Genomic DNA, 133525 nt, shown 5'->3' with positions numbered 1-133525 from the left:
CTAAATTGCAAATTTCTTACACAGCAACTTCAAGCACTGTAGTCCATATCTGTATGACAGGGGCACCTCAATAAAGTTTTTCATCATAATCCTTCCCTCCCCAATTCCCCCACTCCCTCTTTTTTTGGGGGGAGGGGGGAAACCAGAGATTGAACTCAGGGGCACTCAACTACTGAGTCATATCCCCAGCCCTATTTTGTATTTTATTTAGAGACAAAGTCTCACTGAGTTGCCTAGTGCCAAGTCGTTGCTGAGGTTGGCTTTTCTTGATCTTCCTGTCTTAGCCTCCTGAGCCACTGGGATTAGAGGTGTGATCCACTTGGCCTGGCTCTCTCTCTTTAGAGAGAGACATGCAGGAGCTCATGGCTGTTAGATATTAAGTAGTATGAAATAGGAGTTAGGCTAACTTTCATGTTCAAAAACAAGTGTGGGGGGGTGGGGAGATAGCTCAGCTGGTACAGTGCTTGCCTTGCAAGTACAGGCCCTGGGTTCAATCCCCAGCACCATAAAAAACAAACAAACAAAAAAAAACAAACAAGTGTGGGTAGCCTGTAAACACAGCCAGGCTTTAATATGTAACACTTTCTATGAGGATATGCTTTTGCCTTCTGCTTATAAATTAAGTTGGTGTAAGTTTTTTAAATTGCCTATTATTTGTTCAAACAACTCCAATATTAGGAATTTACCCATTGGAAATAATAAGAGATATAAGCAAAGAGTTATATAAAAGGATTCTCAGAGTGTTATTTTATGATAATGCAAAATCAGAAGTAGACTAAATGCTCAAAGTAGTATGATATATAAAATAATATAGAAGCAAATTTCATATGCCTCAATATCTGCCATTAAGTTACACCCTCAGTCCCAAACTTTTTAATTTTAAATAAAAAAAAATTTAAAAGGGGTCCCACTATGCTCATAGTGGCCTCAAACTCCTGGGCTGAAGTGATCATCCCCCTGCCTCTGCCACCCAAGTAGTTAGGACAACAGATGAGTGCCACTGCACCTGGCACCAATAATTTTTATTTTAATAGCACATACGGCTAGTGAATATCACATTGGAAAACACAGTCCTAGAACAATTCATAGTGTGTATATGTATATATCTCATATATATATCATGACTGATACAAAGTAGACATCAATGAGGATCCAAGAAGAACATATTTTCAGTTAAGACCTGGCACTCCAGTGCATATTTCCAAGACTTACAAAACCATAATTTTGTGGGTTACAGACTGCATCCTTGAAAAATTAAATGGCATTTTAGCAATCTTCATCTTCTTACCTAAGAAACAAGTATTTATTTCATAAAGTCTCAATCCTTATGACTTCGATAACACTGCATTACTTTGGCATACCCACTACACCTTAATTTGTTTTCTTTAGTGTGTATGTAATCTTACTTAGCCCTCCCTCACCAACCCCATCCTACGCTCAACCCTACACTTATGCCCTATGTTGAGTGCTTGGTTTCTTGTTTTCTATCTTCAACTCGAAAGAGATTTCTTACAGCTTCAACTATGACTCCTACTTGCCTTCTGTGAAATAGCATCACCTCACTATATAACATTAAGCACATCATTTGAGAATGCCTCTCATGTATAAAATAACTTATATAGTTTTCAGGCTTTATGATTCTATGACTCAAGAACACACCTGGTTATGGAATCTTGTTTCTATTTAGACTTTTTAAATGCTGGCAACCAGCTTTTCTACTCTTTTCACTCTTCCTCTAAGAATCTTAAAAACTCTACAATTCTTGAATTTATTGATGTAGCCCTTACTGTATTCCAAAACTTCAGATTTATATTTCTATTTGCTGCACATGATTAACTAGAGGTGCTATCAAGCCTTTAAAGGTATCACACAAACCAAAGAAATTCTGATTCAAACTTCTTGACAATGTGATTTAGTGTTCAAAAACACATATATCTGAATTAGAATCCTCATTCTGTCACTTATTAGCTGTGAGACCTTGATTAATCTCCTGAGTCTCAATTTTCTCAGGTGTAGAGTTAAAAAGAGTATTTGCAACTCATGCAGTTGCTATATGTTCATGAGAAATACCTACATCTTAAAAAAGTATCTGAAATATGTTAAGAGCTTGTTATAGTTTGGATCAGAAATGTCCCCTTCATGGAAGGCTTGGTCCCCAAGACCAGGTGTTACTGGGAGATGGTAGAACCTTTAGGAGGTGGGAATTGGTTGAAAGAAGTTAAGTTATTGAAGGTGTGCCCTTGAAGAGGAATTGGGACCTCAGTTCCTTCCTATTTCTCTGCTTTTCAGTCACCATGAGATAAACAGTCCTCCTCTGCCACGTGCTCCTGTCACTGTGCACTATGCCACAGGCCCAAAACAACAGATCCAAGTGACCATGGACAGAAACCTCTGAAACTAAGCCAAAGTAAACTTTTCCTCTTTGTGTGTTTGTTTGCTTGTTTGTTTATGTGTGGTGCTAGGGACTGAACCTAAGCCTCATACATGCAAGGCAAATACTCTACCACTGAGCTACATGTCCAGCCCAACCTTTTCACCTTTTAAGAAGTTTATCTCAGGTATTTTGTCACAGTAACAGTAGCTGACTAACACAAAGCTCAGCATTAGCTTCAATTAGCAACAGTATTACCAGGTTTAACAGTTCAGATAAGTAAACTCAATCAGTATTTGTACATTTTTATTGTCCACAATGAACTATTTTTATTCCCTCGTATATTTCGATTATTTCTGTAGTCAATGGATTTACTACATTATTAAATACCCATGAAGCCTCTTCTTATTTTTGTCTGCCCATATTACCTAGCATATCTAATACATAAGTTTTTCTATTAGATAATTCAAATAATCTTTACACCTATCTATTTCTCTATAAAATTCCTTAAGTTCTTGGTCCTCTTTGTATACCTAAAGCTGTCGAAGTCCTTTAGTCACCAAACATACACAAACAAATGAATGAATGGTGACCTGTCTCTAAATCTATCATCAGTCTAGCTTCCTCATATGTGAGAGGGTGCTCTTTTATTTTCTGATTCAATAATTTCTTCTGAATAAAATGGCCTCACCACAACATCAGGTGGTCTTACTATGTTAGTTTATTTTGTATCAAAACATTCTACTGAAACTAAGCAGAAAAGTTAATTTATTAGCTCACATAATTTGAAAATCCAAGAATAGTACTACCTTTAGGCATGGCTATTGATTCCATGATTCAAACAATGTCTCTTGGAACTTGGTGTTTCTTTCCATCTTTTGGCTTTGCTTTCCATTTACTGGCAAGCTCCAAGCTCATATTCTATTCTCTCAGCAACTCCAGGGCTCAAAGCATGCCTCTTTCACAATAGTTCAGGAAAAAATTTCAGATTTAACTCTCATGTGTGCTGATAGGAAAATGTGCTCATCTCTGAACAATCACTGTAGCTAGAGCAATGAACTATACTGATTGGCCAACAGTTAGGACTGAGTCATATGAATACTGTGTGCCAGGGTGACATTCATGTACTGAGAGGGTGGTTCCTTAGGAAAACTGAGTTATTACTGTCAGATGAAAGGGGAATCAATAGTGGACCAGCAAAACTAACTGGCGACTCCTATACCCTAAAACTTTTTGCATTCTGTCCACCTTGCTCTGGATGGCTTTCCTTCTCATTTCAGCCTACCCAAATCCAAGTTATATCTCTTCTGCTCCAAGAAGTCTTAGGCAATTTCTTCTAAGATTTTCCTTGTCCACTGGATCAAGTCACCTATTCCCAAACACAGTTCCCTTTTCCTAAAGATCAATTTTTTAAAAACAAATAGGAGGGAAACTTTAAGAAAATGTTCCTAATAAATTATATTCAGGTCCAATTATAAACAGTATAGTTTATATGTTTCCTAGGATATAAACTCTTCTGAAGATAGAAGCTCTACCATGAATATTCTATATACTATGAAAGAATAGTCCATGAAGCAATTTTGATATAATTTTACTTAGCTTTAAATTTTCTGCAGTGTCTAATTGAAATATTTTAAATAAATCTGAATTCATCAAGTACCTGCAAAAGAGCAATACTATGGGTTTTGGAGTTACCTCAATCTAATACTAATATCCTCTCCCATGCCCTTTAGCTACAGGTCTTTGAACAAACTATTTAACATCTCTAAACTTTGTTTTCATTATCTGTAAAAACAGGAAAAGTAATACCTATTTGCATATGGGAAGGTTCCTTGACATAATGAAGAAAACATATGACTTTGAGTTAACTTCTCACATGTAAAGTGGAGATAATAATACTTAATTCATCAGCTGTTGTTAGCATTTAATGAGGCAATGTATTTTAAAACAACTAACAGTGAAGAGTAAATAGTGAACAACCAAAAAATGATGTTATCAGCTTTAAATTATGTTTAAAATAATTTAGAGACTTTTTTGTTCTAATTACCAAAGTCTGCCAAAGATTTCTTATACTTAGTGACATTTCTACATGTTAGAAGTCTGTAATGTACCTTGTAATCTTCTTTTCAACACTTTTGACCAGAAAAAGTATTAATCAAAAATACTGGTTGAGGGCTGGGGAGATAGTTCAGTTGGTAAAGTGCTTGCCTTGTAAGCACAAGGCCACGGGTTCAATTCCCAGCACCACAAAAAAAAAAAAAAAAAAAAAAATACTGGTTGATATAGAAACTATGGTATAAAAGTGTGGATAATAACATGCATAAAAATTCAGAGCACAAGGCAGCATTACAGTATACACCTGTAATCCCAGCTACTTAGAGACTAATGCAGGAGGATTGCCAACTTCCAGGTCAGCAAGACCTCTGTCTCAAAATAAACTAAAAAAGGGCCTTGGATATGTAACGGTAGAGTGCTTGCGTAGCCTGTGCAAGGCCCTGGGTTCAATCCCCAGGACGCTTAAAAAAAAAAAAAAAAAAAAGAAAGAAAGAAAAGAAAAGAAAAAAAAAAAACAGAAGGTAAAACTTCCTTGGGATTACATATTAATCTTCATAAACACCCTTCAGTTTCTTTGTTAATAAAATATTTTTTAAAAGCTCAACATGTTGCTCCTAGAACTATTTAAAAGCAGGTAAGATAATGAACTAGATGTACTCCTGTAATCAACTTGATCTTTAGATTCAGCTTTAATGTAATACTAAAATGACTCACAACAACATGAAATCACTATGCCACATAGGTCCAGAATCAGAAAATTTGTGGTCTGGATGACAATTTTAGATGCTGTCTGGCAGAACACATACAAAAGGCAAGTGACTGCTCACATGTACCCTGGCAAGAAAGTTTCATTTTAATATCATTCACTAAAAAAATACAAATTCAGTGCAACTGTTCCAAAAAGTGAGCAAATACGCAGGCATTTAATTTCTTCCATTTTACACTACAGGGAAAAGTTTCTTTGAAGGAATTAATTTCATGAAGTAGTTTAACAGTTGTTTGTTTTTCCAACATGAGTGAATTATATGTAACACTTAACAGTCTTTAATGAGTGCACAAACATAGGAAAGGTGTTAACTGTAAGATTACAAAATAAATAAAACGGAATGAATAAGAGATGAAATGCTGCACATTCTCTGGTTGCAAAAACAATATATAAAAATAAGATATTTTACTACATCATGTGTAAGAGATTTTTTTCCCTTTGTGTAAAACATGAATAGACTCAACTTTTAATCTACTCCTTGAGGAAGCTATATTTTAAACACAAGAGAAACATATTACAGTGTGTTGAATACTTCAGTCACCAGATATTGTTCCCTACAACTAAGAAAACCAAATAATAACTAATTCCCTGTTCTCTTTTTTGTGTTCAAAAATACGCATAAGGCAAAGTAATACTTTAAAAGGTAAAAGCAAATATAGGAAATCTATCTTTTCTAAGTAGTTTTCTTCTCTTCAATCCCCCCCCCCTTTTTTTTTCTGGAAGACATGAACAGTGGGGTAGGAAAGTAATAGGAATCTGAAGGTGGGCTCTAAGTTATTTTTACAAATACTTCTGGCGAGTCAACCAGATGGAGGCAGAAAAAGAAGATAGGGCGTTTGTGTTCACATTAAACACGCGCACATACACACATCCCAAACAACACGTTCAAAAAAACGCCAGACTGACATCGTTCCGTCACTGACAATACAGCTACCAGAGACGACACCCCTGCTACTATAATCTAAGAGGGTGCTGCACTCCCAATTCTCAGCGAAGTCAATTTGGCACCCCAAATACGAAAGGGTCTGCAGACAACGGGGCGGGCAAAGTTCTATGTCAGCAGTGGCAGCTAGGAGACACTAAAGTCATCCATCAATACCCTCTGGTCCCCTTGCCAGAGAGATGCTGCCGCGCGCCGCCTCGCGCCCAGGCTCGGGTCCGGCCCGCAGGCCCGGAGGGCTGGGTGGACTGGGGCAGTCGTCTTTTCCCCGTTACCCGGGTACCCACCGCAAGCCTGTGGGACCAGCTGCTTTAACTACCCCGACCCCCGCCTGGGAGGGAGGACTGCCCCGGCGTCCGGGTCTCAAGCAGGCAGAGATGCCGCAGCCCCGCTCACCCGCCCGGGTGGTGTCCGTCAGGTCGTGGTTGGCCGCTCCCCGGGGAAACTCCCTCAGTTTCCGGCCGCTCAGGCTCAGCACCCCGGTTACCGCCGCTTCCTCCAGGGCTCGATCGAGGGAGCGGCTCCACGAGCCTGGGCCAGGACCGGGACCTGCCCCAAGGCTCGGGCCGCAGTTAACACCGGAAAGGTTACCTCCCGATGCTACTGAGCCAGAGTACTCGGCAGCCGCTGCCACAGCGACTAATCCCGCGGCCGCCATTTCCCAGCCGACAACTTTCCGGCCCGCCGACTCTGCGCATGCGCGGGCAGAACTGCTGGGTGGGCGGGGACAGGGGCTCCCAGACCCGGGACAATTCCCTTGATAGGCAGCGCTTTGATGCCCCTTCGCTGGGCTGGGCGCTTGCCTCCGCCCATATGGAGGTTTTCAAGGGAAATCAAAACGGAACTCACAAACCTGCAGGATCCCCCTACATGGCTCACAGTAGCATTTCTAATATGTTTCTCAAAAATATTTCAAAGTTCCTCACCAAAACTTCTTTGCCTTCCTCCCTCATTAGTAGAAGATTAGGATTAAAGATTCTTTCTTAGCACTGTTGCTACCAGAAACTGGAGCAGTGTGAGTGAACTCTGGGATACGAACTAAAACGTTTCTCAACTTCTCATGGTACTACCAATGATCGAATTAGAGATTTGTGAATTTACTGTTAGTGTTTGAGGGGGGAAAATTCTGTACTCTAAATTCCATCATCACTCTTGTTGAAAGGATTATATAAATACTCTAAATCCTCCCTTTTATAAAATAACTCTCTCTTCTTAAGACATACATCTTTAGTAACTGTTCTTTAGGCAAGATTTTATGGTTAAATAGAGCAAGATGAAAAGTATTAAAGTCTAAAATTTAGTTCTGTCTGAAACCATAATTGAGAAAAGAGAAATGCTCTGACTATAATCTAAACGTGGGAATTAAAGGTAGAACCAAATGCTTAATGAAAAAGTGGAACATATCACTTCGTTTTAGACCAATTAAACCTCACTAATATTGCAAGCAGGCTCTAGCATTCTTTTCAGTGTATTCACTTAAGCCATTCCTGCTATATGATGTAAATTTCATGTACAATCAATATTTACTGTGGGAAATACAAGAGCCTGTCAGATACAGACTTTTTCCTGAAGGATTATAATCTAATTTTTAAAACTCATTCTAATTAGTTGTACATGACAGTAGAATGCATTTTAACACATCGTACATAAATGGAGTATAACTTCTCATTTTTCTGGTTGTACAAGATATAGGATTACATCTGTTGTGTAGTGATATATGCACATAGGGCAGTGATGTCCAATTCATTCTACTGTCCTTCCTACCCTGCCCTCCCTTCACTCCCCTCTACCATATCCAAAGAACATCTATTCTTCCCTAGTGCCCACTCACCTCATTGTAAGTTAGCATCCACATATCAGAGAAAACATTCACACTTTGGTTTGAGGGGATTGGCTTATTTCACTTCACACGATATCCTAGGCTCCATCCATTTGCCTGCAAATGCCATAATTTCATTCTTCTTTAAGGCTGACTAATATTCCATTGTGTATATATACCACATTTTCTTTGTCCATTGATCTGTTGAAGGGCATCTAGGTTGGTTCTATAGTTTAGCTATTGTGAATTGAACTGCTGGCTGTGTCACTGTAGTTTGCTGATTTTAAGTCTTTTGGGTATAGGCTGAGGAGTGGGATAGCTGGGTCCAAATTTTCTGAGGAATCTCCATGCTGCTTTCCATGATGGTTGCACCAATTTGCAGTTCCATCAGCAATGTATGAGTGTACCTTTTTCTCCACATCCTTGCCAACATTTATTGTTGCTTGTATTCTTGATGATTGCCATTCTGACTGGAGTGAGATGAAATCTTAGTTTTGATTTGCATTTCTCTAATTCCTGAAAATGTTGAATATTTTTTCATATATTTGTTGATTGTATTTCTTCTGTGAAGTGCCTGTTCAGTTCTTTAGTCCATTTATTGACTGGGCTATTTGTCTTTTTGGGTGTTAAGTTTTTTTGAGTTCTTTATATATCCTAGAGATTAATACTATATCTGAGGTGCATGTGATAAAGATTTTCTCCCATCCTGTAGGCTCTCTCTTCACATTATTGTTTCCTTTGCTGAGAAGAAGCTTTTTAGTTTGAATCCATCCCATTTATTGATTCTTGATTTCACTTCTTGAGCTTTAGGAGTCTTGTTAAGGAAGATAGGCCCTAAGCCGACATGGTAAAAATTTGGGCCTACTTTTTCTTCTATTAGGTACAGGGTTTCTGTTCTAGTGCCTAAGTCTTTGAACCACTTTGAGTTTTGTGCAGGTTTAATTTCATTTTGTTTACATGTGGCTTTCCATTTTTCCCAGCACCATTTGTTGAATAGGCTATCTTTTATCCGGTGAACGTTTTTGGCTCCTTTGTTAGTATGAGACAACTGTATGTATGTGGGTTTGTTTCTGTGTCTTCTATTCTGTACCATTGGTCCATACGTCTGTTTTGGTGCCAATACCATGCTGATTTTGTTACTAAAGCTCTGTAGTATGGTTTAAGTTCTGGTATTGTGGTGCCTCCTGCTTCATTCTTCCTGCTAAGGAGTGTTTTGGCTATTCTGGGTCTCTTATTTTTCCAAATGAATATCATGGTTGCTTTTTCTAGTTCTATGAAGCATGTAATTGGGATTTTAATAGGAATTGCATTAAACTTATATAATGCTTTTGGTAGTACGGCCATTTTGACAATATTAATTCTGCCTATCCAGGAGCATGGGAGGTCTTTCCATCTTTTAAGGTCTTCCTCAATTTCTTTCTTCAATGTTTTGTAGTTTTCATTGTAGAGATCTTTCACCTCTTTTGTTAGGTTGATTCCCAAGTTTTTTATTTTTTTGAGGCTATTGTGAATGGGTTAGTTTTCCTTATTTCTTTCAGTTGATTCATCACTGATGTATAGGAACACATTTGATTTATAGGTGCTTATTTTAGATCCAGTTACTTTGCTGATTCATTTATTAGTCCCGAAGTTTTCTGGTGGAATTTTTTTGGATCTTCTACATATAGAATCATGTCATTGGCAAAAATAGTGATAGTTTGAGTCCTTTTTTTTTTTTTTTCCCTATTTGAATCCCTTTAATTTCTTTCTTCTAATTGCTCTGGCTAGAGTTTCAAGGATGATATTGAATAAAAGTGGTGAAAGAGGGCATCCTTGTCTTGTTCCAATTTTTGGAGGGAATGCTTTCAATTTTTCTCTTAGAATTATGTTGGCCTTTGGTTTAGTGTATATAGCTTTTACAATGTTGAGGTTATGTCCATTCTATCCCTAGTTTTTCTAGTGTTTTGAACATGAAGGGATGCTGTATTTTGTCAAATGCTTTTTCTGCATCTATTGAGATAGTCATGTGATTCTCGTTTTTAAGTCTATTTATATGAACTACATTTATTCATTCCTGCATCCCTGGAATGAACCCCACTTGATCATGGTGCATTATCTTTTTAATATGCTATTATATGGGATTTACCAGAATTTTATTGATAATTTTTGCATCTATGCTCATCAGAGATATTGGTCTGAAGTTTTCTATAATCTAATTTTATTGTGGAATCCAAATAGGTCAATTAGTGAATAAGAACAATAAAAAGGAGGGATGAGTAGGGGTAGGAAGAGATCATCTATCAGAGTTCAGAGAAAAGGAATCCACATTATGAATGAAGTTTTCAATCAGTCCTGAGAATTATTAAGTGGGATAGGCTAGAAGGTGAGAGCAACATTCCATATTAAAAGATTAGCATAAACACATCTGGTTATGATTTATAATGATACATATGAAGAACACTGAGGTCAGAGATGGGAAAGTTCATGTCAGACAGCAATAGAAAACAAGGTTGGAGAGATCTCACTCACTATTCAAGGCCCAACTCTTCAATGAAACCTTGATTAGCACTTCCCTGAACTCCTAAATTCCAACTGCATTTAGGAATTTTGGCAACTTAGTACCAAAGTTTATTAGTAACAACTTTGCTCAGAGAATTGTTCTATGAACTCTTAATACTACATTCTAGTTTCAAAAATTAAAAAAAAAATACATTCTAGCTTCTTCAGCAAATTTCATAATAAATTACTGATGTCTGTTATGAGCATGGGTCAATTCAATGGCAGGTAATGTGCCTGTCATCCCTAATAAGCAAAATTAATGCATGTTTTTGTTTCCATTATACTGATTTTCCTAAAATTTTGTAATTCTTAGAGCTGGACCTCATTTTGTATTTCTGAGATTTCAACTATAATGACTGAATCTACTCAGATTCCATATTAACACTATGGTGCTATAGATCAGTTGCCAGATGTTTCTTTCCAAAATGTACCATCATTACCTTGCACAATTACACATTCTGACAAATTCTTAGTAATATGGCCTCATTTTTTCCTATCTACACACACATCCCATTATATTTACAACATACTATGCTAATCCTTAACTGATCAAGTTTATAGATTGATCTTATTAGACTACATTTCAAGATCCTTAATATATTAAACTATACTGTAACTCTCATATCTCAGGGCTGATTATATTAATAGGAATTACAAAGAATTCCTAAGGATGAATGGAAAACAGCAGTCAGAAGATAGGTTATATACACACAGGAGAGAAAAACTTTGTCTTTTTCTTGGTACTGAGACGTGAACCCAGAGGCATCTTACCACTAAGCCACATCCACAATCTTTTTAAGATAGGTCCTCGCCAAATTGTTAGGCCCTCACTAAGTTATCGAGGCTAATCTCAAGCTTGAGATTCTCCTGCTTCGGCTTCCCAAGTCTAGAATTACAGGCATGCATCACTGGAATCAGCGAGAAAAGGATTATTTTTAAGGAGAGCCTAAGTCTGTAGATATTTATTCGAAGGCCAAAAGAAATGTCTGTGGGCCTAGCCCAGTGGTGCACTCCTGTGATCTCAGCGACTCTGGAAGCAAGGCAGGAAGATCCCAAATTGGAGGCTAGCTTCACAATTTAGTGAAACCTTGTCTCAACGTAAGAAAATAAAAAGGATGGCTACTGTAGCAAGATGGCAGATCACCCCTGGGTTCAATCTCCAGGACCACAAGGGAAAAAAGCACTGTGGATATGGGGAAAATGAAGATGCTATTATGTGAGAACAGTAATACGTAAAGAAAGGATGTCAGGAAAGATAGATCAGGGAGTAATTTTGAGATGCCTAAGGACCTGAGGTTTCAACTATCAAGATAATTTAGAATATAAGGGAATTCTATCTCCTTAATCTTCTCCAAAAAATGATAGCACTTCATGAGAATATCAGTAAAGGAGTCTTTGGAGGGAAAAGGCAGAGAGAGGGATCATGAACTTAAATTATTTCCATGCATGTATGAGTTTGTCAGAATGACTCCAATTACTATGTATAATAACCATTAAGCTCTTAAAAAAAAAGAAAAAAGAAAGAAAAGTAATGGAGTCTTTGTAGGGAGTTCACCAGAGTTAGTGATGAAAAGTGACAAGATGGTTACAAATAGGCTGTGGACAAAAGCGCTATAAAGATCTATAGCTTATTCAATTATTGCTGTAGAGGCAGAAGCTGAAAAAATACACAGTGGGTGTTATTCAGTCTTAAGAATTGATAGAGTAAACTTCTCTGCTTCATTTCAGCCTGTTTTACAGGCTGGAAGTTAACTCATTCAGTATCACAGGCAAAGGTTTCACTCAAATCTCATTAGCTCTTTCCAGCTCTGCATCTCACTACATCATGCAGAAATAAAGTCCTTCTAGTCATTAGAAATATATTATGTCTTTTAAGACATAGAAACACTTAGATTAAAATCTTGGTAAATCCCATTCTTTTTCAATGTAACAAATAAAAAGCACTAATAATTGATTTTTAAAAACTTTATACAAGAAAATTCAGATAACATAGTTGGGTGAAGTGGCACAGACCTGTAATCCAGTGACCTGGGACACTGAGGCAGGAGGATTGCAAGTTCAAAGCCAGCCTCAGCAATTTAGAGGCGCCCTAATTAGCTTAGCAAGACCCTGTATCAAAATTAAAAATTAAAAAGGACTGGAGATGTGGCTCAGTGGTTAAGACCCCAGAGTTCAATCCCTGGTACCAAACACAAAAACAAAAAATACTAGCATACCTCATCGAAATACCCACACTCAGAACCAATTTTTATCCCAGATAGGCATTGCACTAGCTTTTTTTTGTCAGTTTTTTGTTAAATTTCAGGTAGTAAAGTGTCAGAGGTGAGAGGAGATACTGGGAATGTGCAATTTCCAAGCAAATATTCTTTAAATCCCTACTAATGGTTCACAATAGTCCAAAATTCTTGTCAAATGCTTGGAGTTTATTGAAGTGTCCTTTGCAAAAGACTAGCCAGGCATGGTGGTGCACCACTGTAATACCCATCACTTGGGAGGCTAAAGCAAGTTTGAGGCCAGCCTCAGCAATTTAGTCAGTCCCTCAGCAACTAGCAAGACCCTGTCTCAAATGTAGCTCAGTGGTAAAGCACTCCTAGGTTCAATCCCTAGTACCTGCCACCCCCGCCCCCCAAAATGAAAACAAACAAAAAGGACAAAGACTAACTCCTAATTCATGTGTCCAAAAAGAACTCTTTTTAAGGGAAAGTTCAAATCACATGCTTGGTATTTTTTTCAAATAGTGACAAAAAAAAAGGTCATATAATTCTGGTGAAAGTTGAAAGGTCTATTGATCAGGAAAGAAATTATTTTCTGCTTTAATATTGCCTGCATTTGTAATGTATGAATTCATTCTCTGTAGTGCAAGAGAGCTATTTTCCCTATTATGTCTTTTTTTAAAAGAATTTTTAATTGTCATTGGATCTTTTATTTTATATATTTATATGTGGTGCTGAGTATTGAACCCTGGGCCTCACACATGCCAGGAAAGCATTCTACCAAGCCACAACTCCAGCCCCCTATTATCTCTTTATAGGAAAAAATAAACAAACAAACAAAAAAAAAGAATTACCCTGTAAAAACAAAAATTATCCTGAAATTGCATATATTGAGTGAATTACAAAACTACTGGCTGCAACTTAAAATAAATTTAGCTAACAAAAACATAGTATTTTATGTTTTGCTTCTAATTAAAATTGTGGTGGAAAGTTCATGCTTATTTAAAAAAATACATAATGTCTGATTAGAACACTAACCTTTTCTAATAAGTTTCCCTAACTCAAAATACCAAAATAATGAAGTATTGGTCAACATTGGTAGAGGAGATTTACTTACTATGCTACAGATGCTAAAATATGGCTATTACTAACTCTTAGGTATCTGACAAGCCACATACCACTCAACTACTTTCTGTGGCTATTCAATTCAAGAAGCAGTTTATTATCAACTGAGAATTATAAGATCTGAGGCTCAACACAATTGCCACATTCAATGGAATATGTTGGGTCTCACTTTATTAAGATGTAAAAAGAGGAATAAAACTGGATGATCTCTAAAGACTCATCTAGTCTAATACTGTTCATTTTATGTAATTTGATTTTGTTCTATGAATTACTCCTGGATACCTCCTATACGAGCTATGAATGAAATGGTCAAAAGGCAGTTAAAGGGAGGTCAACAGAAGAGACTAGATTGATTTGCCAATTTAGCTGGTAGGTAACTTTTCAGTTCCTAAAAATTGTAAATAAAAGTTCTTCACAAATGAACTGGTAAGTAACTTTTCAAATCCTAAAAACTATAAATGTAAATAATTATTACAAAGTTTTTTATAATACAACACAATCTAAAAACCACAACTCAATCTTCATAGCTAAGAATAAACCATGTGAAACCTGTTACATTTTATTTGTTAAAAATGAACAGCTTCAGAATAGATCTAAATGTAACTTTTCCAAAAAACACCAAAAAGTACAGTGTAAAGCACCTCCTCATTAAATACAAACTTCGTTTTGTGATGCACTGCATCAATGTTTTGCATACACCTTGATGCAAAGGAAATTTTAAATTGCATCCTGTTAAAATGAAAACAAAAAAAAAAATCCCAAAACGTTAAGAACTGAACAAGGATGACTACAATGACATTCCAAGAAAGGAAATTTTCTTTCAACATTGTATGTTTTGTTTATATCCAACATGTTAGCACTCAAAGAGTTTTAATTTAGGGATACCAAAGACAAAATTTAAATTAAATTACAGATGCATGAATAACAAGTTTAATATACCAAAACACTTTGTTATTTGATGCACTTACTTTCAACATTTGGGGCAATTCTTAAGGTTTTTCCAAAAAATGGCATTAATAATACCTCTACATAATAATATTTAACATAACAGAAAATGAGAATACTTTTATACCGTTTTCTGACAAACTGTTCTAAAGACAGAAAGCTCGTGCTCAGTTGTTTTTCCTTTGCTTTAAAATAAGCTACCAGCAAATCTAAACCAGTTTAAAATGTATTGTTCCTGGATCCAATATAAGTATGCCAACTTGCAAAAATGTTTTGCAGTGAGTCCTTGGCCTCTGTGAAAAGTATCGAATAGCTACGGAGAATCAAGTTTATTTTCAAATTCTGTGACTGGTTTCCAATAATCCCTTATCAAGTAGAAGTACTGGCAGAATACCAGATAGTAAGGATCAGATTTAATTCTTTGGTATAAGCATGAAACTGTTACTGATAGCTTCCCATGACTAGCATAAACCAGTAAGTAACCCAAGGAGCATGAGACAATGATGTGGTGTACAGTGCAAGTGAGGCAGAAGTGATTACCTAAACGTTTTGTTTTACAGGAAAAGTCAACACTAATAATATATGCCAGAGACACTTAATACCTCCTTAGAGGTTTGAACATCAAAGGAAACCAAAGGTCAAGTTTCAAAATGACCAAACTTCTAAACTTATAGCTGGAATATTTTGCTGGATTTTGGCATTTTACTGTAATTTATAGTATACAACTAACTGAGGACTCAGCACTATCTTGGCACCACAGACTAACTCCCTCCACCCCTTCAGAGTAGGGAAAAAACTCTCCCCATATATGTTTGAACTTTATATCATACAGGAAATCAGATTGAAAGGTATACAAGGTTATAATGTAATTCTATTGCAATTATGCAGTTTTTCTTTTGTTACATATACAGTATATTTTTGTTTTTGGAGTTACAAACTTTAATTTAGCAAGCTTTCAAGTTTATAAATTTTAACTTTTTGAATAAGAAAGTGTAGGACTTTATGGCTATTAACTTTTCTATCCAAATATCTAAAGTACTCAATTTTTAAAATTATAGTTCCTTTAATATCATTTGTCAAAGAATTTGTGGACATTAGTGAGACTTCACTAAATCCAAAGAGTATACCTATGACCTGGGTTTTGAAGTTTTTCACTTAAGTTTCTGGTCTTCAACTTGCTACTTTCTTTCATTAAATGCTTTCTTCATTTAATAAAACAGAAAACTGCCAGGTTTTTACATCAGATCTTCTTCAATGCCCTATGAGATAACTTTGTAAATATGCATTTATAGCCTTGAAACACCAATATTTTAAACTGAGAATAATGCCAAGAGCCACATTTCTTGTTAAAAGTTCATCACTAAAGATTTACAACTCTGGGGGTTTAATCTAACACTATCTGAAAAATGAACCAAGTTCCAAATATTTCCATACATCTTAAAAGCCAAAACTGAAATTCTCATAAGATTTTTAAAAAATATATCTATTGAAGAAAAGGCAACTGCACTTATTACATTAACACTATTAAAGGATAAGTGACAGTAACAAAGGGACCTACTCATATTTCTGAAGACCAAGATTCACCATGGTGAAGTCTAAAAAAATGGGCAAAAGTGATGAGATCCTAAATACCACTATCATAAAAATAATCAATTTCTATTTTTCTGTCTTCCTTCTGCTGCATGAGGAACCAAAGAAGTAAACAGAATTGTTCTGTATGGGCCAACCATGACATCTTTAAGAAGAGATAGGTATATTCCCTGTTACTTTTTTTCAGGGCATTATTTTATACATGTTTAAAAAAAACTTCAAAAATAAGAGTTATTTAGCCTTGTGAATATTTTGAAGTAAAGTTTCTTGAATTTCTGTGACAAACTCTTCAAGCAATCCAACTTTTCAACCAGAGTCATCACTCCAAAGTTCCTTTGACGTGTGATCTATCCTACAGTTACAAAGCGGCTTCCTCCTTTGTTGAATGTCAGAGTGGCTCTTTGTTCCTTTAGGATCCCAAACCGTTCATTCAAAGTCATCCCTGTCTGTAGAAAAGAAAAAAGGAAATTTACTTGATGGAAAGGCATATTTTCTTTGTAACAATAATGTGATCTTATGACTGATTAATAGTAACAGTAACAACTGTTAGTTAACATATTCTGAATGTTCATGTGTATGATTTCATTGGATCCTAACAAAAAACATGAAACAGGTGAAGGTAGCGAGGGTTAGGTAAAAAGGTAGTTTAGCTGCCTACTAACAGCTTAAGAGTTTAAACTGGCAATCTGACTCAGAAACCCCTATCTCCAAACAATCAAAATGTTCACATTACACACCACCAAAAACACACATACATCTATATTATAAAACCTACAAGTCATATACTCAAGATATTTCTATATGAATTATTTTCAGGCTCTAGAAACAGTGCCACCAACTTTAATGATGTCCCTGATAAAAGTAAGAGTTGGGGATGTCTCTCAGTGGTAGAGTGCTTGCCCAACAAACTCAAGGTCCCAAGTTCGATCCCTGGCAAAACACACACACACACACACACACACACACACACACTAAATAAATAAATAAATAAATAAAAAATAAATAAAAAATAAATAAATAAGTAAATGTATTTAAAAGGAAATAAAATTTTTAATTTGTAAATATTAACAAATTATCTTGAATTTCTAAGTTTACTATAGAAATTCAAATAAAATCTGGTTTCTATTTAACAACTTACAAAGTGTTCCCAAACTGAAAGTCACAAAATAAAATAAAAATAAGTAAGTTTGACCCAGTTTTATTTTTTTACTGGGGATTATACCCAAGGCCTTGTACATGCTAAGTATATACTTTATCACTGAACTACACCCCCAGACCAAATTTTTGTATATATTTATCTTTAATTCCAAATAATTCTCTCTCTCTCTTTTTTTTTTTTTTTTTTGTTTTTGGTACCAGGGATTGAACCTAGGGGCACTTAACCACTGAGCCATCTCCCCAGTCCTTTTAAAAAATTTTTTTTCTTTTGAGACAGATTCTTGCTAAATTACTAAAGTTGGCTTTGAATTTGAAATCCTTTTGAAGATGCTGGGCTTCCAGGCATGCATCACCATGCCTAGTCCAGATTCTTATTTCAATGGATACCAAAATAACACATGAAGTCCAATATTCATTCATAATAATAGTTCTCAATAACTTAGGAACAGATAGAAGTTCCCTCAATTTGATAAAGGGAATCTCTGAAAAACTTGATTAACATCATACTTAATGTTGAAACATTTAATGCTTTTTCTTCAGGCTCTGAACCAGGCAAACACACAATGTCCTACTACTTCAACACTGTGATTCTAGTCATTATAACAAAGCAAAAAAAAAAAAAAAAATTAGTTGAAAGATTATAAAAGAATATGGAGACTGACAGACCATTTATGTGGAAAATCCTACGGATTCTACAAATTCATTACAAAAGTAAGAGCACAAGAAGCAAGTTTAATACAAAAATTGTCAAAACAGTGAGATATAAATTCACACTCCCTAGGATGGCTAGAACCAAAAGAAAACATGCCAAGGATGTAGAGAAATTTAGAAACCACATATATGCCAGTGGGAATGCAAAATAGCACACACAGCTACCTCTTTGGAAACAGCAGTTTCTCAAAAGGCTAAATAAGGAGTTACCACACAATCTACCAAATTTCTCCTACGTATAGGAGAAAATGAAAACATGCTCATACAAAAACTTTTACACAAATGTTCAAAGAAGCATTATTTCATAATAGCCAAAGAACAGAAACAACCCAAACATCCATCATTAATGAATGAAAAAATAAGATGTGGTATACACATATGATGAACTTCAAACAATAAAAAAAGGAAAGAAATACCAATATGGATGCACCTAAAAGCATTAATGTAAATGAAAGTGCCAGTCACAAAGATGAATAGAATTACAATAGATACTTTATACTTCAATTCATGAAATGCCAAAAATGGGCAATCCACAGAGACAGAAAGTAGATTAGTGGTTTCCTAGATTTGGGGTGTGTGTGTGGGGGGGGGGGTTAGAACATCCTTTTTAATTTGCTATTCAACTTTTTTTTTGTTATTAAAATACTGTCAGGAGGTGGGGTTGTGGCTCAGTGGTAAAGCACTTGCTTAGCATGTGTGAAGCACTGGGTTCGAGTCTCAGCACCACATATAAATAAATGAACAAAATAAAGGTCTATCAGCATCTAAAAAATATATTTAAAAAAAGATACTGTGAGTGAAAGGTCTGAAGAAATACAGAAAATCTTTTTACCTGTTTTCCAACACTATTTATGTCAAATTGTAGAGGAACACCTTTAGGAACTTTCTTGACATCAGATTGTTCCCGTTTTGTCAAGAAAGAAGGTACAGCAGTCCGAGTTAATCGTGGTTTCTGAGATCTATTAGAAAAAAATTTAAATTAACTTAATTAATTAAATTAAAAGCAGATAAATCATTTGGTACTTAAAATATCTTGACTTATGAACTTGTTCAAATGTACTAAGGTTATCCTACTGTGTTCTTAAAAAAAAGTATCTGGTTCATGACTACAGAGATTAAAATTTATTATTTTTCATAGAATACCCTTTTAGGTAGAATGAGAAGGTTTTTAACGATTTCAAATGATTGGTGATATTCAAGTCTTGGTCTCCTACTAAAATTCAGTCACCTATAAGCTCTTAGAGAACCATCCAACATTCTTTTAATTTTAATCATTAAGATGGCAAAAGGTCAGAAACTCCATAAATCTAGAAAGTTTACAGTTGAATAAATAAAAGGGAAAGATAAACTAAATTAAGTTTATCTAGAAAAGAGAATATGCCACGAAGGGTTTAAAGAGAAGATAAGTCCATATGGTCTGAAAAGTAGACCTCCAAAATAGAGGGGAAGAAGTGAGTAATAAGTATGTGCAGTATCATCTCACTTGTTATCAAAAATACATTAAAAATATACATTTGTTTTTAAAATAAAAATATAAAAGAAGCTGAGGGTAGCTACACATGTCTGTATATAATCCCAGCTACTTGGGAGGCTGAGGTAGGAAGATAGCAAGTTTGAAGCCAGCCTTGGCAACTCAGTAAGACACTGTCTCAAAATAAAAAACTAAAAAGGGTTGGAGGTGCAGCTCAGTGGTAGAGGTCCTCTGGTTTCAATTCTTAGTACTGCAATAACTAATAATAATAATAGAAACTGTTAACAAGGGGGTTTTTGGGGGTTACAGAACCAATAATGAAGAGAGTTATTTTACTTTTAACTGTACACTATATTATTTCCAACTTGTATCATGAGTATTACTTTATCCTTATATCTCACTTTCTCCCAAACTGGGCATCATACTCTAAGCACAAGTCCAATACTTTTCTATTATCTCATATGCTAAGAGTGTTACAACTCTTGTAAAAAGAAAGAAAAGACTTACACTGGACATTGCACTGCTCCAGGATTGTCAATGGATACAGTTAAAATTCCTCCATTTGTGGTGGAAGTACGCCATCTAGTTTCAAAAACATAAAAATTTCATTAAAATGGAAGTTTATAAATCCTATATTTCTCATATAAAAATACATTATCTATTTATTTTTTTGGTGCTGGAGAATAAACCCCATTGACATCTACATTATATTCTGTTTCCAAATTAACCTCATATATGCTAAGCAACCATTCTACCACTGAGCTATAACCCAGCCCCCAATATACATTTTAGAAGTAGCCATTATTTTATGCCTTTTTCCTTCAGGTTTTAAGAAATACAGATACTTCTATATAACAAGCATCTTGGGTGTAGAAACAGGGCACTTGAATTTATTAGCTAGTATCAGTATAATAAATATATCTATATTTTTAAAAAATCAAAAACAGAAGGGCCTCTAATGAAACCCAAGTCTCTCAACCCAGTAGCCTCCCCTTCCCATTCCCACTCAACAGAAGCAGCATGTATGATCTTTTCTATTTTCACTGCTTACTGATAACTTTCAGTTGACTAAAAGAGACGTTCACGTAGAAAAATCTTGCTATGATCATCATCACATTATCCTTCAGTTTCCTTACCAGTAGGATATATCATTATTTTAAATCTCCACTTCTTTTAGTAGTGCCTTTTGGAACCCCCTCCACTTTATGAGGTAACACTCCCTCTAATCTTTCTTTTGACCTTTTCTCTCACTATCTTCCATTTTTTATCAGCTCTACTTTTATATTAACATTTGTGAAAATTGACATCTACATTATATTGTTTCCAAATTAACCATTCTATGCTTTGTCTACAAACTGAACCTCAAATGTCAAAACAAACATAACATGTCATTATTATGTAAATATGGTTCACTGCAGTAGCAATTAAGACTATTAACTCTTTCTTATGTTTCCAGTGTCCTACCATTTGTACTATAGAATGCTAGAGGGGTGGGAGGGATGGAGGGAGAGAAGAAAAAAAAATAACAGAATGAATCAAAAACTATTACCCTAGGTAAATGTATGATTACACAAATGGTATGCCTCTATTTCATGTACAAACAGAGAAACAAGATGTATCCCATTTGTTTACGATAAAAATAAATTAAAAAAAAAAGAAACTGTGGTATATATACACAATGGAATATGAAAAACAAAAAACAAAACAAAACAAAACAAAAAAAAAAGAATGCTGCCAGTATTAGGCTCAAAAAATCATGCCTTACTATACTTGGTGTCATATTTGCACCATGACCACATTTTATGTTTTAATTTCCAAAAAGTAGCCATAATTTTTAACAGTTTAATCTCAAAACCTGATAATTAAACGCAGAGTGTTACAACACACATTTGGGGAGTGTAACAGACAGAAACAGATTTTTGGATACAGGGAAAAAAGATTATGGTGAAAGAAAAATGTTCTATTGTTTTCAAAGTTTTACAAATTTTATAAAATTTCTACTAGATTTTCTTCTATTCATATAAAAGCAGTTATGGGGGGGTAGAAGCAAAAGTTATTTTATTAAAGTGAAATAACAGGCAATGAAGAATAAATACCCTTATTTATCTGGTGCTAAAACTATCACAACAATGATGTGAAAACTCAAAAGTGTTTGAGGGGAGGGGGCTGTGATAAGGGTGAACTCCTACTGCTGTTAAGAGAACACATTGGGGTCTGGGGTTGTGGCTCAGTGCTAGAGCACTTGCCTAGCATGTGTGAGGCACTGAGTTTGATTCTCAGCACCACATAAAAATAAATAAAATAAAGGTCTATCGATATCTGAAAAATATTTTTTTAAAAAGTAAGGGAAAAAATAAATATAAAAATAGGATTTTTGGGGGTTTAATTTCATTTTGGGTCTCAATTAATTTCTTTCAGACTGGGGCACATGGTAAATGGAGTAGCTAGTGTTCTGTGAATTTTAAAATGACATCTTCAAAAACAAATTGAAACTTACTGACGAGTTCTCTTTGCTACTACATCGTCTAGCAGTTGTTCTGTATTCAACTGGGCCTGAACCTAAAAGAGAAAAAAAAAAAGCAGTAGATTCCTAAGAATTTGAATCCAAGCAGCTACCATGCACTACAAAACTTTATAACCCAATGTGGCATATGTGTGAGTGCAGGAGAGGGGTCTGTGCTATACTGGCAACACCTCTCTGTTGGGGGTTACTGTATTAGAACAAATGGCATATATAAAGTAATTACTAAATAATAAATTAATTCTTATAAGAAGTTGCTATTGAGGGTAAGAAAAGAAGAAATGTAACAAAGAACTAACCTAAAGTTGTTTCCCAAATCCCAAATGTAATCTCTGCCTTAACCAAGAGCCATGTCAATGAAAGGCTTCTCTTTGGGTAAAAAGAAAACACCATCAGGGCTTTTTAATACCTTCAGGCCTCTTCTAAAAAGGAAAGTTGCCTGACGAGTGTCCTTCTGATGGCTTAATTTATTTCCACTCCTGGTAAAATTAGCTGGGATGTTATTTCTGCAACAAAAACAAATATATCATGAGTAATCTCAGACACTTTACTTTTGAATATCTTGAGAAAAAATAAGCAGGAATAGTTAAATTCATAGGCTAAAAACTTGATGAATGTAACAAAGACTTCAAATTGTTTACTTATTTACATGAAGCTATTGAGATCTGATTTACAAATATCTCCTACAGCATATCACATAACAAACTGGCTAATTTTGAACTAACTAGTCTTCCAAACATTCAATTCTCCAATATTCCACCAATATTCCACCTGTTGTCTTAAGACATTTACAAGATTATATTTTAATGCTATTTCCTGTTCATAAATTTGGTGAAAATGTAACTTTACAGATTTGTTTATAGGATTAGTAAATCACATCTAAGCATATTCATGTCAAACTGAAAACCAAACATAAGACTTACACTTTCCTCCTCCAGCTTTCTCTTCCTAACTCAGAAACCTTTATATATTAATCTGAAACACAGAGATATATTTTTCCACTTTTCATTGTTTCAGCCCAGAAAAATGTACTTCATAAATTACATTTGACTTGATTTTCACCACTTCCCTTCTATTTTCTATAGAAAGTTGGTGAAGTATAATAAAACAAAAATTCTTATTTATCTACTACATAAACAGGTGCTTAATAGGCTACCTAATCCTACTTTCAGTGTTACAGAGGTTCGAACGCAAAATTTCTTTAGTTAGCCTAATTAACATGTAAGTCTCATAAAAAACAGGTTCTTTTTTGATTTGAGAAGGTTCCCTTTCACAAAAGGTACTACCAAATGATCCTCAAAATGAAAGTTAAGTGAAATTGCAATTCTAGCCATTCCATTTATTCAAAGATCTCATTCTAGATTTTGTTTTGTTATGAATTATCTTCTACGAGGTAAATAAATGGTATTGGACACTGAAAAAATAAGGTAACTTCATAGTTTATCAGCTTCATTTCTGCGTTCTTTATCCTTACAGAGAACAGAATGCCATAATAGGTCATAACTTTTAGGTTTGTGTTATTTCTTTTAATTTAGTATGAAAATAATTTCAGCTTTTTCCACAAGTAATCCATATTACGTGTTTTAAGACACACAAGACTGAATAATCAATTCAACTTTCAGAATTCCCAATTTTGAATAATTCTAATTGTGGTGTTAGAAATTTTACCAAAATGATCAGTTTTACAATTTTATTCTATGTGTCAAGAAAGATAAAAAAGAAGAGTGATGCTTTTAAAAAAATTTATATTAGTTCATGTCACCAATAATACTGTGTCTAAGAAATAAGGAAGCTAGTACTAAATGCTTCCACATAGGATTTCAGATAAGATATCTCAAATATCTGTCTTGAAAATGACAAGAATCGAGCCGGGGCTATAGCTCAGTGGCAGAGCACGTGTGAGACACTGGGTTTGATCCATAGCACCACACAAAAATAAACAAGTAAAATAAAGGCATTCTGTCCATCTACAACTACAAAAAAAATTTTTTTAAATGACAAGAATTGCTGTAAATGTATTTTTCTAAACTAAAAGAAGTATTTATTAATGTAGGACACAATGCATTATTTACTTGTATCCCAGTACTTACTTTCTGTTTAACTGGTTAGGTCTCTTGAGAACCGCAACGGGTTTCCTTTGCACTTCATTCTGTCTGAGAAGATTTGCCTTCCTTTTTAACACTGGAAAATATCGTTCTATATTCTTTCAGAAGGAAAGAAACTATATTAATCAGATTGCTTTTTGTTAATAAACTCTACTACAATAAATGTATCTTATGCAAAATGGACAGAGACTGACAACTGCTTGGATCTATAAATAAGGGTGACGGAGACACTAAAATGACTTAAAAATTTCCAAAGTGATTGAAAAGATAATAGCCACATTATACTTAAAATCCTTGTGGTACTCTGGGGCATGTGGTGGGGAGATGTGATTCTGGAGTTCAAGAAAAGAACCAAAAAGAGATGAAAACTATGGAATAATTTATATAAATGTGCTATGGTTTGGATAAGTGTCCTTCTCAAGGTCCATGTGTTACAGGTGTCCCCAGGGTATTGCTACTGAGAGATCATGAAAATTTCAGGAGGTAGGGCTTACTGAGAAGTCCTAGATCATTGGAGGTGTGCCCTTGAGGAGGACTATGGGTCCTAGGCCCTTCCTCTTTGCTTTTTTGGTCATGAGGTAGGCAATTTGCCCTGCTACATGCTTCTGTTGTGCTTACCTGCCAAAGGCCCAAAGCTATGAGTCCTGCCCTCCCAGTCTGGGACTGGAATCTCCAAACTATAAGCCAAAACATACCTTCTTTATTTATAAGTTAATTATCTCAAGATATTTTGTTATAATAACAAAAAGCTAACATACTAAGTGAAGGGATAAGAGGGCCAAGTTCCAAAATAAATATGTGAAAAAGAAAAAACAGAAGTTATAACATCAAAGAAGTTGAAGTTGAAATGGTTAGAGGGGAAAAGAGGAAAAGTCAATATCATAAAAAACACGAGTGAATGAAATGTCCACTTTTCTTTCCTTCACATACTAAATTAAATCCACCATTAAAGCCTAATTCAGGTTTCCACATCTTGCATGAAGACTTCTTTAAAGTCCTGACCATGTGGACTGTATCTTACACCTTACTGGATTCCCCTGTTATTTTAAGCATATGAGAAATGCTTCATAACATCCAGACTACACAAGGTAAACAACAAAGTCTTCCTTTTCATAAACATTTAAAAGTAAATGTAAAATCAAGGATAAAGACTATCAAGAACATAGGAGAAAAGTCACATCAGTAGACTGATGGTCTACTTCAAGCTTTGTATTTTGTCTTTAATAATAACACCAAGGGCTGAGTGTGGTGGTGCATGCCTGCAATCCATTGACTCGGGAGCCTGAGGCAGAAGGATCAAGAGTTCAAAGTCAGCCTCGGCAAGAGCAAGGCACTAAGCAACTCTAAATAAAATACAATAGGACTGTGAATGTGGCTCAGTGGACAAGTACCACTTAGTTCAATCCCCAATACCAAAAAAATAAAAAATAACACCACCAAGGACCATCTTCTATGATGCTGTCATTGCATATAATTTTCCTTCAAAGTATCTGCCACATTATAATTATTATAATAATGGTGATAACTTTATATCTTGAGTTTACTAAACACAGACTTATTTTTCTTGTCCTTTTTCCTTAAATAATACAGTAAAATAATTATTTACATACCATTTATACTGTATTAGGTACTATAAGCAATTTAGAGATTATTTAAAGTATATAGGAGGATGTACAAAAGTTACATGTAAGCACTATACCATTTGATACAAGGGACTTAAGCATCTACAGATTTTGGTATTTGAGAACCAATTCTCCACACATCCGGAGGGATGACTATTTGAGAATGTGGAAATTTAGATAGTCTTCATGACTAGAAATTATTTTTATTTATTAAAATTTTTACATAAGCCCCCAAAAACTGCATAAAAAATAAAAATCAGTTGAGCATGGTGGTACATGCCTGTAATCCAGTGATTTGAGAGGCTGAGGCAGGAGGACAGAAGGCTCGAGGTCAGCCTCAGGAATTCAGCAAGGCCCTAAGCAACTTACTAGTGAGACCCTGTCTCAAAATTAAAAAACGAAGCTATGGATTAGTGTTTAAGTGCCCCTGGGTTCAATCTCGGGTACCAAAAATTTTTTTTCTTAAACTTGTTCATAAAAGTATACGTATAAATAAAGGAAAAAGGTTTCTAACTCAGAATTAAGTCATCATTCTACCTTGTCACTTAGAGGTGGACGATTCATAGGACTAATCCCTTTTCGAATTCCTGTTGCCTTCCTAGCCGCAAGACCAGTGATAACTCCATAAGGACGTCTCTTTCCAGGTGTTACTCTTCCTCTACGGCTCAAACTAGCTTTACCAAAACCTGTTAAAGGAAAAGAAGACACGTGGTGGCATCCCTGTAATCTCAAGTTACTTGGGAGGCTAAGGCAGAAGGATCACAAGTTTGGAGCCTGGGAAATTTAGTAAAACCCTCTATCAAAAAAAAAAAAAGGGGATGGTGATGTAGCGCAGTAGAGAATGCCCCTAGATCCAATCTCCAATACCCTAAAAAAGAAGAAGAAACAATATCAATTTAGGAATGCAATGGTGAGGGTCACAGGACACTCAACTGCTCAAAAGAGTAAATATGAGTATTTTCTTACTTATTATTTCCATATTCTTTTGACTTACACAAAATATTTCATTTTTTTAAGAGGGAACAAAAGTTCATTGGTTCTGTGGTTATATTGAACTTCAAAGGAACAGATGATTCTCACATATTCCCTTTAGCCTTCTCTTCTGTCACTACTTTCTCAACAGGACAATCTAGATTGTATCTGTGCATTGTGGTAGACACTAAACACAAAACCACTAAGCTCTGTGTATGTGTGGCAGGAATGCTGGGGATCTAACCCAGGACCTAGTGCACTCTAGACAAGTGCTATATCACTAAGCCAGATCCCCAGTCCCTATATGTGGCTACCGAATTCTTGAATTACTACTAGACTGATGTTACAAATGATGTAAAACATTTCATTTGATTTTATATTAATTATATGTTTAAATGATAATATTTTGAATATACTGTGCTAAATAAAATCTATTAGTATGTGATTCACATTTGTTTCTATTAGACAGTGCTCATCTAGAGTAGAATCACTCACTCATGTCCCATTTATTACTGCATTGCCATCTGACTTCTTTACTGTCAGCCCTACTGTACTCAAATTCTTTTTATCAAGTCTCCAATGAGCGTCAATGGACATTATTTTAATTTCTGTGGCAGGTAACATTACTGTGTTTTTCCATCATGTATCTTACTGATTTAAACACTTTTTTCCTAATTACTAAAGACATGCTCACTGCAGAAATTCTACAAATATATAACATTAGTTTCAACTATACTTAAACAACTCAAAATTGACTAGTGCATGGCCAATACTACCAATACTACCATTTTGTAATGATAAATACCTAGAAGGTGAACTGAGTCAATGTTGTAGCAATTATAATTTTATATTCTATGTACTATCTTATAGCCTACATTAATACTATGCTATGAATATTATCCTATTTTTATATTCTTTTATTGCATTACTTTTTAATGGTACATTTGATCTAAGACATTTTTTACTAATAGATTCATTTGCTTCAGACATTTTTACACGCATCCATGACTATTTCCTCAAGACATAAGTTTCAAGAAGGTGAAATACCAGGTGAAAAAGTAAACTCTTTTTTTTTTTTTTTTTTTGCGGTGCTGGGAATTAAACCCAGGGCCTTATGCTTGCAAGGCAAGCACTCTACCCACTGAGCTATCTCCCTAACCGGAAAAAGTAAACTCTTAAGAATTTTTACTTATATTGAAAAAAATCTCTTCCAGAATGAGTGCATTCATTTATATTCTGAAGAACTTAAGGAAGGTGCTACTTTTTCTCTATCACTGACAAGTATGAACATTACCATTCTTTTTTCTTTTAAATGTTTTTTTAGATGTTGATAGGCCTTTATTTTATTCATTTATTTAAATATGGTGCTGAGAATCAAACCCAGTGCCTCACATGTCTAGGTAAGCACTCTATCACTGAGCTATACCCCAGTTCCGAACATTGTCATTCTTAATCTTTACTGCTTAGTCTTTGAAAAAAAATCTGCCTTATTTGGTAGTTTGATCACTAGTAAGAATAAACATTTTCCATGTGTTTTTATGGTCATCTGTATTCTTCCATTCATGATCTGTTATGTTCATGAGTCAATTTTCTGTTAATTTCCTTCCATTTTTTGATGGGGAATTATATTAAATTTTCAATAATTGACATTTTTATAGCTCTGTATCATTCAGGAAGATGGCATATCCTCCAACTTATAGAAGTCTTTATTTTGTCACTAATTGATTCAGCATAGCTCCCTTTTCTTTTCATAAGTTTTGCATGTTTCTTGTTAAACTTATACTATTTTATACTTCTTGTCAGTTATAAAAAATATTATTTTCTAATAATTTTCATGTTGTCATTCATGGCATTACGGAAAGCTACTGAGGTTTTAATCACCATTTTATAATTAGCTGTTCTACTGAAGTCAATTATTAATTTTTTAAAGATTTTTTAGTTGTGGTTTGTCAATGGACCTTTATTTATTTGTTTTTATATGATTCTGAGGATATGGTCTTTCCTCTTCTAAAACTTACACCTCAGTTTTTAAAAATTTTCTTAATGCAATATCTAGAAGTTTTAGAGGATCATGCCAAGTAACAACTGTGATAGAGGGCACTGTCATCTTATTTTGGGGGGAATGTCTTTAGAATGTTATCTGATACTCTACATCTGCAACATGATAATAAGTCTTGCAACAAGAAAGTTTCATAGCTAAAAATGAAGTTAAAATATTTTCTTTACTGTAGGATTTCTCAGGGCTAATGCAAGCTATGATTCTCTAAGAGGGGGATGATTGCATATGTCAACTCTTGAAACTTTTTGTGTGCTGAGATCAGAGTTCAATAAGACAGTTATAAATGCCTATGTTAAGATGACTGAACCACTTACCAATTTATTGCCTTTTAGCTTCCAATTCACCCATTACTGCCCTGCCTCTGACACTGGAAATTATTTTCTTATCATCTAGCATAATGTTAAGTTTTACCAGTAGAGGGCGCTGAAGAGAGTTGAGGATAAAGGGACTTTTCTTCCTCCAGCGTGCTTCTCAAGGTATATTCCTGTGGCATAGGACAAGTAATACCAACCCTCCCAGAATACATCAGGCTAATACTATGGTGAGGCCAGAAAGACAATATTGCACAAAATTTGAGGGATGTCTTAAATTTTGTGCCTTAGGCATCTGCCTAGTTCTTGGCCCTGTTTATTCCTCCAGTGAATTTAAGTTGGCCATCACCATAGACAGCCTTCCAGTGAGTTCCATCAACACGGTAACTTGATGAACTTCTTTCTATCCAGAGGGCCATGGCCTCATCCTCTCCAAGGTCAGGAACTCAGAAGGAGGAAAGGGGAATCTTCATGATTTATTCCTTTCTCAGGGGCTGGGGTTGTAGCTCAGTGGTATAGCACTTGCCTAGTATGTGTGAGGTCCTGGGTTCAATTCTCAGCACCACATATAAATAAATAAAATAAAGATCTATTGACAACTAAAACAAAAACAAAAACATATAGATATAGATATAGATATTCAGATACAGATATAAAAGATTTATTCCTTTTTCAGGTGTTCTGACTCAGTCCTAAAGATATTGTTATTAACTTTATAATTAGAAAAAAAGCAATAAAGACAAATTTTTAAAAATTTTAAATCAAATAACTGCTGTTTTGTGTATGATTAAACCATGTTAGGGGAACCTGTACATTAACTCAAATCTATAACTTGCTATTTTTATTTGTATTAAACAATGAAACAGTTATCCCTTACAGTGCTAGGCACCATGTTAAATACTTTATATTACTTAAGAACCTGAGGTTGATTCTAAAATCTCAATCTTGCAGTTGAGCAAAGTGAGGCAAAGAACAATGATTATCAAGAGGTCACAGGCTGAAAGAGCAGAGCTGTGATCTAGGTGCAGGTGGATATGGCTCCAAAAACTGAATGTATATCCAAACTGGGATATAAAAATTAAAGGGGAATAAAAGGCAGAATATAATCAATAATACAATTCCAAGGAGAAAAAACAACTATCATAGAAAAAGTAGGCTCTAGATTTGGTATTACAAAATGGGTAAGATATGAGTAGGGAGATAAGACATGAAGATTTCAGGTTGGCATGATTAAGTACAAAGATACAGGCAACCACAGCATATTGAGGCAGTCTAGAGAAAAGGATAAAAAGTGAAGGGACATGTTGAGTTCAAATCACACAGGGCCTGGAAAAGGGATAAAGAATACCGTGACGAGGAATGAGGGGATCATTGTATTCACACTCAGAATACAACAACCTATAAGGAATACTTTGAAATGATTGAAAGAGGGAAACAGAAGGTGGTAAGACCATTTCAGATGCTACTGTACCACTCAAACATGACATGATAAAGAACTGTGAGAGGAATGGAGAAATTTGAAAATATTCCAAATGAATGAATTAGTAGGCCAAAGAGAAAGATTAAAGGGAGAAGGAATTTGTTACAATGTTATGGCTTCAAAATCAGATGAGACTGATGAGAAAGTCTCTGACAGGAATAAAACTGATTAAAGCAATAAAAGAAAGTGGTAGAATACTATTCCTTGGTGCCTTCTATTTCTATTTGTTTATGGCACTTCATTCCCATACGTATCATCCTTTTTCACTATCTTCAGTTTCTCTCTTTGAAAACAACTAAAACTAGAGAGAGAAAATCTCTTTTAAATCCCTAGACTAATCCCTCCATGAATTTCTTTCACACATATGTCATTTGCCTCAATAGTTTCAGAAGCCTACGGAAGGTAATTAAAGCCACAAGGGTGGAAACCTAATGAATGGGATCAGTAGCCCTGTAAAAGGGACCCAAAAGAGTTCTCTATACTTCATTTTGCCATGTGAGGTTATCACAAGACATCCGTAATCTGCAACCCAAAAGAAAGTCCTCACCAGAACCCAATGTCCGACCTACAGAACTGAGAAGTAAAACTTTTGAGGTTTATAAGCCACCTAGCTTTAGCAGCCTGAACTAAGTCACTGCTTCTGCTTCAATCTGTTTAATTTATCACATCATACAGATTCAGGAAGTCTACTGTATGTTCCTGAGAATAAAAACACAATTAAGATTCTAGGGGCTGGGGAGATAGCTCAGTTGGTAGAGTGCTTGTCTCACAAGCACAAGGCCCTGAGTTCAATCCCCAGTACCGCAAAAAAAAAAAAAAAAAAATTCTAGTATAACAATAGTTTTGACCTTGAGGACCCTTGAGTTTTGGAGATTCCCTTGACATGCCCGGACAACATTTTGAGAACCACTGCTGTATAGCACTCTACTACTGAAGGACAGTTGGGTTGTTTTCAGTATCTATCAAATGTCCAAATTATATTTCAGGTATGGAGTTAGAAAGACTTCATTTGCTTACTTGTGCGACAATCAAAAATCTATAATGAGGGCTGGGGCTGTAAGTCAGTGGTAGAGCACTTGCCTAGCACATGTGAGGCACTGGGGTTAGATTTTCAGCACCGCAAATAAATAAAAAAATAAAAATAAAGGTCCATGGACAACGAAAAAAAAATTTTAAAAATCATAATGAGTATCTGCCAATGCCTCTCTGCTGTCTTTCCTCAAACCAATATTCTCACTGACATTACAATGTGGAAATCTAAACTCTTCCCAGCCAATTAGAATTTAAGACAATCCCATGTCTCTCTGCACATTCAGTAACAGTGGCAACTGTTCTATTTTAACCTGTCACATGTAAGCAGAGAATGAAACCAAGCACAAGCTCAATTTTATGATATCTAAGCTGTTGCTAGATATCATTTATATTGAGGCTCAGATCCTAACTCCCATAAAAGGGAAGTTTTTCTGATCCTTCATGGACCAGAGCATACTTTACCTTATCTGTCAAATTGTGCCTGATCTTTATAGTACAAAATCCCTATCTGAAGTCCTATAAAACTAACCAAAATTCTCTTATGACATTTCTCACACTTACCTTTTCTATCTTACTTACTTCTGCTACTAGAACATAATTTCTTAAGTGCAAAAGACCACAACTTTACATATACCCATCCATCAGCTCAAAGTAATTGGGCATTTAAAATATTAATGTTATTTTTGGTTTCAATAAACTCTAGTTACTTTAAAATACACAGCATACATATTATATATATATATATATATATATATATATAATACCACATATAAAAAATGGTACATTTAACATTTATAAAAAGTCTTTAAATATAAATCAATGAAATTACATATTCATTTGCTACAGTTAAATACCCTGCCATAAAAGTGACTCAGGAGACTGAGGCAGGAGGATCTCAAGTTCAAAGCCAGCCTCAGCAACTTACTCAGGCCCTAAGCGACTCAGTGAGGTACTGTCTCTAAATAAAAAATAAAAATTGGCTGGGGATGTGGTTCAGTGGTTAAGCACCCTGGATTCAATCCCCAGTACCAAAAAAACGAACAAAAAAACAAAAAACAAAAACCCTAGGTGCTAAAGACAGTAATGCTATAGGGCAGATCAGTGGGATCCAGAGGGAAGAAGGAAGGACAGAAAAGAGCAGGAAATAAACCATGAATTTTAAAAAATCATAGTATGAGTATATATAAATATAACATAGGAAATTCCATCTTTATGTATATATAAAAAGCACTAATCAAACTAAGTGAATGAATGAGCAAAAGAAAGATCAGTAGAGTAGAGAAAGGAGAATAGGGGGAGGGATGAGGAAGGGGAACTGTGACTGCAATGTAGTAATCAAATTCCACGCATGTATGACTTTGTCAAAATGAATCCACTTCCATGTATAATTATAATGCTCTAATAAAAAATATAGTATACTAAGAATCCACAAATAATAGCATTTTATTAAAGCTTATTTTCAGAACTTACCAGAATTCTGCTGGATCCCCCACCGTACTCTCATCTTGAATTGCCGGGTACTAGTTTGCTGGAGTCGTCTATTTAGCCTTGGAAAATTCTGCTTCTTTCCTTCCTTTCGATTCAACTTGATAATATCATCTATAACAGAGGAAATGCCATAATTATTTTCATTTTAACTTACTGACTAGATTACTCAGTCTCGTTTTTTTAGTTAGATTTCCTATGTCCCTAACTTCTACTTTGAAAGCACTGCCATTAAGAGGTTAATAATGGTAAGATAAAACCCAAATCAGTCATTTTGCTTGGTGTTCTGAAGAAAGTTTTTGTAGGAAAAGTTCAAATCAATAGCCCAAACAGATATACTAACAAATGAAAAATTCTACTGTCCATAGCACTTCTTTCCCTAACGAATATAAATAAGCAAAAAGTCATTTACAAAAATTATTCATACCGTGCTTATTGTCCATAACCACAGAAGTGTCCATTTTAACAAGATAACCACCTTTTCTTTAAAACCATAAGCAGTCAAAAAACAAGTAAATCATTCAATCACAGACCAAAATTTCTAAATTCATCTCAATCCAAAAAATATTTATTGAGTATGTACTTTGCACAATGATTGTATATGTAAGGCTGTGCTGTAATAGAAACAACAAAAGTATAATATAGTCCCTGTTCTCAGTAAGTTTAAAAGTATTGATGAAATAGATATGCAAATAACAAATACAAAATTAAACACGAGTGCCATGATAAAGGTACAATATTTTTTTAAATGCTACTGGTTCACCTCCTCTAGCAAAGTCAAACAGGTTACTTTATTTTTCTTTCTATATTGACTTCTGTAATTTTTCTGCAAGCCTCGCTATTTTCAGAAAACACTTTCAAACAACTCCAGGATAATTCATAAACATCACCTTGCGCTAATACCACAACAAAACAATGTGAAGATCAGAACACTAAATGTACTCCAGATTCCTATTTATATCTGTTAAAGATTACTAAAAGCCAACAATACTTTTTTTTTTTTTTTTCCAGGATGGAGGGGTACTGGTGATTGAACTCAGGAGCACTTGACCACTGAGCCACATCCCCAACCCTACTTTGCATTTTATTTAGGGACAGGGTCTCACTGAGTTGCTTAGCACCTCTCTTTTTCTGAGCTGCTGGAATTACAGGAGGTGTGCCACTGCACCTGGCAAGAATACTTATTTAAGAAACATTCAAACACTTTCTCCACAGTCCTAACTTCAATATTAACTTTAATGATTGATAAAGCAAATAAATCAAAGATTATGTTGTATATAATCAACTGCATAATAAAACTTAACAAAAGTTAACTTCAATTTTTTTTACAAATTGCTTTAAATACAAAAAATCGGGCTGGGGAGATAGCTCAGTCGGTAGAGTGCTTGCCTTGCAAGCACAAGGCCCTGGGTTCGATCCCCAGCACCGCAAAAAAAAAAAAAAAAAAAAAGAAAATACAAAAAATCTACATGACTAGAATCATTTTCTAAGTCAGAAGGAAATAAAATAGATTATAAGGATCACTGCTAATATATTATGGCTCTACCTCACCCATCTGTAATCTTTAAGACTCTTAATCACATTCAAATAAATTTTCATATGTAATACTTTAAATCTCCCCAAAGTATTTTGTTGTCTTCTTGAGATCAATCTCCAAGCCCTGTTGTCAGTCAGCAGTGGTGGTGCCTACCTGTATTCCCAGTGGCTCAGGAGGCTGAAGCAGGAGAACTGCAAGTTTAAAGCCAGCCTCAGCAACTTACCAAGGCACTAACTAAGCGAGACCCTGCCTCTAAATATAATACCAAAAAAAGGGCTGAGGATGTGGCTCAGTTGTTAAGTGACCCTGGGTCCAATCCCTGGTATGTATGTATGTGTGAATGAATAAATGGATAAACAAACAAATAAACAAGTAAAAGGTTTGTCAAAGTTAAAGACACCAGAGCTGAGTGTACTGCTCAAGGGTAATGCATGCAAAAGGGCTTCAAGGTCCCAGGTTTGATCTCCAGCACCACTAAAAAAAAAAAAAAAAAAAAAGTTAAAGACACTAAGTTTGGTATTGTGGTTCAGGAGTAAAGTGCTTGTCTAGCATTCCTGAGGCCCTGGGTTCAATACCCAGCAAGTAAAAAAGAGGAGAAAGAGGAAAAACAGATAGCAAAAACCATTTTTTAAAAAGAAAAGGTTCATATCAAATATATGAACATGTTAAATTCTCAACAATCAAAAAGAAAATACTGTGAAGACATTATTTATGAAACACTACTTTCCTTTAACAAGTTGCTACTTATTCTTGACCAGGAGTCTATAGTCTCAGACTTGAGAATATACTCAAAATATGATTTGGTTAGGCACCACAGCATACACCTGTAATCCCAGCAACTGGGTAGAATGAGGCAAAGTTGGGCAACACAGCCAGACCCTATCTCAAAAAAAAAAAAAAAAAAAAAAGAGAGACTGAGCTCTACTTTAACTCTCCACAGTGAAGACAATTACCCCTCAATTCAGTTGAATATCATAATTACCAAGCAAAATAGAAAAATTGCAAGCTTAAGAAATGTTAGTAATGAGAATACATAATTAACATTTCCCTAAACCACCTGTAGGTTGAAGGTCTAGAGACAAACTGAAATCCTGGTCCCACCATTTTTTGGGCTTGCTCTATGACTGAGCAACTTAATTTTTCTATGCCTCAGGTTTCTGTAAAGTGAATAACAACAATGGCTTACATATAGTGTGTATAAAAATAAAACACAGTGCTTACTTGTTTACCAGGAACTGTTCTAAGCAGTTTGTACATGCATATTGACTCTTAATACTTAAAACAAACCTATGAGGTAGATAAACTGTTACTATCACCTTTTAACAAAAGAGACACTGCCAAGTAATTTGCCCACAGTCACATGGCTGGTAAATGGCACAAGAAGTGGGGGTCCCTACTTGAGACAGTGTGTCTCTGGATTCCATGCTGTTTATCACTAGGAGTATAATCCTCATAGGGTTATTATGAAGACAAACCAAAGCAGCTCATAAAACTGTCTAGCCCAGGGCCTAGCAGATAGTAAACAATAAATATTGCTATACACTTTCTTAGCTTTAGGTCAAGATTCTTCTTATCTTTCGAGCTTTCTACTGACTAACAGTAAGACAGGACTTGAAGGCAAGCATACTATTTCTGATAATTTAGTTAATTCCCACACTGGGTTATGACCTGTGGCAATCCTAGAAAACAAGAGTTCTTGACGTTTGACCAAGAACTTCCCAGATAAACCACAACAAAAGAGAAAAAACAAATGGAAAGAAATGTCGACTTAAAAAGAATGTTTCCAGGCCCAACACTATCCTAAATACCGTGCTTAGAAAGTTTACACCTCTAAATCCACTTAGGCATTTACTTTTCAAATCTCTGAAAAACTTCAGGAAAGAGAAAGAGCAGGCAGACCCGACTACATACACCCAAAACCATAACTTGAATCCCGACAAAAGCGTAATTACTTTGGGACCAGCTAAGCCAAACACACAAAGAATTGCCTCGACAGTGTGAGACCTACTATTTTAACGGAACCACCGATCCTGCTTTTCTGTAATCAGCACCAAGCCATGCCACCCTTCTCACTCGAGCGGGACCCCCCACGCTTTACCTTGCTTCTCAGCGATCCACCGAAATCCCTCGGTTTTGCTTCCTTTTCCTAATTAGCTAATAACTTCGGGGCCAGGATAGGGAGAGTGCGCTTTCCCAGACACACGAACAACAAGCATCTGACGCGGTCCTCGCCTCACCGTATTCTGACAGCCGCTCCAGGCGCCGGCAGAGCCAGCCGAGGCCTGGACGGTTATGCCCAACAAGCCTCGTCGGGAACCACTCGCGCCGAGCGGTCACGGACCCGGCTGCGCTCTCCGAGCTCTCCCGAGAAAGCACAGCTCCCCGAGTCCCCACTCCCGATAACGCCCCCAGCGAACACGCTCCAGGGAAGCCCTCGGAGTTTCCCCGACAAAGAGCGGGGTAACCGGCGAGGGGTGGCGCCGCTCTGGGGAACACGAGGGCACACGCGCCCCCGGACCCTCCAAACCTGCGGCCCGTAGCGCCCCCGCCCCACGGTCCCTCGTCAGACACCGCCTCCGCCGAGGGGGCGCCCGGATCCCTACGGCTGGATCCCGGCACCTGGCGTCTAGCCTGCGCTCCAGGTTCCTCTGGGGACCCCAGCTCGGTTCCGCCCACCCCCACGAAAACTCGATCCGCAAACGCGGCCAACGGCCCCCTTCCCCCACAGACCGCGCCACTTGGTTCCACCCACACCTCCCCCCACTCCAACTCGGTCCAACTCGGCCCCTCACCCAAAGACATATCGATTTTGTCGAGGTTTTCGTTACTGCGGGCTTTCGGCGGCGGCGACGAGGTCGCGGTGGCTCCCACCAACCGGGTACCAAACCGGTTCATGGCTGGAGACGTCGCGCTGGAACAGTCAGCCGGGAAGGCCAGAGTCAGAGGCCTGCCACCTCCCACTCACGCACGCAGACTAGCTGCACCGAAGGAGCGCGCACGCGCGCTGGCGGCGTCCTCGCTCTCCCACCCGCGGCCGCGGGCGGGGGAAGGGGCTACCGAGACTAGCTGTCGGCCAGAGCGGCCCACGCCGGCCTCGCTCCTAGCGGCCCTTGCAGTCCCGGCGAGGCATTCGAGCCGCTGCCCTGGGCGCTGCGGGGACGGCGGCTTTAACAGTTCGTTATTCGGCCCCGGTTGGGGCATGCCAGACCCTGAGCACCTCAAAATGTCATGTTCTAAATGGTACCATGATGCTCCGTGTCCATCGGTCCCTCCTGCTGCGGAAAGACCCCTTGTGCTTCGGCACACACGAACCTTGCACACCCTACTGCACTGCAGCCTGGGGAGGCAAAGCAGACCCTTGCGAGCATAGGTTGCAGTACTGCGTCCCGGCTCTTCTCTCCCTGGTACGCGGCTCCACCTGCAGCATGCGGAGTTGCCACGTCCGGTCCGAACGCAAAAACTGCAGTGACTGCTCTTGCGTCACCTTAACAATAAAAGTAAATGCTAACGTTTCCCTGTCTGCACCACTTCTCAATCAGCACTCTCAAAGTATTTGGCACAGTACCACCTTAATAACACCTCATCTTCCCTTGGGAGGGTAAGTACCTCTGCTTATTTAGCTGCGTTTTTCTCAAATTCATTTGCGATAGGAATTGGTAGGATTCGGGTTTTGTTTTTTTTTTTTTTTCCCCTAATAATTCCTATAGGAAAGCTTCTTAATATTTGATGAATTTCTGTTTAATAAATTTTATTCTGTTTACAAAATGTGATATCCCCTTTCTTCTTACCTCATTCTTCCCCCTCAGAACGCTCATATGGAAGCATTATTTTATCCTTATAATAGACATTTGCATCTAAGGAAAAAACAACAATAACAAGAACAAAAAACAGGGGCAGTTATTCTGTCCACTAAGAAATATCCGCAATCTTTCCAATTCCTAAAATTTATTTAGCATAGAAACAAGCCAGAACTTTATGATGACCTAAAGTATCTCAAAACCACAGTAGCCTATGCTTAATTTAGTAATGTCACAATGTCATGTGGTTTCCAACTTCAACAGCAATGACACAATTGGCTATTTTTTGCTTGGGGATCCCATGTCTTTAAATATTTCTTATTTTGCACATTGTGTTTGTTAGTAACTTATTTCCCAATGTTTATTAACAACAACAATGATGACAAAAAAAAAATTTGTGGCCCATCATCCCTTTCTGTATCTGAATTCAAAGCAGAAGATTGCAGTGATAATTTTGGGGTTACCTTAACAATAAACTGCTTGTGAATGTTCTTTGTATCTGTAGCACGAATAAAACCAAACCATTCCAGGGAGTTACGTCTCTTAATTATAAGCAAAGAACCATGACATTTGTGGTGTGTGTGTGTATGTGTAAACCTGGATAGTCTTGAAGAAATGTATGCTTTTTATTAAGCTTTTGGAGAATTTATAAGTTAACTGCTTATTCTCAAAGGTCAAGTTGGCTTTCTTCCCGGTGCCAAAAATATAACTCTTAAGAAAGAGTGAATCAGCCTGGGACACACCTGTCAAGATTACAAGGAATTTTAATGGTGAAGGAAGGTTTTAACTAAAAAAGACCCAGGAAGGGCTGGAGATGTATCTCAGTAGTAGAGCACCTACTTAACATGTGTGAGGCCCTAGGTTCGATCCCTAGTCCTGCAATAAAATAAAATAATAATAAAATTCAGCTTGTCAAGGGGAATAGCATGGATTCTCTTGCCACAAGTTTTTTTGATTGTTTTGTTTTGGTTTTTTGGCATAAGAGTCTTGATTTTACTACTCCACCCTATAACCTCCACCCTTCTCTGGACTACTAACAACTAGGGAGAGTGGGTTGTAGGGGTAAAAGTCAGTGGAACACCTAGGTTTTATTGAATGATAACTTTTTCACTCATTTCAGTCACATGTGATCTTGGGAGTACTTCTTCCTTACACTCCTCTTCAAAACAAGAAAGTAGTGATATTAATTATATTTATATAAGTTATACTAAGTTATTTCTAGGATTCCTTACAGTTCTAAAATCCTCTTCTCACAAGACTCTTCCCCACATTAGCCTTCTCTCAATAGAAATAACTTCTGCAAACTCTGTTCATTTGTAGGAGTAAACTACAGAGAGGAACCTTAGGTTATATTTCAATTTTGTGTAAGAAAATTATTGTACTTAGCATTTGGAAGCATTTTATATTTAGGTATTTATAGAACAGATAACAAAAATCCCAAATACATAAAATTCTCCCTAATATAATATAGATTTCTTTTTATTTTAGTCTTCTGTTCAAAACTTAAACCTTAACCCAAATTTTAACTCTAAAAAGATATGCCCCAATATTTTCATTAAATAATAATTATTATTTTTTTCTAGTTGTAAGTGGACACAGTGCCTTTATTTGCTTATTTTTATGTTGTACTGAGGATGGAACCCAGTGCTTCACACTTGATAGGCAAGCACTCAACTATTGAGCTACAACCCCAGCCCCATTAAGTAATTTTTTTTTTTTTTTTTTTTTTTTTTCTTTGGCGGTGCTGGGGATCGAACCCAGGGCCATGTGCTTGCAAGGCAAGCACTCTACCGACTGAGCTATCTCCCCAGCCCCTCCATTAAGTAATTCTTGATGTTGTGTTTTGGACTTTCAACTTTCCCCCTGGGCTGAGGGTCTCAGAGTCTCAGAGCAATCTCCCCAGATTCCAGAGGGAAAAGCAAGAAAACAAGAGTGAAAGGCATTGTGGGTAATAGTAGGTCTGGTTACACACAAAACAAAACAAAATAGCAACCTGAAAAACACACAGCAAAGTGGAGAAGGAGACAAGCCAAGAAATCAGAACTGGGCCTTGTCCAAGAAGTCTATCAGCCAGCTACAAGGGCTGGGGTTAAAGGGTCAACCCTATAATTTTCGGGGCATGAGAGTCAGCTATTCATTTAATCATGTATTCAATGAGCACCAGGTATTGTAATAGGCCCCAGGGATAAAATGGTAAGCAAGATGGATGCAGTGCCTATCTTCTCACAGCTTGTAGAGCAAAAGGTATTTTCTGAGCAGCTACTATGAAAAATGCAATATGCTGGACACAGGAATACAGCAGTTCAGTAACTTCATCTAAATCAAAACAACTCAAATAGTCACCCTTTTTAGAGGCTTGATTTCATAAAGTAGGTAAGACAACATCTAGGATAGTGGGGAAAATAAAGGACCCATTAAACTGAGAGATCAGATATAAACAGTGAACAACTCTTTAGTGTGTCCCAGGTTTTAAATAAACCAGATTTTTTAACTAGACTTTTATGAATATTTAGGATATATTTATACTAAAGAATTATTCATTTATCTGAAATTCAAGTTTAACTGGGAGACATTTTTATTTGCTATATCTGGCAACCTTAACAACATACCATACTTTCCTAGTAACACTTTCTGACTCTCTTTTTACAATTATAAAGAAATCTACATTCTCAAAGGTCAGCACAACTTATATACATCCCCCCTTAACTTTTTTTTTTACTTTTTCTTTTTCTTTTTCCGGGGCTTCATACTTGCTAGGCAAGCACTCTACCACTGAGCCACATTCTTAGTCCCTTAACTTTTTAAAATTAGTTTTAAATTTCCTTTCTCTCAGTTTTATTGAGATGTTGATAGACAATAAAAGATATTTAAAGTGTTCAATATTTACAGTATGCTGTGCATATACCTATGAAAAACACCATAATAATCAGAATAATAAGTCCATCATTCCCAAAAGTTTTCCTGTGCTCCTTCGTAATCTTTCCCCTCACCTACTGCCTAAGCAACCATGATGTGTTTTCTTTCACTCCAGGTTAATTTGCACTTTCTAGACTTTTAGAAGAATGGAATTATATACTATGTACTTTCTAAAAACTGGATTATTTCACTTAGTATAATTGTTTCTAATTTGTATGTTTTTAAATTTCTTTTTCTTACCTTATTGCACTGAATAGAGACTCTAATACCATGTTTAATCATGGTCAAGTGAAAGTGAATGTTTTTGCCTTGTTTCCAACCTCAGAGGGGAAGCCTTCGTTCACCCTTAAATATGATTGAATTTTTTTTTAGATGTCCTTTGTTAGGTTAAAGAAGTTCCCTTCTGTTGCTGGTTTGCTGAGGGTTTTAATAAATGAATATTGAATTTAATATTTTTGTTGAACCTTTTACAAAAATCAAATGGTTTTTCTTTTTAAATTTACTAACATGGTGAATTACATGGATTTTCAAATGTTACATTTCTGAGATAAATCTTCTTGATCATGGTGTATTATCATTTTTATATTGTACTCAATTTGTTAGTATTTCACTCAGGAATTTTGTCTATTTAAGAATAATACTAGTATGTAACTTCTTTTTCTTATAATGTCTTTTGCATTAATTCTTTTGCTTTTCACAAGAGATTTTCTAGAATTCATTTGCTGATGTAACGTGTATCATACTGGTATAAGAGTGGTAAAATTTGTATTGTATATGTGAAAGAACAAAATACTAGTTAGTATACTAACCAGTAAGCTACTTATATATAAAGTACAGTTTTTCTTCTCTTATCTGCTCAATTCTTCCCATTCTCTTGCCTTTGCCAATGCTTTCTGCTATGTTAGTTTTGTTTTTGTTTTTGTTTTTCTACCTTGTTAAAGCTTTATTGTTCCTCTCCTGCTTTGCTCATTCTTTGGTTCTGACTTTTTGCCATTCTAGTCTTTTGCCTTTTAATCTCAGGATTCATTTGTTTATTCATTCATTCAGCAAACAAGTTGAGTTCATACTGTGTACAAGATTGTGCTGGATGTTGGGGACACAGTAGACCATAACAGCCAGGGATTCAGGCAAAGCTGCTGCCTTTTAAAAAACTCAAGAGTTAATGGAGAGCCTGCCCATCCCAGCTAGCCCATTTAAAGGACTAGTACTGATCCCCATGTCCCTGACTATCAGTTGTTCTGTAACTCTGGGAAGCCGCTTTGGGTTTGGGTAGACAGGAGAACTTGAAGGGGAATTCTTTCTGGACTCAGGGGTTGGATCTCTCAGCTCTCTCCTATTTAGGTCTTGCCTTCTCTGGACAGGATGGGGGTCTTGACTACCAGGGGTTCTAGATCCATTCACTAAATGACCAGCTGTAGAAATTTTAAAAATTAAACAAATTTTCATAAATCACACAGTTTCCCCCTATTTAGATAAATTTTATTTCTTTAAAAAGATATCTTCAATTCATACTGGACTGATTAGTAGTCTTGGAAGGTTCAGTGGAGCCAGAATTCTAGGGTCATGGGGCCTTTAGGCATTCCTGTTTGTCCTTATGCTTCTTCTCTTTGCACCTCAATTCCCTGCTCTGGAATGAGGAACCGAATCTGATCTAAGGACTAATGCTGTTCTCTCTCATAAAGGGTCTTCTCTGGGTCCAGCATCCAGCTAAAGCTGTAAGATGTCAGAATATGGACAAATTGAACATTCCTCAGCTGTTAAGGTTTTGTTCAGTACATAAATAAATTTTTATTCATTTTCACTTTATTAAAAATTCCAAATTTATATGCATGGTCCAAGGCTGGCAATAAACTTTCCTGTGTAAGTGAATAAATGCTTAGAGGGGATGGAAAAACTTTTGTAAAGACAAAATAAAACCCAGGTAATTAAAACTTGGCAAAATTCTTTTTTCTCTTTCTTTTTTTTTTTTTTATTTTTAGTAGCACTGGGGATGAAACCCAGGGCCTTGCTCAAACTAGGAACTGCTCTGCCACTGAGCCACACCCCTATCCCTCAAAAGTTTCTGAAATCATAAAGTATATATGACTAAAATAAGAAGAATTTTGGTAAATCAGTACATTTGGTAAATTAAGTGAATTGATCTTTTGGCAAAATTGACTAAGAACACTTATAAAAGTGACAAGCTACTTGGAAAACAAATTAATTTTAAAATATATTCAAAATTTAATCATAAGCTAAGCTAAGAAATTTCCATGTGAAACACTAAAATTTTGATTATAGTTATCAGGATACCATCTTAAGAAAATAAAACCATACTAAGATCCTTGCTTACTTTTTAAACATTTGAATCTAGATAAAAGTTGCAAAACATAGTACAATGAATACTCATTTACTCTTCACTTAGATTTACAAGATTTAAAGTTTTGCCACATTTGTTTGTCTACATATAGGTAGGTAGATAGACATAATTATAGTTAATTTATTTGGGAGGAGGTTACAAAAATCATGATTCTTTAAAATATATGTTTAATGATGTTCTTTAATATAAACATGGTAAAATTATCAAGTTCAGGAAATTTAACATTAATGTTACAACAAATTGTAGTCCATAACCATACAATATATAGTCTGTAACCAAGTTTTGCTAATACAGAAAAAGCCTTTATAGAATTCTTTTTCCAGTCCAGGATCTAATCCAGGTTCACATGGTGCATTTTTTTGATCTGCCTCTTCTTTAATCTGAAAAAGTTTATCAGCCTTTATTAGTCCTTTATGATATTTATTTATTTATTTTTACCATGCTGGGGATTGAATGGGGTCTTACCCATGCTAAGCAAGTGCTCTACCAGTGAGGTATATCCCCAGCCCTCTTTTTAAAACAAAAATTATTTAGAGACAAGGTCTCCCTAAGAGTTGTCCAGGCTGGCCTGGAACTTACCATCCTCCTGCCTCAGCCTCCAAAGTAGCTGGGATTAAAGGCCTGCATCATTGCACCCAGCTGATATTTACATTTCTGAGACTTGAAGGCAGTTGTTGCATAGATTATCACTCCATTTGTTTGTTATTACTTTGTGTTTAGTTTGAGGGTGTTCAATTTTGTGCAAGTCACAGCATGCCTTTTTCAGTGTCTTTTTTTTTTTTTTTTTTTTTTTTTTTTGCGGTGCTGGGGATTGAACCCAGGGCCTTGTGCTTACAAGGCAAGCACTCTACCAACTGAGCTATCTCCCCAGCCCTTTTTCAGTGTCTTAACATAATCGGACACATGATGTCATTTTGTCTTATTATTGGTGATCTTAATTTTGATCATTTGGTTAAACTGATGCTGCCAGATTTCTGCACTGTAAAGGTATTATCCCTTATTTGTAATGAAGTCATTTGTGAAGAGATATTTTGAGGCTGTGTAAATATAGTGTTCAGAACAAATTGTGTGTGTGTGTGTGTTACCAGGGATTAAACCCATGTTAGGCAAGCACTTTTCTACTGAGCTATATCCCATCATAGTTGATTCTTGACTGAATCAATTATTACTATGATGGTTGCAAAATAGTGATTTTTCTATCAATTCCTCTATATTTGTTAGTTGACATTCTACTGTGAAGAGGTTTCCCTTCCCCCTTTCTTCTTTCATATATATATAATATATATACATATATATTATATATTATATATATCATAGAAACTCATGGACTCATTTTGTGTTAAAAAAAATTCTACTCTGAAAATCTGAGAAGGTGTTAATGTAGGGCTGTGTTTACCTTTGAAGATAAGGTAGATATGTATATACATTATGAGTTTAAGAATAACTTTCAAACTCAATTTGATTCTCAAGTTCTTTCTGACTTGGCCAGTAGAAGACGTTGCTAAGCTTTTAAAATTTGAATACTACGGGGGGCTGGAGTTGTGGCTCAGTGGTAAAGCGCTTGCCTAGCATGTGCGAAGCACTGGGTTTGATCCTCAGCACCACATAAAAATATATACATAAATAAAGGTATTGTGTTCATCTACAACTAAAAAAACTTAAAAAGAAATTTTGAATACTACAAAAACATTGCTAAAAATAATTTTAGTGAATATATTTAAAGAGAACATATTCATGACTGTATTGCTAGTTGTTTAATATATTCAAGAATACTAATCCTTAAAAGTAAATTTTGGCAAATAGGTAAATGTAATAAGGTTTTAAAAATCCATTTTTTGATTAACTAATCCTTGAGTGAAATTGGCTTTCTGCCAGTGGTTCTGTAAGGCCTACTGTTTGTATAAAAATAGCATTCTAGTAAACTTGAAAACAAACAGATTGATCAGGATCACATAAACTTCTTCAGGTTTTGTGACTTCTAAAATACAAATTCAGGGATGGAGGTGTAATTTAGTACTAGAGTGCTTGTTTAGCATGTGAGAGGCTGTAGGCTCTATCTCTAGCCCTGCAAGAAACTAAAAATTTTTTATTAGAAAATTAGTAATTGCTAAATAAGGCCACTGCATTTCTGTGACACTATTGAACCATGATGCTAGATATTTTTGGATATCTGGCAATTTTTTGCATTTGGATTTCAGATGCACAAAATTGGGTTAATCATAATCTTTGGTTCATGATATACTCTCATCAGTTTCCAAGCATGGTATTTTTATTTATTTAGTTAGTTATTTTAAATAACTGACTATAATTATTCATAATTTAATAACTAGTTATTTTAAAAATCATGCACCTACCCATGATGCAAACAAGAACTAGAACAAGCAATTCCACTCTTCATATGCACTTAAGAGAAACTCTTGCTTATATACAGGAGGAGACCTGTATGACTGTTCACAGAAGGAGTTTACAAGTATAAAACTCTGGAAATTCAAATGCCTATCAATGGGAGAGAGAATAAATAAACTGTGATACAGTGGACTAATGTATGAACTAACTGTTCATACAGTGGACTAATATGCAGCAGTCAAAATCAACGAACTGTGACATAACAACGTGAATGAATTTTATCAATATTAAGCAAAAAAAGTGAGACCCCATAGAATACTGCTTAATACCCTTTTTATAATGTTACAACATAAAAAAATCTAAATAACACTCTTTAGGAATATAGATAAATGCAAAGAAAGTAGATAATAAGGGAAGCAATGGAATAAACACAAGGGATTTAGGTTTATGACAGTCTGAGATGACGGAAAAGCACAGGTGTAAATACATAGCTAGTGTAGATTACTGCCATGCTTACTAATTGCTTTAAAGAAAATTTATGTAAACCCAGACTTGGATATAAAAATAAAATCCTGTTTTCCAGAACTTTTACTATAATTGTAGTTTTAGGATTTCCTGATAAAGCTGACTGTAAGTATATGTTGAGATCATATTGCATTACTTAGGGATTGTACTGTATGTCAAAAAGTGAATTTCATATATTTGTAGAAGTAGAAAGTAGTGAAACCCCAGTGACTAAAGCTGCCCCTTTCTTAAAAAGCATAAATTCTTTAGTAGAAAAATATGAGAAAGTTTGAACAAAGAATTTTTTATAGATGAAATCATAATTTTCATTAAAAGCTTTTCTCATTTAATTCTCTCTGTCGCTCGCGCACGCGCGCGCGCACACACACACACACACACACACACACACACACACACACATTTTCCCAAGTCTGAAAACTCCTAAAAGTTGTGTTAATAGTCATTAGTTTTTCATGGAATTATCCTTGATCCCTTTCCATCCCTCCCTTGCCATATCCACTCCTTCATAGATCAGCACTGATTCTATTGTCCTAATATTGTAATCTGCACCTCCTTGTTTTTACAGCCACTGCTTTAGGCCAGCACTTGCAAACTAACAACCCAAGGGCCAAGGACCACCTGCAGCCTACAAATTTTATTTGATCTGTTCAGTGTTGAAATTCTTAAAAATTTGTTGCCTCCCCCCCATTGTTGGCAATATTTAAAAACTTGGAAATTGAACCTAGGCAACATTTCAGCTGCCTTTTTTTTTTTTTTTTTTTGCAGAGCCTTACACATGCTGTGTAAGCACTCTGCCACTGAGCTACACCCCAACTTAGGTTCCAGCTTCTTTTGAAGAATCAGATGTGGCAACCCTAGGCTCATATGCTGATTTGATAATACTCAGTTACAGCAAAGGTGAAACTTCTCTTTTTGGTTGAGGTCTGAGCTTTCCAGTTCAGAATTCCTGCCATTTCCTGTTGTTTCTTGGAACTAGTTCACTTCACTCGTTGGCATTACCTGTTTGGTTCCTGTAAGGATTCCAAGTCTTCTCCGCCTTTTCTTCCACCCTTACCTCTAACATAGTGCATACTCTGTCCTGTCTCCACATTTTTAAAAAAATATATATTATTTTAGTTATAGGTGGACACAATACCTTCATTTCATATTTATTTACTTACTTTGCAATGCTGGGGATTTAACTGAGGGTCTTTGAGGCAAGCACCCTACCAACTGAGCTATATACCCCAGCCCTATTTTGTTTTTTTATGTGGTGCTGAGGATCGAACCCAGGGCCTCATGCATGCTAGGCGAGTGTCCTACCACTGATCCACAGCCCCAGCCCTCCACATTTTTAAAGTTAGTTTTCTAAGGTTTGATCAAATCACGTGATTTGCATGTCCTTGATATACTGTTTCAATATAAAATCCAAGTTCCTTAAAATGGCATCTCACGATCTGCCTACCTGCTCCGGAATGCCACATCATTGTCACCCTTACCCAACTTGGATTACTGCTCAGAATCAGCAGTTCCCAAACTTCCTTATGTCTGCCTGTGCTGTTCGCTTCACCTCGCTTCCCCTTTTCTCCTGGTTAACTCGTGCTCATCCTTAAAAACTTTGCGCTGACATCAGTCTTCCAGGAAACCTTCCCCCGAAACCTTTTCCTTCTGCTTTAATTTTGTGATCCCAAAGTGTCTTGTGCCCTTCAGAACATGTGCACCCTTTATTTCAATGCTTGAGGTCTCCCAACACTATCAACAGGTGTTAAACCAGGGTGGGCTGAAGTGGAGTTAATCGAACTTGGATTCGACCGGTGTTATTTCCTAGTTTACACCTGAGTCCAAATCCCAGGGTAAAGGGGACAGAAGTGCCTAAGCATCCACAACCTCATGACTTCCTGAAACCAGGCGTCTACCAGATATAGATCCCACTTCCCAGCCAAGCGCAAACCCCGCACACCCGCGGGTGATGTCTACAGTCCGTCGCGAGCGTGGCCTCGGATTGGGTAGAGCGGTGCATGCTGGAAGCGGCTGGATCGTCGAAGAGCTTACTGGGAGTTGTAGTTCCTGGAGCCGGAAGTGGGGGTGGCAGGGATAGAAACCGCAGCTGAGACAGCAGTCACTGACGCGGCTGCCGCTCCAGGATAGTGCATCACTCTGAGCCCACCAGCCCTGGGTGTCTCCTCTGTCTCTTCGGGGCTCCGGGCCCCCTGAGGAGCAAAGCAGCTGGGACGCCTGTCCTCAGCGAGGAGGCGTCTTCGCAGCCCCGGATGCGGCCGGAGGGCACGGGAATGGATCTCGGCGACTGCGAGAAGCGCCTGCCTGAGGAGAGCAGGTTGGCTAGGAGGGAGCTGGGGAGTCTGGGACTGTGAATGGGCTTGAGCACCGGGAGGGTTTGGGAGGTCTCAGACAGCACAGCGAGAGGTGGCAGGCGCCCAGACCTGCGGGTGCCTGCCGCGGGGCACTTGTTGGGGAGAATTTTTGAGAGTAGGGACTGGTAGGGCGTGGATAGGACGGGGGAACCGAGGAGGGGTGGATCGGATTCGTTGAGGGCGGGGGAGTGGAAAAGAGTGACGCTCGGATTCAAGACTGCTGGAGAGGAGGTGGATATTGGGAGTCTGGGAGAAAAGGTATGAGGTACTGTAGTGAAATTTTATAGGCCTGAGTCTATAGATAGGAGTAGGGGACAAGACTCGTGCTTTGGCAGAAACTTGCAGTGACAGCAGCCTGGACCAATATTAAGAGGGTGAGGGAAAAATTTCTTGGGGCAAAGGTTAGAGGTTATGACTGGCCTAGGAAGAAGGTGAGGCAGGAATGAGTGTGGAGAAGAAGGCGAGGAGGGCCCGTGGATGAAAAGCGAGTATATGTAATGTCAATGGCGTGGGAATAGTGACTTGCTGATGAGACCAGAAATTGTGTGTGTGCCCTTTGTCAGAGTGACAGGGCCTTTCTCTCATTTCCTTTTCATCTTCAAACCTTTCACTTCTTCCCCACAATGCAAACTAAGCAAGTGCACATTTATATGGAACTATTGTCAGAATGTCCATGTCTTCTGGAAATTAGGAAACTTCAGTATTTTGGGTTGTTTTTCCTGTGGAGCTGGGGACTGAATCCAGGACCTCATACATGTTACCACTAAACTATACCTCAAGTCCTAGGATTTTTTTTAAAGAAATGTTTTTTAGATGTTGTTAGACCTTATTCATTTATTTATATGTGGTGTTGAGAATTGAACCCACACATGCTAGGCAAGCGCGCTACCACTGAACTATAACCCTAGCCGAAGCCCCGGGATTTAATATTTTTAAAACTACTATGCCCAAACAGTCAACTGGACTCTGTAAAGGTGTTTCTTCTGTTTGGGTTTCCTTCATTTTAACTGATCTCACAGTGGGGTGTTGTTCAGTGGTACTTACATAGCATGAGGGAAGCCCTGATTCCATCACCATCACTCAGTAACAACAACAAAACTGGTCTTAACTTCTTAAAAAGGCTGGCATGGTGACAGGGCTACAGCAGGAATGTGGCTTTAGAGAATCTTGCTTGACATTTAGAAGCAATTTCAGACAAGTCATGGTCTAGGAGTAGCTGAGGTCCAAAGTCTAGAGGCAGAAGATTTACCTCTGAGAAAATATTCTCAGGGGAGAATTGAAATGTGCCTGGGTGAAGATTTTGCTGTTTTAAGGTGATCCCACTTTTATGTACACAGATACCCTGAGGCCGACTGAACAGTCTGGACTGATAGAATGTTGAGATTCTTGCCAGAGACCTATGAATGATGTGTACTAAGTGAAACTGAACATTTTACTTCCCTTTTCCATTTTTCAGTTTCTACTTATTTATATATGGCTATTTATTCTTCCTCCAGATGTCTGTGAAATCTAAACAAGTTTTAGAGTTATTTTGATTTTGCTTTCATGTCGGGCAGACTGAGTCACAAATTTAAGCTCAGTTTCCTTCCTCTTTTAGCTGGAGCTGTGTTAGTTGTTTATTTAACAAATACTTATTTACCATATGCTAGGCACTGTTTTAAGAGCCTTACGTATATTAATTTATTTTATCCTCTTAACAATTGTATGAGGTAGGTACTGTAGGTACTATTATTTTATAAATGAGGAAGCTTAGACATGGACAGGATAAGTAGTCATACAGTGAATCTCTCTTGGTATTGGGGTTTAAACCCAGGCCGTCTGGCTCTAGAATCTGCACTTTTATTATCTTTACTGTACTGCCTCTCAGTATGCGAATAGTGACAATGAAATATATAGATAGATACCATTCTGTGCCTGTCATTCAGACCAGTAGCACATCTCCTTTTCAGATATCTTTGCCTATTTATCTTTTTTATACTTATCTCTTAGCCAGCTAACTTTGTTTGTTTTTTTTTTTTTTTTTTTTTTTTTTTTTTTTTTGCTTCTGGGATTAATCCTCAGCAGCACTCAACCACTGAGAATATTTTATATTTTATGTAGAGACAGGGTCTCACTGAATTGCTTAGTGCCTCATCATTGCTGAGACTGACTTTGAACTTGAGATCCTCCTGCCTTAGCCTCCTGAGCTGCTGGGATTACAGGCATGTGCCACCCACACCCAACTAGCCAGCTAACTTTTGTCAAAACAATTTCATCAGTGGGGTTTTCCCCACAGTCATTCATATTGTTGTTGTAGACTTTCTCTCTGTTAGTAGTTGGTGAACTCAGAATGTTCATGATGTTGTTTCATGATGCTTCCTGGTACTGATGGCCTCTTTAACTCCAGATAGACAACTGTTAAATACATGCCTTATGCCTGAGAATTGGGATATTGTGACTGGGTACTGGGAACATAACCTGTCTATGGCCACTAGAGTATCCAATTCAGAAATGGTCTTCCTGATGAGATGGAATCATTTTTAAACATGAAAGATAGAACTTCAGTACATTTCTAAATGCAGTTGATATAGTGAAATGCACATAAATTTTAAAGCCAGATAGACCTACATTTGAATCCTAGCTCCTCTGTGTGGTCAAGTTACTTATCCTGAATTAGTGGGAAGAATGATGCCTTCTAACTAGGGAGATTGTGATAATTCTACATAATGTGCACAAAGCTCTTCAGAGTGTCTGGTATGTACTAAGTGCAGAGAGTTGTAATAATGTCTTTTTGCTGTGAGAATTCTATATAATATGCACAAAGCTCCTCAAAGAGTGCCTGGTAAATACTAAGTGCAAAGAATTATCTACTTCTGTCCAATCTTCAGGTTTCTTGAAAAATGATGGGTTTGTGCTCTGCAGGTTACTACTTGCAGGAGTAGAGCTGTTCTTTCTCCTTCCATGGCTCCTTTATCTGAGTTGAAAACATTGGGGACTGAGGTGTTGGGCTTTTTTTTTTTTTCCTGGCATTATGGGGTTTGAACCCAGGGATGCTCTGGGCTACAGCCCCAGCATTTTATTTTATTTTTTATTTTGAGACAGTGTCTCACTTACTGCAATCCTCTTACCTCAGCCTTCTGAATAGCTGGAATTACAAGTTTGTGCCAATATGCCTGACTTCCAATTTTTAACTGGGAGTGTAGTTATGACATAGGTTCCCCTATTGTTTTCCATCTAACTAGCTATCCACTAGCAAAATGCCATAATACATCTTATTAACTGTCCCTAGATTTCTTAAATGCCAGTTGTATAGAGGTTGTCCGCTAAAACTACTAAATAGTTAAAGGAATGGGCCTTCTTAGCATTGTTCTGTCACCCTAGACTGCCTTAGGTTATAAAGTCTTTATCTTTTTTTGGAGGGGGGAGGGTACTGGGGTTTGAACTCAAGGGCATTCAATCACTGAACCACATCCCAGCCCTATATTTTATATTTTATTTAGAGATAGGGTCTCACTGAGTTTCATAGTGCCTCACTTTTGCTGAGGCTGGCTTTGAACACATGACCCTCTTGCCTTAGCCTCTGGAGCTGCTGGGATTACAGTTGTTTGCCACCTCACCTGACTATAAAGTCTACTTCTGAACTTGGAATTCAGCTACATATACTCCTCAGTATACCTGGTGCAATGATCCAGATAGAAGCAGAATTTAAGTGGTAAGATACTTTTTAGTGTCTCCAAACTACAATCGTTCAACTGAACAAAAACTTCTCTCCCTGTTCTCTGTTCTCTCTTAATTAATAGCATTTTCCACTCAATCTGAGACCAGAGCCTCAAAGTGAAATTTGATGTTTCCCTCCTCTCCGTTTCTCATATCTAAACAGTCACTATGAATACTGTTCCTGATTTTTCCTTTGAAGTCTTTTTTTTCTCCATTTTTATTTCTAAAAAAATTCAGGGGATAGTCTTGGTTTAGGCATGATCAGTCTTAAGTTCCCAAAGTCAAGTATTCATCTCTGTTTCTCAGCTCTGCTTCCTGATGTGTTGGTTTCATTATCAGACAAACTTTTTTACAGGATAACCCTTACCAACTCTCAAGTTTGGCAATCCTGACCAACAAAACAAAAAATAGTATGCGGTCTGAATAACTTCTGCAAAAGCAAAAATCCTGGGACTGACTCTTTTTGTTCTGATTTGAGCTATGTTCCCGTTCTCGTGATCAAGGTATGGAATATGCTACTCAGCTGGGCCTAAATCATATACCCAATGCAGGATCCTAGGATCAGGTGAGGCATTCTTGGAACCTCATGAACCAAAGTTAATTGGTAGAGGGAAACTCAAGAGTTCTGTTACCAAAATAAAATTGTGAATTCTGGGCAGATGCAAACAATGCAGTCTATTGTTATCGCTCATTGGGGGATTTTTTTTTTTATACTAACCAGTCTTCCTGTCTGAATTTAGTTTTACAATTCCAGATAGTCTCTCCACACTGCCACTAATTTATTGAGAAACAAAGTTACTGTGGTATTTTACTCAGAATTCCACTATCCAATCTGTGTGTTAACTCTTGTGAATCTACTAGTTACAGAACCATGACATTTGACCATTTTCACATTTTTCTTGCTCTTTTTATTCTTGCTTCTTCACACTCCCTGCAATACCTCCATCTTTGCCAAGAGAGCTTAGTCATCCTTTAACAACTTATTTAGAACGTATCCCTGACCCGTTCTTTTCCATTTTCTCACTTCACAGTATAGTGCCTTCATAGCATAGTTAATTTGCCTGTTTCCCCATTACTTTTGAGTTGCCTGAGAGATGAGAACCCTCCTTCTTTAACCACCAAACCCCTGCTTCCTAACACAGTTCTTGACATATATTTAATACTCAGTGAATATTTCTTCAAGAAATGAAAAGATTAGCAATTTGATCATGTCTCTTACAGTTGGGCAGTGCCAGTATTCTTGCCATTGGAAGGACCTTTTTTCCCCCTCCCTAATCATTTTAATTTTTTTCACATTTATCTTCATTTCATATTTTTTCCCATTTCTTTCCATTTTCCCTTTGATCATACTAAGGGTGGTGAGTTTGTAGATAACTAGTAACAAAGCAGGATAATCACATGATTTTTTAGCAGTTCACACTGCTAATTCAATTATTAGTATCCAAAACAAAACAATATGAAACACACACACACACACAAAAACATAGAAATGGAACCTTGGAACCTTGTTGCTTTTAGGAAAACTGCTGCTGTGGGAACCCAGGAGGGGAAGGCAAATCAGCTGACTACAGCAACCCTAAGCCTGAAGATTTTCTCAGTATTCTTCTCACAGCTGTTTCTGCGATTTTTGGGTTTTTTTTTTTTTTTTTTTTTTTTGTACCAGGGATTGAACCATTGAACCCAGGTGTCCTTAACCACTGAACCACATCTCCAGTCCCCCCTTTTTTTCTTTATTTTGAGACAGGATCTCACTGAGTTGCTTAGGACCTTGCTAAATTGCTGAGGCTGGTCTTGAACTTAAAATTCTTCTGCCTCAGCCTCCCAAATTGTTGGGCTTACAGGCATGCTCCACCATGCCTGGCTATTTCTGCTTCTCTATAGCTTTATTACTTCTAGGTGGATTTTTTTCTTATTCTTTCCTCCTCCTCCTCGTCCTCCTTCTCCTCTCCCACCATCCCCTCTTCTTTTTTAATCTTTTACTCCACAAGTTTCATCAACCTGTTTGGGTGATTATAGACCTGCTTTGTCCAACATGATTGCCACTAACCACACGTGACAATTTAATAGTTTTTAAGTATTTCTAGGTTGAATGGTATATCAATAACGTATACTGTGGGAGCTCTAATAAAGGAATTATAGTGGATCAGATGATTTAGAACCTCTGGAGAAGAGATTGAACTAGAGTTGAACCTTAATTCCTGAATGGGGTGACAAGAAGCATTCCAAATGAAAAGATTTGCATGAAATAGGAGTGAGGTTGTTATGTTTATAATAGAGTGAGGTAGATAGTCTGTATTTTGTTCAAATTAAAGAATACTGAGCAGGAAAGTTTGTATTAAGTTTCTGACCAAGTGAGCTGGAGTTGTGGCTCGGTGATAGAGCACTGTGATGCCCTGGGTTCGATCCTCAGCACCACTTATAAATAAATAAATAAAATAAAAGATCCACTGACAACTAAAAAATATTTAAAAAAAAAAGATTGGGCCAAGTGATTTAAAATATTTGAACTTCATACTAAGGAGTCTGTACATCATCCATGGTTAGTTTTCTGACGTAAGAGATTTTCCTGCCTTTTGTTAAATCTAACTCATTGTTGAAATTCAGTAATTTCATTATCATTTAAATTTAGTATGATCAGTGAGACATTTGTTGAATAGGTATGAAGTTGCCACGTATGCTATAGGTACTGCCTATTTCCTCCCAGATTTTAAGTTTCAACCATTAAAGGGATTGAACTGGCAATAATTAGGTTCTCCTAAGTATCCCAGAGCTGAGAGACTTTATAATAGTCAAATATTGTTTTTTCTATATTATTTATTTAAAAAGCAGCAGAAATATTTAACTCTGTAGTCTATAAGCTAATACTGTATAGTTAAAAATAGAAAATATGTAGCCAGGTAAGAAAAAATACCAAATACGAATTAAGTGTGGGAGTCTCTTGCTACCTCAGTGTTACCAATAATTATATCTCTTAATTTTTTTTTTTCTCTCCCTTGAGGAGGAACCCATTCCTTCTTTCCAGGAAGTGCTTTCTGGAATTAAAAGTCCCAGGGGCTTACTTGACCACAGTTTTTCTGCCTGAGAAGCCCCTGATACTTGGGTATTAAAAAATCTTTTATGGTGCTTTCCAGTTTCTTGTTTGCTGACTTTTTTCAGATCACTGTTCCTTTATTAATTGCTAGTCTCAGAGAAGGGCAAAACTGTTCCCCACTTCTCTGTATTTCCCTCATATCACCAAAGGTTACTACTATAGACATTTTTTTGTGTGTCTTTACGTTGTAGTCATAAATGTAATTTTACATTTTGTTTTTTATAGTTTAATATATTACTAGCTTTGAAAGCTTTTTGATCAAGAATTTCAATTTTTTCATGATATATCATCATATGGATATCATACTTCTTTACTTGATACAGCCTAATCTTCAGTTGTGATCTCAGGTAATGATACCATGACCCAATCTAGATAAATGTCATTGGACAGATGGCATATGCTGATAAGCTGAAGTTGTTTCCCTTTACCACTAAAAAGAGTACTTGGGAGTTGATGATGTCTGGTATTTATTTCCTGCATTGAATATACCTTTATATTTGTATAATACTTTCACTTATTTATTATATATCACTTATTTTTAGTAATTAGTTATATTTGAGTTATATATATAATACTAGTTTTTTAAAAATAAGATTTGTTTGTAACTTTTTTGTTTTAATCTTGTTGCTCCTTATTATAATTCCACAAACTTAAGACTTGAGTTGGCATTTAGGAAAACTTTTTCCCTCTGGATGTCCTTGAGTCATTTAAGCAATTCCTATTCCTCTTTAAAGGAGGAATGTAGATCTTTTCTATTGCTTTTTCTCCTACACACTTGCTTACTTTCTCCTCCTCGCTTTTCACACTCTTTCTTGCACGCGCCCTTTCTCTTTCCCTTTCTTTTCCTCTCATTTTCTCCCTTACCCTGCAGGGAGACACTCTATTTGCTTAATAAACTCCCTTATGTGGAAAAAAAAAAAAAAAAAAAAAGGAGGAATGTAGTCAAAATCCTCTCTAAAGAAATTAGATGGGACTTTATTCTGTAATTGGCTTTACTGTGAGTTGATGAAAATGATTCAGGTAGAGGTGGGTTGTGCTTTCCCTTGCCACTCAGGCCTAGTTCCTCCTTGGCAGAGAGTGAGAGACCTAGAAATACATGCTTTTAATTTAAGGTGATTAAGGGAGAAACATTTTGTGTACTTGTAAAAGCTGCTCTTCCAAGAAGTGCTCTCAACCTAATATAACTTCTCAACCTTTTACACTGTGTCCAAATAAAGGCTGCTTGTGAATAAAAGGTGATATCATACATATAATTATCACCAAATAGGTTTAAGCTAGGAAAAACTGACCACCTGCTGAAAATGTGGTTAAAGAATAGGGAAAGGATATTTGATTTCTCCATGGTGATCTGTTTACTTGCTTCTAAGATTCAGGCATTAATGGATTAATCCAACCGCTATATATGGTCATCAATTGAATTTAGTATTTCAGCTCTCTGAAAATGATAATTTTATCATTATGGTAGAGGACACTAACAAGGTGAAGACACAAACTAATCATGTAAATTAATTTTTTAAAAAAGTTTGATTTTCTGGATGAACATATATACACATATACCAAATATAGTCTATTGGGTATATTGTAGAATAAAATAAAAGTTACACTCTTTTGTAGCTTTGGCAACTCGAGGGCATGTTATTGTGGAGAAGGAAAAGTTCTTTAGCATCATTCAAATGAAGCTATTAGAGCTGAATGTTCAAAGTTTCTAGGATTTCATTGCTCTTTGTATAATTTTGGAAGGAAAGCCCTAGGATGATAGGGTATTTGATGTTTGCTTGTGGAATTTATCATGCTATTCTTTGACAGTTAATGTTGTGAGATTAATGCAAAATGAATCAGAGCACAGATATGCAGAGTCACCTGTTAAGCCAGACTGGTTTTCAGGCCTGTAAGACTTGACTGTAGCCTGTTGGAATGTGAAAACTGTGTCAGACAGACCTGAGGTTAGCCCTGACGAAACATAGATGGAGAGTCACTGAGCAAAAGCTGGCGGTCAGTTGGCTTCTGTGATGGCAGTTTCTCACAGTCTTAACAATAAATAGCATTTTAATGACCACTTTAGTCCCTCTGGTATAGAGATAGAACAAGAGAAGTCTGGGGGCTGGAGTTGAGGCTCAGTGGTAGAGTGCTTGCCTGGCAGGCGTGAGGCCTGGGTTCAATCCTTAGCACCACATATAAAATAAAAGATTTATCAATAACTAAAAAATATAAATAAAAAAAGAGAGAGAGAGAAGCCTGGTGACTCAAGTTTAATGAAATAAGGTTAAGGAAACTTGATGTCTCCAATTTAAATAAATTTTTATTCACAAGGCCTTCAAAGCAGACCAGAGTGAGATCCATCTGGCCCTCCCTTTTGGGATAACACTCCTATACCCTATCTATCACTGATTTTATTTATAGATTTTATTTGTCTGCTTTTACTTCCCTCATCCACTTTCCTAAAATAACTCTAAAAATGACTAAAGAGATTAGTTTGGGGTATTGGTCGAAAGGATTTTAACTCAGGACCCCCCAATAGATATTTACATGATATAAAACAGTTATGTTGAAAGTTCCCTGAAGAAATCATTGCCATTTCTTATGACTATCGTTGAAAATAGGAAGGAATTGTATTCTAAATAAAAATAAAAGGAAGATAGAGTGTGCAACATAACAATTGGGGACCCAAGAGGCAGAGTTTGACACTTCTCATGTTTTCCTTGCCCAGTTTGATTCAGCATATATCCAGCTATTTAATTCACTTACATTTGTTTTTGAGTTTTTATTGCGTTAGAAACGGTGTTAAGAAAATGCTAGAGGTTTAAGAGGAAAGTTAAGGATCTTTTAGGACAGCAATTTCAAACTTTTCCACTAACGTACATCAAATCACCTAAGACAATGAGCTGATGACTGGTTTGGGAACATTTCCTGAAGTGGCTTGGTGCAAACTTTAAAACATTTTGTCTCAATTTTAACTTAAAAATCATGGAGGAAACAATCATGGACAATTTGTATTCTTGTCCATAATATTTTTTATGTACATGAACACTTTTTGCCCTTTACTATGTTGTACTTGGTGCTTAGAAGTATATCAAATAGGGCTGGGCTTGTGGCTCAGTGGTTGAGTGCTTACCTGGCACATGTGAGACACCACATTAAGAAAATAAACAAACAAAATAAAGGTACTGAGTCCATCTACAACTAAAAATACTTAGAAAAAAAAGTGTATTGAATAAAAAGTAGTTTTCTGACTTTTTTTTTTTTTTTTTTTTTTTTTTTTTTAGTGCTGGGGATCGAACCCAGGGCCTTGTGCTTACAAGGCAAGCACTCTACCGACTGAGCTATCTCCCCAGCCCCTTTCTGACTTTTTTGTTTGCTTTTTTGTAAAAGATTTCTGGTTCTAATTGAATGTTCTCATCTTTTCGCCCAAGTAGTGTTACTTTTCAGAAATGGATCTTAATAGGTCATACTCCTAAAAACACAGAGTCGTAGACTACTTATATGAGGATTGAATTAGACAGTAGATGAAATAATTTACAAAGCATAATGTGTCATGTTAATGTGAGGGTTTTTTGTTTCTTGTTTTTAATTTTTGTTTTTTACAATTTTATCCTCTAAGAGTTGAGTCTATTCTCAAGTGAAAAATTAATAGGGGAGCGAATGTTAGAATGTGTGGTGGGAGACTCCTTGGCTTAGACTTTCTTTAGTATGATCAGAAATCAGGTACAACAAAGTTAACTAACCATTGATATAATTGCAGGAGGGAGCACTGGCAGTTGCTGGGTAATTTGAAGACTACAGTTGAGGGTTTGGTGTCAGCTAACAGCCCCAATGTTTGGTCCAAGTATGGTGGCCTGGAGCGGCTTTGTAGGGACATGCAGAACATCCTCTATCATGGGCTCATCCATGATCAGGTATGTAGAACTCCTCTTATTTTTTTTTTCCTAATTGACTGAATTACTTGTTGGAAACAAATAGTTGCATTAAATTGTTTGGCAGGGAGAAGATGAAGTCCACTAGTCTGAGTTTTTTTTTTTTTTTTTTTTTTTTTAATTTTTTAGTTGTAGACAGACACAATACATTAATTTATTTATTTTTATGTGGTGCCAAGGACTGAAACTGCCTCACACATGCCAGGCAAGTGCTCTACCACTGAGCCACAACCCCAGCCTGTCTGTGAGCTCTTGAGGGTAGGATTGAGACTTAATACTTTTTTTTTTTTTTTAGTTATAGGTGGACACAATATCTTTATTTTATTTTTATGTGGTGCTAAGGATTGAACCCAAGGCCTCAAGCACACTGGGCAAATGCTCTATCACTGAGCCACAACCCTAGCCCTTAATACTTTTTTTTTGTATCCAAAAATTTTTATTTACTGCCTGATTTACCACAGATGTCAGTAGAATAAATAAATTGCTGGATGTGACAGCAATGAGATGTTAGATCAGTTTATGTTAATTGTCGTTACTTTAACCAATGACTATGAACTTCATGGCTTAGAACAATACAAACTTGTTATTTTACAGTTCTTGAGGTCAGAATTCTGACATAATTTTCTCTAGACTCAAAGCATGGTGTCTGCAGGGCTGTTCTTCTGGAGGCTCCAGGGAATTCTCCCATTTGCTTGTCTTTTTGTCTTCTCAAGTTGCATTCCTTGCATTCTTTGGCTCTTAGCCCCTTCCACTATCCTCAATACCTCCTAGAACTCCTATAATTACTAGGGCTTACCTGGATAATCTCACCATCTCAAGATCCTTAATTTTTATCCTCCTCCCCCTCCCCCTTCCCTCCTCCTCCTCCTCCTCCTCCTCCTCCTCCTCTTCTTCTAGCGGGGAGTTGAACCCAGGGGCATTGTACCACTGACCTACATTCACGGCCTTGTAATTTTTTTATTTTGAGACAGGGTCTTACTAAATTGTCCAGACTGACCTTGAATTTGAATTTGCCTCAGCCTCCTGAGTACCTGGGATTACAGATGTGCGCCACTGCATCTGCCAAAAGATCCTTAATTTAATCACGTCTGCTGAGTTCCTTTTGTCATAAAGAGTGATATTCACAGGTTCTAGGAATTGGGATGTGGACACCTTGGAGGACTATTTTAGTCAACCACAGTCAGGAGTCTTTTTTTTTTTCCCCCCCTGAATCTTAGGTTTTTTTAAAACCATGATTTACCACCCCCTCTATCCTGTCCCCCACCCATGCCCCCCCAAAATAGGTAGAACAAAGGGAGAAAAAGAGCTTAGGCAAAAATGAATTATTTCTGACTTTCATCCAGGAAATGTTTCTACTGAATAAGAAGGTGAAACTCCAGTGTGCTTGCTTACTTTGAATGTACTTTCCTTTATAAAATTCTTCTGCCTAGAAACCAGTGTGATCTAGTGAAATTTTTTAGGCTTGATGAGATTGGTGTAATTAATATTCTTTTCCTGATGGAAAATCATCATTTCTTCCTCTGATTCTCTTTGAATTGGATTTTTCATCTTGTTTCCTAAATTCAGACTTTTGTTATTACTATCTTTGCTTTAAATTAATAATATGTTGAAAGAATTATATACTTCACTTATAGGGCTTGTGAGAATTCATCCATATCCACATGAAAATTCTAGCAGTTTTAGAAATGACTAGTGAAAACAAGAGGTGAAGAGAAGGGAAGATTAACCGAGTAGTTAATAGGTAGTGATTGAGTCACTGGGATTTTTCTCTTAGGAGCATCCCAGGACACATTTGAGAAATGATTATAAGATATTATCATTTTTAGAATACGCTTTCAACATAACTTTGTAGACAACTGGTTGATGTTTCTGAATGGTAGTTTTGATTTTGATTTTTGTTTTTGTTATAAACTTTATTTGATGTTGAGTTTCTTTTTCTTCATATTCTCAATTCTAATAACTTTGAGTTTTGAAAATGAGTAGAATCCCATAATACATAATGTTTTTTGCTTTATCTTTTTGGCAATTACTCCATTTTCAGTGTTTTAAATAAGGCTTTGTTATGGGTAAAATTTTCTAGTGAGTCATTGGGGTTTAGTATTGTCTTTTTAAGCATCAAAACTCACAAAGATATGCATAATTGTGTACTTATAAACACTCATATCCTCCCATGTCAAGAATGAGTATTCTTTACTGGAAATCCTTTCCCATGATCAAGCTCATTTTTTTTTTTTAATCAGAATTTATTTTCAGCTGGTGGTCACAATGCAGAAGATCTAATCAACTGTCATGAAAGTGTTCATACTTGATAGAATATAATGTTACCCTCCCTTCTAGAAAGATATGTATATTGCCTCTGAAAAATATCTTCAAATGAGTGTTCCTGTTGGGTATTTTCAGAATTCAATGGGAAAGTTAGCATAGGTTAGAATTTTTCTATTCAGAGTAAGTGAAGGTGAGGCCTGTGTATTAAAGGACTTGGAAGAGAGAAAAAAACATGAGCATTTAAAGAGCTGAATTCTTAATGGTCTTCATTTTAAAAACATCTTTCTAGTTGAGTGCAGTGTCCTATGCCTGTAATTCCAGTACTCAGGAGGCTGAGGCAGAAGAATTTTAAGTTTGAGACTAACTTCAGCAATTTAGCAAGGTCTTAAGGACTTAGTAAGACCTTGTCACAAAATAAAACCTAAAAAAGGGCTGAAGGATGTGACTTAGTGATTAAGTGACCCTCAGTTCAATCAGGAGTCAGGCAGGAAGATCATAAGTTCAATGACAACCTCAGCAATTTAGTGAGGCCCTAGCAATTTTGTGAGATCCTCTCTCAAAATAAAAAGAGCTGGGGATGTGGCTCAGTAGTAAAGCACCTTTGAGTTCAATTCCTAGTGCCAAAATAAAATAAAATGATAATAATAAAAATCAAATTAAAAAAACCTTTCAAGGAACATGAAGTTAACATTGTATAATGGACTGATAAGTCTTTGGAATCAAATAGAACATAGATCCTTGAGAAAGAAAATGACATGGTGGTTAAAATTAGGGACTTTAAATTGCACTGCTCTCTTTTTTGGGGGGGCGGGGTTGTACTGGGGATTTAACCCAAGGGCAATTTACCACTGAGCTACATTCCCAGCCCTTTTTGTTTTTCATTTATGAGACAGGGTCTCACTGAGTTGCTTAGGGTCTTGCTATATTGCTGAGGCTGGCCTTGAACTTGCAATCCTCATGTCTCAGCCTCCTAAAGTGCTGGGATGACACCTGACTGCACTGCTTACAGTTTAATTAATCTCAGTGTCACCATTAATTATGTAATAATGGGTAAGTTGTATACACTGGTATCTACCTCATAGGGTTGCTGTGAGAATTAAGTAATACATGAAAACCATTAGAAAATATAGTTGTCAATTTTCACTATTAGGTAATATTACTTAACTTTTTTGAGCCTTGCTCTTCCTTCTTGTCTGTTCAGATGAGGATAATAATATTTATTTTACAAAATAAATCTTGATGGAAAAATTAAATGAAGTAGAATACAAAATTTGTTTAGTGGTTTGTGGCTTATGAGAAATAATTAATATTCCTTTATTATTTTGTTTCTAATTACTTGTAATTCTGTGTGTTGAGGTGAATGATCAAGAACATTGAAATTTTCAAAACAGCTATATTCATTCACTGAACTCTGTTATCTGCCCTTACCGCTGGTGATCTTAGCAGTGCAGTTTAAGAAAAATGGCATCCATGTTACCTAATCTAATGAACATTTCTCCTTTGAATACTATCTTATGTGCAGTATTGTTGAGCATCATCGGATCTTGACTTGTATGACAATGTCTTATGTCATAGAAGTATTGTTCTACCTTTGTGACCACTCTTAAGTTTCTTTCCCTGAAATTTCTTCCTCTATGATTTGTTTTTAGTGTTCTCTTGTATGTTCTCTTCTTATTCTGTACATTTTCCTAAACAATCTCATCTATTTCCATTGTTGTAATTATCACTTGTGTACTAATGATGCCCAGTTCAGACATCTCTGATGAATTCTCGGTTCATAAGTCTAGCAATTTCCTATATATTACCATCTGGCTATTCATCCTATAGGCTAAGCACAGCCAAAACTGAACTTATTTTCTCTCATAGATTGTCCTTCCTCTTGATATTCTTTGTTAATTTGTAGCATTGACTTACTCAGTGTCCTGGGACAGTACTCAAGAACCATGTTGTCATACCAATATGTTTTATAAAACCTCTGTGCAGATTTCCTGGATTGATGACTAAAATAGGTACCAGGTCAAAGGTACTGCCGTTTAGTGGTTAAAGTATTTGTGTCTCAACAACAAATGGGTTCTTTTTTTGGCCCTGTTACTAATTTTACATTGTCATCTAGAGTAGTCACTTAACCATATTACAAGACAGTTTTATCATCTGTACCAGAAAAAGAAAATGTGTCATGATGAAATAGTAAAGTCAATGAGATTCTCAAATGAAAGATGCTTTGTAAATGTACAACACAATTAACATATTTTGTTACAGTTACTGGAAGTATAATATCTGTGAAAGCAACTGGTCATCAGAATGAAAAGTATCAAAGTATGTGATCACTTGCCAAACAACAGAGCAAACCAGACAAATCTGTTATACACATTCCCTCCCCCTCCCCCCTCCCCCCCTCCCCCTCTGTCTCTCTCTCTCTCTCTTTCCCTCTCCCTCTCCTACACACATACCCTCAAGTAGAGGCTGTAGTAGGGAAAAATAAGAAACAATAGATTCATGCCAATTTCATTGTTGCTTTATTCTCCCTTATAAACATCTAAGAAATAAAGTATAAAGTCCGTGTCAAGGACTTGTTTTTCCTTTTCATTTCCTTCCCCAAAGATTAAGACTTTCAGAGTTTCGGGCTGTTTTGTTATCAGGAAGCTCTTCTGGGTGTTATGCCCTTGGAGGGGGAAAGGGATACAGTGCTTCATGTAGGTCATGTCTCCTGTGTTTTCATAAGGATGTGTAATGGAATATGAATTTTTTTTAAGGATTTGCTTATTTATTTATTTATTTTTTATGTGGTGCTGAGGATCGAACCCAGGGCCTCACACATGCTAGGCAAGCACTCTACCACTGAGCTGTAACCCCAGCCCCTGGAATATGAATTTTTGTTTAATCACTTAGGGCATTTGGAAAGCTGTAACATCATTATGGTATTCTTAATTAAGCATCTCATTTTCCTTGACAGCCTGCACCTAGGCTACCTTTAGTCCTTCCATAAAGCAAGGCATATTTGATAATCTATGGTCTACTGTTTAGAAATGTAGAAACACTAAGTCCCTGAGATTGAATTAGAAGTCAAAGAATTCCCTGCTTTTTCAACACCAGAAAGAAACTATTCTTAGCAACATAGCCCAATTTAAAAAAAAAAACAGTAATAATGAAAAAGATCTGTGTGTTTTATTTCTGAATATATAAGTAATGTATTCTTTTTGTTGAACATTTGGCAAATACCAGAAAGAAGAATAAATGTCCCATAATCTTAACACCAAGTAATAATGATGGTTAAGTATTTTGGTAGATTTTCTTGCACTTTTTCCCATGTATTTATATGCTTTCTAAAAATGTTAAGAGTACTATCACTCTGCAACTTACTTTAAAATCTTTAATATTTTTGAATATACAATATACTTTATGTGGTTAAAAAAATTAGAAAGTAGACTGTTGTTGTGGCTCAGTGATAGAGTACTTGCCTAGCACATGTGAAGCACTGAGTTTAATTCTCAGCACCACATATAAATAAATAAAAAATAAAGGTCCATTGACCACTAAAAATTTTTTTTTAATTTAGAAAGTATAAAACCATACAATGAAAAATCTTGTTCCCTTCTTATCCCATAGGAACTACTGTTTATTAGTTTCGTTCTAGAGAATTTCTACATCATCTTTCTTATATAAGCCACATCTATGCTATATCATACAGAATTCCCAGTTTCAATTTATTTGTACTGAACCAATAATTTAAAGATCCTATAATATGAATATGAAATCTATATTTTTAGGGTTTTTTTAACTTCTAAAAATTGTTTTGCCTCTACATAATCAAATCTTTATGATTTACCTTTATTGACAAGTCTTTTCAGAGCATACTACTTAGTATTCATAAATATATCAGGATTTTTTGTTTTTGTTTTTTTGTTTTGCTTTGTTTGTACTGGGAATTTAACCCAAATGCAGTTTAACTCTGAGCTACATATCTAGCACTTTTTATTTTTTTATTTTGAGACAGGGTTCACTAAGTTGCTTAGTGCCTTACTAAATTGCTGAGGCTGGCCTTGAACTTGGGATTCTTCTATTACAGCCTCATTAGCCACTGGGATTACAGGCATATGCCACCACATCTGGCTATACCAGTTATTTTATCAATGTGCATAATCATAATTTTAAATATGAAATTATAACAAGTACAATTGACAGAAATATATTTGGGAACATAAAATAACATTCTTGGTAAGCTACAACTTTATTGGTGGAAATAAAACTTCATGGTTAACCTAGGGAATCTTCTGTACCTAACTTGAGTAAATGCTTTTTTTCCAGAATCAGAAGAATTGGGAAGCCATCCCTTTTTCAGCAGATATACAGCATTGTCTTTAATGTGTATATAATATTACACATATATATATATAATCAGTACCCTTTGGACAAATGTTCAAGTTATTTATGTATTTCTATCTTTATGAAAATGAACAGTCATACTGTTTTTTATTTTATAAAGAGAAAATTTTTTGTGGGTTGCTTTTTGATTTTTTTTGTTTGTTTTGTTTTGTTTTGTTTTGTTTTGAGGGCTGATGATCAAACCAGGGTTTTGAGTATGTTAGGTCAGTGCTGTACCACTAAACTACATCCCTAGCCCTGTCGAGCTATTTAAAATTTGTAATACTATGTGTTCCTTTTGATTGATAATATCATTTTTGTCCTTCATTTTGATGTGATTTTTTTTTTAATTGATTTGTGTATGTTGGACCATCCTTACACCCCTGGGATAAATCCAACTTGATTGTTATGTATAATCTCTTTCTCTCTCTCTCTCTCTCTCTCTCTCTCTCTCTCTCTCTCTCTCTCTCTCTCTCGTGCAGTAGTAGAACTTGGACCTGGGGTACTGTATTACTGAGCCACATCCCCTGCCCTTTCTATTTTTTATTTTGAGACAGGATCTTGCTAAGTTGCTGAGAGTCTGGCTAAGTTGCTAAGACTGGCCTTTAATTTGCAATCCTTCTGCTTCAGCTTTCCCAGTTGCTGGGATTTCAAGTGTGCACTACTGTGTCAGTGATCATGAAATACAATCTTTTTGATGTGCTGTTGGAATTGATTTGTTAGTATTTTATTGAGAATTTTTGTATTTACATTCATTGGGGATACTGGATCAGTAGTTTTCTTATTTTTTTTCCTGTTTATGTATTTATGTATGTTATATCCTTGTCTAGTTTTTTTTTTTTTTTTTTTTTTTTTTTGGCGGTACTGGGGATTGAACTCAGGGCCTTGTGCTTACAAGGCAAGCACTCTACCAGCTGAGCTATCTCCTCAGCCCCTTGGCTAGTTTTGATACCAGGGTAATGCTGGCCTCACAGAATGAGTTTGAAAGAGTTCTCTCCCTTCAGTCTTTTGAAATAGTTTGATAACTGGTATTCAGTTTGTTTATCTATCCATCTATTTATTTTTTTATTTATTTTTGTTTTTGGTGATACCAGGGCCACTTTACCACTGAGCTACATCCCTAGCTCTTTTAAATATATATTTTTTAAAAATTTTGAGTCAGGATCTTGCTCAGCTGCCCAGATTGCCTTTGATATTGCAGTTCTGCCTTAGCCTTCCATGCCACTGGGATTACAGCCATGTGTCATACACCTGGTAATATTATTTCTTTAAAATTTTGGTGAAATTCATCAGTGAAGCCATTTGGTCCTGGGCTTTTCTTTTTGGTACACTTTTTGTTACTTACTTGATATCATCACTTTCTATTAGTCTATTTAGGTTTTGCATCCTCATAGTTCATTGGTTAGGTTATGTGTGTCCAGAAATTTATATGTTCTAGGTTTTCTAATTTGTTGGTATATAAATGTTCATAATGGTTCTTACTGTTGACTTCTGAGGTGCTTTTTGGATCATATATTAGGTTCTGATATATTTTAAGGTCTTTTTCTAGGCTATTTATTCCGTTCCATTGACTGGTTTGTCTCTTGGTACTGTGCTACTTGTTTATTTTTAAAATTATTTAAATTTCAATTTTAACCCCTGCTGAGTAGTCTGAGGAAGGATTCTCAAAAATCAATTAGGTTTTCATGATATAAGCATTTTATTATCATGTTTAGGCCTCTTTCAGTCTAAGACCATTTATTTAGTACTGAGCATTTTTTTCATTTTTTTAAAAAAATATTTTTGTTGTCAGTGGACCTTTATTTAATTGATTAATTAATTAATTTATATGTGGTGCTAAGAATCAAACCCAATGCCTTACATGTTAGGCAAATGCTCTACCTCTGAGCCACAACCCCAGCCCAGGACTGAGCATTTCTTAACTCTAAATACAGCCCCTTCCTGACCTGTGTGGCATGAGAAAAGCAAGTGTTTCCTTATTTGACTTTGTAGTTAAGTTCTGAAGATGTTTATCTCTGGCTTTTAATAGTTCTTCACCAGCTTTAAGAATTGCTTTTTAGGAAACTGAATGCTAGAAAGAAATACAAAAGAGATTATTTTCACTGTATGTCATCTATATCATATGTATATGCACCTGTTCAAAAGAATGATTGATTTTAAACAGTTATTCTTTAAAACGGTTAAGATATATATATATTCTTTGACTGCTGAGAACTTTTGTTGAGGAAAGGAAGATTTTACTCTTTTTTCTGTCTTTGAATGTCAACAGTTAAACTAGATTTGGTCCAGAATGGTAGTGATTTGCTCACTTTGTGTGTTCCTTTAGCAGGTGTGTTGCCACCAGACTGATTACTGGCAATTTGTGAAAGACATCCGGTGGCTCAGTCCCCACTCAGCCCTTCATGTGGAGAAGGTAAGAGTGAAAGAAGAGCTGGTATGCTAGAGTGCAGCTGCAAGTCTTCACTGTTTGATGTTCAATTGGAAGGGTCTTATAGCCTAGGATGGAGGATATCCAGTTTCTTCTTAACTGAGGAAAGGAAATTATCCCTGTAGAACTGACTTGGAGGGAAGTGTTATTTACTTTAAAAATAAATAGATAGATAAATAAATAAATAAACAAACCTGTCAGGCATGGTGGCATATGCCTGTAATCCCAGGAACTTGGGAGGTTGAGGCAAGAGATTGCGAGTTTGAGGCTAGCCTCAACAATTGAGGGAGGCCCTAACAATTTAGTGAGACACTCCCTCAAAATAAAAAGGACTAGGGAGGTGGCTCAGTGGGTAAGTGCTCTTGGGTCCAATCCCCAGTACCAAAAAATAAAAAATAAAAATATAAACCTTATAGACCCATTGTTTCAGGTCACTTTCTCTCCTCTGGGGGCGGTGTAAATATCTGTGAATGCGGGACCATAATAAAGCTCTTCAAAATTTAGGGAAAATGGCAAGAGTTTCCTTAAAGTAACAGGGGAAGTGGGCTTTAATGCTAATTGTGTGAGAAGAAACAGCACCAGTGAGAAAGGAATGTGAGGTTTTTGTAGGCCAGTATCAAATGGAGCCAAATATGATGTTCCCAACAGCTTTGGCTGCTGTTGTAGTATTCCTCTCCCCTGTTCTCAGCTTAATATAGTATCCCTGATTTCCATTTAGGGAAAATGAACTCAAAAGTTAGGTAATGTGGCCGAAGGTACGCAGTTGGTTTCAGAACAATCACTGCCAAATTTATGTATATATTCATTTCACTCTGTATTATGGAAAATTTCAAATATATATAAAATTGGGGGGAAAAAACCCACCAAACTTCAAACTATCCATCACCCCTCTTCAACAGTTGTCACTATATCGCCAGTCTTGTTTCATGTATACTTGCACTGCTAGATCCATTGCTAGGATGATGTCAGGAAAGATAGCTTCTTTCTAGATAATCTGGGAACCAAATCACAGTGCCTTAATTCTGCAGAAAAAGCCTGCTATTTCCTTTGTTCTTTTCACTTCTATTTTTCCCACTAAGCCTCCCTCTAACTTCTTTTCTAAAATATGTTGCTATTGTTATTTTCTCTTAGAAGCTGCCTGAAATTGCCATTCATACATTTTGTAATGCTAATCCTGGGCTACAAGACCTTGCTCTTAGAAACATTCAAGACCCGAGGTCTGAAATAGAATTCTGCACCTAAAGCCAAAAAGAGGTGCTCGGATGGCTTCTCTTCAGTGGCATTTTTTTCCTAGATGCCTCCCACCCACCAAGATTTTTTTCAGTTTTTTCTGAAGGCCACCTGAAATACAGGACTCTGAGAAAGGCCAAGAGGTCAAGTTTTTCCTTCCTCTGAATATCCCAGAACAGGTGTTTCTTTGGAGTTAGAATGTAAAGAGCCAGATGTATGTTGGGCATAGTGGTGCATGTTTATAGTCCCAGCTATTTGGGTGGCGGAGGCTAAGGTAGGAGGATCACAAGTTGGATGCCAGCCTGGGCAACTTTCTGAGACTCTTATCTCAAGACAAAATTTTTAAAAAGATTGGAACTCATAGGAAGAGCACTTGCTGAGCACATGTAAGCTCCTGTGCACAATTCCCAGTACTAAAAGAAAAAAAGAACCAGATGTAGCATCTGTGTTTCTCCTGGAGTTGCCTCTCCTAGAATTGTGAATCAGGTTTTAACTGCTTAGTTTCCTCACTAGCGATATAATTCGGCAAGGAAACTATTAATCCCTTACTTAATTCTCTAACTGCAGTATCCTCTAGATGCTAGCTAGAGGCAAATACCTCTGGTCGCCTCCCTTTACCTGTCTCAGTGAAATTCTTGGGTCACTAGGCCTCAGTCTTGCTGTATCTACAAGGAGATGTATATTTTGACTCATGCCTCTTTGTCTTGCAGTTCATCAACTTACACGAGAATGGCCAGAATAATGCCGATGGCGTGAGTGGGCATGCTGTTGCAGAGTTGTGGCTGCAGCACAGCTTGCAGTGTCACTGCCTCTCAGCCCAGCTCCGACCTCTGCTTGGGGATAGACAGTATATCAGAAAATTCTACACAGGTTGGTAGAGATCACTTAGGGTTGCTGTTTATACTTCCTCGTTCTCTTTCACTATTACTCTGTGGGGTCCCTCTATTTCCAGAGCCTCATATGTTTCACTTGTTGCCAAGAGATTCTTACTTAGAAATATATATCCTGTCTTCCCTTTCACCTCCCTTGAAAAACACAGTCAGATCTTATGCTAAGGCATTCTGCTGTACCATACACACAAACCAATAATGGTATAACTAAAATGTATGTGACAACCATTTATTGAGAGTTCTATTGTGCCAGGCACTCATCACAACAGCCCTAAGAGTTAGGTATTAGTTCCCCTGTTTTCCCATCAGAGAAACAGTTCAAGGAGGTTAGGTGATTTGGCCAAAGTCACCCAGAGTCAGAATTTAGTCTTGGGTCTTCTGTCTTTGAAGACTTTTTTTTTCCCCTCTTTGAAGCCTCTTATCTTGAGCTCTTTGCTGACTGGACATGACTTAGCTTTTCCTATACTTTACTTGTCCTTAATTCCCCTTCTTCCTTCAGTGGCATTGTTCTCAATTCTTTTGATTTTCTTTCTCTTTCTTCCCCTGAACTTCTCTCTCCCAGGACCATACAAGGAGGCCAAAACTCTACCTGCTGGACTTCATCTCTTTGGTAACTTTTCTCTTCCCAGATACTGCTTTCCTGCTAAGCGATGCCCACGTCACAGCCATGCTTCAATGCCTGGAAGCTGTGGAACAGAACAACCCCCGCCTCCTGGCTCAGATTGATGCATCTATGGTAAAGAGGGCAAGGAATTATCCATGTCTATGCTGGGCCCCAGACCCATGATTTAATTCTCAGTAGCAGATGACTTCTTCACAGAGGCAGTTGTGAATTGAAAGACTTTTCATTTTTATTTATTTATTTAATTTGGTGCTGGGGATCAAACCCAGGACCTCTTACATGCCAAACAAGTGCTTTACTACTGAGCTACACTTCTCAGTTCCTAAGACTTCCATTTCTAAAAATGCTTTAAAAGAAGAAGAGGGACCATTAAGTCTGTTTGTTGTTTACCTTGTGCTGGGGATCAAGTGCAGGGCCTTATCATGTTAGGCAAGTATTCTACCACTTAACTATATCTCCAACCCCCATTAATACTTATTGAAGCCCAACAACATGAGCGACTGGGGCAGGAGGATCACAAGTTCGAGGCTAGCCTCAGTAACTTGGCAAGACTCTGTCTTAAAGTTAAAAATAAAAAGCACTGAGGATGTGACTTAGTGGTTAAGTACCCCGTACCAAAAACAAAACAAAAAACTAAAACCAAACCAAAACAAAAAACAACAACCTTTTTGAAGTGAAAATCTAAACTTAGGTCTTATTTGCTGTGGGGGGGATGTTGGGGGGTGGCAAGGTGTAGGTATTTTTTAAGTCCTTGTGACCCTTGGTCTGAGTAAGTACCTCTTTAAGGCAGGTTTGACCAAGAGCTGGGGAGAAGAAAGATGGTTCTGAATTAGGGGTTGGGTTTACAGTGTCAGACCTAATATGGGTTAATAGTACATGGGGCCATTTTCCCCTTGGGTATAAAGAAAATTTTGTAATAAAATAAAATTTCATTACCTCTAATAAGCTCACTCCATCTACTTAGATCACAGAAGGATTCCAGTGCAGAAGCTATAGTGTACAGCTGAACTTCACAGTTTCAGTTTATGCTGCATTAGAAGGTAGCTGTGCTATGTTTATAGGATCTCACTATAGTTCAGGCATGCTGCCAAAGGTCAGCTTTTATCAGCATTTCTGAAGTATTGACTGCTCCTCCTGTGAGGGCCTCTGTCCTTGACTATGACATGGTTTATTTTGTTTTAGTTTGCCAGAAAGCACGAGAGCCCACTGCTGGTGACAAAGAGCCAGAGCCTGACAGCTCTGCCTGGTTCCACATGTACCCCTCCAACCAGCTATGCTCAGCATTCCTACTTTGGGTCCTCCTCTGGCCTCCACCAATCTATGCCCAACCACAGCTCAGGTATGGGTGCAGGAAGGGGTGGTCATTCCATGTATCTCCAGGCCTGGAAAGTAGAGGACTTTGTGAGTGCTCACAGGCTGGGAATTGAGACTTGGGTTGGTAAAGGTTGTCAAACTTCATATCTTAATAATGGACATCTTAAAAAGTTATATAGCAGTGAGTCTAACAAAATTAAAGTGATAGAGGAAAGAGATGTTTTTAGATTTTTTTTCCCTACATTTTATGATGTTTTTGGGTTTATTTTAGGTTTCTAATCTACATTTAAAGAAGGCATTTAATAATTGCTAACATTTTTTGAGTGCTTACAAAATACTAGGCTACATACTATCTCATTTGATCCTTAAAATAGTCCTGTGAAGGAGGCCTTGTTATTTTTATTGCTCATTTTACAAATGAGGAATGCATAACAACAGGACATAAAGCCTCTATAAGGAGAGCAGCTTGACCTAGCTGCTTCTAAATAATTTTTTACTTTAATTGACTTCCCTTTTCTGAGGTAACATCTGTCCTTAGCACTCAGTAATGATAGAGAATTGGTCTCAAGTTGTGGAGAAGCCTTTTCATGTATACCACAGGCCTCTAGCTAGCTTTCTTTCTTTTTTCTTTCTTTCTTAGATCTAGTAGAAAATTTAATAAATTTTTTGTGTTATGCCTTATGGTAATAGATGCTCTGTTTTATTTATTTGTTTATTTTTGTTGTTAGCTTACCTTCTTTCTCCTTATCCTTTCTTTTTATATTGTAGAGAGAAGATCTACTTCCTTTTCCCTCTCTGGTGCTCCCCAGAAACCTCAAGAAAGCAGAGGACACGTCTCACCAGCAGAGGATCAAACCATCCAAGCCCCCCAGCTTTCAGACTCTGCACTAGCCAGGGATTCTGCATTGACCCCAAATGAGATGAGCTCCAGCACTCCGACCAGCCCTATAGAGGCATCCTGGGTCAGCAGCCAGAATGATTCCCCAAGTGAGGCCAGTGAGGGACCTGAGTACCTGGCCATTGGCAACCTGGACCCCCATGGCCGGACCACCAGCTGTCAGAGTCACAGCAGCAATGCCGAGAGTAGCAGCTCCAATTTGTTCTCCTCCAGTAGCTCCCAGAAGCCAGATTCTGCTGCTTCTTCTTTAGGGGACCAAGAGGGAGGCGGGCAGAACCAGCTATCCAGTGTTCTTCGCAGATCCAGCTTCTCAGAGGGGCAGACTGTCACTGTCTCCAGTGGGACAAAGAAGAGCCATATTCGCTCCCATTCAGATACCAACATTGCTTCCAGAGGAGCCCCAGGTAATGGTGAGCACCAATCAGTAGTTAGCAAGATGACCCCCTGAGTTTAGGAACATTCCTAAGGCTTTCCAAGCACTGGAAAGAGGTTTTGTTTTTGATGACATGAGATTCTGCTTTATAATGAAAGAGAGAACTTTGGAATGTAATGCTGATATTCAAGAAATGTCTTGAATATATTTATGTTTGTTCCTTTATATATTGCTAAATACTAAATATTTTCCTGGATTTTTTAGTTCCTTGGCATCAGAGGATAGTGTGACTTAACACATTTCGAGTTTTAAATGATCTCTTGGACTAAGGGAAAATATTAGAGCTTGAAAAATAATCCCATTAAATTCCTCCCCTTCCTATGATTCCTTGGAAGATTGGTCAGGATATAATACCAGTATGAGAGAAGCAGAGTGAGCTTAGGTTTTCCTAATTAAAACTAGGAATATGAGTATAGGGTGATGTGACCTAGTAACCAAGCAGGTGGGGCTGAGGGACAGGTAAAGAGGCCCTGACCCCTGGGAATGCTGTCACCTAAACAGTAGGTGATAGCAGAGAGTGGCCTAGACCTGGAAAAGGTGGGTTTCATTGCTTTTGCCATCTCCCTGACATCATCCTTCCTGGGTTGTTGGTATCTGGCAGACTTTGTTTGGATTTCATTTGCAGCAGAGTCTCCACAACAGCAAGGTATAACCTGTGTCCAAAGCTATTCTGGGTCAGAAAGTCCCAGAAATAAAATATTAAGAATGTAATAAAACAAAAAGGATTCCCTTAAGCAACTGGAGCTGTCATTGCTTCTCTGTAATGACTAGAAAGATGAGAACCTAAGGGCCTCATCTGAAACTTTCTAATGGCAAATTTTATCTATGTTTTCCTCAAGAATTTGATTTGACTTATTAGAACTTTTAAAGAGAAAAATCTCCAAATCAAAGCCTGTTTTCCCATGAGCTTTCTTAGATGTGAAGAGTGCTTGGGTTAGAACCTCGTGTCACATCTACTGCAGACCTGGTGTCTACTATATTCCAGGTCATTGACCTTTGAGCATGTAAAACTTCCCTGCCCCCATTCTTGAATCCACATGGATTCCAGAAACCATGGTAACCTGCATAGGAAAGGGAGCCTGAGTAGACCTACAGCAGGAGGGTCTGAGGGAGTGTGGGTCATGTGTAGCTTCTTGTATGAGTCATACCTCCTTAGCACTGGGATTTCATTTTGAAGTTATGTCCCCACCTCTGCCAGGTAAAAGGACATAGTTTTTTGTTTGTTTGTTTTTGTTTTTTTCTTCTTTCTCTCTAATCTTGTTTGCTCTGTCTGGACTCTCCTCTATACTTGTCTGTTTACCTACAGGAGGCCCCAGGAATATCACCATTATAGTTGAAGATCCCATTGCAGGTTTGGAGCCAGTCCTCTACCTTCTCTCCCTTCTGCTCCTTTGTGACCACCTTGCTTAGTTGAAAACCTCTTTTAGTCTGGTGTCAAATCAAGTCTGGTTAGTCTGGTCCTGTTATGATGCTGGGACCTATCTGTAAAATGACACTGATACTTAATGTGATATGTGTTCTGCCCACAACTTCGACGTGCCTTATTCAATCTCCCAACAGATTCTGGAAGGCAGAATCAAGACTTAGCAATTCATTTTTTCCCAAAGGTGAAAAAAAGGCCTACTGTTTGTCTAAGTAAGGCCTCATGATGAATTAGTGGCAGAATGTTTCTTTTAACTGAATACTTATTGTGGATGACTTTATTTTCCTTGACTTAACACCAGAATGTGTTTTATCCCCTTTCTGTGGTTTTGGATATACTTGCATGTTTTTTGCCTGTCAAGAGTCCCATTTCCTTTTTCTTTTATATGTCTGCATTCCCCTATGAGTTTCCACACCCCATTCCAACCATTGCACATTTTTCTATTGACTTGTTTCTTTGGTTTTCATGGTGGTGTTCATACTGAGATTTGTGTTGCATTTTGGATACTGTGATTCATGAAAATATTAATGCTGTAGGAAGGTGTCTGCAAGACAGAGTGGTGAGAAAGGACTGAAAACCATGGCCTCCTGGTAGTGGGTGAAACTGCTTGGTATGCCTACTCTGAGAAGAGAAGGTTAAAGAGGAAATAAAGTATGGAGAATCATCATTTAGAAGAGTGTTTTTTGTTCTTAAGATGATGAGAATTATAAGAAGACAGATTTTGAGTGAGTGTGAGGAAATGCCAAGAATTAGTTGGGTGGGCAGCATTAGGTGGTAGTGTACTCAGTGTGCAAAGGCTGATGGCCATACTTTGTAAAGAAGTAAGGTTGTGATGTTGGAAGTTTTTGTTGTGTTTGACTGGGGAATCTCAAAATTTCCTTCTAAGACATTGTTTCTTACCAGGGTTTCATGGTGACTGCTAGTTTGTCCTCAGTTCATTGGTGAGGAGCAGAGCCACTGCTAGAGCTACCAGAAGTCCCTGAGGCCCAAGGATAAAACTGAATATCTCCCACCATGTAGTAGCATTTTTTGCAATAGAAGCAGCAGACAAGTTGGCACCATTTTCCAGGGAAATGGGTTAAGTGTGACTCAGTCATTCATCTTCCCAGAGTACCCTGCTCATTTCTCAGGCACCCATCTTGCTCTTCTACCTGCTTTTCCCTCTAGCACTGGAAATTTTGTGCTTCCTTTTGAGGAATATCAATTTCTCATTTCCTGTGATCCCTGCCTGCTGCCATATTTCCACTCCCAGCTCTTACTAGTCTTATTCCAAGGCACCTCCTGCTTTGCCAACCTTCTCCTGAAATGCTCCCTTCCTTTTCCAGTCACTGAGCCCTTTGGTTTCAAGGTCATTGTCTTTGGCTTCTTAGCACTGCCTTGATGCTGCTTTTAAGGACATTGCTGTTTTTTGTGTTTTTTTTAATTCCTTAGTGAATGTAAACCACCTGATTTTTTTTTTTTTAAAACCTAGTAGTATCATGTATCAGAAAATTTAATGTGCTTGTCTCTGTTTTACCATCTGAAGATTCTTCTCTCTTCATTTCTTTCTTTTTTGTGGTGTGGGGATAAAACAGAACCAAAACCCAGGACCTCACTTATGTATACCAAAAAAATACTCTACCACTGAGCTACACCCCAACCCCTAAAGACTCTTTGCTAAATTTGTTTGTCAACTGGTTAGAAATTGGCTGATATTCCTGTAAAATAACTACATTAATTCATTTTGAATTTATTTTTTTCACTTTGTGTTGCTCCATTCTGGATTATGTTTTCTCTCTTCCAACTGATTTCCCAACTCCTTTCCTCTACATGTTCTGTTTTCTTGGGCTGTTCACTATTGGTATGCCACCTCTTTCCTTCTTGGGAGGGCTTTGGGAATGGTAGCAATTTAATGTTGAAACTCCAAAGTGGGGAATTTATCTGTTGCACACTCTGATGTATGTTTTTACTTCCTGGTGTTGTCACTGACACTAGAATCCTGCAATGATAACTTGAAGTTAAGAGGCCCCTTTCCCTACTCTGCTCAAAGCAGTGAAGTCAGCACAACCAGATCTCTGTATATGGAGTATGGTAAGTGAGTACTAGGAAGGGTAGGGCTGAAGTGGTGTCTTGTCTTTGATTTCCCCTCTTGCTTGCTAAGGCCTCAGCTTTTGGGCTCAACTCAGCTCTTTGGAGAGTACACAATGTGCAGTGTGACCCACACCTTCTTCAACCCCTGTACTAGAAATCACAGTTACCCACTATTTCTCTTGATCCTCTCTGGTTCTGAGGTCCAACTTTCTCTTATGTCATAGGTATTATCACGGCATGTCTCTGTTGATCCAGATGGAATGGCTCTCTGAGTGGGTGAGAGGGATGTTGAAAAGAGGCCTTTGAATATCTGGGTTTAGTTACCAGAAGACAAGTTTCACATGGAAATTATGCACAGAAGGAAGTTACTTGTGTCCTTTTCTGACTCTCAGTATGGGTTTTTAAAAATTGTGTGTGTGTGTGTGTGTGTGTGTGTGTGTGTGTGTGTGTGTGTGGAGTAGGAGGGAGAGGAGAGTATGTCATCTATAAATTTAGATGGTAAAAGGATTGTCTCTAGACTCTCTCCATGTAGTTCACCATTTTCAAACCAAAAGCCTTAGTGCTCTTAAAGTCTGAGTAATTCTATTAGAAGATAGATACCTTTCCAACCTCTAATTTCTTATTATCTGGAAAGACTTAAGAACATCTTTAGTGGTAAAATCTTCAGACTTCTTCAAGAAGCATGGCTGTTACAGATTTGCCTTTTAAGACAGAACTTTTTACATTCACATTCCATTTTCCCACAGAGAGTGGTCAGTACCTGTGCTCAGGAGAGGGGATGTTCCGAAGACCTTCAGAAGGACAGTCCCTCATCAGCTACCTCTCTGAGCAAGACTTTGGCAGTTGTGCAGACCTCGAAAAGGTGAGGAATCAAAGGGCCAGATGAGGAGCTCATTCATTGGAGGATCTGGCCTAAGGATCTGAGGTGCCATTTGTTCTAATGAGATTTTAGGTATATAACAGTGATATGAGTATATAGCCTGCAGTAAATATAAGATCCTACAATTTCTGTTTCTGGGAAACTCTTCAGGAAGTGTGTGCTTCTCATCAAGTCCAAAATATTAGCAATTTTATCCTAGAAGTTATGCTGGGCAGAGAAACATTGAATTTTGAATTTTAGCCACATGATTATTGTTTTTTTTTTTTTTTTTTGCGGTACTGGGATCGAACCCAGGACTTTGTGCTTGCAAGGCAAATGCTCTACCAACTGAGCTATCTCCCCAGCCCACTGATTATTGTTTTTGATCCTGGAACCTTAGATAAATACTGTTTCCAGAATTAACTTCTGTATTTTATACTTAGGCTCAGATATATAATAAATAACACTATGTAGCATTTTTTGCAGTGGTGGGTACCAGGGATTGAACTCAGGGGCACTCAACCACTGAGCCACATCCCAGCCCTATTTTGTATTTTATTTAGAGACAGGGTCTCACTGAGTTGCATAGAACCTTGCTTTTGCTGAGGCTGGCTTTGAACTCGAGATCCTCCTGCCTCAGCCTCCCAAGCTGCTGGGATTACAGGTGTGTGCGACCACGCCTGGCTCCATGCAGCATTTTATAGATAACAAAACATTCTTATCTTTAGACATTTACCTTAATACTTCGTGTGTGAGTGTATGAACTTAGAAAAGAAAACCGAATTGAAATTTCTGGGCATCTTCTCTTTTTTTCTTTGCTAGGTGAAGAACTTTTCACACTTTATTCCTAGGTTTCTTCAGCTTATTTAACAAAAAATGAATTGAATATAGCAAAAACTAAAAAGAACTGCAGTATCCAAGCAGGTTGGGCTTAAAATATTAGGGAAGCTGGCTGTGGTGGTGTACGTCTGTAATCCCAGTAATTTAGGAGACTGAGGCAGGAAGATCACAAATTTAAAGCTAGATTCAGCAACTCAGTGAGCCCTAAGCAACTTAGCAAGACCTATCTCAAAATAAAAAATAAAAAGGGCTGGGGATGTTGCTCAGTGGTTTAAGCACCTGGGTTCAATCCCCAGTACCTAAAGAAAAGAAAAAGAAAAAATATTAGAGTGCTAGATTTTATCAAGTCCACAAACAAAATAATTTAAAAAAGCAGTCATGAGATAAATAGCAACTCCCAATAACATCTTCAAGTTTTGCTTCTTCAAAGAAGTTGACTCAATTCATTTGCCTCATTCTTAGAAGCCTCATCAAAATTCTCCAAAAATCTGGAACTTCATCACCATCACCGTCCTTTCCAGTAGCAAGTGGTGCTTTTCCTTCCACAGACTGGACAGAGCTTCAGCCAGTTTCCTTAAAGTAGTCAGACTGTCTGTACCATGCTGGTTTAAGATATTATAATATTTCTGACAGTTGCTTTGTCTTACCATGACCTATAATGGTGAAATCTTTGTTACCAGAGATGCCTGTACTTAAGTTTTGTTAAGGTGGATCACTGTTCCTTGTTTCATAAATACATTCACCTGTTCAGTACCAGAGATATTATTTAGCCCTATGTTCTTTGAGGAAACTTGAAGTGGTTTATCGTCTGCTGTAGTGGTTCTGTGAACCACCTTCTCTCTGAGCAGTTAATTTCCTACTAATATGTTCTTGCTCTAAAGTTTGCTGAGTTTTTCCTGGTTCATGATAGGTACTTGTTGGAATGGAAACGGTACCCCTTGGGGTACTTGATGCTGCTTGGGTCTTGGGTTGACCAGCTGAGATTTTCTTTTCATTTTGTGTAGAAAATGGTCAGGACAGCAAAGAGAATTTAGAACAGGTTTTCAGATCATCTACTTTCCTTATGGTAGAAGTGTGCATTTCCCCTGGGTGTTTTTGATAAGAGCAGTGCATACCTTGAAAGGTATGCCAACAATATAATAAGTGAGGCATTCAATACTTTTAGTTCCTTTTATTCTTTTGGTACCAAGGATGGAACCCAGGGGTGCTTAACCACTAAGCACATCCCCAGCCCTTTTTATATGTTTATTTAGAGACAGGGTCTCACCAAGTTGCTTAGGGCCTCTTTAAGGTTGCTGAGGCTGGCTTTGAACTTGGATCCTCCTGCCTCAGCCTCCCGAGCCGCTGGATTACAAATGTGTGCTATTGTGCCTGGCTTACTTTAGTTCCTTGCCATACAACTTGTTACTTGCCTTTCCCTAGGAGAATGCCCACTTCAGCATTTCAGAGTCCTTGATTGCTGCCATCGAGCTAATGAAGTGCAACATGATGAGCCAGTGCCTAGAAGAAGAGGAAGTAGAGGAAGAAGACAGTGATAAAGAGATCCAGGAACTGAAACAGAAGATCCGCCTTCGGCGCCAACAGATCCGCACTAACATCTGCTCCCTATATACCAGGAGACTGAGCATGGAAGTTAGTGAACATTTTTGTCCCTGCTTCATAATGGCTTCAAGACAGTTCAGTGCTTTGAGGGCTTTTGTTTCTGGTATCCCTTTGGAAAGTCTACCCAAACCAAGGTTTCCTCACTGTCAGAAAGATATTACTTTGTTCTATTTTTGAGAACTTGTTTGGAGGTTCTAGCAGAGGAGCGCTGCTACTCATATACCCTTGACCAAAGATGGTCCTCCTTTGTCGGGGAAGGTTGTCGTCCTCTCTGATCAAGCACACAGCTTTGGGAGGGATTCACGTGGAGTAGTGAGGGAGGAAGGGGAACACCCGCTTAGCCAGCCAAATCAGCCAAATCACCCTAGTGATCAACGGGTGACAGATGTCACAGCCAGATCACCCTTACATCTATTTTGTTCTATTTTGTTACCAGACTAGAAATACTTATTCCAGAAATGGTTTCCTTTCAAAATAGGTTTCTGATATAAGGAGAACTAAGACCACTGATCCCAAATTGACTTCCCAAATGCTAGTACCTCCTATTTACGTGAAGTCTTCTAAGGGGATAAATCAACAAGAACTAGTTTCCACGTCAACAGCTTCACTTTAGTGAAGGTTTTATTACATCTCTCTGTTGAAGTCATACCAGTTACCTTTTACTGTGACATTGGAAGGAGTAGGAGATCTCTTTCTGTTTTATTTATTGTTGTTGTTCTTATTATTATTGTTTTTAATAGGCTTTCGGGTTACCTCCAGTAGCTCCCAGTTTAGTTCACGTGATTCAGCACAGTTCTCTGACTCTGGCTCTGCTGATGAGGTTGATGAATTTGAAATCCAAGGTAAGAAGTGATACTTTGTTACAGAGAGCTTTTATTATTTGTTTCTTTCAATTTGGAATCATATGCTGTGAAACTCCCTAAGTAGAAGACTTTCATTATGGACCATTAGGGAATGTTGTAACCCATGAAGGATACTGAAAGGACCAACTTCTCAGGTTTAAAAACAAAACCCAGGCTGGAGATGTGGCTCAGTGGCAGAGTGAGGCACTGGGTTCCATCCTCAGCAACACATAAAAATAAACAAATAAAGCAAAGGCATTCTGTCCATATACAACTACAAAAAAAATTTAAAAAACAAACAAACAAACAAACCAAAACCCCTTTATGGGTTCACTCCACCAAACCAAACCAAGCACCCCTTTTTTTAAAAATTTTTGTTTTAGTTGTCAATGGACCTTATTTTATTATATATTTATATGTGGTGCTAAGAATCGAACCTAGTGCCTCATACATGCCAGGCAAGTGCTCTACCACTGGGCCATAACCCCAGCCCCAAGCACCCCATTTAAAAAATATATATTTTTAGTTGTAGATGGATGCAATACTTTATTTTTTATTTACTTATTTTTATGTGGTGCTGAGGATCAAACCCAGTGCCTCACACATGTGAGGCGAGCCCTCTACCACCCAGCCACAACCCCAGTCCCCAAACCCCTTTTAGAAAAAAATTGGGGAGGGGTGGCTACTGGAGATTGAACCCAGGGGTGCTTTGTACTGAGACACATCCCTAGCCTTTTTTAATTTTTATTTTGAGACAGGGTCTCACCAAGTTGCTTAGGGCCTTGCTAAGTTGCTGAGTTGAACCTGGAGTCCTTCTGCCTCAGCCTCACAAGTGACTGATATTACACCTGGGATCTCTTTTAAAAGTTAAGCAAAAAAGAACCCTGAAAGGAAGTGTTCCAGGTGGAGCAGTCTGATGTTGAAGTCACCCTGTTGCTTTTTATTCATTTGCAGTATGATTATCCCTTCTGGTTCATTGGGCTGACCCATACCTCATGAAATTAGAATCCTATCCTCCTGTGTCCCATGATATACCTAAAATTGTTTCTAAGTATTCAAAAGGAGCTTTATAATATCCCTAAAACAAAGGGACAAGAAGAATCACTGAGGAGGAAGCAAAAAAGAATAAATCAAGTTCACAAGTGGAACTTTAATTTCTGACCTACTAGTGCTAAGTCGTTGTAACAGAATCATAGACTCTTGTCGTTAGAAGTGTCAGCATATAGAAGGGGAGGGGCTCTCATCCAGGAGGTCAGTTGTATTAAATGAGATTAATGTCCCACTTAAGATGACAAATGCAAGTGAGGTCACCCACGCTCTTCCCTGCTGACTGTGAATTCAGGGGTTCCTATCCCCTCTCTCCAGGTTTAATAATTCACTAGAATGACTCTCAGAACTTAGGAAAGCACTATATTGCCAGGCATGGTGGCACAGATCTGTAATCCCAGCAACTAGGGAGGTCGAAGCAGGAGGATTGCAAGTTCAAGGCCAACCTCAGCAGCTTAGTAAGACCAGCAGCAGATTAGTGAGACCTTGTTTCAAAATTTAAAAAAGGCTGGGAATGTGGTTCAGTAGTCAGACAGTCCTGGGCTTAATCCCTGGTACTGAAAAAAGTAAAAATAAAGCATTATGTGTATGATTTCAGTTTATTATAAAGGATACAAAAAAATAGCCCCATGAAGAAGTGATAGGGCAAGATCTATCTTGCCCTATAACAAGTCTAACAGTCTGTAGTGTATGATCCTCTGTCTCTGTGGAGTCAGGCAGGGTACATCACCCTCCTAGCACATTGATTTGTTTACCTACCAGGCAGCTCCCTCAAACCTTTTCATTCCAAGTTTTTATTGCAGTTTCATTATGTAGGAATCATTGATTAAAGTCATTGGCCATTGGTAATTGAACTTAATCTTCTGCCCCTCTGTCTTCCATGGAGGTAAAGGGGAAGTCAAAGTTCCAACTCACTAATCATGTAGTTGGTTCTTCTGGTGGCCAGCCCTATCCTGAAACTGTCTAGGGGTCTTCTAAGAGTTAGTTCATTCATATACACTCAGGGATGACTGAAAGGGATTCTTTATTAATAGTAAAAGACATTTCTATGACTTAGAAAAATCTAAGGATTTGGGGATCTCTATGCTAGGAAGTAGGGATAAACAGGATCTCCCTAGGTTGCCAGACTGACCTTGAACTTGCAATCCTCTTGCTTCAGCCTCCAAGTGACTGGGATTACAGGCTTGTACCACCACACTGCCATACATTTATTTTTTGTTGTGCCATAGCCTGTGATTGACTTGATCTCCAAAATTAGAAGAAATTGAGAGGGTTCCACCCTCTCAGGAACAGCAGCGGAATTTCATGAGGGTAATATTAAGGCAAATTCTGAGTTTGCTGCTTTATCAGGTGTGGAACAGTCCATTTGAAGGCTAAATATGTTTCCTGAAGTAAAGCCGGGAACTGGGAAGCTTATTTAGTCTGGAAGGAAGCTGCCTGGGGTAAACATAAAGTACACTCCTATTGGAAACTGTTGCTGTAGTTGTGGGCTCCAAGGAGATGTTTAATCAACTAATTCCGTAGTTAGTTTAGAAATCCTTGAAGGAAAAGACCTTAGGGCAGGGTTTTCATCCTCTAGGCAGTGCAATTCTTTGATGTGAGAACTGTCTTGTGTATTGTAAAATATTTAGCATCGTCTCTGGCCTCTACCACTCAGGTGCCAGTAGTGACCCTCTCCCCACTTGAGAGTCAAAATGTCTCCAGATATGGCCAACATCTCCCCTGATTAAGAACCATTATCTTGGGAGGTCCTTGAGGCTAGACTGGTTTGGGGAAGTTCCTGATCCTAGGAACGTGTGGTATAGAATTGTCAATATCATCAGTTTATTTCCTATCAGAAAACTAAAGGGCCCCCTTTTATAATCATTACACAGATGATAGCGAAGGATCTAACCTGAATCACATGTCAAAGAACGGACTCTCAGTGTCAATGGCCTCCATGTTCTCAGGTAGCCTATGTTGGAAGCGTGGATGTGCTTATACATGCATGTGTGTAAATGTTTGCACCAGCTTTTGTATGTACTTGACCTTGTGGTACCTGTCAAGGTAATGAGGACTATTTGGTCTGGAGATCTTATTAGAAAAAACTAGACTTAAGCCAGAATAAGAAGCCAGGAACAATTCAGATATTCAGATATTTTTCCTCATATGATTCTAACAGCCCTCCTCATTGAGTTTGTCCTTTTTGATTCTTCCCTACAGTGATCATTTTAGATTAAGTGTCATGGAGTATGGAGGTAGTAGGTGGCTTAGAAAGAAATAGTCAAAGAATTTTAGTTCAAACATATAACTAAGCTATTGTCACACATTCAGACAGCAAAAGTAGGACAGAATGGCATGAAACTTAGTGTCACTTCAGAGTTTTAAATTTGCAGATCCAACTTTCAGAAAGCTACCTTGTCTAGGTACTTCATATACAATTAGGAATTACTGCTATAAATAGCCATCTTTAGTAATTGCTTTGTGATTCAAATAAGCAGGTTTTCTGGGGTTAATTGAAAAAAAGTAACAGTATTCTACTTAAAATGGTTTTAAAACACAAAGGACAATAACAAAAACACTAAAAGGAATAGGATGTAGCTCTGTAGTAGAGCACTTGCCTAGCAAGGCCCTGAGTTCGATCCCCAGTACCAGACACATACCTTTTAGTAAAGTTAATTAATGTTTATGACTGTTCATATTGTCAACCACTAGAATTTGAAATAATTATATCAGATTAGATCAAGATTAGAGAAATAAAAATAATTAGGTTCATTTTTCTCTAATCCTGCATTGTTGTAATGTTTTTTCTTAATTTTTAAAATTGTAGATGGACATAGTACCTTTATTTTGTTTATTTCTTTTTATGTGGTGCTGAGATTGAATACAGTGCCTCACACATGCTAGGCAAACATTCTACCACTGAGCCTCAACCCCAGCCCCTGGTGTAATGTATTTTAACTGCTGCTTGAGAGGTGATTATCCTGTCACTTTTTAACTGGTTTCTAATGTGTTTACAACCACAATCTTTGCTGGTGCACCTATCAACTGTCAGCTATTTCATCAGCATATACTCAGTCTGCTTTACTCGTAAGGCATTCCTTTATTTGATCTTCCTAACATCCTTCCTTTCCCAATTTTGGGAGCTTTCAAAATTTTGTATACACAGCAAGTTTTACACCAGGATATAAAAAAATTTTCAACTGAAATCTTTTTTCTTGTGACCCCCATTCTTTGGAGTCTGAGGGACAGGGAGAATGGGGAGAGGTACCTTGCCTCAGACACATTATGGAGAGGGAATGAAAGGAAAGTAACCCAATAATTTCTTATGAGAACCTTAACCCAGTCAATTAATTAATCCCCTGATGGATTAACTGAGTTGTAATTGAAGGCAGGTGGGTTGTGGCTGGAGGAGGTGGGTTATCGGGGGTGTGCCTTTGGGGTATGTTTTGTATCTGGTTGTGGGGTCTCTCTCTGTCTCTCTGCTTCCTGATCATCATGTGAGCTGCTTCTCTCTGCTACACTCTTCTTGCCATGATGTTCTGCCTCACCTTGAGCCCTGAGGAATGGAGCCTGAGGAATCCATGGACAGAGACCTCTGAAACCATGAGCCCCCAAGTACCTTTTTCTCCTCTACAATTGTTCTGGTCAGATCTTTTAGTCACAGCAGCAAAAAAAAAAAAGCTGACTAAAACACCCAATAAGATCTCTTACAGTTATTACCTGTCTGATCCACAACCTCAGTCAACCACTAATCTAATTTCTGCCTTTTTAGATTTGCCTTTTCTGGACATTTCATATAAATGCAGTCATATGATATGTGCTCTTTTGTGTCTGACTTCTTCATTTATAACTCACTATCATATCATCTTTTCACCTTCTTTGGTTTTGTTTTTCTTTCTACTCTACTACTTCGTTTTCTTCCTCTTCCTCTTTCCTCCTCTTCATCCTCTTCTATTCATTCTTCTACATATATGTACCTATCAGGGTCCAATCAGGAGACAAATTATAATAATTTGAATAGGAAAAGTTTAATATTAAGAATTACTAACTATAGTGGGGGGGTTGAAGTAATTGGAGATTGGATCATAAGGAGTAAAGAGAACTCTAGAGAAGCAGAAAGGACAGATGTAAATGGCAATTACTTTTCCTAAGGCTGGGATAGAGCACGTGGGGAAAGAACAAATGTAAAAGATAGCCACATTCCTGGGCCTGAGATCCTTACCTCCTGGCTCACTGAATGGTAGAGAAGCTTAAGAGCTGCTTTGAGGTAGTACCAGGGAACACTGTCTACTAGGAGGTGCCATGCCAACAGCCTTCTCTGGGAAACCATTGTCTGGAGTGTGTATTGGTGGGTGGAGGGAAATGTCTTGTCTCTGAACTCAAAATAGTACTGGGAAACAGTTCATGGGAAGGTACTAGGCATCTGGCACTCACTGTAAAGCTTTTCTAGGGATCGTTGAGGGTAATTGTTTTTGAGAGGTACCATCTAGTGGCACTCAGCTGCAAAGGCACACAAGGCATACTTCTTTCTCCTCAGTGTCCCTTCAGTGCCTTCCACTGATAAAGAACACTGTGTCAGCTTGCAGAGGAGAAATGATTATGGATCCAGCTCTAATGCATTGTGAGCAAAAATAAAGGTAGATTTGTGGCTAAAAAGCAATAAATTGGTAACTGGTATAATTCAAGAGGAATACTCATGAACTGTATTTTCTGACAAGTTTTAAAATTATGTCCAATTCAAGGTAATCAGTTGCTTCTCCTCCCACCCTTTTAATAATTTGTTTCTTTTAAGAGAATACTAGTGGTTCTCAGGCTGTGGTTGTAGCTTAGTGGTAGAGTGCTTGCCTAGAACGTGTGACGTGCTGGGTTTGATTCTCAGAACCACATACAAATAAATTAATTAAATAAAAGTTCTTTGACAACTAAATAATATTTTAAAATAGTGGTTCTCTATTTTAAAAAATTTCCTTTTGACTTAGCAATTATTGAAATTTTTTGGTGTTGATTTCTAGATATGTCGGGTATCATCTTATCTACTAGAAGGAGATCAGAATGGATAGCAACATCAAACTGGCCAATAAATTCTGAAGTTGACTCTATGCCTTACTTTTGTCATTTAAAAACTTTCAGGTTTTGCTAAGGTACCAAGGTCTAAGTAGTTTTTCCCAGACTGTACCAATACTAGTAGCTGGATATACGAAATATTCTTCTATTTATAAAACATAATTCTTGTTTGTTTTTATATATTCTGTTTTTCAGTCTATAGTAATAACCTTATTCTGTCTAAAGCATCAAAAGCACTTGCAGTTGGTTCTCTTGGAAAAAAATATTTGTTTTTGTATACAAGATCAATAAAAAATTTCATAATTTGTAGGGTTTCTTCCACATTCAGTGTGGGTGAGGGAAAGGGTTTCTGTTGGAGGGATAAACCAGCTGTAGGTTAATCACTAAGAAACTTATTTATTAAAATAATCACAGGAGACGATTATCTTTTTAAATCAAAGGGGGTGTGGCAAATTGAGCCGTGCTAAGATCTGGCTTCTAACAGTGATCAAGGAGCCCACCTTCCCTTTATTTATAGTTGTGCAGATAAAGGGGGACCAGGAGGAGCTGCTTCTGTGTGGAACAGGATGGGGTGGAGTTAAGGAAGCCATTTGCTTTAGCCGGTCATTTCAGTAGGATTAGCATTTTTTCAGGCGGTGAGCCACTCTGCACAGAAGTCACATACCCCAGGCTATCTGAAACAGTCTCTCCTGACTGTCAGTTGATAGAAGTCAGACTTCCGTGTCCCATGGCTCAGCCAAGCCTGATTCTGCTGATTCTGATGGATGGCTTTCCACAATAATTATGTTCAATTCACTTGGAAGGTGAGTTTTCTCAGACTTCTTTCTCAAGAGCTCTCATTTGGGTACATTTAATTCATCTAGTTGAATGACTTCCTTTCTCTTTACTCTTTAATTATCTGAGACCCTGGACTACTTTCTATGTAGTGCTGGGGATTGAACCCAGGACTTCATACATGCTACCACTGAACTACATCAGTGGTAGCATGTATGACCCTGGTCTACTTCTGTCCTCATCTTCAACTAGTTTTCTGTCTGCACTGAATTAGTCATCTGCTTGACCTGACCAGAGAGTAGCAGGATGCAGCAGATGACCAGAGCAGGTGTCATGTCCCTTTTGATATTAGGTGCTGCCTATCTTCTTCCACCCTGGGGGTAAAAGATCTTTACCCCTAAAGCACTGTGGTTTTCCACACTCTTGGAAATGTTTCTGATTAGGTAGGAATTCTGTGCCATGTACCTCTAACCTAAAAAAAAGAAAGAAAGAAACATGATAAAGTATGACTTGATTATATGCTTTTTTTTTTTTTTTTTTCCTACCAGGGATTGAACCCAGGAGCACTCAACCACTGAGCCACTTCCCAAGCCCTTTTCATTTTTTTTTTTTTTTTTTTTTAATTTGAGACAGGGCCTCGTTAAGTTGCTGAGGGTGGCTTTGAACTTGTGATCCTCCTGCTTTAGCCTCCAGAGTGATTGGGATTATGGGTGTGCACCATTGCACCTGAGTGATTATATATTATAAAGAGAAGAGAATGATTTTTTTCTCAAAAAAAACAAAGGCTAAAGAATTGCTAAAAACAGTCATGCTTTGCATAAATATGAGGATATATTCTGAGAAACATGTCATTAGGTGAACATCATGGAGTATACTTGCACAAACTAAGATAGCTACTATATCACTAAACAATGTGATTTATGGAACCACTGTCATGTGTGGCTTATCATTGACATGAACTTCATTTTGTGCCACAGGATTGTAGTTTTTATGGAGACAGTGGTTTCCTTAGCAACTATGAATTCTCAATCACTTCTTTCTAGTGTGTCTTGTTTTCTTTAATAAGCTAGTCCTAAAGTAACAAAATTGGTCAGCTTCTTATTCAAGGATATTTGTCTAAGATTTTTCTTTTTTCCTTCTCCCAAACAAGATGAAAATTTCAGAACCTTTTAATTGCTTTTAGCCAATTAATAATTCTTCTAGGAATATTTTTGAAAACCAATTGTGTACAAAGCACTGTGAGGGTTACTAAGACAAGGTAAGATTTATGTTCAATCCAAGGCAGTTCAAGTATTACCTATGTAAATGTAAGCCAAATGGTGTGTGAAGGTTTGTCTGTTCTACTGTTGCCTAGCCTTTTCTTTTCTCCACTAGCACTAATTATAATGAAATTAGACAACTAGCAGGGCATTATGATCCGGATTTTAGTGGTTCAAGTTCAAGCAGAAAACATATGATATAAATGAACATCTTTGTTGTTAAATAAAATAGACGTTGTTAATTACTAGCAAAAACTTGGTTGATGGATAATTCTTCTGTACTTTGAGAGCATATGAAAATGAGTCAACAAATTTTAATTCTGGCCACGTGTGAAGCATGGTGGCACACGCCTATAGTCCCAGCAGCTTGGGAGGCTGAGGCAGGAGATTGTGAGTTCAAAGCTAACCTCAACAAAAGTGAGGTGCTAAGCAACTCAGTGAGACCCTGTCTCTCAATAAATACAAAAAAGGGCTGGGAATGTGGCTCAGTGGTTAAGTGCCACTGAGTCAATCCCTGGTACTTGCCCCCTGCCAAAAAAAAATTTAATTCTGGGACTGGCGTTGTAGCTTAGTGGTAGAGAACGTGCCTTGCATGTGTGAGGCACTGGGTTCAACCCTCAGCACCACATGAAAATAAAATAAATAAAATTAAAGCATTATGTCCATCTACAACTAAAAAATATTTTTTAAAAAATTTAACTCTATTAACCAACTTGTGTCATTAATTTGTCAACAATATTATTTGAGTATATGTTTGTATACACAACTATGTGTTAAGTATTTTGGAGCCAAAAGAAGAATTAGACACAATCTCATTTTCTCACAAGGAGACTTTATAATCTAGTTGTACATACAAAAAAATCTGTATATGATGGAAACATGTAATGAACAATTCAGCTACTCATGGCCAAGTGCAGAGTAACATATAACTTAGAAACTCTATTGAGGAGTACGGACAGTAGACTGATTGTTGTGTAAGCTTAATTAGGGAGAAAAGGTTTTTTCACTGGGCATCAAAGGAAGTAAGAGATGGGATTTATCAAAACAGCCTTTTTATGATTGGTTAGGATCTATCTGCCTTTCTCAAACATGACTTTTACAATCCCCCACATCAAAAGTGTTTGAGCAAATGAGGTCTCTGGAAGTGTAGGCATTCATTATTAGAAATCCTTTTCAAAGTCCCATATGAGAAATATGCTTTGGAAAGTCTATCATAGTTTCTTATAGTTGTGTGTGAGGTTTCTGTAGTAAAGATGTTGACAATCCCTGAAAAGTTGTTGGTTACCAGGCATTTCCAGAGAAGTTCTTTGCCCTCCCTATGCTGTCCTTCAGGAATGAATTCTTTTTTTTATTAATTTTTTTTATTTATACAGACATATTTTGATTAATTGTACACAAATGGGGTACAACTTTTCATTTCTATGGTTGTACACAATGTATATTCATGCCATTCATGTAATCATACATATATATAGGGTAATAGTGTTTCATTCTACTGTTTTTCTGTCCCCACTCCCTCCCACGCCTTTTTCCTCTACACTATCCAGAGTTCCTTCATTCTTCTCTTCCCCCCCCCCATCGTTATATATTGTCATGCACTTATCAGAGAAAACATTCGGTCTTGGTTTTTGGTCTTGGCCTATTTCACTTAGCGTGATATTTTCCAACTTCATCCATTTACCAGCAAATGCCATAATTTTATTCTTCTTTATGTCTGAGTAATATTCCATTGTGTATATATACCACAATTTCTTTATCCATTCATCAACTGAAGGGCATCTAGGTTGGTTCCACAATCTAGCAATTGTGAACTGAGCAGCTATGAACATTGATGTGACTGCATCACTGCAGTATGCTGATTTTAAGTCCTTTTGGTATAAACCAAGGAGTGGGATATCTGGGTCAAATAGTGGGTCCATTCCAAGCTTTCTGAGGAATCTCCATATTGCTCTTCAGAGTGGCTGCAACAATTTGCAACTCCACCAGCAATGTATGAATGTGCCTTTTTCCCCACTTTCACGCCAACACTTATTACTGCTTGTGTTCTTGATAATAGCCATTCTAATTGGAATTAGATGAAATTTTAGGGTGGTTTTAATTTGCATTTCTCTAATTACTAGGGATGATGAGCACTTTTTCATATATTTGTTGATCATCTATATATCATCTTCTGTGAAGTGTCTGCCCATTTCCTTAGCCCATTTATTGATTGGGTTTTTTGTATTTTGGGTGTAAAGTTTTTTAAGATCTTTATAAACTTTGGAGATTAGTGCTCTGTCTGAAGTGTGTGTGGCAAAGATTTTCCCCCACTCTGTAGGCTCTCTTTTCACATTGCTAATTGTTTCCTGAGGTGAGAAAAAACTTTTTCGTTTGGATCTATCCCATTTATTGATTCTTGCTTTTATTTCTTGCGCTAGAGGATCTTGTTAAGGAAGTCTGGTCCTAAGCCAACAATGATGGAGATTCGGGCCTACTTTTTCTTCTATTTGGTGAAGGGTCTCAGGTCTAATTCCTAGATCCTTGATCCATTTTGAGTTGAGTTTTGAACAGCGGAGAGATAGGGGTTTAGTTTCATTTACTGCGTGTGGATTTCCAGTTTTCCCAGCACCATTTGTTGAAGAGGCTATCTTTTTTCCATTGTAAGTTTTTGGCACCCTTGTTTAGTATGAGGTTACTGTACTTATGTGGGTATGTCTCTGTGTCTTCTATCTCGTACCATTGATCTACCTATCTATTTTGGTGCCAGTACCATGCCGTTTTTGTTACTATTGCCCTATAGTAGAGTTTAATTTCTGGTATAGTGATACCTCCTGCATCAATCTTCCTGCCCAGGATTACTTTGGCTATTTTGGGTCTTTTATTCTTCCAGATGAATTTCATGGTTGCTTTTTCTGTTTCTGTGTGAAATGTCATAGAGATTTTAATTGGAATTACATTAAATCTGTATAGTGCCTTTGGAAGTATGGCCATTTTGATAATATTAATTCTGCCTATCCAAGAACATGGGAGATCTTTCCATCTTCTAAGGTCTTCCTCAAATTCTTTCTTCAATGTTTTTTAGTTTTCATTGTAGAGATCTTTTACCTCTTTGGTGAGATTGATTCCCAAGTATTCTATTTTTTTTGAGGCTATTGCAAATGGAGTTGTTTTCCTCATTTCCCTTTAGATGTTTCATTGCTTATGTATAAAAATGCTTTAGACTTTTGTGTGTTGATTTTATAACCTGCTATTTTGCTGAATTCATTGATGAGGTCTAGAAGTTTTCTGGAGGAGTTTTTTGGATCCTCTAAATATAGAATCATGTCATCAATAAATAGTGACAGCTTAAGTTCCTCTTTTCCTATTCGTATCCCTTTAATTTCTTTAGTCTGTCTAATTGCTCTGGCTAGTATTTCAAGGACAGTGTTGAATAGAAGTGGTGAAAGAGGGCATCCCTGTCTTTTTCCCGTTTTTAAAGGGAATGCTTTCAGTTTTTCTCCATTAAGGATGATGTTGGCCGTGGGCTTAGCATAGCCTTTACATTGTTCAGGTATGTTCCTGCTATCCCTATATTTTCTAGTGTTTTGAGCATGAAGGGGTGTTGTGTTTCTGTGTCAATTGAAATAACCATATGATTCTTATCTTTAACTCTGTTGACATGATGGATTACGTTTATTGATTTATGGATGTGAAACCATCCTTGCATTCCAGAAATAAAACCCACTTGATCGTGGTGCATATTTTCTTAATATGTTTTTGGATATGGTGTGCCAGTATTTTGTTAAGGATCTTTGCATCTATATTCATCAAGGATATTGGTCTAAAATTTTCTTTCCTTGATGTGTCTTTTCCTGGTTTGGGTATGAGGGTGATATTAGCTTCATAGAATGAGTTTGGTAGGGTACCCTCCTTTCCTATTTCCTGGAATACTTTGAGAAGTATTGGAATGAGTTCTTCTTTGAAGGTCTTGTAGAACTCGGCTGAGAATCCATCTGGTCCTGGGCTTTTCTTGGATGGTAGGCTTTTGATGGCTTCTTCTATTTCATTGCTTGATATTGATCTGTTTAAATTGTGTATGTCCTCCTGGTTCAGTTTGGGAGGAGTATATGTCTCTAGAAATCTGTCGATGTCTTCAGTATTTTCTATTTTGTTGGAATATAGATTTTCAAAGTAGTTTCTCATTATGTTATGTATCTCAGTGGTGTCTATCGTGATATTTCCTTTTTCATCACGAATTTTAGTAATTCGAGTTTTCTCTCTCCTTCTGTTTGTTAGTGTGGCTAAGGGTTTCTCTATTTTGTTTACTTTTTCAAAGAACCAACATTTTGTTTTGCCAATTTTTTGAATTGTTTCTTTTGTTTCAATTTCATTGATTTCAGCTCTGATTTTAATTATTTCCTGTCTTCTACTTTTGGTGTTGTTCTGTTCTTTTTCTAGGGCTTTGAGCTGTAATGTTAGGTCATTTAGTTGTTGACATTTTATTTTTTTCTTGAATGTGCTCCATGCAATGAATTTTCCTCTTAGTACCGCTTTCATAGTGTCCCAGAGATTTTGATAATGTTGTATTGTTGTTCTCATTGACCTCTAAGAATTTTTTTATCTCCTCCCTGATGTTTTCTGTTATCCATGTTTCATTCAATAGTATGTTATTTAGTCTCCAGGTGTTGGAGTAATTTCTGTTTTTTATTTTGTCATTGATTTCTACTCTCAGTCCATTATGATCTGATAGAACACAAGGCAGTGTCTCTATTTTTCTTGCATTTCCTAAGGGCTGCTTTGTGGCATAACATATGGTCTGTTTTCAAGAAGGTTCCATGTGCTGCTGAGAAGAAAGTGAATTTGCTCTTTGATGAATGGAATATTCTATATATGTCTGTTAAGTCTAGGTTATTGATTGTGTTATTGAGTTCTATGGTTTCTTTGTTTAGTTTTTGTTTGGAAGATCTATCCAGTGGTGAAAGCGGTGTGTTAAAAGTCACCCAGAATTATTGTGTTGTGGTCTATTCGATTCCCGGAATTGAGAAGAATTTGTTTGATGTACATGGATGCACTGTTGTTTGGGGCATAAATATTTATGATCATTATGTCTTCCTGATTCATGGTTCCCTTAAGCAGTATGAAATGTCCTTCTTTATCCCTTCTGACTAACTTTGGCTTGAAGTCCACTTTATCTGATATAAGAATGGAAACCCCCGCTTTTTTACTGAGTCCATGTGCATGGTAGGTTTTTCCCCATCCTTTCACCTTTAGTCTGTGGATGTCTTTTTCTATGAGAGGCATCTCTTGCAGGCAGCATATTGTTGGGTCTTTCTTTTTAATCCATTCTGCCAGTCTGTGTCTTTGATTGATGAGTTTAAACCATTAATGTTCACGGTTATTATTGAGATATGATTGGTATTCCCAGTCATTTGGGCTTATTTTTGGTTTTTAAGTTGGCTTGGTTTCTTCTTTGAATGGATTTCCTTTAAGGTAGTTCCTCCCTTTGCTGACCTACATTGTTGTTTTTCATTTCCTCCTCATGGAATATTTTGTTGAGAACATTCTGTAGTGCAGGCTTTCTATTTGTAAATTCTTTCAACTTTTATCATGGAAGGATTTTATTTCATCTTCAAATCTGAAGGTTAGTTTTGCTGGGTATAGGATTCTTGGTTGGCAACCATGTTCTTTCAGAGCTTGAATATGTTGTTCCAGGCTTTTATAGTCTGGACTGAGAAATCTGCTGCTATCTGTATTGGTTTCCCCCTATATGTAATCTGATGCTTTTCTCTCATGGCCTTCAAAATCCTATCTTTATTTCGAATGTTAGGCATTTTTATTATAATGTGCCTTGGTGTGGATCTGTTGTGATTTTGTGCATTTGGTGTTCTGTAAGCCTCTTATATTCGATTTTCCATTTCATTCTTCAGGCTTGGGAAATTTTCTGATATTATTTCATTGAATAGGTTGTTCATTTCTTTGGTTTGTATCTCTGTGCCTTCCTCAATCCTGATAATTCTTAAATTTGGTCTTTTCATGATGTCCCATAGTTCTTGGAGATTCTGTTCATGATTTCTTACCATCTTGTCTGTTAGGGCAACTTTATTTTCAAGATTCAGTATTTTGTCTTCATTGTCTGAGGTTCTGTCTTCCAAGTGGTCTAGTCTTTGGTGATGCTTTCCATTGAGTTTTTTATTTGGTTTATTGTTTCTTTCATTTCAAGGATTTCCATTTGTTTTTTTTTTTTTTTTTTTTTTTTTTGAGAATCTGTCTGTCTGTTGAAATGTTCTTTTGCTTCCTGCAGGTGCTCTTTCAACTGCTTATTGGTATTATCATTCATTGCCTGCATTTGCTGTCTTATCTCATCCTTTGCTTCACGAATCATCTTAATCATGTATAATCTGAAATCCTTTTCTGACATTTCTTCTACCATACTGTCACTGGATTCTATTAATATAGAATCTAGATTTGTTTGAATCATTTCTTCCCTTGTTTTTTCATGTTGTTCATGTATATTCCCCTGTAGCAGTGCAGATCTCGGGTATTACAGTTTTCCCCCTATAGGCTTATAGTGCCTCTATAGGTTTCCAAAACCTTTTCTTTAAGGGGAAGATCAATATTAGCAGTGCCCCATTCAGACAGTATGCAGTCCTAGACCAAATAGCCCCTATGAGGACATTAACAATATTGTCATAATAAACAGAATGTATTCAATTATTATCTTTGGTATAACAAACAGATTTGCAATAAGGTCTGCAGTTTCTAAGGGAGGACAAAGAGGATGCGGGGGGTGTAGAATGTAGTTTTTAGTGGGATAAGAAAAGAATATATAGAAGTTCTAGATAATGGAAAGATTATAATCAAAAGAAGTTTGTTGTTAGCATGTGAAAAGGGAGAAAGAGACTCTGGGGAAACAGGTAAACAAAAGGAAAAGAGAGCAAGAAAAGTAAAGAAATAAAAACTTAAAATTTTTCAATAAGGATTAAAAAGAAAAGCTACACTATAACAGTCATAGTATTCGAACCTCCCAGTCTTCAGTAACCTGATGTATGAGAGGTACTTGACTATGAGCTTCAAGTCTCCAGCGGGCGTCTCAGGATGGAATTTGCCCCACCTAAAGATCAGAGCTACAGCTTCCAGGATTATCCAAGATGGCCACTCTGGCTTCCAAATGTGTTGGCAAATGGGGAACTGCAGCTCGGGGGTTTGGGCATGGTCAACTGGAGGTCCTGTAGGCTGGGTGCGGTTGATCAGGCAGGGGTCCTGGAGGTGGGGTGTGTCAATCTGGTTGCGGGATGGTCTGGGGGTCCTGGTGATAGGGCGCAGTCAATCAGTCTGGGGGTCCTGGTGGCGGGGAGCAGTCAGTCTATGTGAGGGCCCTGGAGGCAGGGAGTGATTGGTCTGGCTGAGGGATCCTGGAGACGGGGCTCAGTCAGTCCAGCCAGGGGTCCAACAGGGCCTAGCTGTTGTCTCTAAATGGTGGCAGCCACGTGTAATCAAACCTGCAAGTACTGTGACAGTGAACTTCCAGGCAACAGCAGGCAGCTGGTGCTCCACTGGCGGTCTGCAGTCAGTTTGCTGACTGCTGTTGGACGATCGGGAGGTGAACCTCTAGTGGTGGATGATGGATAGGTGAAAGGCAGGTGATGGACAGGCAAGAGGCAGGCAGATGGCGGATGATAGGCGCTGACAGTGAGCAATCTGCACTCAAAACGGCGTCGATAAGCTGACTGACTGTAGGTGATCGCAGTAGACAAATGGGGTAAACAGCAGGGGACCAATAAGCAGCAAAACTGCCTCACCAAGCAGATATCCTCTGCTTGAAACCGAGTTACGGAGTGACAAGGAATGTAGCCTCCCTCTCGTCTGCCATCTTGGATCCTCCCTGTGAGACAGTGCTTCCTGGTTCAGAGGAGAAAATCAGGAATGAATTCTTTCCACAAAACTTTTTTCTTTTTCTTTGGTACCAGGGATTGAACCCTGCAGCTCTTAACCACTGAGCCACATCCCCTTTTTATTTTTTATTTTGAGACAGGGTCTCCCTAGTTGCTTGTGGCATCACTAAATTGCCGAGGCTGGAATTGAACTTGCAGTCCTCCTGCCTCAAACTTTTTAAAGGATATAGAAAACTTGTAACATTCAGGAGTAAGGGCAAGAGTGGTGAGATGTTAGAAGCAAACTTTCATTTCCACAGATCTTTTTATGATCCAAGTGCTAATTCTTACATTAAAAATAAATAAATAAATAACACCAGACAGAGTTCTTGCTTCTGGGAGCTTACCATTTAAGAACACTTGATATTTAGAGAGCGGGAAAGATAGTTGAGTCATTATTCTGTGTTTCTGCTTGCTAGGGGTCGTGTCCCTGTGTGCCTTAGGATGCCTCCTTTTCTCATTCACTGTTTTACACCAAATCTGAGTTTCTTTCCACCTGGGTTTGTAACCACTTTGACCTTCTTGGTTCTATGCATAATGTCACTAATTCAGCCTGATTGTGAATAGAGCCAAATTATAAGTTGTGTTTAGAGCTTCACCTGCTCCTTATCCTGCATAGAATATAGCATCTAGATGCTACCTTGAGTGCTTAAGCTGGCAATACTTTGTCAAGGTTTCGATTGTTCTTTACCCCCTTGCTTTCCCTTTCCTGTTCCCCTTATCTCTGGTTTCTGTTTAGATGCTGACATCAGAAAGAACACAGCCTCAAACAGCAAATCCTTCATTTCTTCCCAGTCCTTGTGAGTATTCTCTTTTTTAAAAAAATAACATTGGGGTGTGGGTGTAGGGAGAAATAATCCCAGTTCTTGGCAAATGGATGTGTGTATAAAGCTATTCCAATTCAGGAGGAGGCAAGGTTCAAGTAATGGGCCTGCCTGATGGTGATGGCCAAGGGAAGAAAGAGTAAAGATTTTTGGCCTAAATGGGGTACACTTTTGTGGATGCAAAGCTTGCAGTGTGAATTTTCTCTCTCTGCTGACTCTGATAGCCAGAAGTCTTAGACAGGTGGAGAGAGAGAGAGAGAGCGCGCGCGAGAGAGAGAACACGCCAGCGCATTGATTGTGATTTTTGGTCATGAAATCAAGTTGAAAAAGTTCCATATTGTAGACCCAGCTATGCTAAATATTAGTTCATTTGGGATGAACAGTAGCCTTTACAGTCCACAAAGCAGTTTTACTTACTTTATTTTGTAATAGACTTTGCAGTGTCAATTTTGTGATTAAGAAACTGAAGTTTACAGAAAGACAGTTACGGAGTCCTTAACTAGTAGTGCCTTAACTTATAATGCTAGTAAGTCGGATTTGAACCTGAGTCTTAGGACTATAATATCAGTATTTTTTCACTGTACACATGTGTCTGAAGATAATGAGTAAAGAAGCTGAGCAGACTTGGGGTGCTATGGGCATTTCCTCAGCCAAGAAGTTACTACATTTGGTCTCATATCATAAAGGGAAGACTCCCATTTCCTTGTCTTTTGCCTGTGCTAAGTTTTCTTTATTTTCTCCTTTTCAGTTCCCACTGCTTCCTGCATTCCACTTCTGCTGAGGCAGTGGCTATGGGACTCCTGAAGCAGTTTGAGGGGATGCAGCTTCCAGCTGCCTCAGAGCTAGAGTGGCTAGTCCCAGAACACGATGCCCCTCAAAAGGTAGACTCTTTAGCATTTTTCCCTGCCCAGGGAGGCTCTGAACCTTTCTTGTCTTGCTTTCCTTTCTCACTTGTTCCTAGTGTGGGATGACCCTGTATTTCCTTCCTCACTCATAGAAGCCATCTGTTATAAGTGTATAGAATGAATGAATAAATGAATGGTTGCTTACCTAGGTTTTCCCTCACAGTTGTCAAAACAGAATATAATGGCTTTTTCAGTGTTACTCACTATAACTAATCACTAAACTCAGAGTTAGAACTCTTGTTTTGTGACCACCTTTGAAACACTTAGAAAAAGTGAATTGTTCAGATTGTTCTTTACTCTGAAGTTGAGTCTGTAAGTCATGAAGCATCCTGGCATACCAAAGGTCCTGAAGTGAGTGCAGGATCAGCACCAGCAGTGGTACCACCACCCTGGAACAATGTCTCTATTTGCTTATTGGAACACAAGGCTTTCTTCTAGCACCCTGGTGTGTTTTAACCTGTGGTGTTCCTGGAATGTCTTTTATTAACTGCTTCTGTCATGTCCAGAAGGGTCAAGTATGTGTTCCCTCACACCGTCACTGTGCTTTTCTCCTACAGCTCCTGCCCATTCCTGACTCACTGCCCATCTCACCAGATGATGGGCAGCATGCAGACATTTATAAGCTCCGTATCCGTGTTCGTGGCAACCTGGAGTGGGCCCCACCCCGGCCTCAGATAATCTTTAATGTTCATCCAGCCCCAACGTGAGTAGCCAGTGACTACACCTTTTGGAAAAAGATACACTGTCTTTGAATTGTCAGAACTGTCTTCTTATCTGTCTCTAGTTATACTTCCCACACAGTTCTGTTCATTTAAAAGCAAGGGAAGAGCCAGGCACCATGGCACATGCTTATAGTCATGGTTACTTGGAAGCTGAGGTAGGAGGATGACCTGAGTCCAACAGTTCAAAACCAGCCTGGGGGACTGGCATTGTAGCTCAGTGGTAGAACACTTGCCTAGCACATATAAGACCTGGGTTCGATCCTCAGTACCACATAAAACTGATAAAAGTGTATGTGTGTGTGTGTATAAAACCCAAATCCAGCCTGGGCAACACACTAAGACCTCAGTCTTTAAAAAAAAAAAAAAGGAAGAAGGAAAAATAAATACAAAGCAGAGGAAGTGTATTATCCATTTTTGTCCTTAAATTCTTTCTTTTAAGAATTAAAAGTAATACATTGGGAGACTGAGGCAGGAGGATCACAAATTCAAAACTAGCTTCAACAATTTAGCAAGGCCCTAAGCAACTCAGTGAGACATTGTCTCTAAATAAAAAATAAAAATCTGCTGTGGATGTGGCTCAGTGGCTAAGTTCCCCTAGGTTCAATCCCCAATACCAAAATTAAAAAAGTCCTCAGAATCCTCAAGCAGCTTCCATCTTCCAGATCTACTGGAAATGAGACCTGTTTTTCATTGGAATACCCAAACTATTGCCTTCTTCCCAGTAGTATTGTGAGCTGCTTTTTCTTCTCTTTTTAGGAAACCCAGATGCTTCTCTTTCATTGTTCTTTTCCCCTTTACTATTTCTTACCCTTTATGTTTATACAGAAAATGTAGTTCATTACAGGGGACAGTAATTGCTGAGACCTAAATCCTACTAGCCTCAGTTTGAATTAATTTTCCCAATAGGTTCATTTTATCCAGCTCTTAAAAGAACGGGTAAATTCTCCTCTCTTCCTATGCTTAAGAAGACCTCTGTGCTATACCCTCATCCTTCCCCCTTAGGTGCTATCTGCCAATCTCCTTTGCTTTTCCTTAGGAGGAAGATTGCTGTGGCCAAGCAGAATTACCGCTGTGCAGGATGTGGCATCCGGACTGACCCTGGTGAGTTTCTTCTAGTGCCGTACTATCTCCAGGGGCTTTACCCTCTCCCACATCTTGGAGAGAGGGAGTCAGTCAGAGGTAATAAGAGATGGTAATAGGCAGAATTGGGGGAAAAGAAAGAAGTGCCTAAGTGGGTGAGGAAGGACTAGGAAAGAATACTGCAATCAGAGGGGAATTATCTCTGGAAGTTAATAAATGGGATGACAGCAAATTAAAAAACTTATGCACAGCAAAGGAAGCAATCAAGAATGTGAAGAGAGAACCTACAGAATGGGTGAAAATCTTTGCTAACTACTCTTCTGACAGACGATTAATAATTTAGAATATATAGAGAATTCAAAAAACTTGACACCAAAAAAATCTCAGTTAATAAATGGACATATGGGTTAAACAGATAATCCTCTAAAGAAGAAACACAAATGGTCAACAAATATATGAAAAAATGTTCAACACCATTAGTAATTGGGGAAAGGAAAATCAAAACTATATACTGAGATTTCATCTCACACATAGAATGGTAATCACCAAGAATACAAACAATAATAAATGCTGGAGAGGAGGAAAAAGAATACTTTTACACTATTGGTGGGACCATAAACTAGTTCAGTCCTTATGAAAATCAGTATGGGAGCTCCTCAAAGACTAGAAATGGAACCATCATATGACCCAGCTAGACTACTCCTCAGTATTTATCCTAAAGAATTAAAATCATCATACTACAGTATGATGCATACCCATGTTTATAACAGCACAATTCACAATAGCCAAACTATGGAAACAGCCTAAATGTCCATTGACAGATAAATGGATAAAGAAAATGTGGTATATATACACAATGGAGTTTTATTCAGCCATAAATAAAAGTGAAATTATGTCATTTGCAAAAAAATGGATGGAACTTGAGAATATTATGTTAAATGAAATAAGTCAAACTCAGAAGGTCAAGGGTTATATATTTTCTCTCACATGTGAAAGCTAGAGAGGAAAAAGGAAAAAGTAGGGAGTGATTCATGATTTCACGATCATGATTTTCATCTCATGAAAATCAAAGGGAGATCAGTAGAATAGAGGAAAGAAGGGGAGGAAGAAGGGAAGTGCTGAAGAGTGATATTGACCAAATTATATTGTTATATTGTGTACATGTACAAATATGTAACAATAAATTCCACCACGACGTGCAACTATAATGCACTAGTTTTTAATTTAATAAGAAGAAAAATTATCTCTGGGAGTATATTATCAGGACTGTGTGCTGGAGAAAATTGGGTAGTTTCATCTAGGTTCTTGGAGGTTGGGTCTTATCAGCTCTGGCAGATTGTTTTCTCAGTGACTTCTAGGATAGGACGTAGGGACCATAGGCCTCAATATGTGGGTTTCTCCCAGCTTTGGGGACTTTATACAGAGGCAGCTGGAAGCAACTATTCATCTCTTCCTGCCCTTTGAAGGATCAGTAGAGCTGCCTTATCAACTTGTAGATGAGAAAGTCACATCTGGCTCTTTGGCTTCTGGATTTTCCAGATTATATCAAACGGCTGCGGTACTGTGAGTACTTGGGAAAGTACTTCTGTCAATGCTGTCATGAGAATGCCCAGATGGTTATCCCTAGCCGGATTCTGCGCAAGTGGGATTTCAGCAAGTACTACATCAGCAATTTCTCCAAGGACCTGCTCATTAAGATATGGAATGATCCTCTCTTCAATGTGCAGGACATCAATAGCACTCTTTATAGAAAGGTCAAGCTGCTCAATCAAGTCCGAGTAAGATCCTTGCAAAGGCCACATCATAGATTCTTACCCTTTTCCCTACATCCCTTCTTTCTCTTCATACAGGGTTTCTTTTCATAATGTCAGAGCTGTAGCCATTTTATCATTCATGCTCTGTGTACTTTTTTTTTTTTTTGGCAGTGCTGGGGATCAAACCTAGGGCCTTGTATGTGCCATGCAAGGGCTCTATCACTGAGCTGTATCCATACCCCTCTGGTATTTTCTTAATCTCTTCCTATTTCCCAACTCCATGTCTAGTCAGGGCCTTAACTCTGGCAATGGCAGCTCTGAAGCTATAGATAGCACTTGATGGCAAAAGCAGAATTTCTCTCTCCGCTGAAAATATTACTGAATAGAAAATAGGTTGGGAAATTTGAATTCCAGAGTTCTCAGTTGCTGCCAGCTGTGTTTGTGATTGGGCAGATTGACCTAGCAGAGAGGCCGTCTCTGACTAGAGATCACTTTGAAGCAAGTTGTTGAGAGTATAGACGACAGTCTGACTCTGGCTGCTGTATCTAAAGCTTTCAGACTCCCAGGGTTTAAAGGCAATGATCTTTCTAACCACTGAGTCTTTTCTCTACTCCACACCTCCTTACCTCAATGTCTTTCTCTTTAGCTGCTGCGGGTCCAGCTGTATCACATGAAGAACATGTTTAAGACATGTCGACTGGCCAAAGAGTAAGTCTTGTGTGGAGGCCAGTCCTCTCAATGAGTTAATTTCTCTGACAGGGATGTGTCCTAGCAGTTGGTTCTTTTTTTTTTTTTTTTGCGGTGCTGGGGATTGAAGCCAGGGCCTTGTGCTTGCAAGGCAAGCACTCTACCAACTGAGCTATCTCCCCAACCCGCAGTTGGTTCTTATGTGAAAAAGAACAGGGGAATTTGCAGAGGTGCCTGGAAATGATAAATAAGAAGTCACAGCAGTAACTGTATCTGTATTTTCTCTGGAGTGGGAAATATGTGGCCACCACTCTTTGCAAGCTAGTATGGACCACTCTGCTGGAAGTTATAAATAAGTCACTTCTGTCATCCATATGCCTGGTGGTGTGGGAAGGCTGGGTGGCCTGGAACACGTGGGCTGGAAGAACGTTGCCTATCTTCATTAACTTTTCTTTCTCCCCTTTGAATAGGGATTTTTCTGTATAATGTGACATACAAAATGTTCATTCCCTGCCCCCACCCACTTTCTCTGTAGGCTTCTGGATTCCTTTGACACAGTACCAGGTCACCTGACAGAGGATCTTCACCTGTACTCCCTGAATGACCTGACCACAACCAGGAAGGGGGAACTGGGGCCTCGCCTTGCCGAGCTCACCCGGGCAGGGACTGCCCATGTAGAGCGATGCATGGTAAGAAAGTCTCACTCTAGCATCCAGCTAAGACCTTGCTTTGGGACACAACGCATGGGTGGGCCCAGGTTCTTCCTGATTGACTTCAGAAAGTTGGGATAGACACTCTGAGAGAAACCGAGAAGGGTTGTGGTTCTAGAGAAGAATTCTGAGTGTTGGCTTTTTTATTTTTATCACTATAACCAAAAGAAATAATCTTTCCCTCTTTGAGGTAAGCCTCAATTTTTTTTTCTCTGAAATGAAGATAATTATATGCACTGTCCTTTTCTCTTAGTATTTTTGAGGATTGATGAAATAATTTATGTGACACCATTTTGTAAACTTTAAGTATTCTACAAGTGCAAATTGTTATTGTTCATGATATACTCAACATACCAGAAATTCAGGAATTCTATTTTTAGACCTTCCCATCTTGGACTTTCCTCAGTTTGTGTTCCTGTGGCAGTCCCAGAATGAGAGCTCAAAATGGGGTATATGTAGAGACTTCTGTGTCACTGGGGGTATTGAACATACTTCAGTCCAAATTGACTTGAGACTGGGTATTATTTTTGGGAAACATCCTTGTCTTCACATTTTATCTTAATTGGCAGTGTTCCTATTTCAAAATTAAATCATTAGCGAGACTGCAATATTGATTTTGGGAAACTTGGTGGCATCATTCCTTCCTCTTCTTTTTCTCTTCATTGCGAGACACTTTTTTGGTAGGAGTGTCTCAAGTCTATGCCTCTCCTCCCTTGTTTCCACCTTAAAGCTTTATCTGTTACTCTGTAACCCTGGCTCTAGTTTGGCGTCATGCTAAATCCAGCCCCAGTCTCTTCCCTGTAGGAAGTAGAACTCCTCATGCCACTCAATTTTATTTATGCTTCGCCTGTCCTCTCCCTGAAGTCCACCCGCCTGTGCCATTCCCTCATTTTGCTATCTTTCTCTTGCTTCCTTAGCTCTGCCAAGCCAAGGGCTTCATCTGTGAGTTCTGTCAAAATGAGGAGGATATCATCTTTCCTTTTGAGCTCCATAAGTGCCGGACCTGTGAAGGTAAGTGCTGGTACTAGGAGTAGGGCAAACAAGACTGAACACAAAGTTAATTTCTTTCCTTTGAGCCACCTCCATTAGCAAGAGTATGGTTTGATTCAGTAATTCCTTTATTTCACCATCAGAGCTCCCAGCCATGGTTATGAGAAGGGGCTACAGCAATGACTTGCTTCTAGTCTGAAGCAAGTAAAATAATAGAAATTTCTTTTTCTCTCTCTCACCTTTTCAACTTGAATAGAGTGTAAAGCATGTTATCATAAAGCTTGTTTCAAGTCTGGAAGCTGTCCCAGGTGTGAGCGGCTACAGGCCCGGCGGGAGTTGCTGGCCAAGCAGAGCCTGGAGTCCTACATGTCAGACTATGAAGAGGAACCCACTGAAGCCTTGGCTCTAGAAGCCACTGTCCTGGAGACCACATGAAGAAAGCACATTAAGCCCTCTGTCTAGGGGCTGGGATTATACATAATGCAGAACTGAGCCACTGTCATAAGGACTTTCCCCAGTTGGGGCTTTTTAAAAATTCATTATCATTGTTTTTTTTATTTTAATGATTTGTCTGACGTCCATGTGTTGTCAACCTTTGTTAGGTTGATGGGTCCAGTCTATTGTGACAGATAACTTGTAGGCACCAGGTGTTTACTTCAGAACTGACATGCGGGTTCTAGAGCTTCTCGTGCCTCTTGTCAGGGGAATGGACAGTGAAAACCAATTTGTCTGACATCCAAGGCCGCCTTCACTAGGATAGGATTGGTTGTAGATACATCTTAAGTGTCATTTCCACTTTTATTTGTTTTAGTTCTGGAGCTTCTGAATCAGGCCTTTCTCAACCAACTCTCTTCTCCTTTGCTGCTGAACCAGAGGGATAAGTTTTCTCTCTCCCAGTCCTGCAATAGGGTCAGACTATATCCTGGAGAAGCAGCAGAGAATGGACATTCTTTCTAGTTTGTTTAGGCAATCTAGGGTCCAAAGAACAGAATCATTACCTTCCGAGAATCCTCAGAGAGCTCAAGGAGGCAACCATCATTTTTCTGTTTGAAATACTCCGGGATGATGTCACAAGCTAAATTTCTGTATCTGCTCTGTTGAGCCTAAAGCAAAGAACAGAACTGAGGCTTAGGCCAAGCTCATTTGTAGCCTCTACCACAAGCATGAATGAGGCTATGTTGCATAAGGAATATGTGTTCATTTAGAGGAGATGTTGGCCTCCTCTTAAGTGTTCAGGTCTCTTAGTTAACCTAACTCTTTTGAGTGCAAGTATGATCTTTCAAACTCAGGCAAGTCCCTGATGCCATCCTAAGGTGAGGACAGAAACCCCACCCACCATCTTATTAATGGGTTCCTTATTGCTCCATCCTGTTTGGTGGTCATTATTGTTCTGAGTAAAGCCAAACTCCATTCTCTGTCCCCTTCCTGCAACAGGGCTGGGACCCTCTGTGGTTACTGATCTCTTGCCTTATTTTCTTTTCTCAGAGTTGGGGTTAAACATTCCCCTATTGGTAGTATTAGAGAACTTGACAATTTGTGGATGTGAATGTGAATGTTCCTGTGTTCTTGGAATAACAAGAGCCTTTCTGCGGATTATGCACTTAACTCAATCTAGCCTGATGATAGTCATTAGTTCACTCATCCTTTTCATATCACTAGTTTTAACATATTCCGCTTCCCCACTTTAATCTGTATTTTGATGGGAAAAGTTTTTGGATAGGACTGGGTATATATTTGAGCCAAAAGTTGCTATAGCTCCTAACCTCTATATAAAACACTGGTCAGGGTTGCTTTTCTGAGGACTAGCAACTCTGTGAACTAAAGTTCATGGCATTTTTGTTCTGGGACCTACTTCTTCCTGTATACCTGTCTTCCCATAGTTGGTTATTAGTGGAAAATGAGTGGCTTGGGTGCTGCCCCAGGAAACTGAACAGAAAGTTGCACATGGTTGGTGGAAGCTGATAAGCGCCTGAGCTGGAGGTACAAGGGGGTTTCACAGAGAGTGAAAGGGGCATTAAGGTAATAGCCAAAGCTGAGGCTCTGCTAGAATAAGAGGGCCCACAGTGTTGATTCCTCTGCCTCAAACTTGGGTTTGGAGGGCTACATCAGGTTGAAAGATCCTGATGTTCTTCTTCCAGTTCATGGTGAAGCTCTGAAAGCCACGGTCAAACCCAGCTTTGAAGGCCTGACTAGAACTTCCAGGAACTTTGGGAATGATCCCACAAAACTGAAGTCTTACTAAGGATTAGGCCCCAGATTTAGACTTGGAAATTTGTTAAATATGAGGAACTTTACTTCCAGTTTTGGTTTGAATTTCAAATCCACCTCCTTGCTCCAAGTCACTACACTGGAGAAGAGATATACTCTCTTTATTGTCCTGCTTTTTTCGTATCAACATAGGATCAAAGCTGAACCCAACAATCTGACATGCTCCTGAGTTTTCACTGTTTTTTCATCCATTTACATTGCATGTTTTGGTGACTTTGACACTATGCTGTCATAACTGTCCAAATACCCATTTATTTATCTGAGAGAGGGCAGAGGACAGGATGTTTTGAAAGCACTTTGCAACTTAACAGTTATGTGAGAAGCTCCTGCTGTTGTGGGGAGAAACTTCTGAATGCACTGAAGAGAGTTCCTTCTAAATGAAGTGGGAGGGAAGAAGTATTCTTTTCTGTACATAAAGGGGGAAAAAGTTTATTTACAAGGTGGGGACAAGATTCAAAAGAGTGCCGAAGAGTGGAAGGCAAACGTTGCCCACTTAAATGAGGCTGTTATTAACTTTCTTTGCCAAAGTTTTAGAGCTTTTGTTAAATTAAAAGGAGCAAGAACCTAAGTAGAGATGTTCTGAGAGTGTTCAACTCATGTTTTGAACTGGATTGCTTTCTACTTGCTGTAGTTGTCACACAGCCTAACAGTTCATTGTCATCTTTAATAAACTAAGGAAATGAAATTCTGCCTTTTGTTTGCCTTTCTTGACTATTAGAAAAAAGTGTTGAGTGTCTTGCTGTTTTTTTTCCTCCCTAATAAATATGTCTTGCTCCTTTTCCACCCCTACCACACAAATTCAGGTTCTCTTTTCAAATCTCATTTATCTCAGGTCATTCCAATTTCTTTCTAACCATACATTCATCATCCATTTGGGCACCTACTATGTGTCAGTTTCTGTGCTAGTCTTGGGGACTATCACAGATAGTTAAATGGAGATAGTTCTCACCCTTAAGAAACTTAAAGTCTTGTATGTATAACTGGCCTTCTATGTGTCCACAGATTCAACCAACTGTGAATCAAAAATATTTGGAAAGAGAGTATAATAAAAAAATAATACAAAATTTAAAACACACTATTTACACATTTACATTGTGTTAGGTATTTTAAGTGATTTAGAGAGAATTTAAAATACTCAGAAGGATGTGTGTACTATACCAAATTCTGTACCATTTTATATAAGGTTATTTGAGCATCCATGGATTTGGGTATCCCTGGTGGGGGAGGGAGGCCTAGAACCAATCCCACACAGATACTAAAGGGACAAAAATATAAGCTCTACAAAGAGCTACAAAGGAGAAGAGATTCTGGTTTTTGTTTTTGTTTTTATTTTTTGGTACCAGGGATTGAACCGGAGCACTTTTCCACCGAGCCGCATCTCCATTCCTTTTGTATATTTTATCTAGAGACAAAGTCTTGCTCAGTTGCTTAGGACCTTGCTAAGTTGCTGAGGCTGACTTTGAACTCACGATCCTCCTGCCTTAGTCTGCCAAGCCACTGGGATTACAGGCATGCACCACCATGCCCGATCAGAGATTCTGTTTTTAAAAAATAATTTCAAGGGGACCTAATTTAGACTGGTGACAGGTAAGGCTCCTAAGAAAGTGATACTTCACCCAAGTCCCAATGAGGTTTAAGCATTGAGAGAAAAGGGCTTCAGACAGGGACTAGCACACATGATAGTCTTGACACAGGAGGAGTTTGGGCAAGAAAGATATATTAAAATTTTGGACTTTATTCTGAGAACATTGGTGCAGTGGGCTGAGTGTTTGTGTGCCCTCAAATTCATGTTGAAACCCTTATCCCGATGGGATGGTTTCTGTAGGTGGAGCCTTTGAGAGAGGCAATTAGTTTATGAAGGTAGAGCCCTCAAGATGGAATTAGTTCCCTTATAGGGTCAGACAGGTAGGTAGCTCTTTTTCCACCATGTGAGACACAGCAAGAAGACAAATTTTTGTAGAAGCAGAGAGTCCTCACCAAGAACTTAATCCTGGTGGCACCCTGATTTTTGACTCCCAACCTCTAGAACTGTGAGAAATAGATGTTTGTTGCTTCATCCACCCAGCTAATGGTATTTTGTTGCAGCAACTCAAGCTAAAACAATTGGAAAGCCACTGAAGAGTTTTGTTTAGAGGAATGATTGATCTAATTAAAATGTCAGCATCTTCTTTGCAGAGTAAAGGGTAAAAGCAGTTGTTCTGGGGAAATGACTCCAATAGTTCAGGAGAGAAATTATGTTGGATTGGACTTGGATATTATCACTGCTACCTCATTACCCCAAAACCTTTAAGAACATGTCCAAATGTTCTGCTCAGATTCTGACATGTTTAAGTAGGGGAAAAAAAGGCTGGGGGCAGGATACTGCCGAACATAGGATAAATTATAGACTCTAAGGAGAATCAACCAAGTCTCAGGAAGGGCAGAGTTGAAGGCAGCTCTGGGAACCTCAGCTACAGAATTTGCAGAATTTCCCTTGAGTCTGCTGTCACTAAAGCAGACCACAGAGTAACAGTTATATTAGAAACTAACCCATTAGTATTGGGGGCACACCTTAAGGGGAACTGTGAACTGAGCAGTCATCCTTGGTGGTATTGACTGTGCTATTCATTCTTTTCTGTGACCTCAACTGTGTATAGGGTTACCGTGTCCAGTAATGGTGGAGCAGGTGTGATTTTGATACCAGGGATTGAACCCAGGGGTGCTTAACCACTGAGCCCCAGCCCCAGCCCTTTTTAAATATTTTATTTAGAGTTAGGGTCTGCTGAGTTGCTAAGTGCCTCACTAGTTGCTGAGACTGGCTTTGAACTCACAATCTTCCTGCCTCAGTCTCCCAAGCTGCTGGGCTTATAGGCATGAGCCACCACACCCAGCTCAGGTGTGATCTTTATAGCAACTGGTTAAGGAAGGTGAGGCTCAGCCCTGCTTCCTTTTTCCTTTGAACTTTTGGCTTAAAGTATGAGAGAAAGAGATCACTGTCCTCCATATTCTGTGACCTTTTCTGCTCTGGTCAGCTGCAGTCTCTTTCCCATATCTGATATCCAGGTTATCTAACTTTTAAAGTTTTAATGACAACCGCTACCAGATGCCCATGCTTTCCCCCTGTGAAACTGATGTTCTTGGGATAAAAGATGAGTGTGACTAGAAAGGAAAGAAAGTTTCAGCCTAGCACTACTCTAGGAGCATGGAGAACATAAGGATGTGCTCAATATTCCCATCTCTATCCTGTGGCCGGCTTCTGGAGGAGGTACAGGAAGCAGAGAGCTATGCCTTTGGCTTTGGAGTATACCCCATTCCAGAACCAGTGAGGTGAGAGCTAGTGGGTTGAAATAAACCCTGAATGACAGGAAGGTTCTTAGCATCCAGGTGGAGTTTGGGAGCAACCTTCTGAGAGGCTATAGCAGAAACAAGTCTGAATCAAAAGTGCTCCTCAGGGTTTATCGGTGTTTATCACTGCAGTGTCAATTGCCTATAAACTTTAGGCAGCAGGCCCTCGGAAAGTCTATCCTTTTCTCTCATGGTCTTGGGAATTTCCCATCTTTCAGTGACATATATAGTTCCCAAGTGGTTTCTCTCCCCACTGGCCCACTGCAGAACAGAAACTATCTTCTCCCTTCTGCCTTCAGCTGCAGGTTTCATAGCAAGCACCGAGCCCTGTTTCAGCCCCAGCAGCAGTAATGGAAAAACAAGGAAGACTTGTTGGTGGATGCCTGTAATCCCAGCAATTTGGGAGGCTGAGGCAGGAGGACTGCAAGTTCAAGGCCAGTCTCAGCAACTTAGCTCAATAGTGAAGCAACCCTGGGTTTAATGCCCAGTACTGGGGAAAAAAAAAAAAAAAGTTATCAAGTTACTTTTACTCTTCTTTATCCATCCATCACCTCCCAGCCTTTTTTCTATTTAGCATTTAAAGAAAGAAATTCCTCTGATATGTGGATGCTAATTTCACAATAAAGGGGGGAGTAGTTAAGGAAGAATAGAAGTACTTTAGATTAGAAAAAGGGTAATGAAGGGACGGAAGGGGAAATGGAATAGGAAAGATAGCGGAATGGATTGGACATTACTATCCTATGTGCACATATGGTTTCACGAACGATGTAATTCTACATCATGTACAACCAGAAGAATGAGAAGTTATACTTCATATATATATAATCTGTCAAAGTACATTGTATTATCATGTAGAACTAATTAGAACAAATAAATTCAAACTAGTAATGAATACATTAATTAGCTTACTTTAAGCATTTCACATCAAAAGAGCACACTGTACAGTGTTAAAAAAAATTCAAACTAGATGCTAACATGAATGTCTTTACACAACAGGCATAAGAGAGACTTTTGTATATTTGTCCCTTAACTGCCAGTGAGACTCCCAAAGACCCAGCATAAGCCATTTCCAGTTCAGCCAGAAGAACCCATACTGAGATCTTAGGCAGAAAGAAGGCCTCAACAGGTACAACTTGCATATGCTCTTCCTGCTGCCTTCTTTCCTGTGTAGTCCTTGGGGTCTTGAAGTCAAATGGTTTTCTCAATTTTCCTCTTAGCCATTTGGATGTATATATTAATTTTCCTCTACTGTGTTACTACTAGCTCATCTGACTTCTCTCCCACAAAAGAGCCTGAGTAGAACATTCACCCAAATTTGAGATAAATATGATGCAGACTGACCTTGGAATCTCTACTCTGAGTGCATAATTTGTCCTTAAATGTGTCCCTGCTCTTATTCCCCAGATCATGGGGGACTACAGTAAACGAACTCAGTGGGTACCTCCACTCAGAGTCCACATGGGCTCACCTGGTGATCATGTTTCTATAAGGATAGGCTTGACTATTCCTGGAGAAGAAGGGGAGAACACTTGGGAAACATTCTGTTCTTATAATATTTTTTCCTCCCATCCTTGCAATGGAAACAAAATGATTTGAAATACATTGTGGGACATGAGACAGGATTGTTCTTGACTTTCCTTCTAAGTTCTTCTGCTCTCCATTCTTTTTTTTTTTTTTTTTGGTACAGGGATTGAACTCAAGAACACTTAACCACTGAGCCACATCCCCAGCCCTTTTTTGTATATATATATTTTTTCCTTCTCCCCAATCCTGAGGCCCTGGGGATTCGAACCCCGGTCCTCGTGCATGCTAGGCAAGCACCCAACAAGATGAGCTATATCATCAACACTTTTGTATATTATTTAGAGACAGGGTCTCACTGAATTGCTTAGGGCCTAAGTTGCTGAGGCTGGCTTTGAACTTGTGCTCTTCCTGCCTCAGCCTCCTGAATTACTTTCCCAAATCTTGATGAATGTGTCCTCCTTTCCCATCTCCTCCTTCCTCAGTTACTTTGTCTGTAGCGGCTTCTGGTATATTTTGTCCAATAGTCATTATCAGGAAAGATGCATTCCAAATGTCCTTCACTCACTTTATTATTAATCTTCCAGTTTTTTCCTTACCAGGGACTAAACCAGGAGACAGGATGACATTTACATGCCCTAAGAGCACTCTAAGGACTTAAAAACTTCATGTCTACAATTTAAACTGAGAGGAGAATAAGTCCTGTGAGAGACTGCTAAAGCTGATCAAATAAATGTTCACATGTTTTCTAACCATATGGGAAAATAGCCCATGATATAAAATTCTTACTTTGTGCTAAGGCCCTTTGTTGATTGTTTAACAGATGTGGTTCATGGAAAGTCAATGCTTGATTTCCAGAAAATTCTCAAGCTTCTGTTCCCTACATTTAACTGAGATTTTACATCTTCATAGGCCAAGATGGTTGAAAAGACTGTTCAAAAGGAAAAAAATACCACTGGGATGCCAGCCCAGCATCCATCCATTCACCCATTCATCCATCCACCCATTCCACATAAACATCTGTTGATATTTCTGTGTGCCGGACCCTATGCCAGGGCTGTGAATATAATATATATTATAGGGATCCAAGATGGTGGACTAGAGGGAGGCTGTGTTCGTTGTCACTCCGTAACTCCGGTTTCAAGCAGAGGATATCTGTTTCTTGGTGAGGCAGTTTTTGCTGCTTATCCATCCCCTGCTGTTTACCCCATTTGTCTGCTGTGATCACCTGCAGTCTGCTAGGATATCGATGCCTTTTTTGAGTGCAGATTGCTCACTGTCAGTCACCTATCTTCCGCCATTTGCCTGCCTCTGGCCGATCCATCACCTGCCTTACATCTATCCATCACCCAACGCACAAGGTTCACCTCCCGATCCTCCGACAACAGTCAGCAAACTGATCGCCGACCGCCAGTGGAGCACCAGCTGCCTGCTGTTGCCTGGAAGTTCTCTGTCACAATACCTGCAAGTTTGATTACACTTGGCTGCCACCATTTTGAGACAATAGCCAGGCCCTGTAGGACCCCTGGTCAGACTGCCTGACCCCGTCTCCAGGATCCCTCAGCCCGACCGATCACTCCCTGCCTCTGGGGCCCTCACGTCAACTAACTGCTCCCTGCCACCAGGACCCCCAGACCAACTGACTGTAACCGGTCTCCAGGATCCCACAACTACACCACACATCGGACCTCCAGGACCCCTGCCTGACCAACCGCATCCTGCCTCCAGGACCTCCTGCTGACCACGGCCACACCCTGAGCTGCAGCTCCCCATTTGCCAACACATTTGGAAGCCAGAGCGGCCATCTTGGATAATCTTGGAAGTCATAGCTCCAATCTTTAGGTGAGGCAAATCCCATCCTGAGACACTTGCTGGAGGCTTGAAGCTCATTGTCAGGTACCTCTCATGCATCAGGCTACTGAACACTGGGAGGTTACATTACTATATGACTGTTATACTGTAGATTTTCTTTTTTCTCCTTATAGAAAAAATTTAAGTTTTTATTTCTTTACTTTTCTTGCTCTCTTTCCTTTTGTTTACCTGTTCCCTCAGAGTCTCTTTCTCCCTTTTTTGCATGCTAACATAGAATTTCTTTTGATTACACTCTCACCCTTTCTATTATCTAGAACTTCTGTATAATCTTTTCTTATCCCATTAACAGCCACATTCTACATCCCTCTGCATCCTCTTTGTCCTCCATTAGAAACTGCAGACCTTATTGCAAATCTGTTTGTTTTATTGAAGATAATATTTTAACTCATTCTGTTTATTACGACAATTTTGTTATTGTCCTCATAGGGGCTGTTTGGTCTAGGATTGCATAGTGTCTGAACTGGGCACTGCTAATATTGATCTCCCCTTAAAGAAAGCGTTTTGGAAACCTATAGAGGCACTATAAGCCTATAGGGGGAAATCTGCAATATCCCAGATCTGCACTGCTAGAGGGGAAGATACATGAACAACATAAAAAATCAAGGGAAGAAAATGATCCAAACAAATCTAGATTCTATATTAATAGAATCCAATGACAGTATGTTAGAAGAAATGTCAGAAGGACTTCAGTTATACATGATTAAGATGATTCACGAAGCAAAGGATGAGATAAGAGAGCAAATGCAGGCAATGAATGATAATATCAATAAGCTGAAAGAGCACCTGCAGGAAGCAAAAGATCATTTCAACAGACATAGAGATTCTCAAAACAAAACAAAACAAAACAAAAAAAAATGGAAATCCTTGAAATGAAAGAAACAATAAACCAAATAAAAAACTCAATGGAAAGCATCACCAAAGACTAGACCACTTGGAAGACAGAACCTCAGACAATGAAGACAAAATATTTAATCTTGAAAATAAATTTGCCCTAACAGACAAGATAATAAGAAATCATGAACAGAATCTCCAAGAACTATGGGACATCATGAAAAGACCAAATTTAAGAATTATTGGGATTGAGGAAGGCACATAGGTACAAACTAAAGGAATGAACAACCTATTCAATGAAATAATATCAGAAAATTTCCCAAGCCTGAAGAATGAAATAGAAAATTGAATACAAGAGGCTTACAGAACACCAAATGCACAAAATCACAACAGATCCACACCAAGGCACATTATAATGAAAATGCCTAACATTCAAAATAAAGATAGGATTTTGAAGGCCATGAGAGAAAAGCATCAGATTTCATATAGGGGGAGACCAATACGGATAGCAGCAGACTTCTCAACCCAGACTCTAAAAGCTAGAAGGACATGGAACAACATTTTTCAAACTCTGAAAGGACATGATTGCCAACCAAGAATCCTATACCCAGCAAAACTAACCTTCAGATTGAAGATGAAATAAAATTCTTCCATGATAAACAAAAGTTAAAAGAATTTACAAATAGAAAGCCTGCACTACAGAATGTTCTCAACAAAATATTCCATGAGGAGGAAATGAAAAACAACAATGTAGGTCAGCAAAGGGAGGAACTACCTTAGAGAAAAACCAATCAAAGGAGAAACCGAGCCAAATTAAAAATGAAAAATAAGCCCAAATGACTGGGAATACCAGTCATATCTCAATAATAACCCTGAACGTTAATGGCCTAAACTCAGCAATCAAAAGACATAGACTGGCAGAATGGATTAAAAAGAAAGACCCAACAATATGCTGCCTGCAAGAGACTCATCTCATAGAAAAAGACATCCACAGACTAAAGGTGAAAGGATGGGAAAAAAACCTACCACGCACATGGACTCAGTAAAAAAGCAGGAGTATCCTTATATCAGATAAAGTGGACTTCAAGCCAAAGTTAGTCAGAAGGGATAAAGAAGGACATTTCATACTGCTTAAGGGAACCATAAATCAGGAAGACATAACAATAGTAAATATTTATGTCCCAAACAATGGTGTATCCCTGTACATCAAACAAATCCTTCACAATTTCAGGAATCAAATAGACCACAACACAATAATTCTGGGTGACTTTAGTGCACCACTGTCACCACTAGATAGATCATTCAAACAAAATCCGAACAAAGAAACCATAGAACTCAATAACACAATCAATAACCTGGACCTAATAGACATATATAGAATACTCCATCCATCAATGAGTGGATTCACTTTCTTCTCAGCAGTACATGGAACCTTCTCGAAAATAGGCCATATGTTATGCCACATAGCAGCCCTTAGGAAATGCAAAAAAATTGAGATACTGCCTTGTGTTCTATCAGATCATAATGAACTGAGAGTAGAAATCAATGACAAAATAAAAAAGAGAAATTACTCCAACACCTGGAGACTAAATAATATACTATTGAATGAAACATGGATAACAGAAAACATCAGGGAGGAGATAAAAAAATTCTTAGAGGTCAATGAGAACGACGATACAACAAATCAAAATCTCTGGGACACTATGAAAGTGATACTAAGAGGAAAATTCATTGTAAGGAGCACATTCCAGAAAAGAATGGAAAGTCAACAACTAAATGACCTAACATTACAGCTCAAAGCCCTAGAAAAAGAAGAACAGAACAACACCAAAAGTAGTAGAAGAGAGGGAAATAATCAAAATCAGTGGCTCAGTTGGTAGAGTGCTCGCCTCGCAAACACAAGGCCCTGGGTTCGATACCCACCACCCAAAAAATAAAATAAAATAAAATAAAATCAGAGCTGAAATCAATGAAATTGAAACAAAAGAAACAATTAAAAAATTGACAAAACAAAAAGTTGGTTGTTTGAGAAAGTAAACAAAATAGACAAACCCTTAGCCACAGTAGCAAAGAGAAGGAGAGAGAAAACTCAAATTACTAAAATTCGTGATGAAAAAGGAAATATCACGACAGACACCACTGAGATATATAACATAATTAGAAACTATTTTGAAAATCTGTATTCCAACAAAACAGAATCTACCGAAGACATTGACAAATTTCTAGAGACATATGCTCCTCCCAAACTGAACCAAGAGGACATACACAATTTAAACAGATCAATATCAAGCAATGAAATAGAAGAAGCCATTAAAAACCTACCATTCAAGAAAAGCCCAGGACCAGATGGATTCTCAGCCGAGTTCTACAAGACCTTCAAAGAAGAACTCATTTCAATACTTCTCAAATTAGTTCAGGAAATAGAAAAGGAAGGTACCCTACCAAACTCATTCTATGAAGCTAATATCACCCTCATACCCAAACCAGGAAAAGACACATCAAGGAAAGAAAAGTTTAGACCAATATCCTTGATGAATATAGATGCAAAGATCCTTAACAAAATATTGGCAAACTGTATCCAAAAGCATGTTAAGAAAATCGTGCACCACGATCAAGCAGGGTTCATCCCTGGAATGCAAGGATGGTTTAACATCCGTAAATCAATAAACATAATCCATCATGTCAATAGACTTAAGGATAAGAATCATATGGTTATTTCAAGTGACACAGAAAAAGCGTTTGACAAAATACAACACCCCTTCATGCTCAAAACACTAGAAAAAATAGGGATAGTAGGAACATACCTGAACATTGTAAAGGCTATTTATGCTAAGCCCATGGCCAACATCATTCTTAATGGAGAAAAACTGAAAGCATTCCCTTTAAAAACGGGAGCAAGACAGGGATGTCCTCTTTCACCACTTCTATTCAACATTGTCCTCGAAACTCTAGCCAGAGCAATCAGACTGACTAAAGAAATTAAAGGGATATGAATAGGAAAAGAGGAACTTAAGCCATCACTATTTGTTGATGACATGATTCTATATTTAGAGGATCCTAAAAACTCCTCCAGAAAACTTCTAGACCTCATCAATGAATTCAGCAAAATAGCAGGTTATAAAATCAACAAGCATAAATCTAAAGCATTTTTATACGCAAGCAATGAAACATCTGAAAGGGAAATGAGGAAAACAACTCCATTTGCAATAGCCTCAAAAAAAATAAAATACTTGGGAATCAATCTAACAAAAGAGGTGAAAGACCTCTACAATGAGAACTACAGAACACTAAAGAGAGAAATCAAAGAAAACCTTAGAAGATGGAAAGATCTCCCATGTTCTTGGATAGGCAGAATTAATATTGTGAAAATGGCCATACTACCAAAAGTGCTATACAGATTCAATGCAATTCCAATTAAAATCCCAATGATGTACCTCACAGAAATAGAGCAAGCAATCGTGAAATTCATCTGGAAGAATAAGAAACCCAGAATAGCTAAAACAATCCTTATCAGGAAGAATGAAGCAAGGGGAATCACAATACCAGAACTTCAACTATACTACAAAGCAATAGTAACAAAAATGGCATGGTATTGGCACCAAAATATACAGGTAGATCAATGGTACAGAATAGAGGACACAGACACAAACCCAAATAAGTACAATTTTCTCATACTAGACAAAGGTGCCAAAAATATGCAACAGAGAAAAGATAGCCTCTTCAACAAATGGTGCTGGGAAAACTGGAAAACCATATGCAACAGAATGAAACTAAACCCCTATCTCTCACCCTGCACAAAACTCAACTCACAATGGATCAAGGACCTTGGAATCAGACCAGAGACCTTGCATCTTATAGAAGAAAAAGTAGGTCCAAATCTTCACCTTCTTGGCATAGGATCAGACTTCCTTAACAGGACTCCCATAGCACAAGAAATAAAAGCAAGAATCAATAACTGGGACAGATTCAAACTAAATAGCTTTCTCTCAGCAAAGGAAACTATCAACAATGTGAAGAGAGAGCCTACAGAGTGGGAGAATATCTTTGCCACTCATACTTCAGATAGAGCACTAATTTCCAGAATATATAAAGAACTCAAAAAACTCTACATCAAGAATACAAATAGTCCAATCAACAAATGGGCTAAGGATATGAACAGACACTTCACAGAAGATCATCTACAAGCAATCAACAAATATATGAAAAAATGTTCACCATCTTTAGTAATAAGAGAAATGCAAATCAAAACTGCCCTAAGATTCCATCTCACCCCAATTAGAATGGCAATTATCAAGAATACAAGCAACAATAGGTGTTGGTGAGAATGTGGGGAAAAAGGTACACTCATACATTGCTGGTGGGGCTGAAAATTAGTGCAGCCACTCTGGAAAGCAGTGTGGAGATTCCTTAGAAAACTTGGAATGGACCCACCATTTGACCCAGCAATCCCACTCCTCGGCCTATACCCAAAGGACTTAAAATCAGCATAACAGAGATAAAGCCACATCAATGTTCATAGCTGCTCAATTCACAATAGCCAGATCGTGGAACCAACCTAAAAGTCCTTCAATCGATGAATGGATAAAGAAACTGTGGTATATATATATACAATGAATATTACTCAGCTATGAAGAATAATAAAATTATGGCCTTTTCAGGCAAATGGATGAAATTGGAGAATATCATGCTAAGTGAGATAAGCCAATCTCAAAAAACCAAAGGACGAATGATCTCACTGATAAGTGGATGATGACACATAATGGGGGTTGGGAGGGGGGCAAGAATGGAGGAAGGAGGGACTGTATAGAGGGAAAAGAGGGGTGGGAGGGGTTGGGGGAAGGAAAAAATAACAATGAATCAAACATCATTACCCTATGTAAATGTATGATTACACAAATGGCATGCTGTTACTCCATGTACAATCAGAAACAACATGTATCCCATTTGTTTACAATAAAAATAAATTAAAATTAAAATATACATATTATAACAAACTATAAAATAATATAATTAAGAATATATACAACATTGTTTCAAGAACTATTTGCTGTGTCATTATAAGAATTAAAAGGTGAGCGTGCCCCCCCCTCCCGACCCGCCAATGCCCCGCACCCTGCCAGAGGCCGCATGGGCCCCAAAGCCGCCAGGAAAAACTCACCTGAGGTCCGGCCTACCTAGACACCATGTCGGACAGTGATCTGGGCGAGGATGAAGGCCTCCTCTCCCTGGCGGGCAAGAGGAAACGCAGGGGGAACCTGCCCAAGGGGAATCCGTGAAGATCCTCCAGGACTGGCTGTATTTGAAGCGCTACAACGCTTACCCCTCAGAGCAGGAGAAGCTGAGACTTTCTGGACAAACCAACCTCTCCGTGCTGCAGATATGTAACTGGTTCATCAACTCCTGGCGGTGGCTTCTTCCAGACACGCTTCGGAAGGATGGCAAGGACCCTAATCAGTTCACCATTTCCCACCGTGGCGGTAAAGTCGCAGAAGTGGCCCTGCCCCGTGGTAACAGCCCCCAGTGCTGGCTGTATCTGTACCTGCTCCCACCAATGTGCTCTCTTTGTCTCTGTGCTCCATGCCACTCCACACAGGCCAGGGGGAGAAGCCAGCAGCCCCCTTCCCACAGGGGGAGCTGGAGTCCCCCAAGCCCCTAGTGACCCCTGGTAGTACACTTGCCCTGCTGACCAGGGCTGAGGCTGGAAGCCTCACAGGTGGACTCTTCAACACACCACTGCCCACACCCCCAGAGCAGGACAAGGAGGACTTCAGCAACTTCCAGCTGCTGGTGGACGTGGCACTGCAGAGGGCTGCTGAGATAGAGCTTCAGAAGCAGCAGGACCCAGCACCCCCATTGCTGCACACTCCCATCCCTTTAGTTTCTGAGAACCCCAAGTAGGCATCTGCCACCAGGGGTGCTCAAGGCTCAAGCCAAGCTGTTCCAGGTTCCTGGTTCTCTTCTCTTCCCTACAGAGGGTTTTCTATGGATCACTGCCAAGCATCGGATCATCTCCTCTGTCCAGAAGTCTTCAGCCAGAAGATGCCAGCTGGCATCACTGCATTTGACAGGGACCTCTGCTGACTGTCTCCAGTCCTCCTCAGTGATGAGACCAAGAGATCGGAGATAGGCATGGTGCTGCTGCTCTTCCAGAGAATCCTTGGGATCCTTTGTTCCAGCCTGCTTTCCTAGGCTGGACTCAGGAAACCTGCCAAGTTCAGACCTATGCTGGGTTCATGCTGCTCCTGAGCTGTGCCTCTTTGTCAAACCAGGTGTGGACATTCCAAATTCATAAGTGTGGGCAAAAGAAAAGAGGGACCCGGCACGTGTAACAGCACCAACTCCAGTTGAATGTTTAGATTTTTGCTAAACTGTTTGTTTTCCCTGTTTTGCTGTGGTTTGCATTAATGGCAGCAGTTAGCCCAGGTGTGGAGAATGAGAGTACATTGCAAGATGAAAGATGGAGTCTAATCCTCCCCTGGGAATCATCTACCTCTGCAACTGGGGGTTGTCATACAAGGAAGGAGTATTTTTATTTGGGGGACCAGCAGAATCTCTGCATGATGAGAAATTCCAAATGGTTGTTCTGTTGTTCCTTTGGTTTACCAAAAAGCTGTTTGGAACAGAAAAAGAAATTTGGCATTGGCTTTTTGCATCAGGCACAGAAGGGTATAGTCACAGCCAAGGGAGAGGCTAGGACAACCTGACTCAACCTAGACATGGAGTAGAGAAGGGTGATAAAACCAGAGATTTTTGTTTTTACTGTTTTGGGGTGGGGGTGGGGGAGTAAGTTAGATTGAAGCAATGGACTTTTTTTTTTTTTAAGCACCTTGTTCATCTTTTCCCTTTTTTCTTGAAGGCTTTGCCCTGCAGCCTGAGGTTTGAAATTCCTTTATGAACTTGGGACTAGAATGTTAGAAGCTCCCAGCATCTCCACTTGGGGAGCAGTGAGCCATCTGCTGGTCAGGAAGCCCTTCTAGCTACTAGAACAGGCAGTTTTTCCCACAAAGGTGGTAGGAAGTTATTCCTGGAGGAAGCAGGGAATTTCCTGCAGTGGGCCTGGTAGCTTTGTCTTTGCTTCACCTTTCTTTAAACTGGAGTCGCAAGGGCCTTGCCTGAGTTTCCCAGTGCAACATCACATTTGGTCCTCACCCCCCACCCTTTTTATTTTGCTGTTTCGTTGCTGATAGTGTTCAACAGCAGTATACCCCGTCTTTATATATCTTAAGAAACATTAATCCTAGTTTTTATCAGCCAAAATATTTTTTGTTCTGAATAATATTGTTACTGGGCCAAAAGACAGGCCAGGAGCCCTGGCCTGTTGTAGTTCCTGATATTACCAGGTTGGGTGTGAGGGGACGGGGTTCCTGGGTGTTGACTGACTTGGCATGGCAAGGGAATATGTTTTGTCCTTTCTCAGAAGATCTCTGACACCCTCAGGGAGGCTCCCCTACCTCTCCTGAGTGACTTGGCCCATCTCTTGCAGTGGGCATGGGAATAGGTTACTTACAGAAAGGGAGTTTTGCCCTTTGTACATGGGCAAGTTTCCTAGGCTCTCTGTTCTGCCTCCCTCTGGCCTCTTTGCTGCAGGGAATTGGGCATCTTTACCCTTGTGGGACCCAGTTGGGGAAGGTCAAGATGGCAGCTTCGAGGTTAGCTGAAGCTGCTGTGCTTCCACCTCTTCCACCCCAGCAGTGTCCGTGAGCCCAGCTCTGATGGAACTGATGGAGGACACCTGTAGTAGGTGACTCAGTGTATCGGGCTGGGTGGGATTTTCCTTTCCTACAGTGCTCTGAACTGGGAAGGGCTGAGGGGCGAGGGAGCCAAGCTGAACTCTATCTGGCAACCCTGCTTGTGTAAAGGGGGCCTCGGCGGCTGGGACAGCTCTGCTTGGGTGTGGTTGTAAGATAAAGCTGGAGGATAAAGCACAGTTGTCCCATTGAATTATTTGAGCAAAAAACTACTGTAAATAACTTTGTTTTTGTCTTTTGTCAAATAAAATTGTTCTGTTTTTGTTTATTTTAAAAAAAAGAATAAAAAGGTAATAATGGAAAATATCTGAAAATAGATGCAAACATGAAATGATGGTTATCAGAGAACCAAAAGAACCATGTAGAATACTTAAATTTTATAAACTATTGAGATTTGAGAAATTCCAGTTGTTTTTGTCCTGGCCAGATCTTGTCTGTAGAGGACTGGGGAAGGCTCTTGAAAAGGGGCTCATTGTGATCACGTTTCACCACTGTCACCCTGATTCCATGTATTGATTAGTGGGGATGGGGATCATGACATTAGTTTGGGTAAGGCACCACCACACAGGCCTGGAGTCCAGACACTTGTAGAACTCCTAGTTCTGTTTAACTATTTGTTTAAAAGAAAAGAATCATGTCTCCATTTGTACTTAACCACCTGTTTCTCTTTGTATTTGCAATTATTTTATGTTGGGCATTCTGCTGCAAAACAATAAAAATGGAACACTAAGGGTTTGGAGAAAAGATGGTTACAAGGGTCACGGGGAAAATCTTTCAATGTTAAATGAAAAAATGAAGGAAAAGTATATGTCAAATACAGATGAGTCTATCATGACATAAATAAATAGAGAAGAAGAGATATATATTCCTTAAGGAAGAATTTCACCTAGCCTCTAGGAAACCCACAAACCCCCAGTCTAATCATAAGAAAGGCATAAGACAAACCCAACTTGAGGAACTTTCTACAAAATACTAGACTAATTCTCCTCAAAACTGTCAAGGTCATGAAAAACAAGGAAAGGTTGAGAAATTGTCACAGGACGAGACTCGTGGGACATGATGATTAATTTCCATATATTTCAGTAAGCAGATTTGAAGGGGAAAATCACTTCATAATTCATCATTTCAAAAGAACCACAAGTATTTTTATATATTTCTTTTTATTATGAGTTTTTCCAATCATATTTTTACAAATTTTAATTGTGACATAAATATACTTTTTTAGTATGTAAACTTCTTGTTTTGGAAGAAATTAAGATCTGCAGTAAAGTTAAAAAGATAGTCTGAGTTCTTATGTACCCTGTACCCAACTTCAGTTTTCCCTAATCTTACCACCTTATATTACTGTAGTCTCTCTCTGTCTCTGTCTCTCTCTGTCTCTCTGTCTCTCTCTGTCTCTCTCTCTCTCCCCACTCCCCCTCTCCCCTCCCCCTCATTCTCGGTGAATCATTAATTCCAGTCCACCCTCAAAGGGAAAGAAGATTAAGTTCCATTTCTAGGAGGGAAAATTTACAAATACTGTTTGGAATTTCTTGGTCTTGAAAAATGTGCTACAGTAATGTATGAACACCATGGAGCTGATATGCCCACATTATTGCATCATAATCAGTGGGTACATGATACCTAACAATATCTTTGATGTCATAAGTACCTGTAAGTACTCACTTGTACTTAGCATACCTCTTCAGACCCCAGTCCTACAACTAAAGGTGAAGAGGGAATCAGCCAGACAGAAATACTCACCTTCCACCAGGTGCCCAGGCAACTCCTGTCCCAGAGAAAAGACAGAGTGAACCATCTCTTTACTATTTAGTTAACAACTTTCCCCACAAAAACTTTTACTGGAAACAGGTTTTACTTTTTTCCACTAACTCTCATCAGGGGTGGATGCATAGATCAAACCGGAGTTACTGAATTCTTTCCCTGGACTTTGAACTTGGAGCAGGCAATGATCACTTATTCTTGCTTCCTGGACTTGTGGGGCTGCCATTGTCCTGCCCTATTCTACACCTAGTTCTTTACACTTCCTTTCAAATCTTTAAAAAAAATTTTTCTGCTTAAGTTAACTAGAGTTGTTTTCTGTTGATGGTAAACAAAGAACCCTGATACTTGCAGTGGAAGGGCAAAAGAAAATGTAATCACTGAAATGGATCGAAAATTATACAATGACTTTACTTACCTGACTTAAACTGATCCAATCCCCACAGTTGTGTGATTCTTCTTAACTACCATGTATATAACTAAGTGCTTGGTTTTTGGCCTTTAGGAATTTAAAACTTATTTATACAATAGGACTACATAAATTAACATGGCGTTCATGTGTTTATAACATGCCAGGCACTAAATTCTTTTTTTATTTTTATTTTTTATTTTTATTGTAAACAAATGGGATACATGTTGTTTCTGTTTGTACATGGAGTAACTGCATATGATTTGCGTGTCATACATTTACATAGGGTAATGGTGTTAGATTCATTCTGTTATTTTTTCCTTCCCCCCCACCCCTCCCATCCCTCTTTTCCCTCTATACAGTCCCTCCTTCCTCCATTCTTGCCCCCCTCCAACCCCCCATTATGAGTCATCATCTGCTTATCAGCAAGATCATTCATCCTTTGGTTTCTTGAGATTGGCTTATCTCACTTAGCATGATATTCTCCAATTTCATCCATTTGCTGGCAAATGCCATAATTATATTATTATTTATGGCTGAGTAATATTCCATTGTATATATATACCACAGTTTCTTTATCTGTTCATCAACTGAAGGACATCTAGGTTGGTTCCACAATCTGGCTATTGTGAATTGAGCAGCTTTGAACATTGATGTGGCTGTATCTCTGTAGTATGTTGATTTTAAGTCTTTTGGGTATAGGCCGAGGAGTGGGATAGCTGGGTCAAATGGTGGTTCCATTCCAAGTTTTCTAAGGAATCTCCACACTGCTTTCCAGAGTGGCTGCACTAATTTTCAGCCCCACCAGCAATGTATGAGTGTACCTTTTTCCCCACATCCTCACCAACACCTATTGTTGCTTGTATTCTTGATAATTGCCATTCTAATTGGGGTGAGATGGAATCTTAGGGCAGTTTTGATTTGCATTTCTCTTATTACTAAAGATGGTGAACATTTTTTCATATGTTTGTTGATTGCTTGTAGATGATCTTCTGTGAAGTGTCTGTTCATATCCTTAGCCCATTTGTTGATTGGACTATTTGTATTCTTGATGTAGAGTTTTTTGAGTTCTTTATATATTCTGGAAATTAGTGCTCTATCTGAAGTATGAGTGGCAAAGATATTCTCCCACTCTGTAGGCTCTCTCTTCGCATTGCTGATAGTTTCTTTTGCTGAGAGAAAGCTATTTAGTTTGCATCTGTCCCAGTTATTGATTCTTGCTTTTATTTCTTGTGCTATGGGAGTCCTGTTAAGGAAGTCTGATCCTATGCCAAGAAGGTGAAGATTTGGACCTACTTTTTCTTCTATAAGATGCAGGGTCTCTGGTCTGATTCCAAGGTCCTTGATCCATTGTGAGTTGAGTTTTGTGCAGGGTGAGAGATAGGGGTTTAGTTTCATTCTGTTGCATATGGTTTTCCAGTTTTCCCAGCACCATTTGTTGAAGAGGCTATCTTTTCTCTGTTGCATATTTTTGGCACCTTTGTCTAGTATGAGAAAATTGTACTTATTTGGGTTTGTGTCTGTGTCCTCTATTCTGTACCATTGATCTACCTGTATATTTTGGTGCCAATACCATGCCATTTTTGTTACTATTGCTTTGTAGTATAGTTGAAGTTCTGGTATTGCGATTCCCCCTGCTTCATTCTTCCTGATAAGGATTGTTTTAGCTATTCTGGGTTTCTTATTCTTCCAGATGAATTTCACGATTGCTTGCTCTATTTCTGTGAGGTACATCATTGGGATTTTAATTGGAATTGCATTGAATCTGTATAGCACTTTTGGTAGTATGGCCATTTTCACAATATTAATTCTGCCTCTCCAAGAACATGGGAGATCTTTCCATCTTCTAAGGTTTTCTTTGATTTCTCTCTTTAGTGTTCTGTAGTTCTCATTGTAGAGGTCTTTCACCTCTTTTGTTAGATTGATTCCCAAGTATTTTATTTTTTTTGAGGCTATTGCAAATGGAGTTGTTTTCCTCATTTCCCTTTCAGATGTTTCATTGCTTGCGTATAAAAATGCTTTAGATTTATGCTTGTTGATTTTATAACCTGCTATTTTGCTGAATTCATTGATGAGGTCTAGAAGTTTTCTGGAGGAGTTTTTAGGATCCTCTAAATATAGAATCATGTCATCAACAAATAGTGACGGCTTAAGTTCCTCTTTTCCTATTCGTATCCCTTTAATTTCTTTAGTCAGTCTGATTGCTCTGGCTAGAGTTTCGAGGACAATGTTGAATAGAAGTGGTGAAAGAGGACATCCCTGTCTTGCTCCCGTTTTTAAAGGGAATGCTTTCAGTTTTTCTCCATTAAGAATGATGTTGGCCATGGGCTTAGCATAAATAGCCTTTACAATGTTCAGGTATGTTCCTACTATCCCTATTTTTTCTAGTGTTTTGAGCATGAAGGGGTGTTGTATTTTGTCAAACGCTTTTTCTGTGTCACTTGAAATAACCATATGATTCTTATCCTTAAGTCTATTGACATGATGGATTATGTTTATTGATTTACGGATGTTAAACCATCCTTGCATTCCAGGGATGAACCCTGCTTGATCGTGGTGCACGATTTTCTTAACATGCTTTTGGATACAGTTTGCCAATATTTTGTTAAGGATCTTTGCATCTATATTCATCAAGGATATTGGTCTAAACTTTTCTTTCCTTGATGTGTCTTTTCCTGGTTTGGGTATGAGGGTGATATTAGCTTCATAGAATGAGTTTGGTAGGGTACCCTCCTTTTCTATTTCCTGGAATACTTTGAAAAGTATTGGAATGAGTTCTTCTTTGAAGGTCTTGTAGAACTCGGCTGAGAATCCGTCTAGTCCTGGGCTTTTCTTGGATGGTAGGTTTTTAATGGCTTCTTCTATTTCATTGCTTGATATTGATCTGTTTAAATTGTGGCGGCAGATCCAAGATGGCGGACTAGAGGGAGGCTGTGTTCCTTGTCGCTCCATAGCTCCGGTTTCAAGCAGAGGATATATGTTTCTTGGTGAGGCAGTTTTGCTGCTTATCAATTCCCTGGTGTTTAAATTGTGTATGTCCTCCTGGTTCAGTTTGGGAGGAGCATATGTCTCTAGAAATTTGTCAATGTTGGGTAGTTTCTATTTTGTTGGAATACAGATTTTCAAAGTACCTTCTCAGTATGTTATGTATCTCGGTGGTGTCTGTCGTGATATTTCCTTTTTCATCACGAATTTTAGTAATTTGAGTTTTCTCTCTCCTTCTGTTTGTTAGTGTGGCTCAGGGTTTGTCTATTTTGTTTACTTTTTCAAAGAACCAAATTTTCTGTCAATTTTTTGAATTATTTCTTTTGCTTCAATTTCATTGATTTCAGCTCTGATTTTAATTATTTCCTGCTTTCTATTACTTTTGCTGTTATTCTGTTCTTGTTTTTCTAGGGCTTTGAGCTGTAATGTTAGGTCATTTAGTTGTTGACTTTTCATTCTTTTCTGGAATGTGCTCCATGCAATGAATTTTCCTCTTAGTACCACTTTCATGGTGTCCCAGAGATTTTGATATGTTGTATCATTGTTCTCATTGAACTCTAAGAATTTTTTTATCTCCTCCCTGATGTTTTCTGTTATCCATGTTTCATTCAATAGTATGTTATTTAGTCTCCAGGTGTTGGAGTAATTTCTGTTTTTTATTTTGTCATTGATTTCTACTCTCAGTTCATTATGATCTGATAGAACACAAGGCAGTGTTTCTATTTTTTTACATTTCCTAAGGGCTGCTATGTGGCATAACATATGGTCTATTTTCGAGAAGGTTCCATGTGCTGCTGAGAAGAAAGTGAATTTGCTCATTGATGAATGGAATATTCTATATATGTCTGTTAAGTCTAGGTTATTTATTGTGTTATTGAGTTGTATTGTTTCTTTGTTCGGTTTTTGTTTGGAAGATCTATCTAGTGGTGACAGCGGTGTGTTAAAGTCAACCAGAATTATTATGTTGTGGTCTATTTGATTCCTGAAATTGAGAAGGATTTGTTTGATATACAGGGATCCACCATTGTTTGGGGCATAAATATTTACTATCATTATGTCTTCCTGATTTATGTTTCCCTTAAGCAGTATGAAATGTCCTTCTTTATCCCTTCTGACTAACTTTGGCTTGAAGTCCACTTTATCTGATATACGGATGGAAACCCCCGCTTTTTTACTGAGTCCATGTGCATGGTAGGTTTTTTTCCCATCCTTTCACCTTTAGTCTGTGGATGTCTTTTTCTATGAGATGAGTCTCTTGCAGGCAGCATATTGTTGGGTCTTTCTTTTTAATCCATTCTGCCAGTCTGTGTCTTTTGATTGATGAGTTTAGGCCATTAACATTCAGGGTTATTATTGAGATATGATTGGTATTCCCAGTCATTTGGCTTATTTTTCATTTTTAATTTGGCTTGGTTTCTTCTTTGAGTGGTTTTTGTCTAAGGTAGTTCCTCCCTTTGCTGACCTACATTGTTTTTTTCATTTCCTCCTCATGGAATATTTTGTTGAGAACATTCTGTAGCACAGGCTTTCTATTTGTAAATTCTTTCAACTTTTTTTTATCATGAAAGGATTTTGTTTCACCTTCAAATCTGATGGTTAGTTTTGCTGAGTATAGGATTCTTGGTTGGCAATCATGTCCTTTCAGAGTTTGAAAAATGTTGTTCCAGGCCCTTCTAGCTTTTAGAGTCTGGGTTGAGAAGTCTGCTGCTATCTGTATTGGTTTCCCCCTATATGTAATCTGATGCTTTTTCTCACAGCCTTCAAAATCCTATCTTTTTTTTTTTTTTTTTGTGGTGCTGGGGATTGAACCCAGGGCCTTGTGCTTTCGAGGCAAGCACTCTACTAACTGGGCTATTTCCCCAGCCCAAAATCCTATCTTTATTTTGAATGTTAGGCATTTTCATTATAATGTGCCTTGGTGTGGATCTGTTGTGATTTTGTGCATTTGGTCTTCTGTAAGCCTCTTGTATTCAATTTTCTATTTCATTCTTCAGGTTTGGGAAATTTTCTGATATTATTTCATTGAATAGGTTGTTCATTCCTTTGGTTTGTACCTATGTGCCTTCCTCAATCCCAATAATTCTTAAATTTGGTCTTTTCATGATGTCCCATAGTTCTTGGAGATTCTGTTCATGATTTCTTACTATCTTGTCTGTTAGGGCAAATTTATTTTCAAGATTAAATATTTTGTCTTCATTGTCTGAGGTTCTGTCTTCCAAGTGGTCTAGTCTTTTGGTGATGCTTTCCATTGAGTTTTTTATTTGGTTTATTGTTTCCTTCATTTCAAGGATTTCCTTTTTTTTTTTTTTTTTTTTTTTTTTGAGAATCTCTATCTCTTTGTTGAAATGATCTTTTGCTTCCTGCAGTTGCTCTTTCAGCTTATTGTTATTATCATTCTTTGCCTGCATTTGCTCTCTTATCTCATCCTTTGCTTCGTGAATCATCTTAATCATGTATAATCTGAAATCCTTTGCTGACATTTCTTCTACCATACTTGTCACTGTATTCCATTAATATAGAATCTAGATTTGTTTGGATCATTTTCTTCCCTTGTTTTTTCATGTTGTTCATGTGTCTTCCCCTCTAGCAGTGCAGATCTGGGGTATTGCAGATTTCCCCCTATAGGCTTATAGTGGCCCTATAGGTTTCCAAAACCTTTTTTGACAATGAGTTTCAAGTCTCCAGCAGGTGTCTCAGGATGGGATTTGCCCCACCTAAAGATCGGAGCTTTGGCTTCCAGGTTTATTCAAGATGGCCACTCTGGCTTCCAAATGTGTTGGCAAATGGGGAGCTGCAGCTCGGGGTGTGGACGTGGTCACCTGGAGGTCCTGGAAGCGGGGTGCGGTTGGTCAGGCAGGGTTCCTGGAGGTCGGGTGTGTTTGGTGTGGTTGCGGGATCCTGGAGGCGGAGTGCAATCAGTCGGTCTGGGGTCCTGCTGATAGGACGCAGTCAGTTGGTCTGGGGGTTCTGACAGCAGGGAGCAGTCAGTCAATGTGAGGGTCCTGGAGACAGGGAGTGATCGGTTGGACTGAGGCATCCTGGAGACGGGCTCGGGCAGTCTGGCCAGGGGTCCTACAGGGCCTGGCAGTTGTCTCAAAATGGTGGCAGCCATGTGTAACCAAACCAAGAAATAGATATCCTCTGCTTGAAACCGGAGTTACGGAGCAACAAGAAACACAGCCTCCCTATAGTCCGCCCTCTTGGATCTCCCCTAAATTCTTAATATGTTTGACTCATTTAATCTTCCCAACTACTCTATGAAGTAGATGCCATTATCATTTCATTCTATAGAATAAGTAACTAAGTCACAGAGAGTTAAAATAATTTATCCATAGTAATATAGTCAGTAGCAACGAAGCCTGGATTAAAATACAAGCAATCTGACTCCAACCCCCACTCTTAACCACTGTGTTATGCCAAAATGCATGAAAAGACAGAGTTCTGAAAGGTCAGAGAAGGGAAAGATCAATGTGGCTAGAGTGCTTGGGGAAGCCTCAAGGGCTTCCTGTTGTAGAACTGATTTCTAGAGACCGAGTGGAATTTAGATCACCAGCGAGGAGAGGGAAGGGCCTCCAGGACACAGTGGAGGGGAGTGTGGCAGAGCAAGGAGCTGGAGCTGAAAAGTGGTGTTTAGACAGCTGTGAAGCATGTTAGAGAGGGGTCTTTTAGAAGGTGTTGGAGGAACGACTGGATAGCTAATGGGGGAAGAAATCAGACCATAAAGGGCCTTCAAGGCCAGGTCAATCCCTCTGATTTTACCCTGTCGTGGGGACCCTGCAGCTTTCACAGATACAGACCAATTTTTTTCGTTTGCTTCTTTTTTAAATATATATTTTTAGTTGTAGATGGACACAGTATCTTTATTTTATTTATTTATTTTTATGTGGTGCTAAGGATCAGACCCAGTGCCTCACGTGTGCCAGGTGAGTGCCATACCACTGAGCCACCACCCCAGCCCCATGACCAATGTTTTGTGAATTCTGGCAAGTCACCCCAAACTCCTGATCAAGGGGGACTGAGAGGACCCTAAAGAATAGGAAGCCAGGGCTGGGGAGATAGCTCAGTCGGTAGAGTGCTTGCCTTGCAAGCACAAGGCCCTGGGTTCAATCCCCAGCACCACAAAAAAAAAAAAAAAAAAGAACAGGAAGCCAAACAGTGGACATTCTGCAAAAAGGAAGGCCATTGGAGAGGGAAATGTCCCTGATGCTTCCAAAGGAAGTCACATAGGGTCAGTAAGACCCTGACCTATTCTAGCAGATGGAACAACTGGTAGAGGAAGGCTGGACTTCTGACAAGTTCCCAAGTGTGATCTCTGAGGAATCTCAGCTGACCCTAACAGTAGATAGGAAAAAAGTCAGTTTTGACCAAGTTGGTCAATACCACAGCAGGAGAATATAACCAAAACAAAATCACACATGGACATTAAGAAAAAGGTAATTATTATTTTTTTGTTTGTTTTAGTTAGTTATACCTGACAGTAGAATGCATTTTGACAAATCTTTCATAAATGAAGTATAACTTCTCATTTTTCTGGTTGTACATGATGTAGACTCACACTAGTTGTGTAGTCATATATGCACATAGCTAATAGTGTCTGATTCATTCTACTGTCCTTACTGCCCCCATACCCCCTCCCCTCCCTTCACTCCCCTCTGCCAAATCCAAAGTACATCTATTCTTCCCTGGCCACCATCTCCCACCTCATTGAGACTGAGTATCCACATATCAGAGAAAACATTTGCCCTTTGGTTTTTGGGAACTGGCTTATTTCACTTAGCATGATATGCTCCAGTTCCATCCGTTTACTGACAAATGCTGTAATATCATTCTTCTTTAAGGCTGAGTATTATTCCATTGTGTATATACCACATTTTCTTTATCCATTCATCTGTTGAAGGTAACCTAGTTGGTTCTATAGGTTAGCTATTGTGAATTAAACTGCTAATAATATTGATGTGACTGTATCACTGTAATATGCTGATTTTAAATCCTTTGGGTATAAACTGAGGAGTGGGATAGCTGGGTCAAATGATGGTTCCATTCCAAGTTTTCTGAGGAATCTCCATACTGCTTTCCATAATGGTTGCACCATCTGCATTCCCACCAGCAATGTATGAGTGAACCTTTTCTTCCACATCCTTGTCAGCATTTATTGTTGCCTATATTCCTGATGATTGCCATTCTTACTGGAGTGAGATGAAATCTTAGAGTAGTTTTGATTTG

General features: G+C 38.2%; 3 protein-coding genes and 1 pseudogene across 12 annotated transcripts in view; 2 read left to right on the top strand and 2 right to left on the bottom strand.

The window, feature by feature from the left end:
- The window catches only part of Lrch3 (leucine rich repeats and calponin homology domain containing 3), a 115944-nt gene extending 109140 nt beyond the window's left edge, over window positions 1–6804 (bottom strand). For all 10 annotated transcript variants that reach the window (XM_047565011.1, XM_047565018.1, XM_047565008.1 and 7 more), the window contains exon 1: window positions 6529–6804. In XM_047565011.1, the coding sequence (XP_047420967.1) occupies window positions 6529–6790 (262 nt within the window). In that variant the 5' untranslated portion in view covers window positions 6791–6804. The remainder of the gene's footprint in view (window positions 1–6528) is intronic.
- A 7543-nt stretch (window positions 6805–14347) lies between these two features.
- Window positions 14348–38107, bottom strand: Fyttd1 (forty-two-three domain containing 1). Its single transcript, XM_047563761.1, has 9 exons — window positions 37619–38107; window positions 33275–33403; window positions 26488–26636; window positions 24314–24426; window positions 22633–22729; window positions 22200–22261; window positions 20210–20284; window positions 19064–19190; window positions 14348–16808 (listed from the first exon to the last, which is right to left on the bottom strand). Exons 1-9 carry the CDS (start codon window positions 37719–37721, stop codon window positions 16710–16712), a joined length of 954 nt encoding a protein of 317 aa, XP_047419717.1. The 5' UTR covers window positions 37722–38107; the 3' UTR covers window positions 14348–16709.
- On the top strand, window positions 37625–108530 carry Rubcn (rubicon autophagy regulator). Its single transcript, XM_047563760.1, is given in 23 exon segments — window positions 37625–38424; window positions 59647–59800; window positions 68775–68858; window positions 70814–70973; window positions 71623–71729; window positions 72798–72954; window positions 73698–74231; window positions 75567–75611; window positions 77658–77753; window positions 78500–78615; window positions 80875–81043; window positions 81046–81084; window positions 81795–81896; window positions 84818–84892; window positions 98651–98711; window positions 99484–99616; window positions 100198–100343; window positions 101399–101463; window positions 102982–103220; window positions 103843–103904; window positions 104419–104572; window positions 105511–105604; window positions 105840–108530. Coding segments are annotated over 23 exon segments (3324 nt in total). The 5' UTR covers window positions 37625–38071; the 3' UTR covers window positions 106019–108530.
- Window positions 108531–120582: 12052 nt separating this feature from the next.
- Window positions 120583–121297, top strand: LOC124992307 (homeobox protein TGIF2-like; annotated as a pseudogene).
- Window positions 121298–133525: the final 12228 nt, after the last annotated feature.

Source organism: Sciurus carolinensis, chromosome 9 (genome assembly GCF_902686445.1).
Source record: "Sciurus carolinensis chromosome 9, mSciCar1.2, whole genome shotgun sequence".
NCBI classification, from domain to species: domain Eukaryota; kingdom Metazoa; phylum Chordata; class Mammalia; order Rodentia; family Sciuridae; genus Sciurus; species Sciurus carolinensis.
Note: the sequence above shows the minus strand (reverse complement) of the source record. Positions and strands in the feature narration are given on the sequence as shown.

What these genes read in the sequence shown, in the direction of transcription:
- Fyttd1 (XM_047563761.1), bottom strand. Translation starts at nt 37,721, where the DNA reads ATGAACCGGTTTGGTACCCGGTTGGTGGGAGCCACCGCGACCTCGTCG. An exon ending in GTCCACCTCTAAGTGACAAG is followed by an intron (nt 24,427 to 26,487) that starts GTAGAATGATGA and finishes TCCTTCTGAAAG; the next exon opens with AATATAGAACGATATTTTCC. An exon ending in CCTAACCAGTTAAACAGAAA is followed by an intron (nt 22,730 to 24,313) that starts GTAAGTACTGGG and finishes TTTTTGTTGCAG; the next exon opens with AAATAACATCCCAGCTAATT.